General features: G+C 41.8%; 1 protein-coding gene across 1 annotated transcript; it reads right to left on the reverse strand.

Annotated features, from left to right (window-relative positions):
• Positions 1 to 9,175: 9,175 nt before the first annotated feature.
• LOC133954431 (alpha-1,6-mannosylglycoprotein 6-beta-N-acetylglucosaminyltransferase B-like) lies at positions 9,176 to 110,136 on the reverse strand. The gene is made up of 18 exons (XM_062388860.1): positions 109,613 to 110,136; positions 102,887 to 102,999; positions 73,623 to 73,773; positions 65,224 to 65,333; positions 62,599 to 62,675; positions 62,233 to 62,412; positions 60,090 to 60,254; positions 53,802 to 53,971; positions 31,416 to 31,547; positions 22,429 to 22,562; positions 21,254 to 21,384; positions 20,237 to 20,242; positions 17,986 to 18,144; positions 17,596 to 17,742; positions 16,989 to 17,105; positions 13,968 to 14,042; positions 12,260 to 12,543; positions 9,176 to 11,080 (listed from the first exon to the last, which is right to left on the reverse strand). Exons 1-18 carry the CDS (start codon positions 109,678 to 109,680, stop codon positions 10,882 to 10,884), a joined length of 2,418 nt encoding a protein of 805 aa, XP_062244844.1. The 5' UTR covers positions 109,681 to 110,136; the 3' UTR covers positions 9,176 to 10,881.
• Positions 110,137 to 114,999: the final 4,863 nt, after the last annotated feature.

Raw genomic sequence — 114,999 nt, forward strand, 5'->3', positions numbered from 1 at the left:
GGAGGACGACTGCTCTACCCCTCTGCCACAGCCACCCGTAGTACCCCAATTATAACGTATATTCTAGTGCTCTAAGCCACCCTTTGAAAAAAACTGTTATTATTCTCCAGTATATACTCATACTAAATTCCCTAGGGACTATGATGCTCTACAGTGAGTAAATATATTTGGCTATCATTCATATTGGCTTTGTGTCCCCAGTGACATTTTGTTGCCTCCAAGCAATCTCCTCGTATCCATCTGTGCTGTCATGTTGAGATGTATAGCTCGGCTATTTGTGTTCCATCCCGTCACCACGATGTTGAAAGTCCATCACACTCCTCCTGAGGTTTACAAGACAGCGCTTGTATGATGAATTTACAGTGTGTGTAAGGGAACGTGCACATTAGGACATAGACAAAGACAAAGCAGCATTGAAAAGCTTGTTTCCTCTGGTAGATCATGGCGAGCTCCAGGAACTGTCTTGTGTGGGTATATCTCCAGTGAGACTGTATCTGTAATCCACTGTTTCTCTTTCCCTGTTGCCTTGGGCTGATCAAAGCTCCTTTCAGTTGTAGAAGAGTTCCCCCGAGTCCATGTTGGAATAACACACACACACACACACACAGGTCTGTATTTTGAGCAGTACACACATGTCTTGCTGCAGTGTTTTGTTAACTAGAGGTCAGCACTCAGAATTGCGGAGCTCGCATATAGAATTTCATTGAGAAGAGAAATGTCTAACAAACTCTGGCCCGACTTTGACAAGAAATGTAAAAATAATATGTTTTTTTGTCTTGTGTTCTGAAATGGAAATTTCAGAACTGTATAAAACTTATCCTGTAAATCCTCATACTTGAAGTTTCTTACATTCCACTGATTGACTTGATGCTGTCTACGTTCCCGTCATGTCTTCCTAAGTGATTCATAGAGATTAGCCCGACATTGTTTCTTGCTGCTCTAGAAACATCTCTAGGCTCATTTAATTCTCAATGTTAGATACGTAGAAGTAAACAGATGGAACCTTCTGAGGAGACACATCCGACTTGGAAGAAACTCAAGGTATAATCAGAGGCTACTGTGCCCGAGCTGGGATGGTGGATGTATTGCTTAACAACCACGCCAACACCATGGAGTGATGGCTGTATAGTTTCAAACAGACATATCTCTACACAGTATAAATGAGCCTCGGGATCATGTCACCATCATCTTCCATCTAATAGACATTTTTAGACACAAAAGCTCACTTAACAAATACACTGAGGTTTACACACGCCTTGGCTCACTTCTTGGGAGCAGTTATGGTGTCCATCTTTCTGTGCTAGCAGCTAGAAACAAGCATTGTTCATTTGACAATCCAAACAAAGAACACGTGGTGGAGACATTTCTTAAACGAGCAGAGGTGAAAATGACGATATTCTCTAATGACCAAAGACTTGATTAATCACAGAGGGAAGTGGCTCTTTACAACAGCAGTGTTGACATATTGATACCACATTAAAACTCTAGAGGGAGAAGTTGTCCACTGCCACATTAAAACAGTTAAAATTACTTTAGTGTAGCATAGGTGTTCAACATCTTTAATTGTATTGACGGAAACATTAAGGCAGCGGAAAAGCAGAAGGGACAAACTCCAGACTGTAACAGCCAACAAAAAAGCAGCATTAACTGAAACAACTGCCTATTTGCAGATGTTTCTTCCTCTGTTTACCATATTGTTTAAGGTAATAAGATTGACCATTTACACTAGTAGTCATTAATAGGATAAAAAAATGCAAATTCAAAGTTTGTTTGCAGACCCCATTGACGACACAAGTAAACCTATCCTTGCGTTTGTGTGACATATTGGTACATTTCTTTAGAGTCCCAGGAGCCCACAAACCTGAGCTAGAACAGGATGATACAAGTGGTGTGTGAGGCCTGCAGGTGAAGTGAGTGAGATGAAATAAAACAGCAGCTTATATTCAGCACTGCAGGCTAAAGTTTGATCAGTACAACAGAACATATGGTCTTTGTTGGCTGGGAAATGTTTCGCTGTCCTCTGTGAACACTTCAACTTACAGTTGTCCACCTCATCAGTTCCTCTCTGTCACTGTGATTCCCTCCATCACCTGCTCGCTGTCTCGCTTGTTTGTTTCCTCCTTTTTCATTTGGTCTGGTCAATGTGTGAAGTGATGGGGGTTCAGGGTTGATTCACACGTCAGAGAGGAGGCGCTGGAGGAGAAGCTCTCACTCCCATCCTTTTCCCACAGGGGCCTTCTTCATCTCCTCAGCCCGCCTGCTGAGCACCCTCACTGGGCAGAGGGAAACCAGAGGCCAGCCTCCCTAACGACCATTCACATCTCCACTGTCTTTCAGCATCGTCCACTGTCTCTGTCTTTTTATCTGTCAAACAAATCATTTCTTTCTTGAAACATCGGAGGAAAGACACCAGGAACGAAAGATTCTTCCTGAATCCATGTGGAGACTTAATTGGACTTACAGTTTTAGCTCCCTCAGACTGTGCTGTGACAAACTGCTTCAGTGATGCATTAGTTCCATTAGCTTCAGATATTGTTTCTACTAAAACAAGTACATTTTTTTTTTATACTTTTGAAGTGGTTGATTATGTTTTATTCATAGTGACACAAAAAAAGGATAAATCTAAGTTAACTCAGTCTTCAAAACATTTTAAGTGGTATGGACTACTGGATTTACATTTGGTGCAGTCCACCAACAGTATGGATTTGATGGTGACTTAATATGCAGCCAGTTTTAACAACACATTGAAATGTAATCATTTTATTTGTTTTGAAATAGTATCTATACTGGATTTCTTTATGGCTTTTCCAAAAATCTTGTGTCTCTTGAAAAGCGCTACATCAATTTATTATAATTGTTATTATTATTAAATGATTATGAAACATTTCTAAATCTGAACCTTGTGGCTTTAAAAGAAAATGTAGACAATGAGCAAGAAACTCTCCTTAATCCGGAGATGTCTGCATTCTTCGTATTTGAATGTTAGGAACCTTCAGCAGTTTCTTTCTCACATGGACTACCCCCCCCCCCCCCCCCTCCTCTCAGGACCCTGGCAGGAAAGTTCTGGAAAATGTCTGGCGATGCTCAATTGACATGAACAAATTTCAGAAAAACGTCCAGACCTCAGTGCACGTCTGAAAGCAGCTTGACTGTGCCATGACAACCGCTGCTGAGCCACCATACACACACTATCTCTCTCACACAAAGTTCTCCACCTCATTACTGCAGCTCCCTGAGGGGATCCTTATCAGTTTTAGCCTGTCTCACCTTTACTCCAGCTTTGAAAGAGGGTAGGAGGGAAGGAGGACGGATGCTTAGATGCAGGGATGGAGGGATGATGAAAGGAGGGTGCAGAAACGAGAGGGGTACTGCAGGTGAGGTGGTCAGAGAGGAGCGGAGAGATGCTGTGGGGAACCTGGACATGAGAACAAAGATGGAAGAAATGCATGCAGCTCATTGTTCCACTGCCCTGTGAGCCTCTGTCATTTTGAAACTGAGGGAGAGAAAGAAAGAGAGAGAGAGAGAGAGAGGGCAGGATGGGAGGTGGATTCTTTTCCATCTGGGGAATCTGTCATTGATTTGCTGCTCTTTAAATGTTTGCACGTCCCCTTTTATTTACGCAAAACTTCATTTATTCACGCTCCCGTCAATTCTCAGTCGAAGACAGCCAGCTAGCTATGCATTATTGACGAGGATGCTGTCGACCTCTCGTGGCTCCAATCTCCCCTGTTTCTTCCTCTCCGCCTTCTTCTACTTCTCCTTCTTCCCTCTTTCTGTCCCTCACATCTTCCCTACTTCATCTCTCCTTTCGATTTAATTTCCTCCTTTTCCCAGCTATCCATCTCTCCCCCTCTAATTGAGTTTGCACCTCATCAACTTCTCCACCTTATATTATTTCGTCTTTCTTCTCTTTCTCCATATTTCCACTCTTCCATTTCCTATTTATCTCTCTCTTTGTCTCCGACTCTGGTTGATCCGGAGGTATTTTAGAGCAGAACCACGGTGAATCACAAATCCTCACGATTTTTCGGAGGAAAACAACAGTGATTCTTTCAGACATACTACACACAAGCTCCCTATTGTTCTCAACTGTGATGACAGCACGTTGTATACACCTGTATAAAGATTCATGCTGCTGCCTTGATCACTATGTTCTCCCAAGTTTGAACCCTGCTTATCTACAGGGTTGACACAGCGGGGGGAGAATTCTTTCCAGAGGGAGAGGCTGAGATATAGCAGCACATCTGAGGCGAACAGGAAACAGGCCCACTCCACCTTGATGTGAAAAAGCCCAGCGGGATTTGACCACATGACTAAAGGCACTGATAGCATCCTCCTCCTCCTCCTCCTCCTCCTCCACTTCAAAAGAACATCAGCTTCATTAAAGAGAAGTGCCAGGAAACATGAGAATGCGCTACAAAGAGATGAGTGTTTGTCCTCATATCCGGAGGCAAGCCTGCATTCACAATCACACACGTTCGTAAAACAGCTTTCATTTGGTTACAGGCTTCGACGCAGCAGCTCACACACAATAGTAGGATTGAAAAACGCACACAAACGCACATGCAAACACGTGCACTCTGGTATAATCAAAGGCTGAACGGGGACAGCGCTGTGTGTGCTGGGGTACAAAAAAAACAAAAATCACAAGGGAAGTGGTAATTAGGACCACACATACTGTGGCTGCGACAGTGAACACACAAACAAACAACCTGTGTGTCAGTAGGATTGTTGTGCCAAATGTTTGGCAGGTGAATTGGACTCTCGAGAACCCTCAAAGAAACAACTCACAAAACAGGAAGAAACAAGAGGGAAGGAGAGGAAGGGTGGAAAACAGGGTTGTTGTTTGAGTTTTGAGGAAAACAAGTATCCGTGACCAGAGAAGAGATGGGACACTCAATGCAGACGCATCAGAGATAGGATGAGATGCCGAAGCGCGGTTGTTTTGAAACACTGATCTGTAATGTCACGTGAGCATGCCTATAAGTGATGTTTCGGTACACACCTAATGTTGGTTCGAGCTTTGGGTAGGAATCTTGCAAGTCAGAAGTGAGATGTGGCTGAGTCGGTATTGAGCTGTGTAAATCAATCTGTTCCTGTGCTGATTAATTATTGTTTGAACACCATAAATAATGTGCTTGGATGTGGTTCTAATTCAATTCCTTTAATAGCCGACAGCCCATATCAGTCTGATAATAAGCTCATTATTGCTGCTCTGTAAATACAGTTGCCCACGCAGTCTGGAAACACTCAACACACACACACCGACTCAAATAAGACTGAGGCATGCATGTGGAGACAGAATACCCACACAGGTACATTTCATTATTTAACTCTGGACCTCAGATACCTTGAGATACTTGTATTTTACTTGAATATTTAAGTTTTCATTTTGGTCACCTTTTAAGGACAACATATTTTCTTTACTCGTGGTTTCGCTCACGTCTACCATAACTTGTGAGGGGAAACAACACTTGGAAGGAAAAACACAGTTAGCCTGTTTCTGTTGTGTTTGTTTTCTGGGGAACAAGAAGCAGCATCAGAGTTATTGTTTAGTGAGAGTCTTTGTCACACACGCTCTTTAAACACAGAGCAGATGTGCAGTTTTCAGTGAAGAAGGCTTGATTGGACATCGGTGATCAGCTATTCTCTGTGTTAATGTTTCCCACTGTGGATTCACTGAAAATACTTCTGACCAGTACGTAGCTGAGAGTCATGATATAAACAGTTTTGCCAGGGATGTCATTGTAATAACATTGTTGAGATCTTAAATGTGATATGAAAATATGTGAAAAAAAGGGAATATCATGCAAGAAAAAAAAAGGAAAAGATTGATAGCATGCTGAAGATTGATAGCATTATAACACTAACGTTATTTTAAGGTTGTTGTGAAATAAGTGATCATCCAACATTGAAAAGATTTTAAAATGAAATATATCAATTCTCGTAACTTTGTAATCCTTATTAATGGAGAAAAGCATACATCTGCAGGTCTCTCTCCCAGCTTGCCGGTGATTCGCAAGGCATTCTGGGTATTGGGACATCCTACCCCTACACATGAAGGCTCAAAACAAAGGGGAAGGGCTAAGGGCTAGCACCAAGGGGTGAAATGGGATCGGGCCTTAATATCTTTAACCCCTCCCTTTCGGAGCTTAGAGGTGGATGCTGGGCTGGTGGAGGGGCAGAATCAATGGGCAGCATCACTGACGCAGGTTAGATGCATTGACAAGCAAAGGGAGAGATGGGAAATCTTTGCAGATGAAATAGACCGTCATCTCGGGGGGGAGGGTATGTGATCGAGGATTGTGGAGCGAGGGGCATGCCACGGGAAAAAAATCAAAGGCAAATAACAGAGGCAGATACTGTATTTACATCCAGATATGACAAGTTGTTTGTGCATTAATTGTATCTTTGGCTATGATTTTGTGTTTGGATCATGGTACTCTGTCGGGACGGCGGCTTCAGTCAAAATGAATTGTGGAAACTGGAAAAAGAAAGAATTCAGCAGGGATCGTAGCCTGAAGGTATCCTGAACACTACTTAGATTCAAGTTGTGCTATATCTATTCACACACACACTCACACACTTTGTCCTTCAGAGTTATTTCAAAAGACAGTTTGATTGGGGTCCTCCAAAAAAAATGCAGCTGTAGGAAAACTTCCCCATCTGGCTTCCAGGTAGCTGTGTGCATTAAGTTTGAAAGTCACCCTGAGAACAGATCAAACTCCAGGAGAAGGACATACAGCTTCAGTGCTTCAGTTCCACGTGCGTTCTTCCACAATATAACTCGATATTATACCAAACCACGAGTAGGAACCTTGTCCCCCTGGAGTTATGTTCCTGTTTGGGCTCATTTGCATCAGTTATTTATATTCATTGCCAAACAGGAAAGAGTGAGGTTCATGCAGTGTAGTGAAACACAAAGGTGTGAAGGTTAGGGAGATAGGACAGCATAACAAGTGTTTCATATCTTCACTGTAAGCCTGTGTTCAGATTCCTGTATTGTACTGAAAGCTGGTTTTGATATCTTAGTTTAACCAATGCCAGTCTCTCCCTAACCCGAGAGGAACATTTTGACATTTAGGGGAAATAAATAATATATATATATATATACTGTATATGTATTTGCATGAAATTTAGATGAGAAGATTGACACCACTCTTACATCTGTTCATTAAGGAAGCAATGGTATATTTGTAAAAGATAAGATTGAGATATAAGGAGTTAATTAGTGATAAATATATAAAAAAATATGAGAAAAGGGCAGATTTATAAATAATGAACTGACCTGTCTTTGTTGTTTCCTCCCGATTTCCAGTCTTTCTGCAGAACTGGCTCCAGCTTCTCTCATCTCATTTTCATCCGCTTATCCGGGGTCGGGTAGCGGGGGGAGCAGCTCAAGCAGGGGGCCCCAGACTTCCCTTTCCCGGGCCACATTGACCAACTCTGACGGGGGGATCCCGAGGCGTTCCCAGGCCAGTGTTGAGATATAATCTCTCCACCTAGTCCTGGGTCTTCCCCGAGGTCTCCTCCCCACTGGACGTGCCTGAAAAACCTCCCAAGGAAGGCGCCCAGTGGGCATCCTTACCAGATGCCCGAACCACCTCAGCTGACTCCTTTCTAAGTAAAGGAGCAGCGGCTCTAATCCGAGTTCCTCAAGGATGGATGAGCTTCTCACCCTATCCCTAAGGGAGACGCCAGCCACCCTTCTGAGAAAACTCATCTCGGCCGCTTGTACCCGTGATCTCGTCCTTTCGGTCATCACCCAGCCCTCATGACCATAGGTGAGGATAGGAACGAAGATCGACCGGTAGATCGAGAGCTTTGCCTTGCGGCTCAGCTCTCTTTTCGTTACAACGGTGCGGTAAAGCGAACGCAATACCGCCCCCGCTGCTCCGATTCTCCGGCCAATCTCACGCTCCATAGTACCCTCACTCGCGAACAAGACCCCGAGGTACTTGAACTCCTTCACTTGGGCTAAGGACTCATTTCCTACCCGGAGTAAGCAATCCATCGGTTTCCTGCTAAGAGTCATGGCTCCAGCTTCTTGTTGAACATATTAATATGAGAGATGCAGCAATTTTCTTATCCAACCCTAAGTGCAGCTAAATGTTGACCTTTTAAAATCTAATAACCGTAATCGTAGGCTGTGTGTTTCATTCAAAACCTATTTTACTAGGTATTAATCCATGTACTGACTTTTAATTCATATGAATGATCATCACAGTGCAACCTTTCCATTAGTTGCAGCCGACTGATGTAGCAGAGGAAAGACTGATTTTCTATGAGAGTACTTAGAACCTTTTTTATTATCATTGTAAATATTTCCGGATGAATTGTGGGGATGAAAAGTGCTCATCGCATCCGCAGTGGCCTCTGGTGTTAAATTGTGATCGCAGTGAGCTGATGAATGGGGGTGACATTTTTCTCCCTATGCTCGAGCAGGTCAATGAGGATTTGATGAATCTACTTTGGTATTCACACTTGTGATTTATTATTCATTGAATTTGGCTTTATAGTCGCTGGGATTCAGACCAAGAGCAGCTGTGTCGCACACACGTGCACAAACACTTAAGAGTACATGTAAATAAGTATACCACCTGTTTTCACGAAGAGCAGGACAGAGATTTTGGACATCTGCTCATGGAGCCACAGACCCACTGAATGTATCAGAGAGGCTTGAGTTCTGAGGCCAGTGTGAAACCATGATGTAGAAGGACCACTGTTAACCTGCCTGAGATGCTACCACATGTCTGTTACATAGATTAGGAATTTCTAGATAAGAGCACTCTCAGTTTAATAAACCAAAGGTATCCATGTATGTATATGAAAGGGGTCTTCAAAGCTTTAGATAGTTAATGAGTACATACATGTATAATCGTCACTATTTCCATGAAATCAAACCCCAGTTTTGATGCTTTTAATGGAAGTAGCTGTGTGGCCATTAGCAAAGAGTGGCCATACTTCCACCGAGGCCAACACCCTATTTTGCAATGTTGAATAATTGAATAGATGGATCCGCCTCTTTGTCCGATTCTATGCTAAAAGTTGATAGGATCTTCTTGGTCCATGTCCCATCCTCCTACTAAGTTCCATGGAAATCAGTCGATATCTGTCATCCTAACAGCTGATATGAGCAACAACTGCCACTTCACTGTAAAAGCATTCAAAGGGGTAAAACAGAAAGTAGCTTTTATTGTGAAGCAGTAACAGGATGTGCCAATTCTTAAAAACAAGTGTACAGAACTTCTGCAGTTTAGACAGCAGGTCAGTTCCATAGCATGGAGTAATGGAGCAAGATGGAGATGCTCCGCCGATGAGCGCACAACTACTCACGACGTGTGCAGCAGGAAATCAGATCACATTGTTGTTCATGGCCTAATGAATAAAGGTCAGTTATTAACCATTGTAAATATGTTTTATTATTTCAGAATAACGCTACTCAACGAGACTTAAACTGCTGTTACCATGGTTATCTGGATTCCTGCCAAGTGTTTCAGTGTCAAACCAATAAAATAATACTAAATGATATTTAAAACCTTGAATCCCATGCAATGACTTGCAACGAAACATTTTTTTCAACAACACAGCAGCTAAATGAGTAAAAATGTTCACATTATTGCATTATTCCAACAGTTTCTATGTGAATGTGTGGTGGAACTTTCCAGCTTCACTGATTTCCAGTGTTGACGACCACGAGAACACGGACGTGAACTTTACTTCTGTCGGAATGAAAAACACATTGTTCACTATCAGCAAAAAACTGGAACGTTCAGTTTCCAAAATCTGATTTTGTCATCCTCTCTCTGTCACTTTCTAATCGACAGATCTGACCTGCTCTGGCTCACAACTTAATGTGAAAAAGATCAGACGTTGCCTCCTGCACGCAGATTCAATTAATAGGAATGTGATTGAAAGACGGGAGGCTGGTAACTTTCCAACAGAAAAAAAGTTCAGAAAGAACACAGTGCAGAGCAGATACAATATAAAACCCACCTCAACACTTCATCTGTTCAGATTTTTTTTATTTTATGATTTTTGTTTTTCCAACATAAAGCCCGTTCAGGACTCTTAAAAATCCATCTGAGAGCTCTGAAGGCTTATTTATTGAAAAATAATCTTGTACCCTTTATCTTTGTCCTCTGTCCTGCGTCTCTCTGTTTTTGTGACCAGAGATGATTGCATTGACCAACGTTGCCTCAGTCTTGCGGTTCAGTCTGATAAATGACTCCATCCGTCACTGGAGGAGGGGGGGAAGAGTCAGGGAGATAACCAGCTGTCCATCATCCTTTGTCCAAGTGCCGAGAGGAGATTGGATATTGACCCGAGGTTGCCTTCTCCGAGTTGCTATATTTGAGGACTCTGTCATGGATTTGAAGCTGCGGTACTGATACCGAGTTTCTCTGCAGTCATGTAAGTTGTACATTTTCCAACTTAAACCCCTTACTTCAGTTCAGAAAATGAAAAGTTGTGTCTCACATCTTGTAGGAACTGTTAATCTGTAGTCGGAAGGTGGTTGTAAACGTCGGTTGGCTTGGAGAGATGTAACCCAGCCTTTACTCTTCAGTGAAGTAAACTTCCCTGTTGTACTGACACCTGGTATCATGCTACCCTTGTCCTAAGAAGCCTCGCTTCTATACGTCTCCAGCGTGTTACAGTAGAACATACTGCTCTAACAACTACAATCATACCGGCACCTATCCAGGCCGACTGTAAAACATTGCATGCCTGTTCCTCATCCTCCTACAGTTTCAGTGGGGAAGCTGCGTCACTGCACCATCAGCTCACGTGTCTCACCTGCTCTGGCTGTGGCTGCCTCGCAGTGTCCTGTGCCCCGCCTATCTGTCTGATTCTTATGTCTGCCCCTCACATGCCCTGTCATTATAGACAGTCTCTGCACAGCGCCACCTGCCCATGGCGGAAGTCTCTGCAGGGGCAGAGTCGTCTGTATTTGGGGGAGTGACCTGCACAGCTGAAGAGGAGGGGGTCCCGCTGGAGGCCACACTCCTTCCGCATCACGGAGAAGGCGGGAAGGATGTGGTTGATCTCCGAGTCGACCACATCGCACTGCACCTCCAACCTGAACAGAGAAGCAGAGAAGCAGAGGTATGAACACAAACAATTCACCAGGTTTAATCACAGAGAAAATGTCTTCATCGTGTTTAGAAAGCAAAAAGTAATGAAAGTCATCTTTATTTGGCAGAAGCTCAAATAAATCGGAGAGTAGAGACGAGAGGAAAGTGACAAGTTAGTCGAGAAGTGACAAGAAAAGTCGGAAAAACTGCAGGAATGCGATGTGATGGTGAGAAAGAGAACTGGTGTCAGAGAACAGACGTGAGCTGCAAGGAGGAGACCGAGGTGAAAAGGAAAGAGACACTGTAAACCAAGACAGACAGGAAGAAGAGCAGGAGCTGGAAACAGTCAGGAGGGAGCGACTCAAACACCATCAGGGTTTCTGCTTCAGAGCTCTGAAAAGTGCAATATCTGATACCTAAGTTTATGGTTCACCTGCCTGCAACTGGTTCAGTAAACCACATCAATACAAGGTCAGAATCTGCCTCACCCTGTATTCATCTAGAGTTCAAATGTAGGGCTGGACTTATTGTTCAGCCCTTTTCAATCAGTTTTTACAAGTGGCCATTTTACAAGCCTTGCAATCATGCTGCTAAATAGGAAACCCATTGTTTTGTTTCATATTCAATTCAGGGCCCGGCTCCCTCAGAGGATGAATTGGTAGAACGATTATGTTCCACAGACCAGGCTGGCCCTTTTCCATAGCTCCTTTAATCCAACGGGTGAGCCAATCTATCCCATGATTCATTGTGCGCAGGTGATGAAGGTAATTCAAGCTAGCGTTGCGGGCGGGGGAGTAAGTGCAGCCACTCAAAGTGATGCAAGAGAAAGGGCAGAACACGCTGGTGACGCAAGTAGAAAATGGTACGTAGACCAGCTCGCTCATTTCGCCTCAGAAGCCCCTGTATTTGGACACTGTGGGTTCAGATGATATTACAAGACATTTTTATACAAATTTATGGAGCTAATTATTTATTTACTGAAGATGCTCTTTCTATTAATGCAAAGATGAGAATGCATGATGAGATATCACACTATAACTATAATTGTTGTGGGAAAGTCAAACACGGGAATTCAAATGGCGTCATGACAAGTATCAACAGGTAGACGTCCCCATTGTTGCTTTTTAGTTTGGACCAAACTGTTTCGGTTTGGTTGTCAGACGGTGAGCTCCTTCTGGACGTACCCGTGCAGCGCCTCCTTGTTGTTGATGAAGCGGAAGTGAGCGGGCTCACAGATGAACCCAGCTGACTGGCATGCCTCCACGCAGGACTGGCCCTCTTGAGATACGAGCAGCCTGAGGGACCTGAGAGGAGGCCAGGCAGGCGGAGCCGTCACACTGGATGACCAACCGAGGGCGGTGGAATTGGGAATGGGCACGAACAGATGTCCTGCTGTCCTGCTGCCACCTGCAGACCCCTGTTTGGAGAGGTTGGCTGGAGTGAAAGGAGGCTCTGGGGCACAGAAGTCCTGCAGGGGACAGATTAGAAGAATTAGTTTGAGCAGTTACATTTTAGTGCTGCTACTGTTGGACTGAGGCTGTTTAGACTGTGTTTATAGGCAGAATGACGATGCAGCCCAGTGGACAGCATATTAACTGTTGCTTGTTTCAAAGAGCAAGCTTCCCCCCTGTGTCTGCTGCCCAATGACATTGATGTCCACTGGCTAAATCCAACACCACTAACAGTCTTTACTAAGTATAAAGTCGATGCAAGTTCACAAGAGCAGAGCTGCCCTTCCACTCTGCGCTGCTGCTGTCTACGTGTCTAATCTGCTTTACAGGACTGAAAGCAAAAAGGTTCACCAGGCCTCAGATACGGTGGCTGAGACGTTTCACAGGAGGGAATTAATGGAAAACATGAATGCAAATACCCAAAGATACCAATGAACAGAAACATAACCACAACAGATGAGGACAACAACAGCAGTTACTTATTGTGATCAAATCATAGATGTAAGCTGAGCTGTTATTTCTGTAAACCTGGACAAACCAGTCTCCACTTAAAATAGGATGGGATTTGGTGCGTTCACATTTTAAATAAGGCTTCACCAGTTTTTCACAAAATAATTCTGCCTGTTCATCGTCAACATCTGTTGTTTCTCACTATCCTTGTATTTCTGTTGTGTGGCTTTTGCGTTTGTGTTTCCATGAACACACTTGTGTGTGGCGTCATGACCTCAGCACCTGTTTCTATGTAAAGTCTTGGTTAACAAGACAATTAGTTTGTGTCTGTGTCCAAACCAGCTGGCGGCCATGGATCCGACAAAGGTTGCTGAAAGACGCTCTGCAGTTTGTCTGAGATCTAGCTTTTAAAAAAAACTGTCTTTCTTTCATGCAACCCCTCCATCACTATCATCCTCACACTCTCTCCTTCTTCATCCCTCCTCATTAGTGGCAGAAGGCCGTCTGCTTTCGAGCCGCAGGGCAGAGATGTGGTTCGTAATGAGAGTTAGCGTGTAGATTAATCACAAGTCTACATACATGGAGTGCACACACACACACACACACAGGCTGTTGAATGCACACAGTGATGAAATATTGAGCTGAGGTGGGAGTTTGACGGCTGCAGAAAAGAGTTTATGTATGATTGAGGAGGACGTGTGGTGACTATAGGAGACAATCTGTGCAAGCAGGTGTGTTTTTAAATGTTATTAAATTGTATTAAACAAGGACAATGCACGAGAACATTCATCTCAAAAGGAGAAGAGACGATTTCCATCTGCGGTCCTTGGGCAGGTACACACCAACAATCATTTACACACAACACCTTCAACATCTCTATCACAGAACCAGTTATACAGACAATTCTATAAGTCCACATCAACATAGACCAGCACATTCATTCAATAACTTTCACTGTATCACTTGTGTGTGGACGTGGACTGGACCTCACCTGATGCTGTATGTAGGCGTGTACTCTCTCCAGCATCCCCTCACAGGTGTACTCATAAGGCAGATACGGCTCGACCTGAAAACGACACACACACACACACACACACACACAGACACACACAGTCCTTGTTATTACTTCCATATTGGGAGCGTACTGCTGCGTGCGTTTTTTGCTCTCCTCCATTGTTCACCCTAATTGCAATAAACTGTCTCTCCTCCCCGTTCATTTTAGCAGAGGAAAGGTTTCTATTGTCAGATTCCTACGCGGCCTAATCACTGCATGCCACTGCTTGGAAACTCATTAGACTTTATTTGCATACCAATAGATCATACCCTGCTGTGATGTGCAGCTCTTGTGAGTAAAGCACACTTTTGATTGGCCCTAATTAGAGATGAGCTGGAAGCATTATAATATTCTCTTGCGTTTCTAGCTAATACTGATGTGTTCAATATAAGCCACCGAACTGCGACATAACTGGATGAATGTAAAATGATTGCATAGTAAGACTTGACGTAAATTGATAAGCTGATTTAATAAATGGCTTTATATTCTGTTTTTTGAATTGGCAGGGTTTGAAGTGACAAAAGGCGTAGGGGCCCTCTGCAACATCTTCCTACAGGCAGGTTGCCTTTGTAAATGATACACAACTCGGTGAATTGCACTCGCAATCTGAAATCAAAGCAGTCTAATGTTCACCCACATGTGAAATCAGACTTGGCCCATTTCAAACGAAAAACAACTGGGAAGCAAGTGTGCAGGGATGATGCAATTTAAAAAGTTCTGCACACTGCAAATCTGATCAAAGCCTTTTGTTAATCTACTTTGTAAAGTGGAGCAGGTGAACAGGAGTGACACACAAACAGGCCTCCTGCAATAACAATCCACAGGATGTAGTTTTCTTTCCCTTTCTTTCTTTTCTTCACGTCACTTTTCTCGACATAGATCCGGTTCAGACCTGGTTTTTAAATCTTAACTTAAGCTGAGCTCAATTTGTGGCCACCACCACAATATCAACAATATTGCGCCACCACATCATTTTCAATTTGTTTTACATTTTTCAAAAAGATAAAATCATACTTCATTGTAGAGCTGTGTGCAACACATTGATTCACTCAGCCACTCCACACCTCACTCATTGTCTCATTGATCTGCCACCTGTCAGTCATCATCAATGATGACCAGCAGATGACGAAAATCTTTTTAATAATGTGCACATAGTTGAAACCACAAAATTTTACCAAACATTTAGGTATCAATCTTTTGCACATGTTGCTTATAATTATGTTTAAAATAAATGTAAACATAATCTGCACAGAGGTCTTTCACTACAAGCACCAGGTCAGAAAGGACAGACACTGAAAGCTACAGATATACAAAGGGGGAGCTGAAGATATCCAGGGAATAACAAAACAAAGGATGAGTCATAAAGAAAGAAAAAAGAAAGAGAGCTATGGAGAAAGGATTTATTGGAACATGAGCTTGTCGGCCAGCGATTGCTTCGTCCTGCAAGAATGAACATGAGCCTCACACAGTGTGTGTGCGTGTGTGTGTGTGTGTGTTTGTGTTATAGTTAATGGCTGTAATGTGCAGGTAAGGCTCTCACCGCTGATCCACCTGACCTGGGCAATTTCCGTGTTGCTGACTCTATGATCCAATTGTTGTTAGGTGTTTGTGTGTTTGGCTTTGAAAAGGTACCAGCAGTAGAATTTTATCTGACTCAGTGTGTGTGCGTGTTTGTGTGCTGGGGCATTGTGCCTCCAGTGAAGGGTGAAGTGGTCTATCAGCTCGCTCTCAGTGGTCTGACAGTGCAGACGGAGACAGAGCAGTCAGCCGGTGCTGCTGAGCTGTAGCTTCTCTGACAACACAGACAAGACGAGGAGATGACGACGTGCGCGCGCGCGCACGCACGCACGCACGCACACACACACACACACCACACACCACACACCACACACACACACACACACACACACACACTTGCATTCCTGTCTAACTACTGTAAATGATCCCTCAGTGCCCTTTATGCATTTAAAATCAGTTCTCTCTTGGATCTGTGATATAACCTGGAATTGGCTCGATGGCAGAAGTGGAAATAAATAATGCCAGAGCCGAACTCCTGTGATGACGTTTGGCAACAACATCACAGTTTCTTCAGCTGTACTGTAACTTTGTGAAATATGAAAAAGAATCATCTGCTGGACTCCCACTCACCTCCTGCTCATGATCTCCAGACATTTAAAGCATGTGCACAAGAGTAATATACTGCTTATTAACTATGAACTGAAAGTGTCAGTTTCATGCACTTGTTGGTGCTACATACATGTATACATGCACAAATGTAGACATGTGAAGAGTTAATGTTGAGTGTGAAAGGCCCAGAATATGTCATATGTCTGTGTATTCTTCTTTCTCACAATCCCTCCCTCTTTTGTTCTTTCCAGAAAGATCCAATCTGTGTGGTTGACTCCATAATTAGCCTCTCTCCCACTCACGACAGTTCCAAGCATCCTCAAATTCTCCATCAGTCCACATTTCCTGTGCGGAACAGTTCAGCACTCTGTGATATCAGGCTGCTTGCTACTTGCTGGAAAACGTTCTCGGGAAAACTCCACTGTGCAAAGCTGCAGCAGTTTAAATTCTTTAATCTTCATCACAGCTTCTTAATGGCAAAGATCATGTATAAAACCAACCTCACTGAGTAAAAGAATAGAGACATTTAATATCACAAGCCATACTAAACTATTATTAATACAAGATATTAATGACTTTCTTTTACAGACCTGAGCCAAGTGACTTGTTATGTTTTTTTCCCTCATATTAACTAACTAGATTGTTGTATGTACAGTGGGACTGATGATTAAAGCAATTATGTTTATACATTAAAGATATTTCTTGCTGATAAATGATTTAAACTGAATCAATATTTAAACTGAAACACTTTCCATACTTTAACACAATTAATTATTCAATCTACAAGTCCCTTTATCTGTGGAAGTTGCAGTGCACAGAGGGTGACAGTACCTTGGTCCTCATGATTTCCCTGATGGCCGAGTCAAACTCCAGGGAGTTGTTGTAGTCCACTGTCATGACATGAGGTTTGCCAATGTACTGCTCTGCATACGGGTGCTGGGAGGACACCTTCAGAGCAGACATGCCAGGCGTGCAGTCAGTTTGATTGTTACAGACACACACCATGCTCATTTCACATGTTGAGAAATAAAAACATTTCACAGTTATAACTTCGACATTTCTTAAATGTGATAATTCTGGCACAGAGCTCAGATATCTACAATTTGGATGTCTGGGATGTTAAAAATGCACTCACCCGAAGTAATGTCTTACTGGAATTTATCCACAGTTTATTTCACAATCATTAAAAGGAACATAAGTGGTGTTGTATGAAGGACGCCATGTTGCAGCTTCTTATCAAATACAAAGTGCATGATGCCTTCTCAGGGTCCATGGGAAATTTTATAATATTTTAACCACAATATTTTAAATTTTGAACACTTTTAAAATGGATGTCCATTTGCAACATTATACAGTTATTACATATTATATTAGATAGAAGGCATAAATATTCTAATCTGTGACTGATGGTGGGGAGAAGCAGAGGTAATGATCTTACCTCTCTAGAAGTGGGTTTGCCTCTGAAAAACTCGTGATTGAGCGAGCTGTGAGGCGGGTGGAACTTGGGTTGGAGGAAAATGCAGCCATTGGCTATTGCTTCAAGAGGGGCGGGACCTTCGTAGGGGAAGCCAAAGCCGATAAAGAGCTAGAAAACAAAATCAGAAAACGTGATTAAATTGTGGTTAATCACTTCAACATGTTTTATAGATTTTTTTTGTAATGATATACCTATATCTTTATATATATATATAAACCCAGGTCTTAATTAATATAAGAGTGCAGGCCTGTGACAAAGTCAGAGTAGAAGCTGCAGATGAAGTGTCTGTGTGCACTCACACAGGAACTGATAGAGTATGTGTGCAGGTAATATTTTCAAATAGCCTCTTGCCTTGGCCTTGCGCAGTAGTTGCTGCAGTTCATGCTGGGGCAGCAGGCCGTGGTTCTTCACAAAGGCTGGAACCTCCGGAGGTCTCTGAGTCTCATAGTACACTGTGCCGTGGACCTCCATGTACATGTGGAGAATCTGCAGGAAACCCTCCTTACCCTGCTGAGAGGGGAGGAGAAAACGATGGGTTGGTGAGACGACGGTTAAGAGGTGAAGAGGAGGAGCGTTAATGGAGAAAGACCAGAAAAGAACAGCACAGAGAGGAATATGATTAAAGACTCCAGAGTACAAGCAGTGTTTCTGTGTTTGTTTTGTCTCTGATCTGAGTGTGAGCTGTCAGCTGTCTGAATGTGCAGCTGTCCGCTACTGGTGTCAGTGTGTGTGTGTGTTTGTGTGTCACATCTAAGAGTATGTGTGTGGTACGAAAATGTCTTTTATTCTGTAATTTGCAACATAAAAACAAAGACAAATCTGTGATAGGTGTATAGATCCGGCTTAGGTTCTTATAAAAAGGAGAAGAGACAATGGGGGGAAACTGGCATGTGAACCACACTGCATACAAAACCCTGTTTTCTCACCTTTTTTTTTATTCATAAGACACCTTTTGGTTTCGATTGGATACTTGTACGCTCTGCGTTGCTACCTACAGGGAGACTTCTTTGCCCCTTAAGGATGAAAAACAGCCCCGAGATGCAAAATCCCATTTTAAAGTAGGTTGGCAAAAGAATAACCCGATTAAATCAGTTACTGTTTACCAAAAGAAAAAAACAATACCTAATGCATTTTAACTAGCTTAAAGGGGAAAGATAGTCATTATTATTGTGTGCGGCATTCACCATGTAGCTGAATCTCTTTTACCGAATTGTGTCTGCTTATTTTTCCAAACAATATTAGCATTATATATTTATGAGGGAGAAAGCCACACTTTGAAAAGTCAAGGTCAAGCTTACGGCTCTGGGAGAACAACAACCACCGGCACGAGCTAAGAAGCGAAAATTGAATCATGTGAATGGAGCATAACCCTGGGCCAGAGTATTGACTGGCTGTCCGGTGTTAAGCAGCTTACTGTAGCCCTGCTCAGTGGTGGAACCCCCGCAGCCATAATAGGAGGCTGTGGCGATCGATAGCTTCCTCTGTGAGGATTTTCCCAGCCAATTAGGAGATTAGCTCAAGCGCTAAGTGCAGCAGACAACATGAATTAGCAGCTGGGGAAACATGCGTGGAAGAGTGTAGATTCTATAGCCGGCTCTCGCAACGGTTTGTGTGTGTGTGTGTGTGTGTGTGTCTACGTGTATGTGTGTGTGTTACTCTCCCAGCATGCATTGGATTAGGAATGGTAATGAGTATGTTCTGCTGTGCTGGTTTTTATAGCTCACCTCATTTTATGTGGATTTAAGAAAATGGGTTTTCAGGGCATTAACAAGTGCAGCCTTGTATGTTGGAAGATTCCAATCAACATAAAGGGAGAATAACACACTAAGTTTCCTGTCTTAAAATATCGCCGACATTGATTACAATTAAAAACAGAGGCAAACCGGGGCAAACTGTCTGAATGACCGAATTCTATTAGTGAAGAACTCTCTTAAAAGTCTTGAATATGCATTTGACGGATGCAGTCCAGATATCAAGTTAAAGGCTATAGCTAAATTCAATATAAATGTAATTGGCATCTTTACCAGTTTTAAAAATGTTATGTCATAGGTAACATTTGCTGTTGTAGCTGAAGTATAAATCTTACTGAATCCAATAAAGTTGACTCTCATTCAAGATTTTTATGCGGTTCAGCCTCGATTTACAACTCGTCGTTGATGATTATATGACTGCTGTGAATGAGGAGTGAGTCACTTGAGGAGCCAGCAGATTCCATTTACTGCGTTGGCCACGTTAACCACGTCGTGCTGTCATGAGTTTCATTTTTAAAGACAAAATCATCGGTTAACTAGACAAAACACACATCCTTCAAATGACTGGCTGCCTGACCAGTCTTTGTGCTCTCCGACATGATGGAGGATAAAAAGATAATCACTGTTATGCATTGAGCTCTGAAGAGTGATGACAGTGCTGAAGCTGAATATACACTGTCACAAGTAGTTTCTAATAAATCGCTTTACTCAAATGAGACGTAATAAGAATTGTGCGGATGTCCTGTGTGTTTATGAAAAAGTTAACATTATGTTGTGTTTTTTTGCAATGGCATTGGCTGTCACATGGACATATAGTTACAGGATTTTTATAGAAAAAAACAGGCTCTTACCTGAAGCTAATGAGCATCCAGCCAGATACAATGGTGCACAACAGAAAGAGAGAGCGAAAGAAGAAAACATAATCAGATATGAATGTGAATTGTCTGGTACGATAACAATACATTAAATTGGGAAGCACTTGCAGATTACTGTGCTTTACACTCTCCCTCATTTACATGTTTTTTCCACAAGGCACACATATAAAGAAATGCAGGTAATTGTACAGGCAGACAACTTCTTTGTAACCGTTTTAACAATGGAGTCACCACTGTGACCTTCTACACCATGCTGAGGGAAGCAGGCAACGCTTCCACATGAAAATTGCCTGTAAATCAAAAGTGTGTAAATTGTGTATGTAAAGCCACATAAAGCTGAAATGTAATGGTACACACAGCACGCTGTGCAAATGATGGATTTTTCTGTTAACACTGCGGTTCATGGTTGGACTTGCAGTGCGTGAGTGTGCGTGTGTTTGGGAAACTGTGTGCGTCAGCACTCACAGAGGACTCATCCCGTTGGATTAAAACAGTGCCGCATAAAGTGAAACCAATCATGTATATGTGTAGTCATACATACATGTCATGGTATGTCATACATACATGTTATATATGTATGACTCTGTGTGTGCATAAAACATGTGAAGGTAAGTATCAGGGTTCTGAACTGTATACACTCATATATGCATGGTGAACATACATGTTTGATCATATAAATATACTGCATATATGTACATTTTCATTGGTGATTAAATATGTATGAGTGTGTGTGTGTGTGTGTTTGCGGTGTATACTTTCCCACCCACATGCAAATACATTTATTTAATGCATCTTTTATTCAGACATTAACAACAGCAGTAAAACAAAACATTAACAGTAATGGAGAAAGACTGAAACAGTTTCAGTTTGTTTTTGCCTTTATCTAAGGGAACTAACAGCCTTTGCTAAAAAAAAACTTCATGCAACTTCAGGATCTGAGGCAGCAAAAAAAACATTGGTGGCTTTTGGGTGTGTGATATTTGTTGTCCGTACCTTCCACATGCTGGCCTCTTTTCCATACACGACGGCCATGTTGTTGACTTTGTTCTGCTGGATGCTCCTCTTCTCTGTCTCATTCAGCTCCTCGGAAACGAAGCCCATGAAAGAGTTGTCTGGAGTGTGGGCTGAATGTGTGTGTGTGTGTGTTTGTGTGTGTGAGTGAGTTAAAGGGAAAGACAGGATAGTAGTAAAAGGAACATTAAAGAAAGAGGGATGGGGGGAGGGGGGGAAGAGTTTCACAGTGAGTAAGAGACAGAGAAGAAAGACAGAAAAAGAGCACATAGATCCTTGTTTTCCTCTGTGATTACTGCCTCTCTAAGTATTTATGTCATAAAGCCAGGTGCTGTCGGGACTAACCTCTCAGAAGGAGATACAGACACACATTTTAAGTACTGCCTCTAAATTCAAGTGTTTTACTTAATAAAAAGCAAAACTGGATATATTCATGATTTCCTTTTGCGACATGTTTCTATTTCTGCTGTTCACTCATGGAAAACGACTTTTTTAAAAACCCTCTATTCACTCTACCATCACAGTCACAGCCATTATAATTGGTCACCAGAGTAAATTCCCACGACGGAGACTGCTCGCTCACACACAAATACGAAGCTGATAAAGGCTGAGTCAGTCACTCTAGCTTAGGACGGTGTGAAACAGTGAGCCACACATTTTCGTCATAATGATCCTGCTGCTGAGAGCCAGCTATAGCTGAGTGGACATGACACTGCTGAGAGCAGAACGTGAGAGCAGCGGAGGGTTAAGTGGCACAGCGGAGTGAAACAGAAAAAGAAAAGCAAATGCGAAAAGAAAAGATTCAGCTCGGAGGGGCACGGTAAGCTGGGGTGTTGCTGCAAATAGCTGCATTAAACACATTATGTCAAACTAACGTGAACACGCAGCCAGACCTGTCAAAGAAAGTCGCATGAAAACAATGAACTGGAGTCATGTTTTTTATCATAGTCATAAGGACTGTCAACACTGATGACAGATGTTGTGTGTGGGTGACAGTTCAGAGGGAATTTTCTAGTTCAAGGTTGAAACAAACAAAACGAAATATATTTTATGAATTTAACAAAATTGGCATAAATCTAGGATAATAGGATGAAAGCACATTAAGTTAAGATTAAAAAATCCCAGAACTTAATTTTAGGATGTAAATGTTTTCTTACGGAACATGGTCATGTACTGCCTGGCGTTCAGGTTCCAGTAACCCCAATTGGTCCTGTAGCCGTGCAGGGTTGCATACTCCTCATGATTGTACGCTGGCTCCGTCCCAAAGGTGTCAATCACTCGGATGTGACATCTGTAAAGACACAGGACAACCTCTTTAAAGCTGAAAGCTTCTGCTGAAAACCATGTGCAAAAAATATCAGGAACAATTTGTCTCAAACCATATTCAACATTCATAGTTTATAAACACCTAAACATGATATATAGATATATAACTTATGGATATCTACATAGTGAATGTGACCAATATAATGCTGTAAACAACTATATCTTTGTTGAAAACATTCAAATTTACAATTTTATTTCCTCATGAATATAAAATGCATTGATGAGCATTCTTCTCAAATGACTGATGAGTAAAATAATGTAAAACATGGTTTATAATATTTCATATCCAGTGATGGATGATAGGAAACACAAAATAATAACAATGTCCAGCACAATACCAGAAATAATATAACATATAGGAAGGGTTGTCAAAAAGTGAAAAACAAAAGCTAACAATGCAGAAGAAGCCAAAAAATGAACACACATAAACAACGTTGTCTACAAAGAGCAGTGTGGGAGGTTTGACAGGACGATGACAAGACTCATTGAGGTTCCCAGGCTGAGGGAGAGATAGAGTCCTGATAGGTTTCACAGCTGAATGATGAGTAGAAGTGCTGCACTGAAGCGCAACTGAAGCTGTGCATCAACACACATACACATATATGTGCTCTCTGACACGCACACACAGAGGTAATGATTTGTCTCTGGCCACAATGAACATACTCACTGGTCCAGAATGTGAAAGAATTTAAGAATCCACTAACATTCACAGTGTCCAAAGAGCACTTAAAGGCCATTGGCTGTAAATACCTAATTAAAAAGCTGCACAAAAATTGTTTCCTTCCACATCTCTGGCCTTGAACCTTTTTCCACATATTCTTATATATTCATAATATCTCAATCATGTGGCGTTCAATAAAACCCTTTCTCTCCAGCCACCCACCATCCCTTTGTGTTTCCTTGTACTGTCAGAAGCTTCAAAAATACGTCCCTATGGAGGCAATGAGTGATTGTATCAAATAAATGTAGGAATGACAGTGATGTACGTGTATTCACAGATAGGAACAGTAATAGTGACTGATCACATCTTATAGGACAGGCTGTTATGCTGGTAGTAGAATAGTTATTATTTATCATTTGAATTAATGCTTGAATTAGAAAAATATAACTTCCTGCTGCATCATTATCTATTACCTAACCCTAACCCATTTAATCCTAAACACCTTATACAATAATATACTGTAGGAGTTGGTGGCCTAAATCTGGGGGATGGGATTGTTTATATTTGTATATTTCAAAATATACAAAGGTTAAGTCTAAAGTCTAATAGAAGTACAGTGGTAGGCAAACCGCCTACTATACGGGAGTCCCAGGTTCAAATCCCGACGATCCTTATTTATCTTCTGGTTAGACGCTAAACTGCATTTCGTTGTATAAATACTTGTACTGTGCATTGACAATAAAGTTGAATCTAATCTAATCTAATATTTCAAACAATTTGTATCTATCTGTTTGTAATTTCAAGTTCTATTCTGCTTAATGGTCTCTTGAAGCAGCTCGTTGGAGAAATTGTGGGAAATCCATGATGGATTTCTTCCCTGAACTTGTCAAACACTAGTGTAAAAACCCTTTGATTCTGATAAGTTGACAGCTATAAGAAAATGTCCTCCATTGCTTCCCTTCATTGTAGCTGAGCTGGAAAAGCTTGGATGAGATTCCAGGTTTTCTACAGCCAGGAACTTGTCCCCTTGAATGAACAAGGTAATCTTAACTGTGCTCAAGTGTTTTATTAAGCCGCAGACAACTGCCACAATTAGAAACACAGACTTCCAGTGCTTGTTTTCATGTTTGTATATTTTCAGGAGTTTCAATACAGAAGAAACTCCTCTGAGGGCATTCAAGATTTATTCAAGACAGGGTGACCATGATTTTAAACTGCTGGTGATATTTCTGTCATTGAGTGCAGCTTGAAAGAGATGAGCCTTTAAATTGACAGAGATAGAGCTTGGATATAAAAACAGGTTTATCTGCCAGAGGGACTCGGAAAAACATGCACTTATCTCTGTAGCCTTGTTTAGAGGCACTGAGGATGAAATTGTACTGTAAATGTTGTGTGTCTGTTTGTAAAGGCCATTATTGAAAACAAATGTTAGCGGTCCTTGTCTACTGTCTCCCCCTCTCCCTCTAACCTCTCACCGGCTTTGAAACGGTGAAAGTGCTTCTGCCCACAGATAAGAGGTCCCACAGGGAGCAGGGGGAAAGAAAAAGTGGAAGAAGAGGGGATAAGCGGAGGAGTAGCTGAGCTGAACATCTATCTGGAGATCAGAGTACGGGGGTAATCTGGGTTAAACGGCTGCTTGAGGCTAAATAGTCCGCTGAGGTGAGGGGGATATGACAGGGTGCTGCTTTGTCACTAACAGCTTTCGCTTTTCTGGTGGAGTAAGAAGAACCAGGATTGTATCCTTTATTCTAGAACTAGACATTTTATTTATCTATTTGGAACCTGCCTGTTTGGAACGGGCTGTTTGCTGGGCCTGTGGTGATGCTGGTTGTCGAACCTGATTTGTTCTAAATGAGCCTGGGTGAGGACATGCGTCTGATCTTCCTTCCTCTTGAGTCGATTTCTCTTTGGGTTTGTCGACAGCTTCACTTGCTTGGGTCAGCCACAAGCTGCCACACACACATTCACACACAAAGGTTCAGATACAAACACTATGTGTTCCAATCATTTCGATGTGGCTCATTGCCTGATTAAATAGCACACTTCCATTTTTCAAGCTTTTGGTTTTGATAACTCTGTACTTCAGGTCCAGAGGTGGCCCATGCAGGTTGCTGTCAGTGGTGCATAGGAAAATCACAGCCACATCAGTTCACCACAGGAGACACAGCAGTTAAGTGAGGCAACATATTAATTTACTGCCTGAGTGAAAGCATTGAGCTGAAGAGTTATCGGTTGATTGTGTTTATTGCCAACCAGAAACCTCTGTCTCCCTCTGTGCCAATAACTGTTTGAAAGCTGGTACACTGGTTTGGGTAAACTCTGAATATTACAGGGGTACAGAGCTGGTAAGGGGCCCGAGAACATGCCAGCAATTATAGAGCTTAGGTCAGAGTAGCTGGTAAAGTGTTGTCCAGGGGCCTACAAGTTGAGCCACTGGTTAAGAGACAATAGACGCTCGTCTGAAGTATGTGTTGAGAAACTTTTCAGGCAAACTCTGGAGAAAGTCTGGACCCAATTCTGTGGACATCCTCTAGAGGTCATGTCTGAAAACGGCTTATTAGGGACGATAAAATTACTCTTGTGGACTTTTTGAACTCTGTGTTTACACTTTGGACCTATGTAGTTGCTTACCTTGTGAACTTTGCCTGTTTCCCTTTCCATTTTCTTCTCGTTTCCCTATGATGTACTCGGCTGCACTGCCTTGTTTAGCTCGTGTCCAATTATCCGTACCTCCCTTGTGTATTTGGGTCTCTGTGCTTCCAGTCCGTGTCTGTTTGTCTTCTCTGTTTTTCTTGTGTTCCAGTTTGTCTCAGTCTGTCTAGCCTTGTACTGCTCCTCTGATGTAATCTGTTCACTTCTGTTCGTCTACCCAGTCCAGTGATTCAATTCTGCTCCCCCAGTGATTCCCTTGTGTTTTCCTTTCTGATCATTTGAGTATTTGGACTTTGTTTGCCTGCTTGCCCTCCAACCTGCCGACCAGAGACTTTAGGCCAGTCAAACAACTTAAATACTCTTTGCTGCGCCTAGATGCCTTTACTCTACAGCTGCATTTAGACCCTGCAAACTAGACAAAGTCGAATAATAGTTGATAGTCAAAGTGAGATCATTCTTTAGAATAAAAATGGATTTTCAAAACATCTCCCCATGGAGAGCAGCGACACCAATTTATTGCAGTAACTAGGTTGTAGGGAATCATTATCTCACCGTAGAGCAGTGACTGGGAGATTGAGCAAGAAGACAGATCCAACATAATCAAAAGCAACAAGCAGCTACTATTACCTCCCATGAAACTCGCTCTTTGGATTAAGCTAAATTGATGTTAGCAATATGTCCCCAAAAAGTCGGCAGGCTCCAGGGAAGAACAGGCGCCCTACATCATCCTCTGTCTTAGTGAGGAGGGATTTTAATTTGTTTTTAAGGATTCCCCTGATATCCACCCCAATCCGCCTCGAGCAGAGCAGTAAATTTACCATGCACAGAAAATCAATATGCTAGTCCTATTATAAGATGAGTGGGTGTGATTTAAGACTGTCTCTTATCGGCTATCAGCATCTTTAACGGCAGCACGGCTACACGTGCACACACGTGCACACTCACGCACACACATACACACACAACTACACACACACACACACACACACACACACACACACACATACGCCAACGACAACACACCAAACAGGACAACACCATGTTGTCCAGGCATAATAAATGAATGTGGATGTTAGTGGGAACATAAAACAAAAGTAATTAACGGGAGCTGAAGGGCCCCAAAGCTCAGAGCAGTTGATTAATGATTCCTTTCAGTGCACAGGGCTCAACTACACTGGTGAATCCTAACAAGATGAGACACAGAGCGAGAGAGAGGGAGAGGAGGGGGTGAATAGCTATGTCACTAACCTTTCCCACCTCCACTAGTGCCGACAATGTCCACCTGGATGAAAACTGTCTCCAGCTGGCAAGGGGCGGGGGGGTTGTGAGTGTCGTGCTTCTAGTTAACAACAGGAGCTCAAGAGCCTGTCTGTCAATCACACACTTCTGCAGCTGTATTATCAGGTAACACATTCAAATGCTGCTAGCTTAAATGTACGATTCCTGCACTTGTATTTTTTACTTTCTCATCAACATAGGAAATGTTGTGTTCACTGTTTACCTACTCATTGCCATTTTATGTTTTTAGGTTCCCTCAATGTTCATAATGCGGGAGGTTTTCTACCGGAAAACTTAATTTTCTCCAATGGTCTCATCTTCTTCAACTAAACAGGTTAAACACGGATGATGTATACAAATGGATGACCTGACAGCTCTCCAAAAGTGAAGCTCAATCATCTTGATTGCCTCAGTTATGAAAGAGGATGGGACATGGAAAACATTTAAAAGTCAAAGTAAAAATAAATGTTTCTCAAAGACAGTGTTTCAGTCATTTACGTACCGTGGCTCCACACCATGATCACTACTGTGCAAACCAAATTACGTAGACAGTACAATATGGTGGCACCGGTATCGGAGATAATTCACGTAATATCGGAGGAAGTGGAGACATGTTTCCCATCTTCCCGTCTACATGGCATAAACAGGACGTATAAAGGGGCTTTTTGCTCCGCTAATTCTATGATAAAGTCAGATGGAGACGTTTGATGACTAAAAGGACATGGAAGGATATAGTTAGAATGTGCTAAGATAACAAAAAGGTGACGATGACTAAAAACAGTGTGGAACGGTTGAGTTGGCATAAATGGATAGGCATGGATACGTGGTATAGGGAAATACTGGAGAGAAAGTAGGTTTTACACTCTACGGTACACATGAATGGTGTATGCTACATATCAAACATCTGACTGTATATTTGAGCTTTCAGTGTGTTAACAAATCTTCACCTGAGCTCTCGAGTCCACAAATAAATGAATATATCCTGAGCATTCGTCTCCACAGGTTTGAAAATCACTGAGGAGCATCCTCTCGTGAAAGTAAGAATAGATGTTCCATGTTCCACCTGTGTTGCTGAAACACCCAGATAATACCCTCACTGCAAACTCCTGGGCAAACAAAAGAGACCATCTCTTACAAACACTAGAAGTCCCATCCTGTTAGGGAAAGCAGAAATCAAGACTCCACGCAGTAATGACGATGCTGGGAGCTGCTGACCTCAGCATGCAATTAGATGCAGACTGTAGGCTGACTGGCATCTCGTCTGGGGGTATTGTGGGATTAGGTGTGTGTGTGTGTGTGTGTGTGTGTGTGTGTGTGTGTGCGTGTGTGTGTTTATGTGTGTGTGGGAGAGAGTGCGAGAACTTGTGAAGAAGAGGGCGACAGCAAAACAGGGTTGTGTGCTGTGCAAATAGCTCACGACCGACTCGTAATGCATTTCTCTTGCTCATAATTGGATTTTAAAAATACATGGAGGAGCCCTTTTTAATGTGGTGTCAGGTTGACTCCTGATGCCTTCCACTCCCTCTGTCTTGTGGCGTCTCTCTTTCTCTGGAGCTCTTTATTCTCCTTCGATGCCATCTCTGCACACACTCACTGTATCACCCCCCTCAGTCTTTCCTCTCGCTGTTTCACTTTCATTCGGCCTCCTTCTTGGACATGCCCTCTTCTCTTTTATCTTTTATTGTGGCTTTTTGCTTGGAAACAGAAGCAGGAAAGCAAAATGTCGATTGTTGCCACCACATACAGGGGGTAGGACATTCAATCTCAAGGCATTTTCATATTAGTTACGATTGCTTCGAACCCAGAGTACAACACGCACCTCGACTCATTAGTAAGGTTGCTCTATCTACACATTCCGATACAGTAGGTAGTGGTTTGCCATGGTTGGTTTGTAACCTGTTAAGTCTAATTAACTATGCAACATTTGTTTAGGTTGTGGCTTTCGGGTAGAAAAGCAGTATTGGATTTACACTCCCACATGTAAATACCATAGACTGTACATTTACGTTACGTTAAATATAATTTAAAATCCAACTCAAAAAAATTGCATTGAACAAACATAAGCGTGATAAGAACTGTACTGCTGTCAGCCACCAGGGGGCAATCAAGATGATTTAGCTTCACGTTTGGGGACCTGTCCTATTTTTATAGTCTATGGTAAATACTATTGATTTAAGTGTGTAGAGTGTAGTTGTGATTGTATGTAATTAGTCGCATATATATGGAGACTTGAATTCCATCAATAGACCAGAGGTCCTTTCATGGCCATGTTAGAACAGGACAGCTGAATAGTTTCACATAATACTCTATACAGCAGTCCGCTTGTGATTTTTGGTTCAGTAATCTTCATGGCTGATGTGAACCATACTGCAAATCTCAAGAACCATACCTAAGACAACCTCTGGAAGCAGGTTGTTTATCCCACTAATCGAAGGAACTAGATAATGACATCAAGTGTACTCAGGCTCCAGGGGAGAAAGCACCTTTATTTGTTTTTACAGTAACAGCATGGAGGACCTCTGAGGAACACACGCTCCAGTGCTTCTGAGTTTTCTTTTCAAATACACTGGAGCACAGTTTTTAATTCTTGTTTTGGGATATTTTATTGGAATATTTTGTGTAGCTGCTGCAGTTTCTTTTTTAAACAATTAACCTGATTCATCGCTTTCAGTGTTTAACTACGTCCCTCCTGTTGAGAAATTGAGTGCATCCAAACAACAGCGATAATAAGCTTGTGTGTGTGTGTGTGTGTGTGTGTGTGTGTGTGTGTGTGTAGAAGTAGAGGTGATTGGTACATGTGTGATAATGTTCAGAGACCTCAAGTTGTCAATGTCTTATATGCTTCTAATCTTGCACTACATGTAACACATATCTTAATCCTGCTGTGAGGAGTAATGATGCATGACCAACAACTTGTTCATTAGACTCTGTCCCAGCTAGACATTTAAAGGAAGATTTCCCCCTAATTAACAGTTCCATATTAAATCTGATTAATATGTTTTTGTCAACCGGCTACTTACCACAAGCTTTAAAGGAAGCAGCAATTAAAACCTCTGCTTAAAAAGCCCATTATTTTGCCCCCCCCCCCTCCACTGTGAGTGACCATGGAGTTATGTTTTGACCAGGACATGTCCTTTGACCCACATATAAAGCAAGTCTTTAGGACAGCTTTATTCCACTTGCGCAGTATTATGAAAATTAGGAGCATCCTGTCTCAGGAGGATGCTGAGAAACTCGTCCATGCATTTGTTACCTCTAGACTGGATTACTGTAATTCTTTATTATCAGGATGTCACAGTAAGTCTGTGAAAAGCCTGCAGTTGGTACAAAAGGCTGCAGCACGAGTGCTGACAGGAACTAGAAAAAGAGATTAAATCACTCCTGTCTTAGCCTCCCTGCATTGGCTCCCTGTAAAATTCAGAATATAAATCAAACTCCTGCTCCTCTCATATAAAGCCCTTAACAATCAAGCCCCTTGAAATTACCAAGGGAGAATATTGTTATGGTCATTTAGCTGGATGCAGATCCGTGCAGGGAGAAAGTGTGTGAGGTGTGTAGGTATGACAAGCGGAGTGGGTTACACTCAGACATCTCAGCAGAGACGTGAAAAACATATTATCAGCAATAATTAATCCATGAGCCAAGCCAATAAACCTCCCTCTCAGCCAGGAAAATTGTTGACATACACACCTCTATAAACACGCACCTGACACGCACGTAAATATACTTGACCAAAGAAGCACACGCACTGGGTGGTGTTGTGTAAGTATAATCAGTTGTTAGCACAAGTTGTGCAGCACCAACTCGTCTTGCACATTTATGTCAGTAGACGTGGCCCTTCGTGGTTTAATCATTGGGTTTCTAGCCTAGTCTTCACGACAGAAACCAACTAGGAGCGAAAAAAATAGAACATACATGAAGAGCTGTCAAAAAATGAAGTACTAACAATGGACAAGAGGGCCAAAGAAGAAAAACAGCAACCAACAGCTTTGTCTACAAAGTACATTGTGGGAGGTTTGACAGGTAAATGCTTAGTAGAACTGCAGTGAAGCACAACTGAAGCTCTGTGTAAACACACACAACAATGACACACATTTTTTTCACAACACACACACAAACACACACACAGACAATGATATGCTGCAAAAGCAACACACAGTGAGAACATGGCTTACACTCATTCTTTCTCTCACACACACGCACAAACACACACACACACACACTCACTTGTGTTTCCTGAGCGAGAGCCCCATGTGTTGCCTCATCTGCTGCAGGCCGTGGTAGTCCGTGTAGATGAGGTCAAAGGGCAACGGGCCAGTGAGTGGGCAACTGCCTCTGCCTGGAGGCACTCCGAGAAACCTGCAACAGACACACAAGTGAATCAGTTTAGACAAGCAGAGGAGCATGACAGGGAAGAGCGAAGGTTCACTCTAAAAACAACTGTGAGCTCACAAGCTGCGCCTCAGCCTGCTGAGCTACCCGAGCGTTCATTATTAACTCACACAAAAACATTTTGGCTTTATTTAGAAAACGAAATGGGACTTTGAGGGTTAACAAACAGTACTGTTAGCTGATCTCGGTACAAACAAGTTTTACAACATTGATTTTTCAGCGGTCGAGTCGACCCCAATAGAGGTCATTTATCAATATATGAAGAGCAAGTGCAGGGGTTTTTCATTTTTCTCAAATGTCCCAGAATCAAAGAAATGGAAAAGGAGAGGAGTCGGTTTCTACCAGTTTATGGTTGATCCCTGTGATCCTGAGTCCTATTGATGCAGAGTTCAGAGTCTACGGTCCACATTTTCTTTCATTCCTCCTGCTGAGCAAAAACCATGCACAAGAGGTTTTACAGCATATTGGATTTACACGTGGCAGTATGATTAAGCTTCTCTATTAAAATACCGACCTCAGGTTTGACAATGTCTAATTGGACTTCACTTTATGTACTGTAATTCCCTGATTATATTCTCTCTTTCTGTTCTGCTGCAATTGTCAGCATTTGCCTCATTTGTGTTGTATGCTACTGCATACTTTTCTAACTGCTGCACTGAAGTGTAAAACATCCAAAAATGTGTTTATAGTATTTAATTAATTGTTGTACCGCAATGATTAGAACTGCGTAACGTTAAATCGATACCGCTAGGCTTTAATGCGTAGTAGACCAATATTAAATACTGCACAGTGACTTTCTATCAGCACCACATTCTTTTGCATGAAAGCATTTGATCTGATGATTTAACGATTAATTGTTGTAACCATGTTTAATGCATATTAGTTAAATGATAAGAAATATGTATTTTTGTGTGTAGTGTTGAGACTTGTCTGATTGTCCATTGGTTGGTACATCCCTTTGGTCCAGATGTAGATGGGTTGTCCTGACATTTGATACAGAGATTAATGGTAATAAAGGATCGATCCTCTCCTTTCCATCTGGTGCCAAGAGGAGTTCACATTTCATCTAATATTTACATTTTCACCTAAAGGTGCAGAAGGTCAAAATGTACACAAATTAGTGTTGTCATATTTGCCAAAAATACGTTACTATGATCTGACAGGAGTACGCACTGTAATATTAGGACAATTCTTGCTCCTTCTGGCTGCACTCGTAATGAAGTTTGGAAGGATGAAATGCTACTGTTTCTACACCACCAATCAGTGCTTATGCACAAGTTCAGTAAATCATATCTACCTGCTTAACATCCGAGTGGTAGCAGTGTAACGTCTGACAAGGTTTCTGCTCTTCTAAGTACAACCTCAAAGAGCTGATTTGAGAGTACTTTAAAGGGGGGTGAAATAAATTATGCCAGCAAGAAGAGAGTTGTAATTATTTTAAATATTAAGAGCCTTAATATCTAGAAATGATTAATAAAATGATCCTTAATAAATGTTCCAGTTATCTGGAAAACAACAACTGAAGAACTGCATCAGCAGAAGAACTACGTGGTTAGCGTCAGCAGTGATGGCCTACAAAGAGCCGCAGCTACGGAGACTGAACTTCATCAGCAGAAAACCAGGCTTGACTGACACCTGATCTGTGACAGGTGCATCTTTGCATAAGACAACACAGCTGAAAGACCCTAGAACTAAAGATAGAAACTGATGAGAACAAAGTATGCTTGTTTTGAAATTCCCCTTGAAGAAATCAAAACCCCTGAACCTCGAGCTGAAACACTCGACCTGCTGAGCCACACAACAATATAAGACAAGTGTTTTGTATGAAAATGAACCCAAGTAGGCGCATTAAAAACTAGATAGTAATCTCAATGGAGCGGATGCCTCCACAAAGTTCTAACATTCCCCTTAAATGCAATTGCGCCACACAAAATTGTACACACTCATAAATGTCAGTCCCCTAAATAGAGAACGGGGGAAGACATGCAGCAAAGTGCCGGGTTGGAACCGAACCCTCAGGAGGACTGAGGCCTCCATATGTTGGTGATCTGTGCTACCAGGTGAGCTAGCAGCACCCTATTGGAGATTTTTCATCAAGATCCATGTGAAATTGGTGAAAATGTCAATAACCTGCATTGCGGTATTATGGATATGAAAACAACCAAACCTTTGTCGGGATCCGCACCAAATTTCAATGGGTTATTTCTCAGCCAATGTCCCTTGCTTCCACCAAGTGTCGAGGAAATCATGCCAGTATTTTATGTATAATCCTACAAGTTGATGTGAAATAAACAAATGGCCAATGATGTTTGTGGTTTGGCTTGCCTTGAGTTTTTCATATCAAAGTAAAAAAATCTATTTCCCTGGAGAGTCAAACACTTAAAAGGTGTTTTTGACTGAAGGTGAAATTAAAAAGTGTGTTTGTTGATCAGATTGCATCGTGTGGGTAATGCTAAGTTCAATCAAAGTCAAGCCAGGGGGCAGCGAGGAGGCCTCTGGCAGAAAAAATAATTCAAACAAACAGGATGAAAAGAGCTGAATTTGAAAAGACCTGCCTGCATCGTAGCTTACAGCAGCAACAACAGATGGTCGATGGATGAGATGAGAGAAAAAAGAGAGAGATAGAGTTATATCCAATGTGCTGAGTGTGTGTGTGTGTGAGACAAGGGTGTGTATGTGTGTGTGTGTGTGTGTGATCTATACCTACTGTGTTGTGAAATCTGCCACAGACACACACAAATAATATTTGTAAGTGTGTGGTGTACTGTGCCTGGCCACACATCCTTGTTCGACTCAGTTCCAACTTCAATGTATTGACTGGGGGCTATTCTGCTGCCATGCTGACAGACCTGCTATTGGATATCTGACCTGTGAGTGGTCTGCTAGCTCTTAATCCTGTGACAGAGGAGGCCAAAGGCTAATGGAGACTGTAATGCAATTCATACCCCAAGTGAATTTTATTTTGCTATGCTAGATTTACAATGGAGTCTTTTTGGCTGCACTGCTTATCCAAAGGGTCATTAGATATTGTTGTGAAGCAGCTCCACTGGCAGATGCTAATCACCATCACTCAGCAGTGGAAACACACACATGGAAGAGTTTGGTGATAAAAGTGAAAAATGTAAAAAAGGTTGTATAGTGTAAAACCTGCTACTGCAGCATGAGGCTTCTACATAGGGGAATCTTTCAGCAATGGATTTTAAGCAGTTATCTTATGACCTCCCTAAAGAAGGTTATACTTTCATGTGTGTGTTTTCAGCAAGATTACTCAAAAACTACTCAGACCATTTCCATGAAATCTTGCATAATAATTAAGCATACTCTAAGAAAGAAGCATCTTGGTACGGATCTGGAATAGGGGATCAATCCTGGATTAATTTTTTCACTTTTTTTGGACTTCATGGAGCGATGCGCTTTACTTAGTTCCATGCTAGTGTTATCTATGAAATCTTATTTTGCGCATTGTGTGTTCAGTGGATTTGTCTTACATTTAATCCAAAATATTCTGAGCGACATATTATGGAATAGTTTGATGGGATCTCAAGTGAGCACTTTGCCTGGAGGAGGTTGCCTCTTATTACTCTGATTTCCATTAGTGATACAATGTATAGGAGAGGCCCTCTTACTCAAATGAATTCAATGATAACCGAACACATTTCAGGGGATGTGATGGAATAGCTAGCTTTCTTCAGCATTCTTCAGAGATGATAAAGAACTTTTACATAAAACCTGAATGAATCTGGTCCTAAAGCTCAACACAGCTACACAGAGCTTTAAACTCATTCATTTGAATTGTTAATTAACTCTTCTCTTACAAACCTTTGGACAAACCACTTACACATGTGCTTACTAGACCTCACAATGAAGATTTTGTATTTAACTGCACGAGTCTTTCTTCAAAGCCTCAGATTAATAACTGATTGTGCAAAGCTAGAGAAAGTTAAGCTATTTTGTATTTCCAACTCTTTCAAAGAGTCTAGCTCGAGCCATGCCTGTTGTCGAAAGAGACTAACACTATAAATACAAGTCAAAATCAAACCTTCTTTTGTGTTATAGTTTGGTTTGCCTGAGATTTGCAACAATTTGATTCGTATAATACGTATAAAACCCAAAAATATTTCAAATGTCCGCAACGTAAAGTAGCACAATAGCAGTGAAGATTCAAATCAAACTCTGACCCAATGGAGGTGAATCCTGACAAAAAACAATATTTTTGATGTTTTTTACGATCTTACATCTTTGATAGGTGGTTTTTGTGGACGCTATGTTTACAGTTGGCACCTTACTGTGTATAGTAGATAGATATTATTGACAAGGTAATACTTTTGTGAGGCTTTATGAGTTTCTTTATAGGCGACAGCTTGACATTTACTCTCATCAACGTTTCGAATAATAAACCCAGTCAGGCATTCACATAAACACACAGTTGGTGTTCCATCAAAAGCACATAATCCATTATCCATGATGATTGCTGTACCATCTCTGGTTATTTTTAGAGGAAAGCCAGAGATAACACAACGTGTATAATCCATTTTAGAAACAGTGTTGGAGCTTGGTCAGTCCTTCTGTTTTCCTGCATCAGTCGTCCCGTCTGTCTGTCTCTCTGTCATAGCAACGAGAAGGAGGACAATGAGACCAGTGAGAAAGGGGTTGGATTATTGTAGTAAAGGTAACTGAGATTCAAAAGAACAAGAGAAAGAAAAACAAATAAATCAAAAAGGCAGATTGTGATGTACCACCAGCTAAGAAAACAGCAGTATGGCAGAATAGAATTAGATGCTCAGGTTCAGGCTTGTCATCAGAAAAGGCTATTCAGCCGACCAGCAGCCTTGAGAGAAATAGATTTGTTGTTCCTGAAATAGTCTAATGTACTTTTCCATTTGTAAAGGAATACCGAAGGTCATTTTTCTGAATGATACACCATTGAATGTTCAATCTCTCAAAGGCCGATTTTTTTCAACAAAGCCAAACTCGACAAGATGCCCATGGAGAGTAGTTGGTGCAGAACGAACACCTTGCATAGGAAAAGTCAAACAGAGCAAAACTATTGTAATATTCCATAGGTAAGTGTAGAATGTTGTGTGTTCCATATGTGATGAGAGAGAAGTTTGTAGCAGACCCTGTGGCCATGTGAGCAGCGCTACTGAACACTAGTGACTTGTATTGGACAGTGATACGATGAGCTAGCTGGTTAGCATATTAACTTTGGTAAAAGCTAAAAAGTGATGGAAAACATTGGATTTGCTTTCCATTGCAGGACAAGTAAAGAATTGGTGAGTTTGGAACAAATCCCAGTAGACATTGGGCGAGATGATGGGTACAACCTGGACAGATGAATTAATCTCACTAGGTTTACCTTTTTCCTGTCCAGGGGTTAAAGAAACTCAGCAACTTCAGTCAGCACAAATGTTGATGCGATGAAATGGATGATAGGGAGTTATGGAGAAAACCTGATCAATAAAGAAGATTACAGGTCAATCAATAATAATGACTGTGATATTAAAGAGTTCAATTATACATTTCACACCTACCAGCAGCAGGTTTGTTGTTTTAAGAGGCGAAGAAGAATATTGTCTTTGCTGAATTACTTATACCACTAAGAATAAAATGTTTGTGGAAGCTAAGGGCTAGTGCTCAGAGAATGAAATCAATACGGGAACTTTCACAGATAAATCTATCTGAGCTAACTGTGCAAGTTGACATCCAGCTATAACGTTTAAGTATTTATATCTTTATGTGTGTTGATGCACTTTGCATATGTGCGTGTGCTTGTGCTGTCTGTTAATGCGTGGGCATGTGTTTGTGCATGTGTGTAATTGAACGTTTGCCAGATTTTCATCCCCTGGGTGAAGTCAGAGGTGGATATGTGTGTCCCTCAGTGGCCCATACACACACAGTATGGCAGCCGTCCCAGTCGCAATCCCAGTGCCATGCAATGCCACACAGGAGTCCAATTACCCAATGCTCCCTAGACTCCTTGCTGGCATCCATCCACACGCAGACACACACACAGACATTTTTACTTCTATCTTAGTGAGGACACTCATTGACATAATACATTACCTAGCTCCTTAGCCTAACCTAAACCATCCAATCTAAATGCCTAACCCAAACACTAACCTAATTCTAGCCCTAACAGTAAAAAAACAAGCCCATTGAAAAAGTGAGGACCAGTCAAAATGTCCTCACCCTGAAGGGGCTATGTTTAAAATGGTCCTCACAATGATATAACTACTGAAACACCAACAAAGACACACACAGAGAGTCTTGCAGAAAAACATTGCTGCTACTGTGTTTGTTGACGGTGTCACACAGTCTGAAAGTGATGTGGCACGGTCCAGTGATCACAAAACCTTTGAGCAGGGCAACTTCCACTCTTGACAGAACAAAACCTGGCCCAACAGGAAATACAAGGACACGTGTAGGACGTGGAAAAAAGCAGTTCATCCACTGCACTCATTAATCAAACTGAAGTGTTTTGGTGTTTGTACAAGAAGACAATGGATGAGAGGAGGTCTTTTAGAACCGTGATGCTCTGTCTGTGCTGACCTGCTTCCTCAGACATATCCTAAATATAACATTTGTTTATTACATGTTATGTTATAGGTTTTAAAATATGATTCATGATTATATTGTTGTTCAAATCAATTTATCATTATTAGAAAAAAAGAAGAAGCTTTTACACTTTTACAGCTTTGTACACTTTGATTAAAAAGAGAAATAAGAAGTTATTTATATTTATATCATAATAAGCTATATGAACTCTGATGATCATTGGAAAACAGGATTCAGTTTAAACGTCTAAGTTGACATTACCTCCCTTTATTTATGATATTATTAACATCCTCAGATTTTTTAAATGGCTTTAAAAACTATGAACTCTTAGAAATGTAAGCGTCAACCTACCTTTAAACCTGTTGCTACTTCGTTTTGCCTGCCTTGCTTATTTGCTTTTTAGTCTCTGCTCAGGATCAACAAACCATCTCTGCAGCATCACCACTGCTGCTCTGTTCCTGCTATTTTTATTTGAACATTAGATGGTGATCTGTCTGCCAGTTGGGCTCTGAAATCTGGACTTCTGATTAGACCCCGGTCTTGTAAAAAGGATATTTGCTCTTGCACATTGAATAGCATCGTTAAGAAATGTTCTATTAAACCCTTTCAACAGTTTTCTCCCTGCATCCTGGTTTTAGTACTTTGACCTGATTCTGCTGCAAATCCTTACAACTCTGTTCAAGCTCAGTGTACGAACATTCTGTTACCAAGAGAAATGCTGCATGTGTGTGTTTGCAATTGTGTGCATGTGTGTGTAATTGTCGCTGGTTATGCTATAAACGGTAGCTATTACATTCAATACCATCTGATTGAATTGATTTCCTGAGAAGCAATTAAGCGGTCGCACAAAAGCCCAGTTTGAAATAACACACAGTGTGTTACTTGTGGAGAACTAATGACTGTCATCTTGCCAATATTGATTGTGAGGTACCTCTGTGTGTCTTGATTGTTGGTAAAGTCTCTTGTTCCTGCTCCTTGGTCTGCAGTCACTGTAAGTTGATGCATAGATTAATGCCATAACAACTTTCTTACTGTTCCTATCCTGTGTATGTGTGTGTGTGTGTATGTATCTTAATATTAAAAAAATGTAAATTCAAAAAGTAAATAATCTGTTACCAGGGCCTGCCCAAATCTTTGTGTGGTCCTAACAATGATTTAGGCACCACATATAATATTATTGATGTTTGACCGTTTGCACATTATACAGTGTATTTAACACATGCATTATTCATTTCATTAGTTGAAGCCATGTTGCTTTAACATCGGAATTTATTACACCAGTAATGTTATTTAACCATTCATTAAACATAACAATGCAAGTTTATATGATTACAATGACATAATTCAAATTAAGCTCTTAGTTTCTTTATGCTTACTGCTCATGTTATAAGTCTATCATTCACTAGCCCCTTAATCTAACCTGCCGAAGCCCATAGAACCAAGTTTTGCAGATTTTCCACCAAAAGTCTACGAACCGCTTGTATGTAGACTTCTCGTCCTGAAATGGGAGTAGTATACCGCCTGCAGCTGCCTCCAGGATTCACACATAAGCGGATCAAGCTGCTGTTGCACAAGTTTGCCATCATGTCACGCTGATAAACTTTAACCAAATTCAACTCAGCGACTTTAAAAGGCAGACACATCTTTGATGTTCCCTTATGCAACACCAAGGCAACATTTTCAAGACAGTTTTTTCTGGTTTAACAATTACATTTAAGCATTACCCCTTCTTTGAAATCGTTAGGCATGTAAGCACCTAAACTTTTCCCTCAAAGCTTTATGCTAAAATGTTGGAAACCAGTTGTGATGAAGGTTACACGCAGCTCTATTTCACACCATCTTTAATCTGTGAAGGTGATTTCCTGGCTGGACCACTCTCCTGGATGGACTTACAAGTGATTACCATATTGTTCTCTATATTAGTTTTATTTGCCGGCAGATGTATTATGCATGTGCAGATAAATCTCTGCCGTTCAGGTAGCACGACGTCAAAACAAAGATATTGTTGTTATGCGGTTATAATGTTGATGAACATTGTTGTTTTGCCTTTGAAATAAGTATAGAATAAGAAATGTGGTTGTCCTGGAATGTCCAGTAGATGGTTTACATTTGTTGTGACTTGTTTGAATAATTAAAGCAAAATGTAGAAACAAATATGAGATTGAAATACCGTGCCAAACATTGAATGTCAAAATATTTGCATAATGTTGATGTGTAAAAGAGATAAACCTGCCAGAGCAGTTTTTTGTTCTTTTAAAGATCTCAACCAGAAGGTATTTATGAGCATTTCCTTTTTAAATAGAGCGTTAACCAGTAAAAACAGCAAATATGAAGTGAAACAGGCTTCAGCCAAATCTAGGTTTATGTGGATCTGATGCCAAACATGACCATCAGTGTGTTGTGATAAGTTTACAGGACACACACTCACTGTCTCAGCTGCTGCCTGCTACCCCTCCTGACTGCTTATCTGACAGACGGGCTGCTGAACCCGTCTCGCCCTCTCTGTCAGTCAGTCAGGGCAGGGGGGCAACTTCATCTGACAGCACTGATTGAATTGCCCTTCAACTTTTTGTCGGGCACACACACCCACACCCCCCCTCACACACTAAATGCATAACTCACAACAATCACCTACCGTTCATATGTTTTCTCAGTGTTGTATACAGAGAACACATCTTCACCTGCAGTGACACATCACCAAATGATTGGTATGTCTCACACACACACACACACACACACACACACACACACACACACACACACACACACACACACACACACACACACACACACACACACACACACACACACACACACACACACACACACACACACACACACGTGTAATCACCTGGTTCCACATCAGCGTTTGAGTTTGATAGCAGCAAGGGGATGGCAATCTATATTGACAACTTTTCTCCTACACATGCTCACCGAACACCGCTTAACACAATCTTTTACACACAAGCACTCATATGCACCGAAACACACGAACATACACAGCAAAGCTTGAAGCAGCTGACAGGCCACGGTTATCATCCAAGGCAGGGTGCACCATAAGGGAGCCGCAAGGTATCATGGATCATGGAGAGAGAGAGAGAGAGAGGGGGAAAGAGGGAGAGGGAGAGAGAGAGAGAGAGAGAGAGCGAGAGAGAGAGAGAGAGAGAGGATGACTCAGAGACTAAAGAAGGAAGAGGAAAAAATCCAACACCCCTGTCAGAGATAATAAAATCCTCAGATGAAGAGCCACATTGGAGAGAGGGAGCATTAGAGATGCATGGGGAGAGAGACTGATAGAGATAGGGCGAGATGCGGAAGCAAGGTGAAAGGAGAAGTAAGTCGTGGGCAGTTCGTCAGAGAGAGAGAGAGAGAGAGAGATAGAGAGAGGAACAAAAAATGAGAGCGACCGAGAGCAGAGAATAAGGGAGCGAAGAAGGCTAGAAAAGATCAGGCAAAGTTGGATGAAAAGATTAAGAGTTTAAAGGAGATTTAGGAAAGGGGGCATCAGGTTTCTGAGGAAACGTATGTGTAGGCGTGCATGTGCGTTTGTGTGCGTGATTTAATTGGAAAAAGACAGAGGGGCAACTATACTATGGATAATAAGAACAGAAAATACAGTTCTTCCGGATGAAAAATCAATTGACAGATGAGCAACTTCACACAAACACACACGATACATGTGGTGCAAATGCATCCTGTGCTAATAAAGCCTGCTCCTGCTTGCTCCCCAGGCATCAGGTGGTCTGCTTCTTTTCCCCTTCGTCAGCAACTCTTGATGTCAATGCACTAAATCAAGAACAATAAGAATCGGCATTGGTTGTGAAGGGGGAAGTCCAGGGAACTAAAAACGCACACACACACTGATGGAAACACACTTGAGACCACAAACACTTGCACAAACACTAAAATGCATGTGGTTGGATTTGGTTGTGGACACAGATACTTGGGCGGAAGATCATTATGTTCTCAAGCACGATGCAGATCAGATAAATCCACTCTGCAACCTGCCCCTGGCACTCAGGCAGGAACCAAAAGGAGGCAGAGTGCCAGTCAAGTAACACAACGGGCAGGTGCCTGTGGAGCGAACACATGCATGTCAATGTATGTGTAGGCACAAACACTTACACTGGCAAATCATCTGGAGTCGAGTGTATGTGTGGAAGTGCCATCTTACGTCCCAGTGCACATACACATGAACAAAATACTGTATTTAAAGGGATAGTTCACCCAGAAATGAAAATTCACTCATTATCTACTCATCCCTATGCGTTTGAGTCCACCAAACACTTTTGGAGTTTCAGGGGTAAACAGTGTAGCTGATTAGTGAGCTATCTTCAGACGTAATAAAAAAGAGCAGAAAAAAACACAACATGCCTTCATGCTGCTTATGAGGTTTCATCAAAGTGTCCGGAAGCCCCGGCATTCATGTTCAATTCGAAACAAGGTCATTTACACCAAGTTTTAAGTCTAAAAGTCCATCAGAAGTGGCTAAGCTAGCGGACGTTAGCATATCAGACAGTATCTGAATGCACCTCGTCGGAAGGTATCAACAGACATTTACACGTAAATTACCAACAGAGCTGGTAAACACTTTTTCACCATTCAAATATGAATGAAAAGACCCCAAATGATCACTGTAAGCAGACTTAGTGGAGCTGTGCTGTGATTGTTACACAACTGGTCCTGGTCTCTCTCTCATTAACCTAACTTAGATGGAAAGCTTCTCAGAATCTGTCCTTCAAAAATGGGGCAGAAACACAATGCCGGCACTGACACTGTAGGCTTCCCAAACTGTGAGAAAGAACTTTTATAGCTGCATTTTCTTAAGTTCAGTTATTTTCCGCATTTTGTGCACAAACCCGTGATAGAGTGAGAGGGTTAAGATATATCATGCATAAAGAAAAAGGCTACAGTAACAAAAAGACGCAGAAAAAGCGTAGAAGGCGACGAAAAGACGGCAATAAATCTAGATTTAGAGAAACCAACACCTTTCTTTGCTCAACCTAATTTCAAGGCTGACTGCTCTAAGATGGCCCAATTTTCTCCCGGAGATGGCGCAGAGATGTCAGGTGTACTGACATCAGTTTGAGCCAGGCTTTGACAGCACGTCGCTTTTTAAGCCATTAGGTGGAGGAGACGGTGACAGCGTTACGGAGCCAAATGTTTTGGGTTTTCCTGCGTTAACTATTAACAACGCCAAAGACGCCTTGTGAGGTGGAGACACCAAACCCAATTATCGCTCGACAGGGCTCGCAGCTCTTTTCAATGACAGTGGAGATAACAAAGGCTTTGAAACACATCTAACAAGCAGAGTCAAGCTTGCTACAGGAAAATGTGGATAATAAGACCCCATTTTAATAAGTGCTTGGCACAGACTGTTGATAAATTGGTTTCTCTGGTTTAAATGTCATTTAACTCACTGACGCTCTCCAGATAAAGATATATCCTCTAATGGGCAGATAAAGAACAGAGAGTTGACAATGACTGGGTTAAAAACACTAAGCTGTAATGCTCATAGCGAATCACTAATAAAAGTCAAAAAAAGATAATTTGTTAAAAGCAGACCAGAATGTGAGAACACCATCCCTTGGATTTGATCGCCTAAGTTCAAAGTTGTACGATGATGTAACTACTGATCCTGACTACTGGTTCTTTTAATGTTTGACTGCATACTTTCCCAACATCAAAAGTGATGACTATGTGCTTGATCTGCAGGTGCTGCACACTGATTTATCTGCAGTGGTCAGCCAATACTGCGCTGAGAACCAATTAAGAACCATTATGTGGTTCATGGTCTTTCAAGCCACCCATTTGTCCTAAACCAGGAATGTAATTCATTCTTTCAGCTTCAACCACAGTATCTATGATGTCAGTTCCTCCACTTTTATTGGTATCTTACTTGCCTGCATAACAAATGTGCCATATTGTATAAGAAATACTCGCCCTAATAAGATGGGCATGTACATTTTGGATAAATATAATGGGAGAGTATCCAAAATAAGGTGAATGCAGTTACAGCCCAACCCATCCAACACACCGCTCTGAACTGTAGAGATTGAACAGAGTTGCAGTGAGCAACATTTCCATGGTTATCAGTATTATCTTGGTTTTGATAAATGTGCTGAAAATTGTTGTAGAGAAAAACCATTAGTCAGAATAATCATGCCATTTTCCTTCATTCTGAAGTCCACACATCATGCATTGATGGATAACACTTTATCTTGCCCTGTGTTAATACGATTTTCTTTATGCAAGTTTTGCACACAAGTTGGATCAAGTTTTACTGAGAACTCCTATATAACTAGATGACAATAAAACCCTTGCAGCAAACCAACAGAGAGTACTAGGCTGAAAAATATCCTGAGTGCTGTCACCAATTTGAACCATGTTTCCATTGATGCAAAAAAAAAAAAATAACATTTATATTAAGCTGCATCTGCTTTTCTAGGTGACTGGTGCTAACTTTGGTTGATGCTGGACAGTATTTACTGGTTGTGTACAAAGGTTGTGGTTTTGAAACCTTAATTGGCAAAGAATGACAAACAGTTGTTTGATAGCAAAACATTTTACTAATCTCCCGTTGAACAATTATGTATAATTGTGGTTTATAGATTGGGACAAGGCTGTAATGGGGCCAACAGATAGAAGGACAGATCACATTGAATAATGATGGTGTCTGTCGTGTAAAGCCAGATGTATCTCTACATGATATTACACATAATGCATCTTCTCCTCTGTTCTTTTCTTTATTCCCTTCTCCGCCTCAGGCACATCCTCCTGAAAAATAAAGCTGGTGAAGGAGAGGAGGATGATGAATGTCTGATATTGTCGGTTTTACTGGAGCTCGGCTCATCGTGTCCCTGGGCCTTGACACCTATTCAGAGATGGAACTCTCCTCCCCTGCTTCCATCCCATGAGTTAGAGGAGATTGAAAATCCCTCAGCGCCTGGATCTGGAATGAGGAAACACACACTCCCATGCAACACACACACACACACACTTCATCTCAGACACATCCCCTTTCTGTACCTGTCCGTCAAGCTTTTCTTTTCTTGTATCTTTGTTCACCCAGAGGCAACAGTTTGGACCCTGCAGCTGGTAGAGGCTGACATTCCTCAGCTCCATTTTCTAGTTCGACAACAGAAGATGGAAACCCTTTGCTTCTCTCCCAGTCACTCTAGACAAAGTGATTTAATGGTCCAAAATTACAAAGAGACTTGTTTCTCCGAAGAGACATAGACTCCATTTCCATCAGACCACATTCACGCTTGTACTCATTTCACATGTCTCGTAACCCGATAACGAGACGTGACTGATTATACTTAGGCCCAGTTCAGTATCAACATCTTCCTCTGCTGATCCAATCACAAGTGGACAGGTTCAAGTTCAGGTGTGAATGCTCCCATAATTCATTGAGTACACATTTGAGACACACTCTCAAGTAAATGAGTGTAGGTTACACAAATTGTTGTTTCCATAGTCTACTTGTAATTATAAGTCAGGATTAGCACAGACTCAGCAAGATGTTAGAAACCTACCACAATGCCACACTTTACAAGTTTAGTCAGAAAAAAAAAAAATCAACCTTTTGTCTAACCCGGCATTTTGACAAGAAATAATAACAAGCAGGTTATTACTATCAGTGATCAAGATTCCTGAAAAGAACAGAAATGGAATGAATGTGATGAGTATGACCTGTGTTTACCTACTATGGCATAATGGCTGCTGTGAAAAAGGACCATTAAAGGTCGGCAGTGACAGCAAGCTGGGATCAGATAAACGTTTAGTGACCGTGTGTAGAAATTGCCTGAACCACTTTTCTCTCTGTCTCAGGTGACCGGAGGAATGACAGCTTATTTCAGAGAAACTCTAGGTGCCATTATCACAGGTGACAGACCAGTCTACAGCCCCAGATGTATCACTGATACAGTTAAACATGGGAGCAGTAATGATTGCATGTGTGATGGATACATTTACATCTTTTTAACTGATTTTATTAAATGCTAAAGAGAAAGGACTTAATATTATGTGTTACACCTGTGATTCTTCTTGCTGTGGGAAGTGAAAATATCATACTATATAAAGATGGACGGCTCCTCTCAGCTTCCTTCCATAATCTAGAAATCATGGCAAAATGTTCCAGATATGAACGTAGCCATCTTGTGCATTTGGAGCCAAAGTCTGCGTAGTAGTGATCAGGGGATGGAGCCGCTTTAGCGATGTTCCTCCTAGATCAGCTGTCAATCATCATTTTTACAACATCAATTAACTAATTAAAACCACACTAACCAGTAAAATGAGCACATATACCAATGTTATACGAATTATCTAAAATGACAGAAATCCATCTTGAGAAAAATGTGTTTGACGTTTACTTTGACTTTTTAGTTTGGTCAATGTTTCATCTACCAACAGCACCCACTCAGTGGGGGTACGACCTATACTACAGCCGACCACCAGGTGGCCACCGAGAATCTTTGACTTCACTTTTGGGGTTCTGTCATGTCTTTATATAGAGAACCTGTTTCAAACTATGACCCAGCATTTCCTTATCTTATAAAACTACCCTCATGTTTAAGGCCGTGAAAACTCAATTATACAAGACTAAATGCACCAGCATACACAGACATACAGAATAATGTGCTAAATCAGCGAAAGAAGCACAAGCAGCCGCTTGTCCTAGTTATGTTTCCAAGACCCAGTTGTGTCATGCAGACCAATTAGAGGTAATGCCAATGTGGAGAAATGAGTCAAAGCAACACCAGTAACAAAAGATAGTCACCCTCTGGGCCACTAGTGGTTTTCCCCCTCAGTGCTACAAATCTGAGACAAGGGAAACAGCACATCATTACAAAGTGTGCACTCTTGTGTGTGTGCGTTTGTGTGTGTGTGTGTGTGTCTCTGTAAAGAGTTCGGAGTCAGGGGTGATGAAATGCTGTAAAAATCTGGAAAGTTCATAACAAGCACATTAAGCTTGGGAGTAACAGAAAATAAAGATATTACGAAAGGAGTCGGATGAATGAATAGAGATAGAAATAAACAAAGGTGAGGAGACACAAGGTAAGAGAGGAGGGGAGGTTGCTTTCAGTATGTTTTTGCCATCTCACACACTTTAAGCAGAGAAAATGATGCCAACCAAGCATACTACTCATTTGCACGCTCTAGTTTTTAACAAAAAGACATGCTGACACTCTTTCCCACGTACCAACACACACAGAGCTGATACATTTTAATGCGATACAGTTTTGCCTACAATAGGGAGCTACCCCTCGAGTCTCCTAAAAGAGTTTCATGCACCTCAGCATGTTCTTTTGAATAAAGGGATCGGATACACACTCCTTACATAACCCAAAGGTTAGATATTTTTAATAGGAGAAGCTGCATTTACGGCCACGTGTGTGATAATGTTTTGTCAGCTGCTTTGCAAATTGTTTCCCTCCTCACTTACACAACAAAGCTGGAAGGAACAAAAAGGCCTTTAACTTATGAAAACTATAGGACAATAGCAGCTGTGTCAGGAAAGTGAGAAACGCCTAATTGTGTGGAAGAGGCAAGGGAGGCAGGATTGGGGTTTTAAAGAGGATTTGTGTGCATGTGTGTGCGCTGCTATCTGCTTGGGTTAGGTATAATAAGGTGGCTTGAAGCCATTCTGTCGGAGAGCAGGAGGTGAGCTGAGGTCACTGACTCCAGTCTCCCTACAAGCTTCACTTCTATGATGGTGGAAGATGAGGGAGTGAAGTTGAGGGGTGATGGATTGAGACTAAAGGAGACAATGAGAGAAAGATACCTGAGCACAGAGATACATAGAGCGAGACTTTTCATGGACTTAGAGATATGTAACAATTCTGCATTGAATGTCAAAAAACAACTTAACCTATGTTATATATTTTGTTGACTTGCGTACTTACTTTTTTCAAAATGTTTCCAACAATGTTCTACCCCAGAGAAATACCAGTTTTATAAAGGTAACAGGATGTTTGTTTTCGGCAGCCTAAATAGTACACAGCTAGCCAGTTAGCCGGCTAATGGATCACGACAATTCATTGCCATTTGCTGTTTAACGTGAATAAAACTTTATTATATGACGACAACTCCAATGATCCCACGCTTCTTTTCAACATCATCAAACTAATTTTTTGTTGTTGTTGTTGTTGTGTGATTGAGAGACCATATTGGCTCTACTACATGATATATGTTGAACAGAAGCACACTGAAATAAAAAGTGGAAAAAGTACACCTTTAAAAAAAAATATTACATCCACACACTTAATCTGCATGGTACCGTTGTAGAATTTCAACGGTACTTCAGAGAGAAAAAACACGTTTTCTCAATCAAACTTGTGCAGAGTCCACATGTCTAAATGCAAAGTCTTCAGATATGTTCAGGTCCACTGATATTGAGAAACAGACGAAGGGTGAGAGATGTAAAACAAATTAGCCGGAGACCTTGTTAGAAAATATAAAATAGAAGGAAAAAACAAATTAAAAGAAGGTGAAGAGATGCATCGATGGTCAAACTACAGCTACAACAAGGCAGAGAGGAGAATATAGAGGAGAAACAAGTGTGGTGCAGAGAGAATCTGAAGACCCATCCAGAGACACATCCGATTTTACGAGGCGTTACGTAACCTGGGTAGATAGCTCTTTTTGCATAAATCTCTTGGGTTATGCAAGCCATCTCTGGGCCAAAGCCTCAGATTTATAGCAATGAGCTTATGATGGGAACTAGCATTAGTTCTTCTACAGGATGCTCCAGCCGCTGTAGTATATACACACACATACGTGGACTCACAGGAGCATACAGAGACTTTCTCTTTACTGTAAAACACTCTCTCTCTCTCACACACAAGTCATACAGACCAATAGGTAGATTCAGTCCCCACATGAGCATGACCGCTCTACTGATGGGGCTAAAGGCCCAAAGGTAACACTTGCTTGCCCTGGTTTGACACTAGAGGCAGTACAGGGTTCTGATACTGCTGCACTTCCAAATGGAATAAAGCCAAACTTCTCTGCACAGAACATAGAACCTAGACACAGTGCGTCAGTTCAGTGTAAAGGCTACAGTGTCAACAGTAAACCTGAAATCATTGCACTAGATAAACCACAAGACTATTCACCCGCTTACCACTGCTGTGAGAAAGAGCTTAAAGCAGTGCAGGGATTTAACTCTGAGAAAGACAGACTAATGCTCTTTGAGATTTGCTTATTATATGGATGGTTCAGTGGTTTGACTGATATAAGGAGGAGGCAGCACAGAAGGCAGAGCAATACCACTGTGGAAGCAAAACTGAGGATAAATCATTTGCTGGTAATGTGCACAGTCGAATACAGACGTTTCCTGACAGCCAGGCAATGTCTGGAACAGGTTGATGTTCCGACCCATGAGTGCTAAGGATTATAACTACATGATTACCACATCAGTACTCAGCACTCATGGGTCCGACTGCACTGTGAAAACTATATTGACAACACTATTGCAGCAGGTAAACATATAACTCTTATTAAATTTCTTCAGTGATCAAAACAACATTGTAATTTATAAAAAAGCCTTATAAATGAGAGGAAGGTTTGAATGAGTGTGAATCTCTGCTGTACCCAAGTAGCCATCATGGGCAGATATCAGGGTCAGAAGAGGCCTAACGTTTTTAGATTCTCTACAGCTACTGTACTGGGAGCGTTGATTGGCTGGGACTCCACCTCTAACCCCAGCTATAGCCCAGATTCGGATCTCCATGGCAACTGAGACGAGACATTTACAGTCGGGATGAGACGGTGAAACTTGACACCTCGAGTTTGAGGAAGTGATGTGATGGGAGAGTGGAGGAAGGGAGCGGACATTTAATAACCACGAGAAGTCTCTTTGGTAAATAGGTGGTTTAGCTTAAAGTAAAGTTGCATAAAGTACTGGAAAACAAAGTGGCTCCAGGGTTGATAAACATCATGGAAAAAACTTCAGTAAACACTGTTGTCATATACTAAAGTAAAAGCAAGTAAAACACAGGCTTGTAATAAATGAATGAAAACATAAACAGCATCGACACAGGACTGTTTAATGAATTATTGCATCCACCAGTGGACAAAGGCAAATCTGGAGAAACACAGTGTTTAGATATAAATAAGATTAATTTCACATTATTTTCAACAGAGACTGGGATTTAATTTTGTCCAGTTTCTTATTTGTCTTTCCAATTTAGCTTTTCACACATTTCATCTGTTAACTGACCCATAATGTCACATTTACTGCCTTCGGTTATGAAGTAACAACTGAGGTTCCAAGATGCACATCCAACACCTGCACTTATAGTTTTCTATGAAGGCCAACAACTACGTTTCTCCACCAAGGCAGAAATGTATAGGCTGCATCTTTAGATCCAGGTTAAATTTAGGGTATGATAATTACTTCTTCAGACCTCTTGGTGATGGCTGTGTGTGCTCTGGTCCATACACTGCAGTATTTTTTATCCTGTGCCAGGATCTGTCACTGTGCAGTTTAATTTTCTATATATCTCCTTACAGTCTGGACAAGATCGGACAAAAAAAGCTGCTACTCATCCACCTTCACAATGACTGGTGCAGCTCTCAGTCATCTGGACCCTGCAGCCTGTGACGTATGGCCCCCTCAGCTCTGTCTGGTCTCCCTTTCACACTAATACATCTCACATGCCTTTTCAATCTAATTGGCACTGAACTCAGCTTGTCGAGCTCGCTCGGATAGCCCACATTGTGAGGAGTGCACACTCAGCAAAGACCGGGAGATGCAAAAATCCGGATTGAATTAACTGGTGGGTGCGTGTGTGTGTGGGCAAGTAAGTGGTGCAAGTAAAATTTCCGCTTTGTGAATAAATGAAGGAATGAATGAGTCCAAAATTTGAAAAAGAGATGAGCCTTCACAAAAAAAGAATCCACTGCAGAGAGCCATTATTTGCATATTTGAATAACACGTCTCCTGCCCCAACTCCACATATGCAAACTCAGCACTTTCCTGTTCTCCCCTTGTCTTCCCAGTCGGCTTCACCACACACGTTTTCACCTGCGCAGTGACACTGAGAGTGAGACAAGTCTACGCTGTCGCAGAAAAACGGTGAATATAAGTGCATGATTCCCTCTGTCCTGCAGACCACGAGGCAGCAATTCATCACATTCATTTAGAACATGCACAAATAATGAAATCTCTATACATAAAGAGCGTTTTATCACCAGCAGTAGAATTCAGATAATTTTTTTTTTATACTTCATTATGTTGCATCCCAAGTTACTGTTATATGAACAGAACATTACTGAGTCTCTGTGTGCTCTGTTTATGCTTCTCTACTGAATAGTGTCCAGCCATATGACCACAGCTGACTGGAAACTAAGGAAATCGAGGTGTATGCTACACACACAAAGAAGTAGACCCTCAGTGGCCAATTACAGCTACCACCAGCTTCCTCGCCAATCACAGCTCTCAGTTGTGGCCATGAAGCCAGTGTATTGTGGTCTGCACCACATACATGACCCCCTCCGCCCACACACACAGACACACACACCACTGTGGAGGAGTGGAGGAGTTGCGGAGGTGGATGGACTCGCGGCACTACTTGTTCAGTTGTGTTCTTATGTGCCCTGAGGAAAGTGAAGCTGCCTGGTTGTATCTGTCTCTCCACCTGTCTGTCTTTAGGGTGAAACATATTTCATATCTCCTCTGTCCTTGTCTTCTTGCACATTCTTAAGGATTGGAACAAAGGATGAATAACATTATGTCTACAGAGTTGGATAGGATAGAGAACAATATCACTTTTTTGTCTTATTGATAATAGCAACCAAAATAAATTAAATGTGTGAGAAGAATATAAGTGACACATCAACAGAAATGATTGGACACACTGCATAAACCGTCTTTGTTCCACTTTCCCGCAGCAAACCATGTGGGAAGAATGACATCAGGAGGCAAAGCTGTTGTGCTATTTGGCACACAAGTGTTTTTAAAAGGACTGAGTCATGATTCAAATGCACTTTGAAGAAAGATTGCACTGTTTCACCAAGTAATCCAAAGCTCAAGGCCATTTTTCCCTCCGAAGCCATTCCATGTTGTTGAGGGGAAGAAAATAATTCTTCATGATTGTACGTTAGATTTTGCTGCACACTCGCCGGAAAAAACATCACAGCCGGGTTTGTGAGAGAGCCCGGTTTTAAAATGTGGGCCCCACGATACTCCGGTGACAAGAACGCAGGGAAAATGATGCCATCCATTTCAAATCTGACAGATGAACTCGAGCCTATGTGCGGGTCCCTGCCATATCTAAACTCATTCTTTAAGAATAAAAATTCCTCTAGATGTTCCCGCTCTCTCCTGGTCCCTGCAGACATGTTATATGTCTACAAAATGTCTGCCAGAGGCTGCGAGTCAATACAGAACTGCTGGGTGTAAAATGCAGCGTACAGTGCGGGGTCTCTGCAGACATCATTATATTGATCTATGCGCTATGGTGGTGTCATCGCAGTGATCAGTGATGGCAGAAAGACAAAGACTATTGGCACAATCAAGACTGAACAAAGACGTTGCCTATCTACCGTATGATTCCCTAGCACTCCTACCTATTCATAATTCTGCTGCTCAACATTAGCCATCCATCATCAGCCTGACGGCCTGTGTGATTTATTCAGTCTAAGCCATGAAGTAGATATTGCGTAGCCTGGACAGAACAAGCCTGAGGGATCTTTCCCAACAGGATAGATTTACATCCATCCACCCCCCTCAGTATGTGTGTGGGTGTGTGTGTGTGTGTGTGTTTGCTCTACAGCTTTATCCGTCAGCAGAAACATGTACACGTGCTGACGCAGGGGATGAAAAGACACACCAACGCAGTCACACTGACGGATGCTGTGGAGTGCATCAATACGGGATCAATAAGGCGACAAATATATCAACGGGACCTCGGGGCCTCCTGCCTAATCTCTGCAGTAAGTGGGGATGAAGTGAAATTAGATCACAACGCTCTCTTACACATCCTGATATCTGAGGGAGCACAAGAGCACAGTGATAATGGGAGGATTGCAAATGCTCACAGGTTTGTTGACAAAGCTGTCATCAGGGGCTGTAAATAACACAGGGTGATGTTAGAAAGGCACCACACTGGTAGCCTTGCTCCAGCGAATCTATAAAACACACTATTCAAGGCAAACGTGTTTCTTTAACTGAATATATCAGATTTTTGACTGAATTTCTTTGAAATTTAGCAGGATGAGGCAAAAGCTACTCAACTCGATTACCATGCCATTTTGAAAGAAGGGTGGAGCATGTCCCAAAGAAGCACCCATACAATTGTGGTGGATATTGGGATAAGGTTCATCTTAAGCTCATTTCTGATGGAGATTTATTCGGTTTTTCAGCAGTTAATCCTTCATCATCAGCAATTTTATTAATAACTGTTACTATCACAACCCTGGTGTTTGAAGCTTTTACAATAACAAGTGACATTCATAAGTTACTCCTTTCGACAGAGAAACAAAGACTGGTTCATTGTAAAGAGCTAATTTGAGCTAAAAAGACACCATATCTCATATCACTTAATTAAAGCCTATTAACACAAACAAGTCAAACCAGCAGCTAAATGTTAACATCCATGAATCCATCTATACCTAGCAGTCAAACCTGTTAGGTGCATTTAGAAGACAGTGACTCACCCCTGCAGTTCCTTGACAGACATGGAGATCTTCAGGTTATGTCCCAGGACGTGGAGAGCTGTGAGGATGTCAGCCCACTGGACCATCTCTCCCAGCGGACCGCCCTTCAGCACCTTGGGGCTGAAAACATCTCCAGACTCCTCCGTCAGGAAGCCGACATGGACCAGTATCTAGTGAAAGACAGGGACATAATGTATTTTGGGTGTTGCCGATGAAATGTCTATGGCCTCTCGAGATGAGAGCTATACAGACCCTTTAGTTTAGGCCATGATTTCTTGTACTTACTTAAACAAACGGTTTAGTCACAATAGATATGAAGACAGATTCCAAGACACACAGGAATATCAGAGTCTCGGAATGCACTCCCCCATAATTGATGATAAGCAAACTACAGAGAAGACAGTAGGTTTCCATAGTCTTTCCCATTAAATGTACACAATTTACAAGTGACATGTCTGGCTGATACTCCTCATGTTATTTTTTAAGTCCATTTAATTCAATCTGATTCATGTTATGTTATTTATAACCGGTGCGTGTGTGAGCAAAGTTAAGCCCCTTGAAAGTTAAGCTTCCGCCGTTCAAACTGTTTTAATGAGTTTGAGGATTAAAATCATTCGAATTTCAGACTCTTCCAAAAAGAAATTATGAAAACTGAAAACTAATTCTTTGAAATCCTCAATGACTCATCCCCCCCGTGTCCCAATGGAATAGCTTGCACACGTAGAAATCCATCATAATGGACTGTACTGTAAAACTCATCTCCTATGAACCATATGTCGATAAAGATAACTGCTAGTAGTTCTCTGACAGGGAAAATCCCTTCTGTTTTAGAAAAATATAAAGTATGTGAAGGAAGTGATCGCAGTGAATGTGTTCCATTATTTTACAAATCTGCATTTTACAGGCGATACAGTCCTGTCACACGTGCGCCTGGCAACTGCATAATTAGAGCAACCCACCGAGAAATGAGCAACACGTTGCTTTTCACAGCGATTAGACAGAGCCATGTCAAAACCTTGCTCTGCTGAGTAATCCTGATTAGCTAACGCAGCATGAACACCTCCCGCAGCTTTGGCTGGTAAACGGAGCCCGCAAACTCCCATCATGCAACATGCATAATGAGCTCGGGGTCAACTTTGTGGAATTGGTCGTAAAGGTTTGATGGCGGCTTCTCGCCTTGTAGCACTCTCTCTCTCTCTCTCTCTCTCTCTCTCTGTGTGAGTAGGTCGGTGTATGTGTCTCCTGAGTCTGTACCTGCACAACTGAGGTAATGATGAGAAGCTTCCAAGAGCTTTTACTGCAATGTGCTCCTCTTATGAGGCCTCACAGGACACAAAACAAACAGCGCCCCCGCATATCACATATTTGATGATCCTGAAATCCAGTCAGAGGGAAACAGAGCCAAAACAGCCGTAACCCCTCTGGAACAGGATTTTATATGGTTACATTTGCCGCAACTGTTTTAAGAGGTTGTGTATACTGCCGTATACATGCAGTACAAATGCTCATTCCGCTGATGTCCCACGGTTAATATGTGTGTTAAACGTTGGACAATGGTGTATGTGTGAAGCAGAGTGAAACTCCAGTGAGACTCCAGCTGGCGTAAAAAAAAAAAGAAAAACTGATTTAATAAGCCTGCTCTATTAACTTCTGCTTCATGAAAAAGATGAGTGAAATTTAATTACAGTTTGGGTGGCAGATGGCAAGAGTGAGAATTCATGAAACCAATACTTCTGACGCTCCTGACTTAGCGGTGATGGCAGTGGTGAGGGTGTATCGCATAAACACTGGCCAACATGCAAAAGTCGAGACAGAGGGAGCCAACAACGACCCAGGGATATGAGAAATTGCACGTTATATAATGGCAGCAGAGCTGAATAACTGTGGACTTAATTCTATAAAACTGGCATTCACACACACAAATGCAAAGTTAAAGGCAGGGAGGTATGACAGTTTGCAAAATGTCGTAAATTGCGCCCATAAGCTAAACTGCTAAGAAGAGATTTCACTTACTCTCCAACAGTGAGTGTTTATCTCAATTAGCTCATTTCAAATCTGTTGTACTTGGTAATACAATTAGAATGGAGTTCACTGAAAACACATCAGTCCAACGCTGGAGAAGTAACCTTCACATCACAGAGTAGAGATCGATAGCTCGAGTGAAGAGGGGTGGAAAACTGGCGTGGGCTGATGCAGATCACTGGTACACACTCTCAACGCCAACTCAATCTCACATATTTGCCTGCGCTTTCGCTTGAACACGATCGGCTGCGAAAGCCTCACAAAGGGAAGCGAGCAACAGAGAGACTCACTCTGAAGCTTAAGCTGTACTTCCTCGTGAACTCCTGTATGACGGCCAGCTGCCTCCCCGAGGAAACCGATCACACACAGGAGAGTGGAGCTCTTTAGGCCGTGGACTTATGGCACTCCCAGATGGTGTTTGTTCGTGTGTGCCGATTCAATTTTTGTTCATTTGTATTTGTTTCAGAGCAACACAGACACACATCAGTGAGCTCCAGTCAGACCCCTGTGTGTGTTTGGGGATGTTTGCGTGTTCAGCATGGATGCCCACACACTCGCCCTGAGCTCGGGGGAGATTCTCAACAGGATCTGAAGCTGCTCGCCACAGTCGATGTCCCGTGGGAATCGAACACAAAGACCTGCCTAACCCATGGAGACAGGCCGAGAAGTACGATGACAACACACTCACGCTCAAACCTTTCGCTCGCCTTCACAACGTCCCATCTGCCTGCTTGTGTGTTCAACTTTAATGGCACAAATCAAGATCTCTGCCTCGCTGCTCTGAAACATGTTTCCTGATTACATATCTGGGAGAGGCTGTCGAAAAGTAAATCTTGTTTCATGTCTTTCATGTGCTGATGATATAAATGTTTTGTGTACTGTAACACAGATGTGTGTCTCAGATAAAAAATCCTTGGAAAGTCCTTGGTGCTTACATACGAGAGCAGGGGAGCTGAAGTGGCTCTTAAGGATGTGGTACCACTTATGCTCTGCTCTGCTCCACTCATCACTAACTGGCTAACCACACGAGAATGCTGATGCCTGTCTCAGCATCCATAAGTGATTTGAATGTGCTTGAGAGTTTGTGTGTGTGTGTGTGTGTGTGTGAGACCCAGTTCACTCATGCACTGTGGCCCTTGTGAAGGTCGCAGCTGTTTGATGGAAGTCCACGGGTGGCAACACAAGCTGGCACTGCCAGCCATCAATACACTACCCTTAATTTCACCTTCTCTCTTATCCCCCTCTCCAGAGTCCACTCCCATCTTTCTCTCCCCTCACGTCTTTCCTTCTACCCTTATTGCCATATTCCTCCAACCGCTTTCCTTCTCACTTTCACATGAACTCTGGAGGACATCCGCACAGCAGGGCTCTGACTTTCTCTGAAGTTTGTCCTTTACATATGCACAACACAGCAGGAAGTTCTCCGGGTCAGACACGTTCAAAATAATATAAGATCTCTGGATTGTTCAGATGAGGGGTGGCGCAGCATGCAGGACGAGGCTTGTTAATTACCGCTGTGGAGATCACGTGTGTGCCCATATCACCAAATTCTCTGTTGACATCTTCATCAGTGTCTTCTACCTTGCGTGTTAGAGAAGCCATCAAGATGTCCACTCCCTCGTGGTGAATCCTCCAGTGAGAGGGCATCATCCGGAGCTTTTACCAGGGGGCCGGCGGGAGAAACTCCAGATAATATCCACAGCCTCTTACTCTGACATTTTCCTTCTGACATAAAGCTCCTTCAGAGAAAGTCAGGAGATTATCAAGAGTAAAGTCCATGTCTGAACACAACTAAACACTCTCTCTCTCGCTCTGTCACACACACGCTTCCTGACTTCACCTTCGATTCCATTCGTCTCCTCCACTATCTGCATCTCATCAGTCAGAGGTCAATGAACTCTCCCATGCTGACAAACACACTGACAGCTCAGTGCACACTAAGCAGGCACAGACGTACACAAAGGCATCCGCCACAGGTTGCCAGCGTCAGCTAAATGAAAATGTAATGTAACAGGGCGTGAAGGACGCAGTCTTTGAGTCTGAACTGCGGTCTCTGAAAAAGCTTTTCATTATGCCACAGCTTAGGTGAATATGTCTACTTGATAAGAGGGGAAGGACAAAACAGCAGTCTGTTTCATAATAGCTACGTTAAAGAGATCGAATGGGTTTACCTAGCGCTCTTTGATTAAGGGCAAAAAAAGAGTTTTCAGAAACTGCTTTGAAGTCAAGTGCACAGAGGGTTGATTGTGTTCGCTCTGAATTTCTCAATCACTGAGGAAATTGACCGATTAGCTGTGAAATAAGAGATTTCCAAGAACATTAAACATTGGCTTCATCTTCACTGCGCAAAATCCCTCCGACGTCCGTCAAACTTCTCGTATATATTGGTTCTGCTTCGACTCGAGCTTCCGAGTTGCCTGTCCTTGAGTCTCCCGCTGACAGCTGAAAAGAATCCTCTTGCTTTTCTCTCATTTTCCTCTCCCTGTCGATCCTTTCTCTCTTCATACTCACGCCTCTGCTCGAATGTTTATTTGTTTTGTGAGTAAACATCCAACTCTCCTTACAATCAAAGAAAAAGATAAACAAGGACACAGAACCGAATCAACAGAGCCTCTGTTGAACTGCAACGACTGCACACTGAGGCAGAATGCTGGAGTTGCTATTGAAAGCGGTGATTTGGTCAGAGACATTGGTTAGGCAAGAACAGGGCCACAGTCTATTCACGTCAGACGGCTTCATTGCTTCTCAGTAGGTCAGAGTAAATTAAATTCAACAGCGCTTATTTTAAAGTTTAAATTAAATCCTGGAATTTTACTGGAAGAGACGGCGATTTAATTTTCAGCTCAGAAATAGTTTCAAATGAAATAAAAAACGGGTCTCTGCCCGTAGCTTTAGTTGCAGTGATATCCTAGCAGCAGCAGTATTAGCACTTACACAGAAAAAACTCCAAAAGAGGAACACATCTTTACTTCCGTTGCTAATTATTGTGATAAACAGCTTTTGACAGGCGAGGACATCTCTTACTAACACCAGGACATCTGCTGTTGAGATAGCAGCAGTAGGACGTGTGGCATATATTCTGTTCAAGCAGCCACACAAACCGTGATCGAGGATAACAAATGCCCTCCGTGCACAGCAAGAAAAGACAACATCAATCATAGTGACTAAGGACTATTTCCACCCTTGTTAACTTATTTAAAAGATAGATGGAGGCAGAGGAAAACATTTGAGAGAGACGAGGCAGCATGTGTGCTTGATCTGCCTTCTTGCATTACCTGGTATATTGATCATTGTTTCTTAACTAAAAAATCAGGAGTCTACTCATTGCAGAAAAGACATTTCACAGGAAAGGCAAAAAGTTTGTAAGACTCTAAGAAGTTTTAATCACATCGTGCTTTCGCTCGCAATTACAGTCTTACATTTTGCTTTGTTCTTAACCAAATTCTAATGAAATATCCACAGGAAAACTGGCCCAGTCAGGTCTTTGTTGCTTACTCATCTGCACTGTGCCTCACGACTCCCCTATCTCCCTCCATCAATCCTTTCCTAATCCATATTCTACAGTTTCCTTCCCCACTTCTCTTGTTCTTCTCCCTCTGGCACTGGCACACGCCTGGCATCCTCTTCTGCTTTTTTCATTTATCTGTTTCTTTCTTCCTTCTTTCCTACCTTCCTTACTTACGTGGTAACAACCACGAATTAGCAAAGCCTATGCCACACAGCTTTAACTGCAACCAAAATGAGGTTTACTAAATGGTTGATGTTGGATTCAACTTTGAATTTACCGTACACAGCTTTGGAAAGCATTTTTAAAAGGGAAAGACACATTGAAAGACACTTCATATACAGCAGACGAATGCAGACTGCAGCGATGGATGACAACCTATCATTACCTCTTCCATCTCTTTTCTCCTAATAGATCTTATCATTCAAAGTGAGAACCTTTAAGAAGCATCAGAATAAGCTTTTGTGCCTAACTACTCCGGTGAAAAACAGTTTTTGCCATAACTATTATCTTTGAAAGGAAAAACTCTCTGCTAACGTGGAGTCACCCATTTCACTGTGAGACATTTGTAGAACATCTCGCGTCCCATTATTTATTTTTTCTTTCCATGTTGAATTCGTTTTTCCACTTTCACAGGTTTTCTCAGCTGATCTTTGCATTGAGCCATGACAAAAAGTTTATTATGATACCTGACGGTAACATGCATCCGCTATCATCTATCCGTCAGTGCTTAGTCTTTATCTCTCTGCAGTTCCTCTCACCTTCTTCTGGTCCCTCCATCTTTGCTCCAGCTTAGCATCCAGGCGGTTGGCGGCCGTCGCCCACTGCTGTGCGAGGCGGCGGATTCGGCGCCTCATGAAGCTGAGGGACTCCTTTCCTGTCCCAACCTGGTCCAGGAGTACAGAGAGGTCTGTACGGAAAGCAGCCTGGTTGGGAGAAGGAGGATATTTGAACAGATTATTATGGTTGGACAGATTGCCATGTAATTGTCTTCATGTTGTCTTGTGGTTCAGTTTATCCATCAACATTTGGGGTTTTCTTTAGAAAACAACCTTTCAGAAATATTCATATGACATGTAGAGTATTTTCCCTCTTTAGTTTGGTTCATGTCCTATCCACTTACATGTAAGAGGCGGTACTGCAACCAGCCACCAGGGGGCAATCATGACAGTTTGGCTTTACTTTTGTGGACCAGTCATGTCATCCATCTTTAAATCCCAAATTTCTGGTATTGTGAAATCTTGTATTCTGGTATTGTGAAATCTTAAACTATGTGTGTGTGTGTGTGTGTGTGTGTGTCTGTGCAGTTAAGACATTGATCATTCCATCCATCCAAATCCAAAACACATCATTATGCAAGGACTCTGCCCCAGAGTGCAGCTTCGTTTGTACTGTGTCATCCAGTGAGGAACAAAGAAGGTATATCAAAATATAGGCAACAAAATTCTCCTGTGATCGACTGTTAAAGTAAGTATGATGACTTTAAGTGTTTCTTTCTATGAAAGGACAACTGGGGAAAGGTCACAGCATGAACGTTAAAAGATCCACATCGAGGCAACAACTTCAGAATAGACTAAAATGCTTATAAACTCTATTAAATTATAAACAGACTATCAACAGACACTGTGTTGGTGTGTATTGGTTTGTGTATGAGGAATCAAAGGTTTGCACTGATCCATGACCTCCATGGGCAGAAGATAATGATGAAAGGGATCAGGCCTGTTTTAATTGGTTGAGGGTGAGCAATGTGAGATGAAGGTTAACTCTTAAAGCCACGAGGGCCAACTGCTTATTCTCCTATTACTTAACAGCATCTCCTGAGCAAAACAACATACATCCCCCTGCTTTTGAATTTGATGAATACTATTTATTAATTTGTCCTAGCATTTCAGGCTGTCTTAAGAGGAAGGTAGAAATGCAACAATTCAGGGAAAATATTAGAGTGAAAAGACATTGCTGAATTTATATGTGGTTTATTTGGCTTCAACAAATATTCTACAGTAAATTAAACGAGAAAGTAGTGACAGACTTTCTTGAATATCCAACAGCTAAATGGAAAAAGATGTGAACAGGACGAAACACAGTAATGGTTACTAATAGTAATTAATTAAATTAGTGTGCCCTAATTTCTAGCGTCACAATAATTTACCTCAAAGTACCTCAAAAGAAAATTGAACTTGCTCTCATGGGTATTAACTTGGTAAAGTCAGTATCCAGGTTAAGGGAAGTTAAGGCCAATAACAGATCAATATACTCTCATATCTCCTTGCGAAACTGCAACCACTGAATACAGGTTATGAATTCATAAGGCAGCGCAGCATCAAATCACCGTCTGGAGTGAATCAAAGTCAGGCCCAATCCTGCACATCCTCACACCTGTAGAGGAATTTGCTCAGTGATTGGCAATGATGTGATCAAACCCAGATTTAATTCTCGCTGAACACTCAACGGAGTTCTAGATTTACAAGTACAAAAAAAGCTAGTTTTCAGGCTTTAAAACTTGTTTAGTTGTAAAGCCTGAAAACCTTTTTTTTTTTACTTTAATTAAGACACAGAGAGATACTCTCATACACCGTATATGTTTTTGTGTTGGCTCCGTTGAAATCCATTGAAATACTGCCCTCTACAATTTCGGGTGGTATTTCTCACTTGTGTCAGTTTTTGTCGTAACCATAAGCTTCCAGAAGACGTGCACAAATACTGACAAAATTAATATAGAGTCTGGACAGAAGGCTCCATATACGTAACTAGCATTGAGAATTAAAATGATATTGATTGATGGTTCAGAAGAGTGTTTTCTCTATCTAACACCTTTCACTCACCTGGTGGGATTCTAAATAACTCATGCGTTCTCACATGTCCACAGTTCACATGTACGTGCATGTTTCTATGTAGTCTCCTCACCTGTCTCTTGGGGGCCTTTGGCAGCTGTGCATGTTGTGTGGGGGGGCTGCTGTTGTTCCTCCAGGCCAGTGGGGGGCAGAACCACTCCACCTCGCTCAGGTAGATGAGGAAGGAGCAGTCTGAACCGTCAACGCCATAGAAGGCATAGCAAGGGTCTGACGTCCAACGGGCACGCATCCACTGGTCACCAATACACATCCACACACACAAATAAAAAAACAAGCAGATGTTCTCCATCAATGTTGTTCTGGAACATTTGCTACCAGGTCATGGAAAGAAATTGTCATTTAAGCACCAGTGCAAAACGCTTTGGAACCCACAGCCCAACTTTACTACTAATGAAAAAATACACAGATTGACACTTACATCTACTTTCCCAGGACACTCTGTGAAGCGTGGGTCTCTTGGCACGTCACACTGGCTTGACGTCCCATCTCTGATTGCTGAAAGTACACAGGCAGGGATTTTGTTTAATATTCAGTTATAAACCATTCATTTATTTTTTTGTCAGCTGGAGATCTACTAGAAGACGGCTTGCAAAACACCAGGATCAACATCCACTTTTATTAAAACCAACTATAAACGATCGGTCGATATTTGCATATTTTTGTGATTGAAAATACAAAGCGCAGTTTGCTCCCCCCACAGTTACTGCTGCTTCATTAGTCTACAGGCTCACAAGCTTAGCTCACTGAAATCTCTTCTAACGTGAATATTTATTCTCCAGTAAAACTAATGATTCCAACAGCAATGAGCCAGTGTAACATTATCAATCAGCTCATTGACCAACATATGGTGCGTGTCAAATCCCCTTTAAAGTGGAAGTTTGAATCAATTAACTTTCACAAAATGACCATACACAAACGTTTGACCAGCAGGCTCACCCCTCGGGACTGTATCACTCCCATTAACAACTTTTTCTCTACTCGTTTGTGGGCATTTGATTGCGAGATTCACCTTCTCGGTTAACGTCATCATTGCCAGTGGAAGCCGGTGCCCATAAATCACTGTGTGTTGCACTACATCTGCTCCACTGCAGTGCATGCTATTCACCGGGATGGACGAGGCAGCACAGCCATTCGTCTCCCACCGCTGCCGAGTGTCCTAGGGTTACGTTAGCAAATATGTCTACTCACTTAGGCTGCGCTGAACTGCATTAATTGCTTCACTGCATTAATTGCTTCACTGACTTATTTAACTGTCTCCCCGCTGCTGATGTGAGGAAAAGAAGGGGCCAGAGTGACAGAGACACTGAGAGACAGAGAGAGAGAGAGAGAGAGAACAGAAAATATATCGTCCGTGAAAGAACCTATGCAGCTTCATTTTCTCATTGTGTCTTATAAGCCCCTCCCTCACTCCCTCCTCTCCCTCTGTCTCTCTCTGGAGCAACACATTTGCCTTCTCTCCAGATTCCGTCTGTCTCCATTTGCCTAATGAAAAAGAGACATTTCTCCACATAAGTCTTCCCTGGGGCTTCTCTCCATTGACTGGAAACGCGCACACACTTACTCACCGCCAACAAATATGATTACAATAGGAACCACTGCAGAGACAATTGGAAATGCGGTCAGCTAACTAGATAAAAGCTTGACTCCTGTCCTTGCAAGACAGAACATAAAAGCCTTGTCAGTGCTTGAGGGGGCAGGAAATTCTAATCATGTCCTCTGCGCCGCGTTTTCTCGCTGTCGCCGACTCTCGCACACGTCTCTGACCATGAGATAAATAAACCGCCACTGAGCCGTATGATAATAAAGTCCTCCGGCGCTGTTTCAATTCATCTGTGATTAGAGAGAGCAGCAGCATTTTCATTTTGGCGTGTGCCATCGTCCCCGTAGAGGCAGCAGGGGAAAACAAAAGGAGATGTTACGCTGATTTATTATCATGTTAAGAGTTGGGCAATTACCCTTAAGGAGAAAGAAAAAACAGAGAGGGAAATAAGAAAGAAAGAATGATTATAATGGTGTGTGTGTGTGTGTTTAAGAACAGAACTGTCACAAGCTTAAAATTATTACTGATTTGATCCTGGGCTGGTTTGGATACAAGTTAATGCTGGAACAACTTCACTAAACACAGTTTTATGATCTCCACTGATGTTTCAGTGGGATAATCAGGCATTGTTCCAATACTTTTTAGATTTTGTGTAAAAAATAATGTAGGTGTGTATTTTTGTGCAAATAGGCAAATCAGCAAGAAACAAGTGCCTCTTTCTCTAACTGTGTGTCTGTATATCTGCTATTTTATTTTCTCTTCCATTCCCTTTGAAAGCAGCTTCATTTTGCTCCAGTCCAGCTGTGATTCAAGCAGAACATCATAGGAGAGTAGGAGGTAGAGTGATTCACTTTTTTTAGTTTGTCAAATTAGAAAACTGGAATCCAACACATTTTACTTGAATGATCTTCAGCAGTCATTCTGTACATCAGTTCGACCATGTGAATTTCAACCCTCCATGAACTGTCAGTTTTCTTTGTGTACTTATTAGTTGTGTGGTCTGCCTGTATTCTGCCACACATGCAGTCACTACAACTGGCTGGTGCCATGTGTGGCTTTAAAGGTTTTAACAATGTATCTAAGTGTGTTGATAATTCTGGATGTGTGTGTTAGATATGGCGTATATGCTTATTTATAGCTCTTTTAATATAGTGGTGGTTTATATTTATTTATTTAGCTTGTTGTAATTTGGGTTCGCAATACAATGGAGTCATAGACTATTTCCCCCAGGTTTAATAAAGTAAATCCTGAGTCATAGACTCACTACTAATCACTCACCTCTTTTAGGCATTTTGCCTGTATTGATAGGAGAGTGTAAGTGCGACATGAGGGGAAAGAGTAGGGAAGACTTTTGGCCGAGCAGGAACTGAACCTGCAGTCGCTGCAGGAGGTCTCAAGCCTGTGTGAAGGGAGCCCTGATTTTTCTCTATTCCTACCACCGGCGGCCGAAAATAAGATGGTAAAATATGAGAGTATTTCCCAGTGATGATGATGACAATGTACCTCTTCCTTGCACCATGCTGTTTTGCAGTATTTGCTCCACCCTGATGGCCATGTTGGAGACGTTCTGGGCTATAGCTTGGATCCTCTCCACCAAGCCGGCTGGTTGAAACCTGCACACAAAAACAAAATGAAGAAGAGATAAAGGCACGTGACAATGACTGGTAAACGTACACTACTGACACAGTCTGAGCCCAAGCTCTGCTTTGAAGTGAAGCATCTCTATCACACACACTCACACACACGCAGCTGATAGTTGAAACCTCTCTCCTCTCCCACTGGTATCCCCTCAGTTGTTTCACTTCCTCCTCCAGTCCCTTCCTTAATTTCCATTCTCCCTCGCTCACTTCAGTCATGGACCAGTCTCCCTCCTCTCCATTTATTCCATCCTTTCACGACCGTCTCATTGTTGTTTCTGCCTAACTCTATTCTCTCTTCTCCCCTGCCATTTCTCCTCTGCTTCTCCTCAGTCCCTGTTTTTTTTTTTTTTTACATCCCAACAGATGTAGAAGTGTTAGGTGAGGATGCAAATTGGAAGACACTTGGTTGGAGCGTGAAATAGAAAAAGACCTGCGCTGTTAATACCACTTGCCTTCGTAGGGCGAGAGACTTCCCACTCACTTAATAAGAAGTGTGGGAAATGTGTATGTTGTGTGTTTGATTGCATCTGGTTTGCGAGCAATAGACTGCATGGCTGCACATCATGCAAAACCAGGCCTGTAAGCCATACATGGTTATACTGCTGTGCCCATTTAGTCTATTTAATCAGTCCAGAATGCGTGTGTGTGTGTGTTTACAGGCTGAAATGCACGGCTGTTTAACTAACCTTACCAACAACAGCAGCTGCAGGAAAACGAACACACTAAAAAAAATCATGGAACCGAGGGAATATGTGAGGAAAGGGCATTTGTTGCTTAACAAAGTGTAAACAAAAAGCGAGACAGCCATCACAGTCACAGGCGGTCTCCATGCTCCATTAACAGCTTTGAAAGTGTCACACGTAAGCATTGCTGAGTGTGGCCGCCTGCTCTTTAATATATAATATAATATATTTGCTGCAACAGACGTTATTCCCTAGTGCAAGAGTATTCCAGGGGCAACAGCTGTCTGCAAAAAGTAAAACTGTGCTGACGTGAAATTAAGAAGTCGAGTACGGCTGCCGTTTGCGTTCCTTAGCTGACTGCAAGTATGGTGGTTTCAATCTTCAAGTGAATTTCAACTCATCAAGATAATATGGAACATTTACAGTGTTGTGTTGGTGCTCCGGTGTCAGACAGTTTTGGATGTCTCAACTGCAGCGAGTATAAAATGCTGTGGCTCAGTTTTTAACGGGCAGATTCCTACCTCATTTTACCTGCTCTGTACATTTTAGGAATGATTTCTAGATTTTGTGTTTGTTTCTAAAGGTCTTAAGGGTTGAGCGCCTCCTCTCTGATCTATTACCTTTGCAACTACCAAAACCACACCTGAAACTGATCAGACGCTTCTGGAGATCAAGGAGATTGGGCCTTTGCAATAATGCCCCTCCACATCAGGACCTCACCAGCTCAGGACACTTGACACTTAAAACTTGCCTCCAAAAACGTTTTTACTCCCTTTTAAAACAGGCTGAGGCTTATATTAATATGGCTTTATCTTATTTTACTGTTTTGCTTTTAATTCATTTCTCCTGTCCTCTTTGTTGGTTGTGTTTACTTTTTATGCATCTCTCCTCCTGTTATTACTTCACAAATAAATCATTTCATTTCTGCACCCACAAGACTATGACCTTTTAAGATTCCCAAATGGCAACAAGTAGCTCGGTAAGTGGCGGTTTAATCCAGCAAGTAGGCACGAATGAATGCACAAGACATCTGTGCAGGCAGGAAACAATGGGATGTTAATAGATGTTACATGGAGAACCTCAGAATCAGGCTGAGCATTCTCCATAACAGTGTCTCCTTCAGTGCTGCTGCGAAGCCAGCAGCGTCAAGAACAAGACCCAGAGATACTTAAACTCCTCCACTCGACTCTCTCCCGGCCTGAAGGGAGCAATCCACCGCTTTCTGGCAGAGCGCCAAAGTCTCAGACTGTGAGATACTGTCACTTACACCTGTCTCTTTAAACCAGACTGCACGTAGAGTTTTCTGCAACACCAGGAAATAACTGTTAACGTTTGTTCTGTGGCATCATTTCATCCGTAAAGGAGGTTATGTTATCATCTGAATTTGTTTGAATTTGATCAGGGAAGAAACTGATCCATGAGGGTGCGGATCTGAATCAGGGAGACCTTTATACTTTCTCAAACATTTTGAGATAAGATGATTTTGATGATTTCAAAAATTTCTGAACAAATAATAAATGTATCTGGATGGAAAATTTGAAGTATTTATGTGTGTGAATTTGGGTGCAGTAAGATTGAGGTTAACTAGGGACTGTTTCAGATTTTTTTGCAGACAGAGGGTATTGGAAGAAAGACCTTCATTTCTTCATTATTCATTATTGTCAGTGTTGATATAAAGCTGCAAATTACTTTTTGGTCACCTGCTAACAAAAAGCCAACATGCTTTTAAATTATCTCAAAGCAATTCGACAGACGTAATTATAATTTCACTCCTCAACTCAGTGCAAGTGAAGCAAATACAGCACGTGTTAGTAAGAGTTATTACTTTTTTATTTTTTTATAATGAGAGCCAGTATAAGTTTAGCCTATAAATTTATCTTATGACAATACATATTATTTCATCTTACAAAAGCTGCCAGTGTGCGCATGTATGTGCCATTTGAAATGCATTTGGCCGGAAAGACAAAACACCTTTGCTTGATATTCTAAGAAGCCGCTGTAACCATAAAGCTCTCTCTCTCTCTCAAGAAAGGGCTAGACAGTGAGTGTTCAAGCTGTAATCTCACCTCACAAGTCTGATACAATGTGAACCTATTCCCTAGTGAAGAACACACAGGGAAAGGCGAGAGTGAGGGAGCGAGGCAGAGAAGTGGATGAAAGACTGAAGACTGGAGAGGTTTGCACAAGGAGATCCAGAGAGCGCAAGAAGAAAAAGCAGCAGATATAGAAACATACAGTGGGAGAGCTGCGTAGAAACTGAAATGAATAGGGGGGAATAGGGGAATAACGACGGGATCAACCATCCACTGCAAACGGACCGAGAGTACCAGGGGGAGTCTTCTGTCAAGACAGAGTGAGACAAAATAAAAGCATCCTGTGCGCCTTCATGTGGAAGCCAACAAAACAGCTTGGCTGAAACATTAAACAATAATCGCGATCAAAGATTACGAGGATATACATATTTGATGGCCCACTGTTGCACGCTACTCGCAATGAGGCTTCCGCCCTTTTGATGATCGGAGGCAGTTGGCTCGTTTACAAACGAGGGAAACAAAACTGAGTTGAGAGAGAGAACGGAGGAGACAAAACGGGAGGAAAGAGAAGGGGGAGAAGAAACAACGGGAGGAGATCCACCAGCGTGTGCCGACCAGGAGGAGAAGCGTTGAGAGAAAGGGGGGGGGCGAGAGAAAATCAATGAGAACTACAGAGAGGTTTCATCAGGATAAGAAAATGTGCTCTCATGTTCTCCTTATGTGCCTTTGCCTCCCTCTTTATCTAATGAGCTCAACCTCTCACGGCAAGTGGACGGCTCTGACAGATTCACCAACCAGCGGCGTCCAGGCCCACAGATCTGTGTGACAAGGTGTTGCTCTGGAGTTCGGCTGATGTCCATTTATTCGCGTTCAAGCTGACTTTTTTTCCCTTGAAGTCATGATGTTAAAACGTCACACATCGCACACACCTTATTCCAGACACACAAGCATGAATGAACACAGGCATGAACTAGATTTGTTTTAAATGCATTTATTCATCCCAAACACATGCACAGACATACAAGGCACACTCATGCAGGTAGGGAAATGTAATCTCTGCTTTTGACCCATCTGGTGCAGCACACACAGAGCAGTGAGCGACCAAGTACAGCGCTCGGGAGCAGATGTTGGGGGAGTAAGGTGCCTTGCTCAGGGGCCCTAGACAGGGTAGGGAGACTCTTGGATTTTTGGACAGATCAATCCAGGTTCGTCTTTTGTTGTCTCTCCGTGGAGTCGAACCAGAGACGAACCAGAGACCTTCTCTGCCGATAGTCCAAGTTTCTGCCAATAGACCACCGCCTCTCCCTACACTGTTACAAAGAACGGAATTTGCACCACGGTTTATTTCCTCCACATCTATGCATAGAGCAACTCAGAAGGGGAAAGGAGGATAAAATAAATTAAAGAAGGATATAGGGGGCGTCTCTCCTGCCAGGACATCTTCACTATTACACTGACTTGAGTGCTGGAGGCCTCCTGGGATAAAGGTTGTTGCTGACGGAGCTTTGATGGCCACTTAAGGGGGAGAAATAGATAAAGTCGAGCCAGATCTTCAGGGAGCGCACGCCTAAGGGGAGACTTACTTAGCCATCTCCCCTCTCATCTGCTGCACAGTAAAATGGAGGGAAACAACTCTGCATCCTTTCCCATCCTTCTTCATCTTACCCTCTCTTGTTTTCTACAGGCTCTGCATTGTCGTCGTCCCCCCCCCCCCACTTGGTCTCTCTCCATTTTCTGCCCTAACAAGCGGCTACCCCATGGGCAAATCGCAGACTGGGGCCTCAGACATCAAGTCCTGTTCGACCACTACACAGGAGTGTGTCAGCAACAATGAAGCTCACACGATGATGAGACTCCCGCCCAGTGTGTGTGTGTGTGTGTGTGTGTGTGTGTGTGTGTGTGTGTGTGTGTGTGTGTGTGTGTGTGTGTGTGTGTGTGTGTGTGTGTGTGTGTGTGTGTGTGTGTGTGTGTGTGTGTGTGTGTGTGCGTGCGTGCGTGACTTTCTGCGAATGCGTGCCTGACTGGCCTGGATTTGAGATGTGTTTTTATTGAACTCACTCTTCCTATTTGCTCCTCTCCCCACTTGCCCAAAACAATAAAATAAAAAAAAATCACATTTTACCACGTCACTCACACCAACCAACTACCTTTCAAGCACATTTTCCCACTGTTGTGATGGAGTGTGAGTGCCTGAAGTAGAGCATCACATATCAAGACTATAGTGGGGAAAAAACACAAAAAGCAATAAACGGAGAGCAAAGAGAGGAGAGGTAGAAAAAATACAGAATATTTGAAGAAAGGGGAGATGAACAAAGAAATGAAAATCATTGGACTGAAGAATACTTCAGTCCAATGGCTGTCACTTTCAGTGTCTGTATGTGTGCGTGTGTGTGTGAGTGTGTGCTACATGTCCACTACAATTTACTTGGTCAATATCTTTTTCATTTTGCTCTCTGCATCAGAAATTTCACTCCTGCTATTATAGCTCCTCCATTCCAAGGATCCATTTAGCCCATACAAAATAGATTTTTACACAGTAAGTACTGGTTATGATTACATATTGTTCACAAAGTGCTGCTGTCATGAAAAACTACTTTTCATCTCAGAAGAAAGGTATACGTGCAGCATATTGCAGAAGTTTATATGTCAATGACTGAACTTGGTTTTATGTTGCTGAGTTTGGTGTGTGCTGCTCATAACATATTATACCAAATCTCCGTAGAAACTAAAAGGTTTTACAATGTAGTGCTCAAATAATCCTCAGGACTTCTGTGGGTTTCAGCTAGGTAAACCTAAGAGTTTTTATGACAAAGACAAAATGAAGACCTATGACAAGTAAATATGAGGGATCATCAGAGTCCCAGAATTGCTTACACTTCCCCACCTTTAAAGATAAGGCAAAGTAGCAGAGTAGAGAATAACCTTCGAGAGCCCAGGTTATCTCACAAACTACAGGCAGAGACAAGGAGAATCGATAGTCTTTCCTACGGCCAAGTTTACGAAGATAAATTCTGACCAGGGTGTTTGCAGACTCAGTTATCAGTTCCTTGATGGTCGTGTTTAGAGTTTTATCACAGCCTGCTAATATCTGTATCGTTGAGAAAGACGACACATAAACTTTGCATGCCGCGAAAAGAATAGTTCCTAATAAAAACACAATCAAGACCCAGAACATAATATTTAGATGATTGAATCTGAGACTTTTTAATAACTTGGACAGGTAAAATGGAGCTGTGGTCATTCGTAAGGGGTTCTCTAATTATTTGTTGGTTGGTGTGATCCCAGCTTGTACTACTTCTCTCATAACACTGATCCAGAAGAACCCATTTCTGCAGCTGATTGCATTATGCATCACGGTCACATAATGTAATGTAATAAAATATCACAAATCTTTCTTTCTCATTATCAACAAGTCATTGGCTGTTTCATTTGGGGTGGGGGGAAAACCAGCAAATCACAAATTGTGTTCTCTACTATAAATGCGGCTCATTGGTTTAATGTCAGTTGTGTGTAATTGGGTGTCTAGCCATGCCAACAGCACTGTGACAGGGGATTAAGCCTGGCTCTCTGCAGTGGTGGCGGATCGCTCTTTTCCCCTTGTGCCACTCAGACATCCCAACGAAAACCTGGTCCTGATGCTACTCTGATCCAGTTCACTATATTTCACCCAAACAATAGCTAATCTATGAACGAAACATGCAGGGGTATTCAATTAATGTGTCAGTCGACATCATTTCACTTAAAAGTCCTAAACATGGAGAGTGTGGTGGTTATTTAAAAATACTAATCACCAACATGGTTTAAAGGGGACATATTATGCCCAGTTAACCACAAGTTGATATGGTTCCTTGGGGTCTTAATGAGCTTACGCAGCAGCAGCATCCTTCCACACTGTTGAGTCAACGTTTAGAGGTGACCCGGGGGAGCCCCTAGGGAGCTAGCGTTAGCTCACGAAAAAATCGGGCCGGTGGAGCCCGCCTCGCTCGTCCAAGGCCATCTAGCGAGACTTCCTACATGGGCATGGTGAGTCTATGACGTTTATTTCTGTCATAATCCCATTCAACGCACTCTAGCGTATCGTTTCTGACAGAGGAACCACAACAAATTGCGGGAGTTGTTTTTTTTTCAGAGTTTTGGGGACGGTAGACATGCCAAAGTGTAGAAGCACTACAAAAGTGGAATTTTCATAATATGTCCCCTTTAAGAAAATCTGAAATATGCCACAAACCTTTCAATCCTATAATTTTCGACTAATCCCGAGAGGCGCAATACATCTAAGTATAATTTATCTGTTGAATCGCAGGCTGACAACAAGTCTTGTGTTAACGGGCAAACTGTCCACGAACCTATTTAGAACTGGATGGTCACACACCATTGATTTCAGCACTTGTATTTGACCCTAATTACATCCTGACCATAACCCTCCATGCAGCCAAACTGCCCCCTTCAAGGCAATAACTGCAAATTGATTTCTGTTACAGTTGCACCTCCTTGTACCATCCTTGTTAGAGTCCCTGACAATAGGCACAGTGTTGCACCTCTCGCCTAAGAGTAGAGCCGCTTCCTCCACATTAAACAGCCCATTACTAGACATTGATTACAGTTAACACCGATGCCAGAACATATTAATCGCTCCATCCTTCCGCTCTAGTGCCTCGACGCAGATCTGAACCTGAGCGTTTATCCGGGATCATTTAGAAAAGTTGGAGGAAGTGAGGGGATTTCTGTCAGGGCGTATCACATCACCCCCGCTGCAGCGAGTTCAGTGGGGCTGCGTGAAAATGAAGGGAGTCGGAATGAGGAGAATGTCAGGCAGAAAAGACAAATTGGATGTTTTGGCGCTCAGGGGGCAAAGAGAGGAGTAGCTTGATAAAAGCAGTAGCAGCAAGGTCATACAAGACTTGTCTGTTTGCAGCAGCAATTGTTAGGTAATAGGCAGCCATTTCCACAGGTAACTAAATGAGGAGGAGAAAAAACGAGAGTCAAGATGAGAGCGAAGTACAATAAGGAGCTATGGAGGTGTAGAGATAGAGAGTCAATGTTCAGTAGGAATCACAATTATAAATAAATCTAAAAATAGGAATCCTGATGTAATACTGTTGTCGATTAGAGAGCAAAAATACTCCTTATTAAATTTAATTGTTTTGTAATGACTTTTGTTTTCCCCTGTTTTAATTGTGAGCTGAACAAAGATTGATCTTCACTACTAGGATAACGTATTTATAACTTTATTCTGAAAAATATCCGTCTGACGTTGTGGACACGGTATAATAGTTTAATCTGTAGGTCTTCAACATTCTTATGGACAGGTTTTTACATACTGTATCATAATGCAGATACTTATTTTCTTCCAAACTCTTTTGTATTTCAAATTAGCGCTATTGTATTGGTGTGTATGTCTATTCTTGACTGGAGGGACTGTAACATATATTTTACGGAAAAAGCTGAAGGCATCAGAATAAAAGACTCAGTCTTAACTCTGGGGAGCGTTGATGATTTCTAGTTTCAAATTGTGAGCTGTAATATGAAAGGAATATTCAACTCACCTGTTGATAGCAGAGCTGAGCTCATCCAGACGCCGTGCATCGGTGGTGGAGGTGTTGTCGAGTTTGGACAGGCTGTCCATTCTCTTCAGAATCACTTCCAGCATGTCACTGATCTTCCTCAGCACACCACGTGACTCCACACCCCCTAGCACTGAGCGGAGAGACAGACATGGAAGGAAGGAGGCAAGAGGTGAATGAAAAGCTGGACAGTGGCGTGCATGAAAACCTTGTGGAACAGCGTGTACATTAACCACAGAGCCTGAAGCTCTTCTGGCGGAGGTTTTGATTTGGACAAGTGTCTTTGCACGGCAGCATAGATGAAAAGTAAATTCTCTTCTCCTTTTAGCCAAACAATGCAAAAGTCTTCAAAATTTCAGCACATTTTAAAACCGGATTGTATGCCTTCAGCAACCAGTCAAGTTAAACCCATGTGTGTCCAGCCTCATAAGTAGTGAAGACTGAAGGAATTTAATAAAAGGAAAAAACTGTATTTTGCAATAACATAAACGTGTTTTGTGAGGTCACTGTGTCCTAAATCCAGTTCACAGGTTGTTTATATCGCTGCCAATACACATCACTTGGTTGTATTTAACAGATAATAAGCATCAATGGCCAAAGCAAATTTGCAAAAGGAGAGTATTACCTACACATTTACCCTATTTATCCATTCAGATAAAGGCTAATAAAGGGAGGTGTATATCAGAAATCCAAACTTTGTTGTAGTTTGGTCTATTACCTCTGTCCCTCATCTCTTTGTTGGAATACGGTAGTTTACTGAATAAAAATGTTTACATACAGTCAATATGAATACTGTTTGAGGCAGCTAACATGTAATGAACCTTAAATCTATGTGTTAAACGGACTGAAAAGAGATGACGCCTTATGAACCCTCACAAATGGCAATGAAATAAATGTTTGGACATTGCAGAATCCTTACTCAAGCTTCTTTTCGCGATTGATGTGTAAACCTCTTTTCTTTCCTCTCTTCCCATGCTTGCTTCAAGGTTTGCTTTTGTGATGGATTTCTCCCTGCCCTTGGGATCTTTTGAAAGTATCCATCAGTTTGTCCACAAACCACCAACAGGTCACCTTCTATAAACGTGTGGCACTCGGTCTGCAGCACAATCCCCAGGGGTGGTTGCCCTGGCAACCAAGATCCCTACACGTGTGATGAAGCTGTGATATGATAAGTCTCTGGCTGAGGGAAACGATAGCCTTCACAAACAAGGTGGGGAGTGTGAGCTGTGGGACTGTCACACGGTCAAGTAGTTACACAAGTCAGACATACACAACATGATTGATTGGAACGTAGGGCTGGGTGATGTGACCTCAAATCAATATCACAATTATTTCAAACTTTTACCTCGATTACAATCAATGGAGAGTGAGTGAGCTCATGTGAGAATAAAGCAGGAAAGTGTATTCGCAGATGGGCGAGTTAATGATGTTTCTTACATGCAGCTGATGTGAAATATATTCGTAGAAATACAACAAGTTACCGACAGAGATGTCAACTTGGAAAGACAACAAGATTTGAGAGCTATACATGTGTCATGACCTGGCTCCTGCATGCTCTACAGACACCACTCCTCATCTGACTGCTCCTGATGTGTCTGACCTGGACAATCTCCTGCTGCGTTCTTCATATGTGAAAGGCCAACTCCGAAAAACATGTTTTTGAGTTCATGTCCGAAAAAGGCTCTTGTGATCCTATTGCCACACACACGCCTCTGGCTAAGCCATCTTGGATCCCCTCCCCAACCCTCTTCCATCAGATCACAAGATTTCAATCACAGGTTTTAGTTGAGTGTCACTTTTTGCAGCATCCAGGATGCTGACACAGAAAGTGCCTCCACAGAAAGCCCACTTTTACAGTGGGACCGAATAAGAGTATCTTCTCTTCACTTGAGCATTCGTGTAAATCCTTAAAGTCTAAAAGCCAACACTTTTGGTAATCCCACGTCTTGGTATGTGTACGGCTTTAATTCTTGTTTCCTCAGCATTCAGCACAGTACGTTACCCAGTGCTCTATTTTAATCTCATCATAAATAGGGTTTTGTTCAGGCCAGACACTCCAGAGTCTGATGTCTGAATATGGGCTTAACTTTATATTCTCTGAAACCTTTTCATACGAGACGTTCACCAGAACTCTGAGTTATGAAAAGCCAGGAACTAATAACGTCGAGGCTCTTTGCTGCTTTCTATGTCTCCGTCTGTGAGGTGGCCAATTTATTTCTTACACCTAACAAAACAGGGTGATCTCTCTGAGAACAGAGAGGAGGAGTTCTGTGTGTGTTGCTTTGTGTGTGTCTAAAGATGAGCCGGCCATCAGAGCTGAAAAGAGATTCTCAGCACAAAGGAGCGCACACACACAAACACAGTAATGGAGACAGGTAGAATATACTCTAACTGCATAGACGATGTACCCGACCTCATTAGAATGATTACCCAGACACAGCCAGGTTCACAGTGTCTGTGAGTTCAGCCATAATGGTCGTAAACGAGGAGAAGGTGAAAAAGAGGTGGAGACGCATATGGAAAGGTTCCTTATTGAACTCATCACATTTAAGAGAATCAGCGAGAGATGAACAGTGACTCATGAAAGAGGAGGTAATAAAATAAATACACAGTTAACTATATATTCTCCGGTTTAAATGAACTGTAATAGCTGAAAAATGACAGATGAGGAAGAGTAGGAGACATTTAGTACATTTAAGGAGATGAAGCTGAGGTTGGGAGGAAGTTAACTTTTTTTAAAGCTTCTTCATCACTTAATTTTTTCAGATGGGATAATATTTATTACTCAAAATCAAAAGAAACAACTTTACTTGAATGAAAAGTTCAACAGGCTTAGGCTAATTAATGAACACACCATAATAGGACTGGGTGAAACAGTTGATTTCTTTCAGGTTTAGAGAAATTAAAAACTAAAATTGTGGTTTGTCTGATCTTGCAGGCTACCCTAATTAATTAAGAATGTTTTGTTTTATTTGGTTTTTACTCTCTTCTCATCTCTAACATTTTTATTTAAATATATTCCAGCCCTAATGTTGGCTATTATTTACACTCAAAATGTCACTTAACTTGCAATGGTATTAATATTATCATCATCATTATTAATATTGTCATATTAAAGACAATGATAATGGTTTTATACTAATCTTCATGGGCAGAGAACTATACAAATTGGCGATAGATCAAGTATGTATTATTATTGTATAACCATGCTTGTACAATGCAATAACAATTTATATATGATTTATAGTTTGCTGTATTCAACTTGAGGAAAATGTTTATTGCTAATACTCATTTGTACAAAGTGTTTTAAAGGAGGTTAAGCACCTGAACTGTTTTGTTGTTGGGAGAAGGAGACATCAGTGTCATCTTTGTCATCATTAGATTTATCAGTGTGTGTAAAAATCCAATAAGACAAACACAGAGAAGACAGATGGCAAAAAAGGTTTAAAGCACAACAGTTGTCAAAAATGGACAGGTTGCTGGCACCTGATGAACAAGACAAATGGGGTGTTCATAAAAAAATGGCAGTTTTTAAGAGAAGATTTTACTCCACTGTGTATGCTACAGATGCATTTTAATGTCAGGTGCAATTATGACCTAAAGTGATCAAAATCCAAACACTTTCACTGCCCCATACGATAATGCAGAGTGAGGAGAGCCAAGGGAGATCTGTCCCCTTGAATATGAGGCCGCCATTAAATCCTCAGTAACCATACGCACAGTTACCAGCTTAACATGATACAGCTCTGGACAGATGGGGCACAAAGGTCAGAGTGTATCCTTGCAGCCCCAATCAGAGCTCTTGGTAGAGCCCACATTGACACAGCAAACACCTGGATTACACTGTCCGACCGCTCCATCAAAGCCCATGTCTGCTGCTTGACAGGCAATTTCAGCCAATGGGCTCCATGCCTAACAGCGCTGATGCAAGGTCATTGTCTGCCTGCATCGCCTCCAGCGGCAGATGGAAACCGAAGTTCAGTGAGTTATCTCCACAGCGACAGATGCATTTGTGTGGGTCTGAGAGTGTCATATCCTTTGGTGTGATGGATCGCTTTGCCGATGGGTCCCGGGATGATCTTTGTGACGCCTCGATAATGGATGGCATCCCTGTCAAGGGTCAAGCAAATTAAAAGGAGCGGCCAAGCTGGGAAAATTATAGCTTATGTTAAGCGTTGTACAAATAAAGGCTTGTCTAAGCTTCAGTGCTTTTCCTAAGGAATTAATTCCCTGGCAAAGTCTCTGACAAAGCATCCGAATGACCACACCCCCGCATAGTTTTAGAGTTTGTTTGTTTTAACAAATTCGTGCTGCTTTGAATTAGTGTTAAAATGTGTGACTCCCTGTCTGGGTGGCTGTTAATAAAATACCAGATGAGACTATATAAAATTGTTAAACACAGTAAAATATATCAGTACTCGCCAAGATAACATCTGTGATGATCAGCAGTGCATCAACAGAACAAACTGCAGGTAGAAGAGAACAGATCTTCAATGTGTTCTCATGTATCAAATATCATTTCGGGTCAGGGGGCTAATTGTTCTCTGTGAGTCTTTGTCTCTTGACGAATCTCTGTGTCAAAACTTAGTCACAGAAGCTGCTCTCCCCTGGATGGCAAATGACCGACGGTAACAGATGAGGTCTCCCTTTGAAGAGCGGGTCCTCAGCCTCACCTTTTATGAAATCTTTATAATGTGTTTGACCAAGGAAACTAAAGCAATGCTTGCTTAAATGATAGAGAAAATGACGACCCCCATCATATGAAACCTCATTCAGAATGTGAGGACACTGTGTCCATAGACAAAGCGCAAAATGGAATAGATAGAAGATAAACAGCAGCAATAACATTACTGCAGAGATGAAGGGAGTTAAACTTGCTCAAGCTTAAAGGCAATTGAGTCAGAAATGGTTGTGTGTAAGTGTGTGCACTCTTTGCGATTGGGTCTATATATTGGGTCCAGGTCACATTTGCTGTTCAACAAAGCTGCAACCAGTATGACCATAGGTAAATCAAATAGCCCATACCAAACAGGCATGTCAAGAACAGGCACTAATGAATTTGTGATGTAGAGCTTATGCACAGATTTCACAGCACTGTCTACTTATCACTTAAGAGTGAAAAGCCTTTCAGTTCTTATAGTAATCTTGAAAAAAAGGGCGAAAGTGGTATTAGAGTCATTTTTACTTTAATGAAAAAGAGACCATGACTGACACCACAGTTGTTAAAACCGACCATAAAAGAGATTTGTGATGACAAAAAGTCTGTTTCCCATCACTCTAAATTCTCATGGCCATGGTATATATACTGTATGTGAGAGAAACCTATTGTGACCTGACAGTGTTTTCATTTCTTTTACTTTTTTATTCATTTTGAAAATCTCCCTCTCCGTCTTATGAATCTATTGCCATCATACACACAAATGATAACATTTCCATTACTTGTTGGTCTTTCACTTGCACTGTGACACACTGAGACCTGCATTATATCAAAGTCCCTGCGGAAAGCAGATATTCAAACTCGAAGTCAGAGCAGCTTATATTAGTGAGTGATGGTTAGCTCAAGGACAAGAACAGCCACATAAGCAACTTTTAACAAGATGCATCATGGAACACGAGGATGGAAGACACAGTGTGCTTCAGGAAGACAATGGTATTGTTGAGTTGTGCTCATAATAAAGCATTGTGTGTATATTACTTTGTTAATCTCGATAAATGCATGCATTTATTTGGTTGATATGCAGTTCCAATTTTACTGGAAAGGCAACTTAAAGGTTGATGATTTAGACTAGAAGGTCACTCAGTAGAGCACACACCTCCTCCAAGGCCCCTTATGAAAACACATTAAATTCACTAGATGCAGATTTTCATTTCTATCTGCAACAAATGGCACACACTCAGAGAAAGAGATTTCATTCTATTATCAATAGCCATGAAATAATCTCTGAGAAATCAAGGACATTAAAAAAACAAAAAACTGTCGCAATTTTAAAGAAAAATAAATCTGCGATTCATCCACAGATCCAGGTCTGTTCAAAGATCTCCTGATCCATCCTTCCACCAGGTTTTGAGGCAATATATCCAGTAGGTTTTACTTAATAGTACTAACAGACAAACAAACAAACTTTTTTTTTTTTAGAAATGTGTACACTCCGAATCAAATAACCACATCATTTACTTTAATTAAATGTGCATTGCAACTAATTGATATGCGTGATTCAATAACTTATCTCTAGGGATCAAACAAGTCATTTTCAGCACTTGAGTAATTACTTTAGCAGAGTTGTTTAGCTGCTTGTTTGTTGACAGCGATTAAAGCTGTCTTAAGATTCTACGAGAGTAAAAGCAGTTAGTTAATGGGAACGAGCTGCTGTTATTCCATCATGCTGGGTTTGTCTTCCCCCACTGTAATGGAGTGGAATAAAATCAGCACAAATACACCCACGCAGACAGTGTTCTGCTATGGCCACCAAACTGGACTGGATATTTGATGTCAGCGCTTGAGCACTTTGTGTGTGTGTGTGTGTGTGTGTGTGTGTGTGTGTGTGTGTGTGTGTGTGTGTGTGTGTGTGTGCTGTAGCCTACACATTTGCCATTGACCGTTTTGAGCTACTGAGCATCCAAATCTTGACAGTACGAACAATTAGCATTACTGACTGGAAATTAAATTTAACAAAGTGTGTGTGTGAGTATGTGTGTGTGTATGCCTGCACTTGTTAAAAGAGTTCATTAAATAGCGTGACCGTCTGCTTGACTTTGTGCTAACGGAAATGGCAGAAGGGGTTACACAATGTAAAGCAGCTACGACTTCCCTCCATCAAATCCTTTTCATGTCACGGAGTTAAAAAATTCACATTTTACCGAGGCTGGGAACAACGTTTGTCTGCGTCAATGGCACCATCAAAAGAGAAGGACTTTTCATATGTCAGCACAGCGGGGTGTCACATAAAAGAACATAGAGAAGGCAGGGGTGTGTTTGAATAGTATGCAAGTATCTCTATGACTGCAGTATGTAATGTGTGCGGGGTGAAATAGAATGGATTCCTATTACTGTTGAAAGCTTAGCAGAAAAAGAAGGATTTAAAGCAGTGGGGTTTCTTCTAATAAAAGGGCATTATTTAGACTTAAGGTGCTTCAGCAGCTTGAATGCACATGTTTGGTCTGTGTGTGTGTAATAGGAAAGACATCAGGGCAGCAGGGTGAAAAGGTGGATTCAAATCGCATTGAAATTAAACTTCACAAATTCTAAAAGCAAAAAAAAAGGATTTTCTCTTAAATTGTTTTTTTCACAGACTTGTTTAGATGTAGATTAGTAAGGCCCAAGTCTAGTGAAATATTAATACATACAGTTATTTCTGCATCTGAAGTGCAATCAAGAACCGTTTTTAAACCTTCAATCAGCCACTTGTGTGTGTGAGTGCGTGCACTCTTTGCGATTGGGTCTATATGATCGTCTCTCTGAATTTGTTTGCAGTTTCTCCCAACCAACATGAGGGCTGACTTGTGTGACTGCACACAAACACACACGTGCATGAGGTTATTATTTGTGCCGGAACAGGAGGCTGTTTTGATTGGTTTGGGGAGGGGATCGCGGGAGGAGGAGGGAGGCGTTTGAATATTTATGAGAAGAAAACCATTTGTGGTCTGATGAAAGCTGACAGAAGGGCCTGCTGGATAGAGGTTGACACCGCTAAATTAACTGCAGAACTGAAGGCAGATGTCACTTTGTCACAGGAGCACACACACGCACACACACACACACACACACACACACTCACACTACTTAAAGAGGAACATCCGCCACCCTAAAACAAATGTGTGATATTAATTAACACCTAAAAACTAGACACCTGTCTCAACAAGTTTAAAATCAGTTGCAACCGTAAATTATGCTTTAACACATAAAGCAATTATGGGATGGTTCAACAGTGCGTCATGACTCTGTGGGCTCATAAATGTTTTTGCTTTATTGAGATATTCCAATCTCGGTGAGCATAAATTGACTGCAAGGCTTCAAGCTGTGAGCCAGAAAATGCAGCATAGCAGGAAAGTCACCACGGCGGCTGTCATGGCCTCCTGCCTGTTGTTTCCCATTACTCACGATCAGCCCGGGGATTTGTCTGGAGACGACATCATCGCCACAGTATGTCCCCCCCACTCCTCAGGTTAAGGAGGCACTTGTCAAATACAGCGAACTAGAACGGAGCTATACACAATCCACACGAACACAGATTCCTTCAGACACGATGCGTGTTTACCTGTGCACACACCAACCACTTCCTCTTCGTCCTCCCTCTTCACCCTCCCTCTTCACTGCTCCCTACAGCTTTCCCTTCTTTTCCCCTTACCCTGGTCTTTCTCTCACTGTCATCCCCCTCGTGCCCTGTTCGCACACTTTCACCTGATTCGTCATTCTCCTCCAACCCTCCCTCTCCGTTGCAGTGAAGGGAACAACACAATCAACGGTAAAACTCCACTCTTGGGGGGGAGGGGGGGGGGGGGGATGGCAGACAGACAGAGTGGAGGTTATTCGCCGCGTTATACCTCTCCATTCTCCAATACATCTTCCCTGCTCATTTCTACACCTACGTTCAATTAGTACAAATTACATGCCGCTTCATTATTATGGCGTCGGAGCTCCAGCGTTCGTTAGCTAAGGAACGGCAGGACCGAGTGCAGACGGGGAGAGGATTGGGACGGAGGTGGGTTTATATTTATCTGCACGCTGGGAATGAAAGTTTTCTGTGAAAGCGGTGTGAAGGCAAATGAGAATGCAGCAGATGAAGCATGAAGGGAGAGAAACATCGCGCTGGCAATAAAGTAAACACAATGAATGCCAATAATCTAAAAGACAATTTAGTAAGACGTAAAGCCAGAAATGACGGCATGATCAATACGCTCATTTGTACCCCACGTTAAAGAATAGAAAAGGCCCAGCTGGCGACGATGTAAAGTGTAAACACTCGTCTCCATTTCATTTCCCCCTCTTGGTTTGGCTTTTGAAATATTTATTGTTCATTTGGTTTTGACATTTTCTCATAATTCATTCAGCGCCGTCAAGGCAAATTAGATTTCCTGATGGGAGATGAGGAGAGATGAGAGGATATTAAAAGACTTAAAGAAAGATGGGACCGCAACAATGCCTATTAATGCTGACGGCTTCTGTCACTTCTCTTCTCTGTGCTTCTCAGTTTCGAAGGGATCGAGGAAAGGATGAAGAAAGACTCTGATCGCTGTAATCTAGCACTTTGTCGCTCAACAAATCACACCCTCCTCTTCCTCCTTATCTTCCTCCTGTCCCTCATCAGGAGGTGTTTTGCCCCACGGTTCTCAGGATTTTATTTGAATTGTACTTTGTAGGTGTCACATTCCAAGTGGACAGGCTCCTTCTCAGCTTGTATTTCCACTCTTCTTCCATCTCCTTCTTCTTCTATACTTCCCCTCATCTTTCATTTGCTCTCTCTTTAATTCTCACTCCTTCACTCCACTGTCGGCTTGATCATCATGCTTTATCTCATGATGATGACAGAGGATGAAACACTGGCATCGCTCAGCGTGAACACACACACAGACACACACAAAGCACTTGAGAGGGACAAATAGAAAAACAATATTTGAACAGAAACTAAATTGCATACCCATATGCAGCATGAAAGGTTAATCTGTTGACAAGCCGAGTGTGTCTGCGTCTGTGGGTGTATTTGCGTCTTGATGAAACTGTGATGAAATGGGGCGATAGCGATTGCTGTCTTGAACCACAATCTAACTCAACCCAATTCTTCATCAAACAGGATTGTGCTCCTCGGAAATACATGCGAGTGTTGCATTGTTGATTTGTCGGTTTATGATTGCAAACACACACCATGCGTATGAGAACATCGAAGCAAGCACACTCCGGCCATAACGGGTGTGAGTGCAGCGTGTGGTGGATATACACAATCTAAAAGATAACCATGTTGCCAGGTTGGAATGGCTGTGGCTCAGGGGGTAGAGCGGTCATCCTCTAACCAGAAGGTCAGTGATCCCAGTCTTTCCCATCTGTGTGCGAAGGTTTCCTAGGGCAACATACTGAACCTCGAGTTCCCCCTCATAGATTCACTGTATGAATGCGTGAATTGCAGTGCAGTCTATATATATATATATATACAGACCATTAGGTTGCAGCCGCACATGGGAGCCGAAATGGAAAGCACATGGGCCACTCACGGGTCCAGTGTGGCCCGCCTGTCACACTATGCCCACACTTGATAATAAACGTCATACGACCATTATCGTACACTGGCAATGCATCTACCCACGGAAATGGTCACAGATTGCTGGAATAATAGCTTAACCGTCAAATATAGGCACATGAAGCTTTATAAAATGGAGAATTAAAAAGCGGCTAACAAAGAGAGCAAGGTCAGTAAAGTTGTGAGTCATTATTGCATCCTTGTCCATGTTGCATTCAGCAACTGTAGTCTGTTGGGGTAGCCTTCCAGGAAATGATGTTAGAACGTGGGTGTAAACGTCATTTCCAAATTTCTTTTAAAACTTAAAACATATTATTTGGGATGTAGCCTCATTCTAACAAGCGTGTGGGAAGGAAGCAGTGACCCTCATTTCGATGTCCTCCCCCTGCAAAAGTCGCTGTCGCTCAGAAATCATTTCTCTGCTGACTTGTACTAGTTCAGCACAACATGACTGTTCATAGCAGACAGACGCACAACTGCTGGGCTTGTTCTACCACGACCGCGTCAGTGTATGTTAGTGTGATGGAGCGTCGTGTTGTACTCTGACACTGGGTGATGTGCAGAGGTTTAAAGTGCGTGTGTGTGTATCTGCCCCGGTCAGATGAGGGTGTACAAGCATTTTGAGGGGAAATACATGTATGACATGACCTTCACACTGTTCTGTGATGGGTGTGCATGTGTGGTGTAAATACAGACAATATTTATTCTCATAAAGAAACATCCAGGAAACGTGTGGGAGAAAAAAGTTTGGAAGGTTGTACCTGCACCTCCTGGTGGATGTGTTTACCTAACTCAGTTAGCATTCTTATCACATGAACGGCAGAGATGGAAAAAATTACCATATTAATAACCAACACTATCAATTAACTGCAGTGTAATTGCCATGAATGTTATTTGATGACATGAGGTTGGTTTTCAGGCACTTCGTTATAACTAAAACACGTCAGGCACGATCCTAGTAACAACATGGACATTGGCATGAACATTATTTACAAGACGAGAATTTGTAAGTCAGATTAACTATCTGTGATATGACATGAATGTGGCACCAGGTCAGTTAATCAACATGTGCATTCATCAGGCTTTTAACGGGGGTTACTTTCGGAATTTACTTTTAGAAGTAAAATGATTCATTCCAAACTATTTATTCATGTATAATTATCACCTTGGCCCTAATCTTGACAACAAAGATTTAAAGCATAAAGTCAGCACGACCCAGAGTCACATTGCCATCCTAACTTTCAGAAAATCTGTTTCGTGGTTAGTGTGGTTAGATTGTCGGGCACATGACGTCCACGCCTTGGGCAGAAATCGCATGCACTGTATCTCCCCTGCCTCTCCACCACATCCCCTGAAAGCCTCCAATCAATCAACATCACGATGAAACACGGTCATATCAGAATCCTCAGGGAAGGATAAGACAGAGGGAGGGGGGGAAGCTGGTTCAAGACAAGTGGATTTCAGCGGTCATCCCACGGCTCTTCAGAAATAACAAGATTCATGCCAGAGGCAGGTCTCACAATTCACTTACTCTTGTCATACGGAGGGAGCACTGGCAGATACTGAATATCAGGAATGTCAAATTAGATGTAGAATAAACTTTCCTGATACAAAACTTTCATTTTCACCCATCCTGAATTTCCCTTTCATTTGTGTTGGAGCTGAAAGGCTTTGTGATAACACATGGCGTTTTTATACCTATAGTTAGGCTGTAATCTGGACTGAGGGCACCTCCTCTAAAGCGTCTCGGCGCAATTGTTTTGGTCTGCAGCCGGGTGTGATTACTGTGTTCACATCTGCCTTAATGAATCACTCCATGAGCGGAAACAACCCCAACCATACTCAGTGTGAAAACGCCCTAAGAGGACAGACCTTTTTTTCTGTGCAACCATTTGAGACAACACGTTTTGGCAACAGTTCTAAAAAAAAGCCATCATATGCCAGAAGGGTAGTTTGCAAGCGATTTGGAATAAAATAATGTTCCTAACACTCTGTACCGCTCTCATCCTGTAGGGATACTTTATATTTTCACTATGAAAAGATCTGTTCCCCTGAAATCATTTTTTTTCCCTATGTTTTCTCCATTATCTCTTTCTCTCTTCCTCCCTCTATTCCATGTGCTCACAGATTCTTTATCCCTGCAATTCCTCACATCTTCAAACTTTCCTTCCTGGCATCCCTTACTCCCAATTGTCCTTAAATATCATCTAACAGTCTCTACCTCTCCCTCTCTCTGGAACTGTAAGTGTTTTTTCTCTATAATTCAGCCCTCAGCAGATAAATTAGCATCTGTCAAGGCTTCGGTCTGTGCAGAGCGCTTTGGCAGGAGACATTTCTCGATGGCACACTTCAGCGCCCTGGCGCCTTCACTCATCCCGTTATTTACTCTGACTCACAGGTAATGAAGAAGTGGACTGGTGAAACCATGTGTAAGAGAGGAAAGACATACCACTGTTGGAGCCAGAATGGATATCTGGCCCTGTGATACTGGGAGGCTGTGTTTCAAACTGGGGCTATACAAATGTTTACAGTTGAAATGAACATCTGGGTTTGGGGAAGTTCAGGCGTAAAGTGGAAAAGGTGTTTATCTGACGGCGTTCGGCCAATAGCTATAGCCAGAATAGAAAATGAATGGCAGACTTTATACAACACAGTGGTTGCCACTAATGTGGAAAATCTGGCACACTGGTGTATTGCACATATTTCATTTATTTCCAGCTGTTTATATAAAGTTCCGTTTATTCACACTGCAAAAAACAGATTTCACAATTTCTCAAGCCCAATAAATGTTTTGTTACAAGCATACATCTTGTTAGAGTGCAAGCATATTCTACAAAGCTCCACTAATTTGGGATAAATATTTGCTCCAGTATTTTGCTGTAACAGCCATAAGTGTTTGTTTTTTTTAAGTTGAAATTTCCCCCAAACTTTAACTCGCTAATGGAATATTTAAGCACCAACTGTTGAGGGCGTTTTTCACGTAATGGTAAATCAGAAAACAGAGGCCACTGTTTACATTTTCAGTGAGCACAGCTTGCAGCAGGTAGCTACTCTAAAGCATGCATAAATATAATGAAACACCTGTTATGATTTGATGTACGTCTCATACAAACCATATCTGTGTTTTCCACCTCAGTACAACAGAAAACAGTACATCCAGTCAAGATTATGAAGGTTCTATTTGCTGACTTAACTTTGATTGAATAAAAGCACAGTGGACATTGGGGTTTGTTTTATACAGTGTCTTCTTTACAGTTTTCAAATCAGTTGGCTGTGGAACACAAATTACTTTAAAGCTTTTATCTTGATCATTTGAAAGCAAATACAAAAGCAGAAGGTCACGCTGTAGACTGCACAGATAACACAAATACAGTGTCAAGAATGTGAGAAAAATCCCACTTTTAAGAACATTCAGTCATTAATGTGCAATCCTGCTGAGAAGGCAACCAATACACAAACAAACCAGCGGAAGATAAAAAAAATAAACAAGCTACTTGGTGAGGCTAATGATCAAAAATAATCATCCTCTAATGTGTATGAGCAGGTGTCCCACTTAAAAATCATACAAATCACTACACATTGTGAATCCAACATCAAGAGCACTGAGGTTTTACATATTTCCTGCAGGCCAGGCAAATTATAAAATGAAAGGATTGGCTGCTTAAACCAAACCAGAGTCTAAAATTACAACCACTTTCACTAGCCTCTTCCAGTGAAAGCCCTTTTTGTTTATTTACCTGTAGCAGTCAAACTCTTTTACTACCTCCATCCATTCCTTCAGTGGCGCATCATTATATATGTGTATATAGTTATGTTTTCCTTATTGCTTGCTCTACCTAAGCTCAAGTTAAAGCTTTCTTTAATTTAATATGTGCTTTAGAGACACTCTTGACTGATCACCAAGAGAAATGGTTATTACTTTTATCGCACCGACCCTGAGGTCTTATCGCTGGTCGAATAATTAAACTGGTTCCGCATGATAATTCTCATTAACGCTGCATTTCCCTAAATCAACCGGGTCACAGTTTACAGCTTCGCCTCTGATCTGTCTCCCTCTCGGCTGAATCTGACAGACACGTCGACTTCAATAAGCCTCCGTCTGCAGCCGACACTCTGTGGTCGCTGCCTGATGGCATTATCTTACAGCTACCGGAGACAGTGCAGTGTTTTATTGTGCTGATGCCGACCCTTTATTCTCCCAAATAAGATTTATCTTTATGTTTCCTTGCTGAGTGAGTTGTTGGTTACTGGGGATTTGGTACTAAGTGAGTGTGGATAGCATTGCTGGTCACTTAAAGTTAAAAGTGTGCTTTGATTATACTGTAGCTGGCACAGCAGAAACATGCACACACCACTCTATGACATGCACACAGAGGCACAGCACAGAAACCACAACACCGTGCATGCAACGAACACACACATTAAATCCCACAGGATGACTAATCAATTATTCATTAATTCCCCTGTGCTGAGGAGGATATTCTGAAATATTGATGATGGTGACTAGACAGTGCCAAGTGTGTTTGTGTTGTTCATATGTATCTGAATACGAAGGCCAATAAATATATAATTGCACTACCAGTTCTTAATGTGTGGCATATGAAATTAGACTGTGTGTGTATTCTTATGTTAATTATCCGTCTCCATATTCAAGGATTAAAGTTCTGCAAGTGACTTGGAACTAGAAGAGTAATTAATAGAAACTGTTGTATACAATGCAAGGTGTGTTTCTCTTAGCCCTGAAACACACAACTTATTTTTGTTCATCAGTTTGCTTGAGTATAATTACACTGCAAAACTCAACCTCAGTCATTGTATTATTTTAAATTATATAAATGTTAAGTTTGTGTGACATTACTATTATCTTTAATATCATAACATTTTAAACCATTACCTGAGTGCTCAAGGACATGTTCATTTCTAGAGCAATATATTTTTTAGTTTTTTTATTTAAACAAAACTGGCGTGGGGCTGGAAGCGTTATTATTGTTAAACAATCATATTTGATCAGGCCTTGTTTGCCCACATGTTAACAGTCCATGTGGAGAGCAAGACAAGAGGAACACTTTGACCAAAACTCATCAGCTTTCAGGTTTTTAATTCGTCTGCATTCATTTGCAGACAGCTGTTAACAGAGTGTAGCCAGCATGTGGTCTAGCCCTGAAGCACCTACTAAAAGTAAGAGAAGCACTTGATTTGTGTGAACTCGTCAGTCGGTAGTTGGTTTACAGCAAATTGAAAACGTCTTGCCCGAATATCAACCGTCTTCACCGGAAGTTCAAAATTACAGGCCATGGTCCCAGATGCTAATTCATCGTCAGACTATGGACAATGGGCTCGGAGATTGGTACAAAGGGAGAACACAATTGAAATGTTGGTCCTGACAGATCAGCAAAACACGACCGTTCTTTCTGTCTGATTAAACCGATCTTTGTGGAGCAAAGTTTATCTTACATCCGTTTTAATATATTTAATTACCTCACCTATTTGCTAAAGTGTGCACTGTAATGATATATATATATATAATTAAATCGCAATTCTCTTTGAGTGGTTTGGCTTTGTTTCCAAAGCACTGGATGTAGCAATAACACTGGCAGCTAAAGAACACTTGATAGACAGTTAATATAAACCAGCATGAGAGAGAGACTATGAATTTGATGATAATATAGACAAACTCCACACAAATGAAATATGCATCTTGTGTTATGGTCATACTGTTGAAACGTTGAAACAACACACACACCTCATTGGCTGAGTTACCCTGAAACATCCATCCATTATCTATACTGCTTGTCCTTTCCACTGTGAACAGGTCGCCAGCGTATCTTAGGAACAACTATATAGAGACAAACAACCACTAACACTTATACCTACTGAGTCTCCAGGTTATCTAATATGTATGTCTTTGGACTGAGGGAGGAAGCCATAGTGCCTGGAGAAAACCCCACGCAGATACGGGGAGAACATGCAGGCTCCACACAGAGCAGCTCTGATCGGCCAGCAGGTTTAAACCTGTGAGAGCTCTAACCACCACACCACCAGGAGGCCCTTCACACTGAAACAGATCTATAATATTCTCAAATTTAAAAAAAACCCACCTCAGAGCATTATAAAAGAAGATACACTAACAACTATGCATATGTAGCTGTGTTATGTGTGATGCACATTTAATTGCTGAGAAAATGCTCACTGGATATGAATGAAGCATGGATTTTAGTTGCACAAAGCAGTGCTGAGGGGCTCGAGGGAATTTTATCCATCGACTTGCTAAACTGTGTGAGCTCAGCTGCTTCGAAAGCTTGCGGGTATAGTTAGCTTTGTGTGTGTGTGTGTGTGTGTGTGTGAGAGAGAGAGAGAGAGAGAGCTGGAGTTGGTGCATGTGTGAATATCATGTCCTATATACCGTGTGTCTGGAAACAATGAGACCACTGGTGTGTATGTGTGAATATCTCCGGCCTGAACTGCATGTTCATGTGTATACTTCAAGATTCCTCATCCTTTAGATGCTGAGTCGGAGGCATTTCTTCACAGACTGATGGCCTATGGTGTGATCCATGGAGACTGACGCCGCCTTGAGCGGACCCATTAAGGAACTGAGCGTGATCAGTCAAAGTGCATTAATCCAACTTGATCACCTGAGGGCATTAAAAAAAATTACATCCAAATTTAGAAGAAATTAAACCAATGAAATCACATGCACGCAGGAAGAGACACAATACCTTGACATGAATGTTCTCATAGGCACACACCCCCACATACATCTAGACAAATACAAAAAGCACAGTGCACTGATAGCCCAAGATTTATTTATTTTCCGGTTACTGCTATGAGCCAACAGCTCTAATAAGAGTCTGGTGTTTCATGCTTCGCTTGTGTCACTGCAGCTCAACTTGTGCTTGAAGTGAACACGATTCAAGTCGCGCAGTTGAAAATCCCAGGAAAGTGACTGTACACTGCCAGAGGTATTGTAAGGGGAGTATTACTGACAAGGAAAAATGGTTTGCGCTTGTTAAAGCCGTTCTCATTCAAACGTGATCCATTTCTCAGCAGACGAACCTGAATGTTACACGACAGAAAACAGTGAATGAGAGATTTGGGAAAACCCTTCATAAATTGTTTTTTTTCTGTTGGGCCTCTGTGTGTTTTTCATTCACTGTAAAACGAATGGGACCTATCATCTGGGATGACAGGTAATGCCATTTAAAATTTCCCAGGGAGAGGAAGAGCCAAAGGCACACATGCTACCGGATCAGTTCAGTAAGCTGCCGAATAGATTCTCGAGTGGAGGAGATGCGTCAGCAGGCAGCAGGCACGTCTAGGTAGAACAATGGAGGGCTTGTTTTCAATCAGCACGTGGCCTGAAATGTTTTACAATATTATTACAGTAAACGCAGGCATTAATTATCACCAGCGCCTGATTATCAGGAGGCTAATTCACATATTAGCCATAATACGTCTTTCAGACTGAGCATCCATTAGATTAAAACAGTCCATGAAATATTCATTAACTGAGAAATGGTAGGATCCTCCGTGAAGCTTTCTTTATCATGCACGAGTTCACAAGATGAGCAACACTATCAACTATGAAGACCAGCTGCAAATAATTTAAAATACTGAGTATTGGTTTGAGTCAGGTACATTTAATTCTATTCTTATATCTGTAAGATTTTTAAAAAGGAGTCTAGCGCTTTTAATTATAAGAATAATTTAACTACAATCTGTTCACCTTCTCTCCTTCTTTAGTTTGCATCATTTATCATTGTCTGAGTACATGTCACAGGGGTATAGATAAATCAGTTAACAGACACTGATCCTGATAAGGTGGTCATTAGAGAGAGCTTGTGTATCAATGTCTAATATCAATGCTGCAGGTGTGATTATTACTGCCACATGGTTCCAAGACGCAGGGATGTTCATCATTAACTGTTAAACCATTAACCGACAACAATGTGACTCCAAGTAAAACATTCAAAAGAAATCCTGGGACCAGCTGAGAGGGAATTCTTCAATGCGGGTCGCACAGTTAATAGACTGTCACCAGTATACCTCCAGAGTGTGGACATGTGGACAGAAAACAGAGATAAGCTGTCTGCCGCATTGAGAACTGAGTTACACCTGTTTGATTGATCAGTGTGTGTGTGTGTGTGTGTGTGTGTGTGTGTGTGTGTGTGTGTGTGTGTGTGTGTGTGTGTGTGTGTGTGTGTGTGTGTGTGTGTGTGTGTGTGTGGTTGTGTGTGTGTGTGTGTGTGGTTGTGTGTGTGTGTGTCTGTGTCTTTGTGGGCAGGAGAGTGATGGTGGATGAATCCTCAGTTTTATATTTCTTTATGCTGCTTTTTGCAAATGTCAAAAAATGTAATGTTGTTTTGAAAGTGTCACACACACTCAGGTTAATGGTGGATTAAGAAGTGTCTACTACCGGTTGACATCACGTATTTTAGTGCAAGTTGTTGTGCTTCGAGGGCTAGGGAGGCTAAAGAGAGATAGAGACAGAATAAGACAGGAGAGGGCCAGACTGGTTGAGCAAATTCAAGTGACTGTGTGCGATGAGTGTGTGAAAGTCAGTGTTGTAATGTTTTCAGCAGGCCAGCGTCTTAATTTAGCTTTGTGCCCATGTGTGTCCCCTGCTTCAAAAATGGAAACATCTTAGCTACTCTACACTGAGACTTTGTCTCCTCTCATGTTGCTTTCCCTACCCATTCCTTTCAGTCATCTTCAAAGAACGCACACAGGCGTTTAATCTTTCATTACAATTATAACTCTGATGATTTGGTTGATACTGTCCAGCATCAACCAAAGTCAGCAAGTCTCCAAGATGTTGTTTTTATATTGTTGTTTGTACAGTGCACCAACCACACCAAGGCAATTTCCTGTATGTGCAAATATACATGGCAATAAAGAGAATTCTGATTCTGATTCTGAGATGCAGCAAGTGCAGCATTTGTTGTTTGTGTTAGAAACATGATGGAAGGAATGGCAGGTAGGTGGGGGCTGTGACAGCAGGAGAACTGACAGGAATCTCTGGCCATAGCTAACAAATGCTAACCTACACAAGCATCTAACAAACACTGATATTTTGTCCCGACTCTGACATTTGGGGTCGACTTCTGCACTTAAGGTAATAAATTGTAATTTTTTAATGATTAAATAAATGAATATAGTTTGTGTATCACTAATCGAACAGCTGCATTATTTAGACATGTATCTTCTTAATTCTTGTAGAAATGTTTTCACAGGCTTTTGCAACATTGGCTTATGAGATACCAGCAGCTTGACTACAAATGCCCTGGATTCGAGTGTTAACAATATAGAGAGGGTTTTGAAGCAAACCCTAACCCTACACTGTAGCACTGGGCACTAAACTACTTCTGGATGGGGTTTTTAAAATTCTTCAGACCTACGACGTAGTGGACACGATGTTGACATGAGCCAATCAGATTAGGCTCTGCAACAGGAATATGAATGGAATATTCTAGCAGCTCGTGTAAACACCCTAATCAATATGATAGACAGATTATAATTGTATTCTAGTGGAGTCCACACAAAGATATAACATACAACCCCCACACCACCACCCCAACCCACACCGACACACACACAAACCCACACACACCTCAGGGTAAATCCGTCTAGCTCTTAAACTCACAGTGCTCCTGCTCAAATCTCGCCTCTTTCAGGTCTTTATTTGTGCAGTGCTTCTCTCGATCTGTGCCTCTACCTGACAGAATGACCACTCTTATGTGTTCATCCTGCAGCGATGGAGAGGTTGAAGTACTGTTGGATAGAAAGTTTCACTCAGCGAAAGATAGAGGGAGGGAGTGCATTAGTTGAGAGTTTATGCATTCATTATTAATGTGTGCACGTCGGGAAATCCAAATACATTACTTAGATCACCGATCAGACCCTTAGGAGGCATCATATTAAACAAGAAAGATCCATCCTGCTACTCATTCTTAATTAACAGCATCATCTCAGTCCTTTAATGCCCCTTTACATCAAACTTCCAAACCAACTTGCCCTGCTGACAAACAATCATATTTACCGCCCTCAGACTAGAGGCCAAGGCGAAAGACCAAAAAAGAGAGAGGGAGAGAAAGAAAGATGAGAAGAGAGCCGCAGCAAGCAATGTAAATCAAACACAACAAACAGGCCAGGCAGAGTAGAGTTGAGTCTGATTAGTGCTATCTCTCTCATCTGTTGTTTGCTCCTCATCCATCTCCACTGCATCTCCACTGCCCTTAGAGACGTGTCACTTCCTCCTCACAGCGTTTCCTGAAATAGCACCCGTGCCCTCACAGGCGATGTACCGCTACATAAGCACCATATCTAACAAAGCAGCTCAGATACAGTGCATTTAGTATATGAGATATGCTGTGCCCCTAATCTAAAATCAGCTCTAGGAACGCAGTCTATTTATGGAAGCGTACGCATGCCTTTCTCACGTCGGCTTAGTTCTGCTTTTATTCATTTCTATCAGGGGTCATCTTGGATTGCATACATTGTTGGAGTGCAGTATGTTGTATGCCAATTGTATAGCAACTGCTCACAAATCCCCGGTCAGACTGTTTTTCATGTCCCCTTGTGATGATGAGCCCACCAGTTCATTTTAACTTAATTTTTTTGTATTTAAATTTCCCGATATGACTGAATTGTTTGAGCAAATTGCCATGAGACTTGGACTGCGGTTAATGGTATATATTAATAATGCAACTGCAAAATTGAAATTGCCCTGTTTTCTGTGATAAACCGAATGTTCCCACTATTTTTCCAGCTTAGTTTTCAGGGTGAATTTACTTGAGATAGAAAAAAAGTTTTTTTAATCAATCCTTCATTTCACCACAGTATTGTTGTGGAAGCCTTCATTGGTAAAAGAGCGGCTTGGCATCATCTCGTTCTTTGCCTTGGGGCAACGCTGTTAAAACACTAATTGTAAATGCCTGCATTGTAATATCGAATTTTTCTAGCCTCGAGGACCTCTCAAAGTACTACCTTTCAATTTTACCATCAACCCATTCAAACAAGCATTCATACAGCGCATCAATGAGCAGCACATCCTCTATCATATTTCACTCATCAGGGACATCAGGGTACAGTATCTTGATCATGTACCGTTCAGTACAGGGAATGAAAGAAACTGGGAGGAAACTGGGATCAAACCGCTTACCACCAACTGGGTAATTTGTCAATGAGCCACTCTATCTGAGCCACAGCTGTTCCTGACTGTATCTGTGGCATATAGAGGACATAAAGGCTTTTCAGCATCATGATTATAGTCTCATTTCTTATAATATTCTAAACATGAGAACAATAATGTTTCTCAACAGACGGAAAGTCCACACAAGACACAGGGTCAACTGCACATGAACAAAAAGGCTGAAGGGCTAGCTTTCTATATTTGGCTCATGGTTGTCTGGTAACCATCTGAAAGCCAGCTTCGTGATTTATTTGAGTCAAATCTGTCACTTAGAAGATACTAAAATGTCTCCAAATAAAATGTTTCCTCGCCCAGTTCCGCTTCACACTTTGAATCTGATGAATCAATCCCCCTGCATTGCAGTAATCGGCACTGTCAGACTTATCAAACAAAGGCAGAAGTGTCTGTTTCGGCTGTGGAGGAACTGTCCAACTGAATTCGACACGCAGAGCGGGAAAGAGAGAGGAGCAGAGGAAACACAGAAAAAAAACACAGCCGGCAATTATCCTGAATGTATTCATCTCCGAGGGAAAGAAATGAGTGAGAATGAGGAGCTGGAGGGAAGGAGAAAGTGGCGGGGGGAAAAAAGAGGTCGCTTGAGGGAAAGGAATAATCTCGAGTCACGCTTGGTGTGTTTTATGACTTTATCAGACGAACCAGGAAAGAAACCAGAAAAATACAGCCGCCTTTATCGTCAACAGAGACATAATACAATCAGTAGTCTTAGCTTCCAAAAACAGTTAGGCAACACAGGCCATGGCTTCGTAAACACCATTAGAGTAGATCTGCAGCGAGGAAGCACATGCACGCTCGAGTGTGACCCATCAGGGCCGAGGAAAATAACCAGCTTATGGCCGAGGAAATGATGAGCTAGCGACCTATAGACAAAACTTGATGCTGGCCTGGTAATTGAGACAGCATATTGCCGTAGAGTAACCTTCCCACAGACATAACCATAATATAATGTGCTGTGGAGAAATTTCTCATTCACGGCCGGGTAATAGCACTCAGGTCAGAACAATGGCCCTCTCCACTTGGAAATTGGATAGGCTTTTTCATTAATATGTATTGGTGTTAGGAATTGCCTAGCATGGCATAAGATGGTGACTGCCCCGAAGTTTGTAGAGAGGGGAAGGAAACTTGTAGTGTGTAACAGTCCAGGTGTGTTCAACAGTCGCAGGCCAAGTTCCAAAATCTAGCACTTGTGGGTAGTGGATATAACGTGTGTGCTGCTGGTTTTTAATGGACTCTGGATGGTCAGAGTTATCCCTTGGAGATGATGGAGAACGTAAATGTCCACCGACTATGACCTTTGTCCTAATGTGTAACCATAAATCATCCTCCACGGGTACAGAACATGTTAGCAATGGTGTAGGTCGCACAAATGGACATGACCAAGAATATGTGCACAGATTGTCAAAATCTCAACAACACACACAGCGACCAATGCATATAATATGTGATTGTGACATTGTGTCAGGATGATGCAGGAATGGAACTCTGATGCTGGTGATCGTTAGTCCAAGCTGCACAGGGACGGGTGGTGTTACCCTCACAAATGAGGAGCTACAGCGTATCCTTAGGTCAGTCAGAGCACTGCAGGTCTGCTGGTATAAGCTGGTTCATCAGTTTTTTTCATTTGCTTTGCCATCAGTGGTTCAACAGCTGCTCGGCTTACCAGCTGACTGTCCAATCGTATTCAATCACATGTGGCAATTAGGGCCCTACACCGCCCACGATTTCTCTCTTTCTGCTGGAACAGTACAATCATATCAGCAGTATTTCTGTTAGAGCTACCTTCACTACAACCTCTTCCTTGGTAATAGGTTTTGGGTTCTGTTTTTGGACAACCAAAGACTGGCCCGAGAAAGGCCCATTTTTATTTTACCTGAAGTCCACTAGGACATTTGCATGGGCAGGGATGAGGGGAGGGGTATTTAGTTGGTTGATATCTCCAACCTCAAAACTTGTCACTAAATCCTACACACCCTGTCTTTAACCTGAACATGACCTTAAACCCCATTCCTTTTACAAGTGAAACCATATTAAAGGTATCTTATCAAGTTGAATCGAGTAGAAACTTTTCTTGCTATATGGATTATACAATTTTAACTTGTCTTCTAGATATTTGTACTTAGTCAGGAATACACACCTACTGAAACAGACAGACACACATACACATTCAGTCACTCACTGCCAAACCAGATTATATTAGCACTTAGTTGATGGTGTTACCAGGAGACAATCACACACTCCTGAACCCAGATGCAAACACAAACACACACACAGTCCATTCAAACTCCCAAAGGCTACGAGTGCACTGATACAGTGTAGCCCCCCCCCCCCCCCGAGTGACTCTGCTGCTGCACCTAGCGCCACACACACACACACACACACGCATGCACGCACACAGATGATTGTCATGCCAGATTTATTCAACATGAAGTGATGGGAAGGAAACATTACTGCAGGGAATCTGTGATAGAGATGGACATCTAGCGTGAAAAAAACATGAAAGGGAACCACAGGGAGGGGCTGTATGCCGTCCTCAACCTGAACAGTTACTGCATACTGATGTACACACGTGTTAATGTATCTGCAGGATGAGTATGTACCTGCCCGTAAGCTGCGTTTACCATCGTCAGCGTAAACTCAGCGGAGGTCCTCTCAGGACAACGGTGTCTTTTGGGAGTGTGACACATTGGAGTGAGTCTTTTTCTGACTGGTGGCGTGGAAACTTTCAGACGGACACCACCGAACGGAGTTTAATGCAAGTCAAACAACGATTTGTCTCGGCCCCCGCTTGGATGTAAACAGTGCTCTCCTTCGGGCAATTATAAATCTTCCATTTTATAAATCACAGAGCGTGGATGACGGTTTTCATAAGTGATTGGCCAATGAACACACAGATGAGAGGAATGTGAAATGTATTACTGACCCAGAAATATAAATTTATATTCTCTCTCCCATCAGGGACCCACCCAGGAAGCTCAGAGTCTTTCAGATTCAACAAACAGTGTAGTGAGTAACATGCTTAGGGTAAAGGGACTGTCATGGGTCCTTGTTAAAGTAATGAATTGCAGAGTATGAACAAGCTCCGCAGGGAAGGTCCCTGATCAAGTTAACATCTCTCTTATGTCTGATTTATTTTAATCTAGGGAAATAAATCCTAGTCATTATACCTTTCATCCATCTTTTTCATCTGTCTCATATAGAAATCTCTTGTTTAATCACAGACACACACAAACACACACACAATCTCCGCTCTACGTCCACCTCCTTCTCCCTACTCCATTTTTCTTCATTTTCACAATTGAGCCTCTCCCTTTCTCCATCTCGCAGCTGTTGATGAGTTTCACAGTGACTGGGGAGAGACGGGGATTTGAGTGAGAACCCAGCACTCTGGACCGCCGGTGGAAGCCGATAATCCATAGAAGCGAGAGGTGGCGGAGAAATTCAGCTAATACAACAATCGCTATCCGTGCAACTCCTGCTAAGGGGACAAAGCCCTACACACATTTGGTTGTTGCCGTTTACAAACAACAAGCTCATATCTGGATAAAATGACTGTGGCATAATGTGAGATGAAATGCTGTGAGTTTACAGAAGAGCCACTCGTCTGCTACTGTGTTCTTGATGGCTTGATTGTCAACACGTGGCGGATGATGATGAGCAGCATAAGCACACCCACTCTTTTAAAATGACATTGGAAATCAGTTATATTTTGGAATTATAGAAATGGACAGTAATGATACAAATATTGCTGATGGCTTCCAGGGACCAAACTGATGCAGATTACGGTCGTTGGCTTTTTGAGTCCACAATGTTTGCTGTGTATAAAAACACGGAAATGTCCTAAATTCAGTCATCATCATTGAGGAAACAGTGACCTTTTTAAGAAGCACACACGCCCCATTGTTGCAATGAAGTGTTTCCATTTAGAGGTCATGTTTGAGAGAGAGTGAGAGAGAGAGGGAGAGAAAGGGAGAGAGAGAGCCTAAGGCAGCGGACAAAAGAACGCAGCCTTCAATGCTGTGTCGTGATAAAATAACCTTTCGATGGAAAAGCTTTGTTACAATTTGTGAAGAAAAGTTTTGCTCTTGAAATAAGCACATGACTGAATATCTAAATCTAAAGAAAAAGTTGGACAAGTCAATGCATTAGTGGTATATTTGTCAGACACTTATATTATTAATGTAATTAAACATTTAAATTTGGCAGTAGGAAAGTGCCATTATGATGACTGACAATGATCGCAACAGTAAATATGTATCAGGTCAGTTGATGGTTGTGTTGACGGCTCTGCACTGCTGCTGCTTGAGCTAATGGGAATGTTAGCGTCAGAGTATAGACTGATTCACAACTCTCCAGGTTGGAGGCCTTAATTCAGAGCTTCTAAGATCACAAGATTGAAACGATTATGATGTGCTGAAAAGTTTAACTGGGATTAAATGATACGTGTGACAGCTACAGCTTTGAATGTGGTATGAAACCAATTCCCTTTTTTATTAGTTTTTTGTTTTGGTCTAAGAACACCAAAAATACACATCAAAAAGGATGCAGAGTGGAAACACCTCTGTTAAAAAAATCATGTTTGTTAAGTGTAAAGCAAGTGAAATGATCATTTGCTGGCTTGAACGATTATTTTCGGTACTAGGTTTCTCTTGGTGTCTGTCAGGTGGTCACAAACACGCTTATGTCTAAAAAGGTTGAATAGCTAAGTGAAATCTTGTCAAATGAAAACTACCCCCTTCATAAATTCTCCACAAAGTTACATTGCTCAGCTTTGTAGGATTCATAGAAAACTGTGCAATGCAAGATGGTGAATGTTTCCCCATGAGAAATCGGCCAGAAGCTACATGTACTTAATGAAACACAGTGGAAAACTGTGTGTGTCTGTGTGTCTGTGTCTGCGTGTGTGTCTGCAGGTGGCAGGTGGAGGCTTAATGAAAGGGCCAGTTGTTTTTTTTGGGCCTGATTTTCAGAGAGCAGATGGATCGGTCTCTCAGTCTCTCTGGTCTCAATCTTGTCCCACATTGCCGCGGTCGCCCCATTAAACAGCCAATTTCCTGCCAGCTCATCACAAACATACATAAAAACACAAACAAAAGGAGGAAGCAGCGACAACTGTGTGTGGTAGAAGGCCACAGAGACACTGCATAAAGGGGAGGAAAGAGGGTGACACACACAAACAGCACACACACGCTGTGGATGATAGGGATAGTGGAGATCTTTTGTGTGCAGACAAGCAGAAAAGTGTTTAAATACATAAATGAATACACACAAATGCATGCAGAGTGACACACACAAATGCATGCAGAGTGACACACACACACACACACACACAAACAAAGTAAGCTCCTCGGGGGATGAACAGTTGGACACTACACAGTTTTAATGAGCTTGCTCCAGATGTCTTCCCAGGCTGCATCGCATGAGTAGTTGATTAATCAAGTACATTTGACTAAGAAACACTGACACATACACACCAATCCTAATTTATCAGACCAACAGAGTAATCTCAATTTATCACAAACACAGTAATCCCAAATGACCCCCCACCCCCCGCCTCTGTTCCATTATCCCCTTCTCACACACACACACAGCACCTGGTTTTTAAGATGTTTCTTTATCCCGGCATTCAGTTACATCTGCTATTTTTTGTTTCCATTTTCAGTGACTCATCTTTCACCGTGACTGATCGCAACACACACCACATGCTCACACACACCAACACCTGACTGAGTCACACTTAGAGTAACATTTGCTCCGTTCCTTTTATTTTTTACTCGCACTCACATGCATGCAAGCTGATGCGTTACATGCCTCGACCTCAAAAAGGGATCACACGTGCTACACACAGAACACAGGATTTCTACTTTTAACTCAGGAGAAGTGGTCGGCCTCCACAAAACGACCTCTGGCTTTCTATCTTCGCACCTTGTACAGCAGGAGATTACGATGGCACCCCATTTGTCCCCCCACTCACGCCAGTGACAGTCAGCCTTCCCCTCTGGGCTATGTGATATTGCTGGCTGGCCAATGTGTTAATGATGTTCCACTGGTGAGATATGGGTTTGCCAGAAGCAGGCTTCAATGTCCACGCAACAGGAGCACAACAACCAAGGTTCATCTCTTTGTTACATTGTTTGCATTTGATCCTGCTAGCTTTGGTTTCAAATTCCTACTTAGGCGGAGGGATTTAGTTTTGCATACCAACGTCCTGTCTTCATCACCTACGTGGGCCGCTTCTACCTAAACTTAACATAGATGAATTTGTAAAGGGGCGTCGCCTGAAGTTGTTGTGTTGTTAGTGCAGTGGGAAAATCAATGAACCAGGTCATTTCTTGATTTGCCTTGCCACTGTTATGTGTTTATGGTATAATAACGAGCATCGCCGACTTCCGGTGCTGTGTTCAACTCCACTTCTTAAGCGGCAAATGAACGTCCTTATTGTTCAACATTAATATTGTTAGTCTGTAAGCAAACCGTGAAATGCTTATGCTTTTTTTTCTTCAATTGTTTGAACCTGTCTTGCTGCAAGTAGTAGAAAGTCCAAAATTTCCCATAAATTATTTTAACACTGAACAAACCAAACCATTGTTTAGTTTAATCTGAACTGAGACCATCTCTTTTTAGTCAGACTAAATATTGGTCCATGGGATCGGAGCAGGGTCCTATAGGCACTTTTCACACCCGTTATTTTGTCTCTGGCTGAGCTGAGAAGTCAGAAGGCTCCGACCGGAACAAGGTGGATGTGAAAGTGTCTTAGGAGTGTGGGCTCTAACAGGGTGAGCTTTACTCCCAGGTCATTTCTTATGCATTTTTTTTCGCTGCTCTCAGTTTCTTTAACTGAGCAAAACTCAGACATCTGACCACAGTTGTCCCTGCACAAAACTGCATGTTCCCATATTTACACTAGTAACAGGATTAGTGGCAAAGTTTGTGCTTGCTCATATCAAATTCTTTCTTATAATAGTTACAGCCGTATTACATCAGGCTCAACTAGAGGCAACTGTTACTTTTCTGGCAATCAGGAAATGCTGGGAAATCCAATGTCTTCTTACCATAATTTTCCACTTGTGGCAAGAGCAAAGGCTTAATAGGCTCGATTTAATGGACTCCCATGAGAAGCCAAGATTCAAAGAAAATCCTGAGTGATGGGATCTCTTAAAATGCATTTTAGACTGGAATGCCCATCAAAGATAGAGCAAGATAAAAGTGGAATGAGTTTTAACCATTAAGAAAAATAATGAGTTAAGAGCTGCTCATCAAACATATACAGTATATTCACATGCCTTTTGAAATATTTCAGTCCCACACACCATGTGAAAGAGAGAACAGGGCTGCCGTCAGTGCAGAATCCTTGGAGAAAGGCGGGTGAAACCCAGATATAATATTAGCCACCCACCCTGCCGTCACTGCTGGGAATTGGAACTGTAATTTCTGAGCTTCTGGCTGGCCTCTCTAGTTTATGTCCCACTTGCCATACACAGTAAATCTTCTTTTATAAGCGCGTTGATTTATCCGCTCCCACTCCACAGCAAGTCCGGAAAAAAACTGCTTTTCGGCTGAAGGTTGCATGAATGCAATGTATTCACCGGTTGTCCAAAGGCACTTGTGTTTACTTTATCAATTCTTTGCTACATCTTGATATTCCAGAATATTTCATTAGTGGAGTCCAGTGATGGGGGCTTCGACCAGGTGAAACTTGGCAGTGAACCACCAGCAGCACCAATCAGAATTATGGCCTCTCAATGTGCAGTGACATTACAACATTTCAGCTCATTCGTAGAGGAAAAAGCACACACAGCACATGTCATTACCTTCTGTGCGGATGGTGAAGGGGGAGTCCCCCAGTCTCTTGGCTGAGAACTGCCCCCCCAGAGAGGTCATTAGAAAGCACAGGCTGAAGAAGCCTATACCCACCACGAATATCCTGCAACACAAGGGGAGGACAGAGGGGGACGGATTAAAGGGGAGTTCATATAAACCAACATATTTATGTTATATATATTCTTGTAGTGAGCAGGTAAAGACATTTTTTGAAAATATGAAGATGAGGAGAGAGATGGAAGGTGAGATATTTGGTGGCAGACAAAGAAGTGGATTGAGGGTGAGAGATTTGAAAAACCAAAGGAATAATTTAGGCAGAAGAACACTCAGACAATGATGGAAAACAGGTTTTACAGAACAGAATGATCGACAGCGAGAAAAATATAAAAAAGAGGAACGGAAAAGAGAGATACAACGATGAGGGAGAGTGTTGCAGTAATCATTAGTTGAGGGGAGAATAGAAACAAAGACACAGCAGGCAAAATTGAAGACCATGAAGAAAAGTAAAAACTCTAAGCTTAAAAGGCACTTGTAACATTTTGATGTTGTTATATGATTGCTTGGCCTTAAAGCTAGGACAAGGGATATAGGAAGGGAAAAGCAGATTGTCCCGAAGTACAGGCGAAATGAATGATATTTCTGAAATATCAGGAGCCGCACGCAGAAAGCCCAAAACATCATCAGGGCGTTTAAGGTTAATAATGAGTCTAAAGATAGCTAAAATGCCAAGTTAAGTCTCGTACTCCATGGTCTCATTTTTCTGTACATCACAAAAGTAGGTCAGCAACAACAAACAATGCAATCGTTCCTTTAAAGTGTGAGTTACTGGCATCTAGAGATATCAAATATATACAGAGGACAGTTCACTGTGCTGTTAATAAAGTGTCCTGCTGGTTGCCGAAGCATCAAATTGTAAAGATCCTTCAGGAGTGCAGACTCACATCTACACTACAGACCTGGCTTTGTAGCATATAAACTTCTGCTTTCCTCCACTGTGTCGGAGATCGTATATTTGAAAAGCTACCGTTCCTCAGAGGGAGAAAACAAAAAGAGACTTGTGTGGGTTCTCCCTTGTTAGCGAGCCGTGAGAGAATCGGATCGTTGACTTGAAAGAGTTGAAAATCTGGTATTTTGTATCAGTAAATCCTGCCTTTGTTAAGCTACTCTCTTCAGTGTATATGGATCAAAGGTTATCTTATTATGCCGAGACTCTTCAGGGAGCCAGAGAGGCAGAGCAGTCGGTGATTCGTAACCACTGGACAAAATACCTGTCAGCTTCCGTGACTAACAAGTCCAATACCCCACAAGAGAAGATTCTTATGTAACAGAGAATGGCTGACAGTCTGCCACTTACACCACATTTTTTAGAAGCAATTTCCCCAAGATTGATGCATAGACTCTGTAAAAGATGGACGATGCGTATCCACTTTGCATTCTGTTTCCTGTGTCCAAACTTATTGTTATTTCTTGTTTTCCCCGATTACGGACATGTGCCATGTCAAAAGAAATCCGGCCAGCCAACGTGACCGACCAAACCATAATTTATAATTTAAGATATAATTTCAAATATGTTTGAACCCAGACCAGCGGCTCCCGGGTAAGTTGTCCACACTCTAATCTACAACAATGGAACATCAGGGTTTATGACCTTTACTGCAGCCAGCCACCAGGGGACGATTAAGCCATCATGTCGACCATCTTTAAATGAAGTTTATGGTTTCATTAATCATTTGTTTGGGATCTAAAGCAGTGGTTGGAATGTAATAAAACAGCAGGAAGAGAAAATAACACACAGGAGCTTTGTAAATATCCCAGGTCACTTCATAGGTTCAGGCCAACCCTGCAAAGGTAAACCTCTAAACTTTTAACTTGTGCAGTCGAGGTTGAACAATTTGATCTTAACTTAACAAATGAATGCATTATTCATAACTATAGCTTTCTCTTCAAAGCCAGGCGAGGGCCTGTTTGTTTGAATGTGCGGCCCAGTGTGAAATCTGGCAGCACTTCCTGGAATGTTGAGTAGCTCCAGTCACGCAAAGTTCAGCGCAAAACCTCTTAATATTGATGAGGCCGTCAGAATTGAGTTCCTATCAACACCAACGCATGAATAACCACTTATAAGAACATTTGCCAGATTGATCTGATTGACCCAACGGGTTCAAGATGATGTTGAATAATCTGTTAAGTATAGAGCTCTGTGTTTTGGCAGGCTCCCAGGATGACTTTATATTCCAAGGTAGAGCTGATGTGTCTTGCCCTGGGTTGTAATGCTCTCAAATGGCTTCAAGGACAGTGAGCGGGATGCAGCTTCTTGGAGAGGAAACTTTTTTTATTCCCCTGCACAACATAAAAAAAGAATTGGTAACGAAGTCGCATCATCATCAAGGCTCTTGTCTAATGGGTTGCAGCAAGCGTGATAACAGCTATCTGATCATTCCTAAAGGTAAAGCAGTTGTACAGTCATTATAGTTAAACCGGTCATTTATCTTCATCTTCCTACATTCTGTAAGCAAAGTAATCAGACTCCACTTTGAGCTGGAGCTGGATCTGATGAATTACATTTTTTACATTTCTGATTACACTGGAGTTCTCAATTATAATTATCGTCTTGATTCGGTGCTGGTGAAAGCCGATTATTGGAGACCTTAATGTGATGATCACTGCGATCATCAGGATTACAACAAGAGGCTTCGAAGAGTCAGCAAGTCAACAGCTCCTCCTGCACGGAGCAATTCTTTATCAATATTTACCTCCATGAAAGAGGTTATATTCTCACTCCTGTCAGCTGGTTTGTTTCCTTTTCTGCATGATTACACAAAATCTACTTAATGGATTTTCAGAAAACTTGGTTGGAAGGCGGAATCATGCACCAAGAAACCCATTTAATGAACTGATCCAGGGTGGTTTTGTATCTCTTTGTTTAACATTACAAGATAGGAAGTTGTCTTTTTGTGACTTGAATGATTCCCCAGGGAATAATGCAAAAACTAGCATATTTAGCAAACTGATGCCCATGAGTGGCTGCCATTTGGTGCGTCTTGATGATTTGAGGGGACTGTTCACAACAGTCTAAGCTTCCCTCAGTTTTTCTCATATAGCCGAACGCTGTCCCTCCTAAGACGCTGCCGCATTATGAATTAATGAAATATTACCCCCATCTGTTCGAGGCATATTGAGGAATGCATTGGAATAGCTCAATCATTGTCAAAGCACCACAGAGCAGCACAAACAGTAACTGATGTGAATCCAATCCCATACAATCATTACGCTCAAAGGATTATTAGTCATAAATATAAGGCCATGGGTGAGATACTTACACCTGCATGGATTATGCACTTCCTATACAACCATCTGGTCAGCAAGCCAAGAGAGCGGAGGCTGACAAACAAAACCAGTGAACTGATTTAGAACAACACATTTTAAAAAGACCCAGTATTTGTTTTTACACTTTCACACTCGGTACATTGTGTAATCTCAAAAAGGAAAACTGAAGAGGCCCAGTGACAAGTTTGATAAAGGGGTTGCAAAAAGGGCATGAAGCAAAAAGGGCAGATTTTACTGATCACCAGTCGCTCTGATCCAAGTAGGTTTGCAGGACAGGGGAATAACAGTGGTGCGTGTAAGCCACAACACTGATGGAAAGACAGGGGAAAAGAAAGTGAAAGTCAGCTCATGCGAGTGAGCAGGAACTGGTCTGATGCCGTCCTAAGGCGATCGTTTCCCCTCTTATCATTTAGCCGTTTTACAAAGTGGCGTTAGGTGGGCGATATGAGAGGATTAGGCCCCGGTCCTGCCTGACGAGTCTTTAATTAACAGGCTTAAAATAAATGCTCTGCTCCCTATAATTGGATCAGAAGGAGAGATCTGCTATCAGCTAATTGGCTTCCTCGCACATGCCTCTAGGTAGATGATTTAAAGCGAGGAGTTCTGCCAGGCGTGGAGGAGTCCTGGTGTAGGTGTTACTCGTGGTGTTTTCCAAGAAACTTTTCTTGGAACCTTAAAAATTCTTAAGTCTAGGAGATGTTTGGCAATTTAAAGTGACTGCTAACAGCCTTCATTTAGGGTCGATGATGATTTTTATAGTTCTGCAACATCTACTGCTCCAGGTCTTGTCAAAAGATCAGAGTTGTCAGTTAATATCCTGTTGCCCAAAAGTTATCCGACTGTGTTGCCAGGGGAAAAAAATCCTACAATAACTGTTCTGGTGCTTCAGTGATCTGAAATTAATATTCACAATAGTCCTGTGCAACAAACCAGTCTCTATAATTGTTGACATATAGTGTACTTTAATAGAAATAAAACACAATTTCAATAAATATCTATCTCTGCTAATGTATTGTGGAACCATAGTGAGATATATAACAATACATTATTTAGTTATTTTCCATCCATTACGTGTGTAAAACCACAATTTACTGGTGTCTTCAAAAAGGAGGAGCAACAATCGGTCTTTGATCTTCAAAGAAATGATTTTTCACCATATCTCCCAGTTGCAATTTGTTCAACCCTTACCAGGAAACGTAATTCCTCCCCAGGTTTTATTCATTTTCCGTAATACAAAGCTAACATGACAGCACAACTGCCATTCACAGTAAGATGGAGAGCTAAGCTCTGGGCTACAGATCTGGTTTCATTCTAAATAATAATTTGTTGTAGTGAGCTTTCCATGTCTGTCTGCGCTGTCAAGGCTAGTGGAGCTTCGTCACAGGTCTGCTCAATTAAATGGAAATTTATAAATGCTTGAGCTGCCGAGGTAATGCAATCATTACAGCATGAATCATGTTTTTCACATGTTATTGAGGATGGCAGCTGCACAGCTGCAGCAACGTTACTCCAGCACAGATGGGAAATAGGTTTGAAAATCCAAAACAGTGTTAGCAGGTGAATTTATATGAGTTTTTACTCTCCAACTCCAGTTGTTCAGAAGAAAAATGATTTTTTTTAATGATTTAAAATCATGCCATTTTTTCCTCAATGGAACAGCATGGCCCAATCGACTGTGAGAGTATCAGCTGTTGAAGTTGTTAATATGTGTCTCCCCTCTCTACACCATCACAAACAAAGCCACACCCAGTGATAATGGAGCTATCCATGCAGCGAGGAACTAAGTTAGAGCTCGGCTGACTGGTGCCACAGCATCATTTATATTTTCAAGTGCCCCTTCATGATTTATCACTGTGGGTTGTCCCTTTATCTTTTAATGTGTGAATCTTAATCTAAGTCATCTGCTGGAGCTCAATATCTGACATGTGATTGGGTGAATGCTGACACACACACACACACACACACACACACACACACACACACACACACACACACACACACACACACACACACACACACACACACACACACACACACACACACACACACACACACACACACACACACACACACACACACACACACACACACACACACACACACACACACACACACACACACACACACACACACGTTTGTGCAGCTATAGGGCACTGCACTAACTTTAATACTACAAGTACATGACTAACCACATTAACCTAACCACAATTCACATCTTACCCCTACCCTTCACCAGGATGTGGGCTTTGTTCCCTATATGCTTGACTGGTCCTGACAAGGTCAGTGTTTATACAGTACTAAAAAAGGCCCAGAGGAAAAAGTCTAAATAGGGTTGGAAATCAAAATCCTCCACAGTTGGTCACTACTGGGCCAAATCACAACAAATATTTCCTTGCCTCAATTCGGTCCCTGGGCAATGTAATGCAATAGTTTCCCTGCTTACAGGCAACACGAACAATACCAGACACATGTAGTTAACGTTATTTAAGTGGCGACACACTGTCTGCATGGAACACGTAACTTTAGCCCACAGTTATCGCAAGCTCAAAGTCGAGGTGACTTGACAACATATGCCAAAGGGCCTGGTCACACATGCAAATATATCAGGGCCAAACCTTTGGCTTCCGGTTCTGTTTCAATCTTTGGAGTGAGAAGCTGGGTAAAACATTTGCTTCCTGTAGGACAGAGAGTTCCACTTTGCATTCACGTACGTGTGACCGTACCCTTAAGCTAAGTCAAAATTGAGGCTTTATTTCAAAGGACAGGATTCCGACACTGGAACCTGCATCGAATGTTTGAAAACAGCTCGGGGTTTGTTTTTTTTTTGGGGGGGGGGGGGGACATCATGAAGCACTTGGAGACACAAGGATGCATTTAAAAGCAGTCGGATGCCCCGTGTTTGACTTCTTACGTGACCCCATGCTATATTTTGTGTTTTAGTTTATATATATATATATATATATATATATATATATATAAATATATAGTGAGGTCTTTCCCAGTTTGTATATTTTACATTGGAACGACGGCACATGGGGATAGTGACCAGTTACTGTGTGTTTGTTTAAATCTACAGAGACACTAAGATTGATAAAAAAAATGACATCATTTCATTGAAGTTTGTGTCAAACTCTGTGAGACTGACACCAAATTGAAGTGAATAAATACGCAGATCCTGCACTTTACCTCTGAAGGGGGCATTTTGTATTGAGGCACCATGAGGTTTGACGGTATTGCCCTATATCGATTATCGCAAAATCAATGTATCGTGATATTATCCTTATCGTGGACCATGTATTGCGTGTCGGTGATTCCCAGCCCTTATTTTCTGTATTTAAATGGAGCGCAGAGGCTGAGAGTAGCGCGTGGTGGGGAATGTGTTCGTCTCTCACCTGAACGGCTTGAACGTCACGAGACATCTTCTGACCATTATTTTGCCGTCGGTGCAGCCAGGAATCATTTCCCAAAACCTCGCACGCCTGACATCGCTGTTGACCTCCCGACCTGCAACTTCAGGTGTCCGAACATGTCCTGTTCCTCCTCAGCCCGCGTCCCATCCAGCGGTGCACAGCGGTTGTTTGAGACCAAACCGGCGCTCACGGGTGCTCCTTCACGCCTCCGGGAGAAATGGTGGGAAGTTTAATTCAGCAAGTCTCCTCTGCTCTGTGTGGAAATGTCCCTTTACAGCGTAAATCCCCCGGTTCCGGGAGAACGCATCGCAGCAGCTCGTGCCCTGGAGTCACGGACCCATATCCCGCGCGAGGTGTGCGCACTAAAAGATGGCGTCACGATATGAATGAAAGTGCGAGTCGTTGGAAAAGTCCTCGCCCGTCCTGTCTGTGTGTGGAGCGGAGAGCGAGGAGCCGGATCCACGGACACGTCAACTTCACGGTGAAGCCAGCGAGAGTGCGTCCACTCAGCCACGGGTCCCCGTCACTTCTCCAGAGGGAAAGTTGAAACAGTCGGGTCTTCCACTTCCTGTCTACCCCTTCAAAGTAATACGGCTGCTTCTCCATCATTGGCAGAAATCATGTCAAACCGTGTAGGCTGTATTCAATTCCCCATATCTGTGTAATAATAACAACAAAAGTAATAACAATAATAATCATACTCATCATTTATTTTTCCTTTTTGTCCCTACCGACACATGTAAACCATCCTTGGGTCTCTTGAAAGGCACTATATAAATTCAAGTTATTATTATCATCACCACCATCGAGACGAAATTATTGAGTGTATTAAAAACGTCCCCAAAAAATGGATGGGTTGACATTTGACTGAAAATAAATATAAGTGTCTTTCTGACGAAACATTTTACATTTATTATTTCCCATGAAGCACATTAAGATAAGATTAAGATTTTGACCCATCGGGTGAACATCGCAGGACACACAGAGCAGTGGGCAGCCAAGCAGATGTTGGAGGAGTAAGGTGCCTTGCTCAGGGGCACTTAAACAGTTGGGGATAAGGAGAGTGCTCTTTGACTTTGGAACAGATTCAGGTGTTGTCCATCCAGGTATGTTTTTTTTTATTGTCACTGCGAGGAGTCGAACCAGAGACCTTCCAGTTCGATGTCCTTAGCTTTCTGCTCATTGTCCAATTTTTCTGCCACTAGTCCACCGCCTCTCCTTATTATAAGTGTCACACTTAAGTCGCAAGTGACAAACATTGTCACATTAAACCAGGCACTATACAAATTATTATTATTATCATTATGTATTTATCCTTCATGTAGTTCTGATCTTACTGACTATTGTAATCATTGCATTATGATTTATTTCATTTTGGTTTTCCTCTTTTCTAATTTGTATCTTTTGTGTTCTTGTATTTGTCGTCTAATGCTGTAAAGTCGTCAAATTGCTTTTTGTTTTGTCTTATTGTTTGCCTCTTTTATTATTTCATATAATTTCGTATTTTGTCTCCAATGTTTTTCATTTTCATTTTAAAGTTATTATAGAGATAGAAAGTTTATTGTTGTTGAGTAGCATATCATTGAAGTCCACAGTTAGCTGGTGTAGTGACATATCTTGGGTTTTCTGTTTGGTCTCTACCACGGGAGGAAAATGTACAAAGCTTGACTAAATCAGTTAATTGGTTTAAAAACAAAAGGGTTTGTCTTCCATATTAACCCCAGAGCCTATAGACTACAGCACTTAAACCACTGCTGAGTGCGAGCATTGTGTTCTTTTACTTGGGTGGCAGATTCCCATCATTTCCTACACAGCTGTATCTTCCTCTGTCGGACTTGACTGTGGTCTGTACGATAATAGGAAGATGTGATGGTGTGAAGCCTCTGCAGCCTCAGTCGCCTCTGCACGGCGCCATCTGCGGCTTCTTAATTTCACTGTTGTGACACCAAAGCACTCAGAACCTCAACCCTCATTGTTCCGCCTCAGAACTATGAATAAAACAATGACCAGTTCACTATGACCTACTTTTCCTCCACGCAGCCTTTAAAAGGAACATTGATTTATCGTGCCCGGAACTATAGAAACATTGGTGGTGGGCTACCCAGTCATTAGAAAACTAGAAAATGAGTTGTTTTTTAGTTTAATCTCACTCTGCGGATTGACATGGGTGTCTGTACACAGAGTAGATTTCTCAATCCACACAGTTCCTTCTGAATATAATGAACCCATGCGGTTATTTATGAGATTAGCTTTGCTTCTTTTTGCTCATGAGGATCTAGACTGGGATTGTGTGTCTATGTGATGGTCACAGTGTTGAGCATCGCAGCAGAGCACTTCAGCACCACGGACAGCGAATTTGAACAGGATGCAACAGCGGTCCCCAGCGGCAGGCAATGTTACTGCAGCCACTTGAGTACTAGAATCACAGAAACAGCAGTGGTGATGGTGGTAATCATTAGAAGTATTAACACTGTGTAGTATACAACCTTAAAATAATAGAGGGAAGATTGCAGCACTGATTATTATAGGTCAACAATGGGCTTAAACACTTCTTAAAGATTCTATTTAGCCATAACATACAAATAATGACACTATAAAACTGAGCTACAGCTCTGGACAACCTTATTTGTTGAGTTTAATGATCAGCAGTCAGCTTTAGTTGTGGCACAGATTATACAATCTTTGTGGCCAGCAGAGCGTTGGGGCAGAACTGGAGGCAGAAGGGGGAGTTCCACAGGGAAGCAGACCGAAGATGACAGTGAAATCTCAAACTGCCTTCATGCATCACTTACCCCTGGTACATGTGGATATGACTGACAGCCCTGACGCCCAGGCCTGCTGTCCCTCTCCATGGGTTGTGTGAACAGTTCTGCACAGTGGTAGAAATCAGCGAAGTCTGAAAAGCATTCTGTCAGAGGCTGAGAATACCCACAGGCAGGATACTTTACCTCACTTCAGACTCTTACAAAGCAAATATAGATGTTATTACTCAGATCCAGATTCTAAGGACTCATTTAAAAGATGTTATATTGTCTGCAGGATAGATGCATTTTCATAAACGACAAGAGCTGCCCACTGCAGCAGTGGAGTGTACCCTAATATTTCAGTGGAAGAGGTATTAAGTCCAGTTCTACAGCTGTAGAGCGGAGGAAGTTTCCCAGGTCCTGTCACAGATATAATATGTAGCTTTTTGTTTTGCTGGTCTGGTCCTCTCTCCCCTCAGCTGGTTAAGTTCCCTCTGCAGTGCTTGTCACTATTCCTAATGAGCTGTCTACCTTCAATCAGCATCTCGCCAGAGGCTGAGCTAACCACAATCTGTAAATCCACCCACAGGCACAGACGAAGGAGGCGATGTGTTATAAAAAACAAAAGGCGGACCTGATGTTCACTGCGATTATGACATCATCTTTCGTGCCGCACATTTGGTGCAGTTTGACTTTCTTTTTGTGCTGCTTTGTTCTTTGTTTTCTTCTTCTTTATAAGTTACCCTCCCATCTGGCTTATTGGTGGCCTCAGCAAATGATAGATACCCTACTGCTTTGATGATTTAAATACATTTGCAGGGCAGAGGTTTAGAGCATGAAAAGAAGTGTATATCTATTAGTTATCATGTGTTATCTTTGCATAATATAGCTTTGCATTAGAATTCAGCAGTAGGTACAGAAGCTGTTTCAGATAAGCCCCAAAACTAACAGTTGTCTGCAGGACCTTAAACTTTGTGGAATCACTGTAACTTAACTAATCAAATGAATGTGATTTTTTGTTGCATCTGTCAGCTAATCAATATCTGGTCAATCTCTTTCCCTGCCCAAAATGCAGCAATGCACGGTTTCTGAAATAATCCAACATAAAAGACCATTGTGTCCTTACAAGATGGTGGAAACCCATCAATACTAATATGATAAATGTATTTTTCCTCTCTGATGTTGCCCTGCATGTGTGACCATGTTTCCATGATATCCACAAGGAAAGAAATATTGGCAACAAAATATTTCTTTTAAATATGATAAATTAATTGAAGGAATTATATGAAGGAATATCATTTTTTTTAAAGATAAGCCACTTTCAACATATGCCAGTATGCAAATAGGGCATCATTGTGTTATAAAAGAGCCTGAACACCATCACACACTAAGACAAAGCCACACACAAAGAGACACTGAGCAAGGGAAATATGGATCAAGAGGAAGTGTTTCTTAAATGTGGAATGCTTAACACATTTTCTTCCAGGATGGATGACAGAACTAGAAAAGAAGCACTATCTGTCTTTCAAAGGACAGGGACAAAGAGAGGAAAGCATACAGGCACATTTGTTTTAAATGTTTCAAGGGAACTTCTTTTATCCGGTGCAAAAAGTTGTTATCGGATTTCAGTCGCAACAAACTCACCAACAGGGAGAAATGACTTTGAGAATAACAGCGCTGGAACACAAACAAGCCTCAGACAGATGCATGGTGGGAGTTAGTCATTGGTCATGTGCAGAACTGCAATCAAGGTTAGGGCATACAATTGAAAAGTACATCAATACAATTCTTCTTACGAAGATAAAAGCTATAAAATGATAGAATCAAAATCAAGTTTACTGCTCAGTAGATTTTCACAAAGAGGAACATTTTGGTGCATAACACTTAACCTAATACGTTGAAAGTGAGGGGAAATATGATGCAAATTAATGGGCAAGTAGTGTGAGTATAGTAACAATCAGATTTACTAGCCAAGAGTCCATGTGTCAGGAATTTGATTCTGTACAGCAAGTACAGCAAGTACATTTAGATAGAAAATAGACATACAGTTACAGGGTTGAGGACAATACAAATGTAAACAAATGAGTAATAAAAATGATAAAAAATGACTAAGATTAGAGTGATGTGTGGTCTGGACTGTGCAGTTCAAAGGCATGTGAAACGTAAGTTAAATCCATACAATAAAAAAAATTATGTATACTTAAAATTTAAATCAAAATACATATATGTGCAACATATCACAAGGAAAAGTTGTTTATAAAATATTACAGCTATTATAATAAGTTCAATATGAAATCCAAATCTTTTGATTGCATTCAAGGTGGTGATCTTTAATGGATTTTGTTTCCATGCACATATGGACTGATTCATGCAACAGGCGGACTAAGCCGCTGGAAGTCTGATTCCTCTGGACTGAAGACTGAGCAGACGTGGATGATTGGTACTGATAATCTTGGGCTGTGTGAGGGTTAAGTAGCTTGTCTTCCTTCCAAATGTCAAAGAGCAGCGCACAGGATCAACTCCAGCATGTTAATCTTTACATGTTATATAATCTAAGGCGTACTTCACAGGGGAAGCAAAAAAGTGATGCAAGAAAAAAAAAACGAATCAAATATTTCTCAATTT

This window comes from Platichthys flesus, chromosome 5 (assembly GCF_949316205.1).
Source record: "Platichthys flesus chromosome 5, fPlaFle2.1, whole genome shotgun sequence".
In the NCBI taxonomy this organism is placed as follows: Eukaryota; Metazoa; Chordata; class Actinopteri; order Pleuronectiformes; family Pleuronectidae; genus Platichthys; species Platichthys flesus.

What these genes read in the sequence shown, in the direction of transcription:
- LOC133954431 (XM_062388860.1), bottom strand. Translation starts at nt 109,680, where the DNA reads ATGATTCCTGGCTGCACCGACGGCAAAATAATGGTCAGAAGATGTCTC. An exon ending in CTTCACCATCCGCACAGAAG is followed by an intron (nt 73,774 to 102,886) that starts GTAATGACATGT and finishes CTCTCCGCTCAG; the next exon opens with TGCTAGGGGGTGTGGAGTCA. An exon ending in GATGGAGGGACCAGAAGAAG is followed by an intron (nt 53,972 to 60,089) that starts GTGAGAGGAACT and finishes GTCTTTCACTAG; the next exon opens with ATACTGGTCCATGTCGGCTT.